This window comes from Falco biarmicus, chromosome 5 (assembly GCF_023638135.1).
Source record: "Falco biarmicus isolate bFalBia1 chromosome 5, bFalBia1.pri, whole genome shotgun sequence".
NCBI classification, from domain to species: Eukaryota; Metazoa; Chordata; class Aves; order Falconiformes; family Falconidae; genus Falco; species Falco biarmicus.
Genome location: NC_079292.1, coordinates 74,812,637 through 74,956,815, shown reverse-complemented (window position 1 = coordinate 74,956,815; position 144,179 = coordinate 74,812,637). Strand labels below are relative to the sequence as shown.

Here is a 144,179-nt window from a genome sequence, read left to right as displayed (position 1 = left end):
AAAAAATAGCTGGTGCTATTAGCTGCCCAACTCGGAATAGTAAAAGACTCGTTTTCACTGCTGTGCTGAATTTGTTTGTGTTGGGGCTGCTCACCACATCTATGGTATCCCCAGACAGAGGCATCACAAGTGAGTGGCTGTTTCTGCAAGAGCTAGGGGGCTTGCCTCATTCTACTTAAAGTCAACGACCTGATGTAAAAAGAGCCCAAAGTCCTTGCTCATCTCCCAACCTTCACTGAGCTTCTGGACTGTGCCTGCATGTGGTGTTCTTGTAGTTCTATGTGGGTGCTGAGACATCTGTTACAATTTTACAATTAAGTGTGACTAAATTTAATTATCAACAATTGTTCAAAGTGTATAAAATGTTTTACCATGTGTTGAGAGGGTGCTAGCTTTGTGGATTTATCATCTAGCACCCATCTCTGCACAGACATGCAATGAACAAGTATCTCAGCTCTGTGCGTGGATCAGCTCTTGCACAGCCAGTGAAGAATATTAAGAAACTCACATTTGGAATAACAATGCCAGATGCTCCTGCCCTTTCAGCATTCCATACCCTAGTGGGTCATCTCCCCCTCCTCCTACACCTGTGCACACATTGCCACAAGGGTTCAGCGAACATCTGATTAAGCAACGTGCTCTCCCCAGAAACGTTTGGATGGTTTTGCCTCGCACAGCACCCCAGAGGCTTACAGCTTACCACTGCAGTGCCTGGAGATGTCCCGCTGTATCCTGGAGCATGGAGAGGTATTGGATAAGCACAAGTCCAACTGTTTGCAGCCCTATCTCCTTTGTAGCAAAGACCAGAAACACCTAGCCCAGAGGCAGCCCTCAGCTGAAACAGACTGCTACCAACTCTGACTTCAAACCTGGTAATTATGGAAGACGGCATCAGGCTTTGCAATACAATATTCAGATGAGGATTTGGCAAAGCACTGTTCTTCTGACTGTCACAATCTATCTATCTCCCAGATGGCAAGATATTTACCTACTAAAAAAAGAGATAAGCTGCAGATTTTTTTTCTCTATCTGCTCATTCTGCATTATTTTTTTTTTTTTTTGGAGGGGGGAAAACTCCCAACAAAACACCAAGGAAGATAACATAGTATTTCTTAACTGCTTTGGATTGGCCTTTGTTCAATACCTCAGTCCTTCACACAACCAGGTAACAGTTTCTGTGAACATGGGGCATGGCTCTGCTTAGTCTGAATACTGTACTCACAAACAGACTGGAGCATACACAGCAAATTCAGCTGCTCGGGCCTGAGGAATGCACGTGCTTTGTAACAATCCAGTCACCCATGTGCAGAAAGAAAATAAAATTCATTACCCAATGGCTGATTGCACAGCATAAATAGCAAAGGGCAAACGTTGTACAAAAAAAAGCTGAAGTATGTATACCATTGATATGGTACTATCAGCACAGAAATTCTTACAGAGTTAGTTTATGAATAGAGTCAAAGAAAAAAGCTTTGGATTCATTGCTGCTGCGATTAGCTGCATCAGGCAAATGCATCGTTAATCATAAAGGCAAAGCACTGGAAGAGTCAAGTAGTTGGGGGTGGGGGTGGGGGTGGGGAAATCCTCGCCTTTCAATGTAATGGGTCTGTTTTACTAGCAGCAAATATCCTGATCCCTTATGGATCTTCTGTTTAGCAGTATACAATTGATACGGAATTTCTGCAAAAAATACTCAAGAGAGGCAGAAAACACATAGCAGTGGAGTAAGTAGTTTTCAGAAAAGGTTTCTAGTTCTATTTTTGTTTGCTTTCCGGTTTTGTCCTCTTTTCTGCACCCTCAGTTGCATAAGAGTTACTCAGAAACAATAACAAGAAAATACTCCCTAAACACTTCAAGTGACCGTGTAATATACTGAGGGGGAAGAGCAGCAGTAACTCGACCCTGTAATTTAAACAACCAACACTAAGCAACCCCCTTGCCTTGTGCCTCCCCCCCACCCCAGTGCCTGTGTGGCCCAAACAAAAATGTGCAACAGTCCTGGAGTTACAATCCAAAGATTCTTAAGGAGAATCCACTTACGACAAAGCTATTGCTAATCCACACAAGTGGATAAGGATATTGGTAGAACCCCCTGTTTTTTCTTTATTTTGAATTTTCCAAATACACAAGACGGCTCCAGCTTTCATTTTGAAGAGGTGATTTCTAGCCTCAGAGTCACTCCCTCCGTCTGCAAAGGAAAGAAAACAAAGCTAGCAAATGCCCAGATAAATCTTATCAAAAGTCCCACCAAGGGAGACAACAGAAAACAGCCTTAACAAAATCGCACTCTTTCAAGAACAGCAAACTGCTTAATGACTTCAAACACCAGCAGCTGATGACACTACCAAGAAGATTAAAAATCAAAAGTCCCATTGGGTTGTTACACCCCAGTTTACAGCACCTCCCCTGCTCATGTATGAGCAGTGTTCCATAACCCTCCTGAAAACACCCCCCATCCTTATTTTCCTTAAAAACAAACCCTCCTTTTATATCAACAGTGTGTGGCCCCTGGGATGGCTCAGCTGCCTGCAGTTCTGCAAGGCTGTTGCTTGAATTCAGGTGCCATGAGAAGAAATCCCTTTAGGAAGGAAAAATTGCCAGAAAACAAGGGGTTAGAAAAAAAGGCAAGGGTATAAAAGTTTGACATATTACGGGCTTCACCTTATTGGTCTGTGCTATAGTCAGAAAGCAAGATAGGAGCTTTTAGAGAGGCTAGCTCTTAAAAATAGGCAGGAGAGTAGGCTTGAACATTGCCTGACAGCACAGCTCTGAAGAGAGCTGGCAGCACAAGCATTGCAAAGTGCACTGCCATCTCTGTATATTCATTTCACAGTTAAATATATTTATTTCCTTTCTTCTAAAGAAAGTGTCTCCACGTTAGGTGCACAAATGGAGAAGCAGGCAAACGAGAACTCACAGAAAGGACTACTGTTGGGTCTGCACGTGGTCAGCCTGTGGGGTGCTGCGTTTGGATACTACAATGTTTAAACAAGGTCAGGATGCAAGAGGAGGTCAAAAAGGACTTGGCATACTTGACTGATATCCACCTTTACACTCTACCAGATAAAGGGTTATGAGAAATATATGTGCTTATTCATGAGTCATTTTCTAACTGCCTCAGATTAGTAAGAAGCTTCCTCGGTTGACACGTGTCTTCAGAGTCACCTTTTTTATACTTCTGAAATGTTTGGCAATGACTGCCCTCAGAGAAAGCCTTCAGGAAAATTGCTTTTCAAACTGGGATCTGTGGCTCTGTGTCTGGGTGTGCACATATGTATGTGGGTGTAGCAACAACTAAAAAAAGCAAGCACGGGAGAGCTGTTTTGTTGGCTTATTCACAGAGGAGTCAGTACTTTCACCGACTCTGTTTACTGGTTTGCATATTGGAAAAGTCTGGAAGTTGCAAGGGCTCTAAGCCAATCTGATCTTCCTTTAGTGTTCCCAGGTGGGCCAGGATTTTAGAAAAAAACAAACCTGGAAAGACATCATTTATGGAAAGGTCCCCTGGGAGTAAAGCCAGAGCAGGAAGAGCTAATGGAGATGCACACAGACAGCTGGCAGCATAATGGTTTCGTATTCTGCCTGTCAGATGTTCAGTGCTGAGCTCAAGGGTGTTAAAGTACCTTTTATTCCTGACCAGGCATCTGCGTTCTGCATCGTGCCAATTCATAATCATGTTTTCCTCTGATACCGATTTCTCCCATGGTGCCAATCCATAAGCACACACGCTTCCCGTGAGGGGTACTCAGACTGCTGAGGAACTTCAGGAAGAGACAAAGATGAAACAAAAAATGAGTATTGCACTCACATAGTAAGTTTACATCAACTTTTTCTTTCCTCTTGATCAGCGTATTCATAGCTTGGAAGCATTCAACACAAAAGTAGTGCAAATGAATTGATAAATATCCCCTGCATACCATGGGAGGCAACTTGTATATTTTAATGGTGACACCAGAAGTACTTTGTGGAGCACCACTTTGCATACGAGGCTTGCAGTGAGTGCTATTATCTTTTCTTAAATTAGCTGGGGAAAACAAGAAAAGTTTCCAGGCATCAGGGCTTCAACAGCAACTGCTGGCTTAACGACATGTCAGCAACTTTGTCTTTGGGGTTTGTGTGCTTTATATAATTAACAGACGTAGTTACCTGAAACACAGGCAGCCAAGGTAGTTGTATAGAAAAGATGTGAAAAAATTCCTAAAAGCAAATATCAGTTTACAGTGGATCATAATAAAATATTCACTTCCCACTGCTTGGTATTCATGGCAGATGAGCAGTCGCTGGTGGTTACCAGGAGCATTTCCACTCTCTGACTTCCTCTATTTGCCCAAGGGGGGTGTGAATAACAAAAGCAAGTGAGAAATAATAACCAAGTGATATTAAGTTCCCCTGCTTTATACAGCTATAGTTGTGCGTGAATGTTAGTGCTTTTAGAAAGAATAACCGCTCCCCAAATGTTTTTGTGAAAAACAGAATCCAAGTGTAATTGGTGTTGGAAGGGACTTCCAGACCTCCTCTAGTCTACCCTCCTGCCCAGCACAGGGTGACCTTCACAGTTAAAGCAGGAAGGCCATGGCCACATCCAGTCAAATTCTGAACAGCTCCAAGGATGGAGATTTCACACCCTCCCTGTGCACCTCCAAGAGCCTGATTCTGCCTTCTCACCCGTGAAGTAGTGGAGGATACAGGCAGGTCTCCCCAGAGGTGTCTGCAGGCTGAACAAACCCAGCTCCCTCAGCCTCTCCTCATACACGGTGGGCTCCAGCCCCCCCAGCCCTTTGGGTGTCCCTTCACTGGTCTCTAGCCGGTTGGCCGATGGTGTGTCAATCTGTTTATGTCAAACAGGAGGAGGACAAACCTGGCTACAGGTCTGGATCATTCAGAGCAGGTATATAAAGCTTTGCAGTCAGGAGAGGATTAACCTCCCTGCAAATGTTTCAAGTGCCCTCACCTGAGGTGTTACAGGTGCTGTAGTCAGCTGGCTGTGTCCTGACAGCCCTGCTAAACCTGTATGGTCACACCAGGGCACTCGCAGGATCAAAACTGATTTTAATTTGTGCCTCTGCTATGTGTATTGCCTGAGGAAGTTGTGGTTAGAGGTGTAGCATTCATGTCCCCATCTAAACTTGGGGTGCGGCCTACAATTGAGTTTTAGGTCAAAGATAGTTTAAATAGTGATTATCTCACAAACTTCCTTTGCATTGATCACATTAAAAAAAAACCCAACACCCTCTAATAATTCCCTTTTTGATCTATATGCATTGCACTTTTATCTGTAATGCATAATTTCCCCCTTATTATCTTCATTTGCTGGAAACCTTTGCCCAATCTTGCGCCTGGGTCTCTCCCAGCAGTGGCTCAAAATGCTTCTACCTCTCTTTCTTGCAAGCACAGGAGAGGAGAGTGTTTGGGAGCAGGGGAGAGATTCAGAGCTGCTGGACTCGCCGCTGCGGCCATCGGGGAGGTAAGGGCGCTCAGCGATCTGTCCATGTGTCACACTTTGGCATTTGGCACATTCACTGGTAGCTGGTGCTTCGCTTTGCACAAAAGGGGACGTCAGATGATGCATCTAGGACTTTCTGGGCTGGCCTGCTGATTTTTGGAAAGTTTTGCAGCACTGTGTAGCAAGCTGTGAAGGTTCTGGAGGCTTAAAAAGCCATGATGCATTTATCCTTGAATGAGGTGTTTGTTTTTGCCTGCCTGATTTACTATGCTAGCAAAAACCCCATACTATTAATAAACTATGCTATAAACTGGGCTGAAATGTAATGAGTCAGTCCTTAAACACTTACCAGTAAGGTAAAGGTTGAAGATTAACCTAACAACTTAAACATGACGTACTTTTTAACTGTATAGCTGTGCGAGGCGCACTAGTCTAAAAGGGAAGGTGAAGATGCATGTTTTCACAAACAATGAATGAAAGCTTTCCAGAATTCAGACTGAAATTATATATATCAGTCCTGAAATTGTCACTACCCAGTTTTGCTGTTTCATCACACTCATAGTTAGGACACAGGATTCTCAGGTGTTTCTCGGGAACATTTTTCCTCTGAAATATATTCATTTCTCCCCTTTTCCACCCACAGCATCTTGACGCCAGGGAGGAAAAAAAGGGTGCTGTTTTGGTTTTTTGGGGGGTTTTTTTGGGGGTTTTTTTGTGAAGGCTTCCGGTTTCAAAATTTGTCCCTGTGTATCATTGACATCTACTGACCAAGTTAAAAAACACAGCTTCATCAGATGAGAACTGTGTTCAGCTGTGTATTTTGATGTTAAAAAAGCAACAATTGATAGCAAAATTTGGAGCTTCCTCTTGTCCAATGACCCTGAATCCACACCCACAGTGTGGTGTTAGGGCATTTCTCCCAAGAAAGCCAAGCAGAAACTTCACCGCCAGCATCACCCAGGTGTTGCAGCCTAGTTCACCGCGTCCATCGCAGCACATCTGTACTTGATTTTCCAGACCTTTGAGGCTACAGGTCCCTGTAGGTGAGCTGTGCTCACTGCAGGGGTGCAAGTTCATGCCAGGGACAGGATGGACAGCCGGGCTGTGTCCCTACAGAGCTGTGTGGGACCAGGTGTGACCTGGCAGGAAATTCAGTCCCAAGGCTGCACTGGCAAAACTTGCATGAGCTGACAGCAACAGGCTAAGTATCTGTTCCAGTTTTAACCAGACAGCACATCTCATCCTTGTGTGTTGGTAAATAAACAGGCTGTGGAGGAAATTGGACATGCAGGTACCAAAACTCTCCCTCAGGTTCCCTGATTAAAAACCTAGGAAAGTAAATAATATCACAACATTGGTCATCAAAGCCTATTAAACCTTCTCTGACTGAAGAGTGTACCAAGCATTTCAGAAGAAGAGCTAAGAAAACATGTAGTAAAGCAGTGGGCCTGTAACATGCCTATCTGTTAACGAGTCTCTCCCATTCCATTAAGGTTTTTCTTTTAAAGCCTCTCTGGAAATTGTGGAAAAGTTTCTACAAGTGTCTAATACCTTGTTTAATTATCTGCTCGGCAGATAATTAAACAAGGTATGATACACATGTAGGAGCATTTAAAGACTACTCATGTCACTTCATTGCATTATAAGAAACAAGAAATAAGAAACAGGCACCCAACCCACCTTTGCCATATCACCTATTATTTCAAACAGCTCGAATCCTCTGATTCCTCTTGCTGTCAAGACTCTGCAGACCTCACTCTATTCGTAACACCTGTTACTCTTTTATTACTTCTATTTCCTTCACGGCAAGTCCTGGAGCCCAAAATATATAAGTAAATAAATTCTAGCCCTTGTTAAAACCAGTGGGGCAGATAGGCTTCTGCCAGGCTCAGCCAAAGCACAGAGACTGCAGGCGATGGAGACCCATCCCCAGGCACACGGTGCAGAAGAGCCAAGTCTTGCTTGCTGTGGGTTTTTGCTGCTGCAGAGGTGCAGGGCTGCTCTGCAGCTTGTGCTGTGCTTGAGGCAGAAGCATGGCATCAGTCAGCCTGAAAGGAGTGTGCACGAAAAAAGACCTTGGGCCCCGAGCTTCCTGGAATTGGGTAAGGGAGACATTTCCCAATGTAGAATAAAGAGACTATATCCCTATATAGAGACTACATATGTCTATATACCTCTGTATACCTATAAAGAGACTATATACCTCTTTTGAAATGAACAAATTTAGGTCAAAGAATAAATATTTCATGCGACATGGTCAGACTACCCCAGCCAAAAACAAAGTAACTCTCATTCTACTTTGCCTTTGGCTCCTTTTAATATTTAGAGATAAGATCACCCGACCAAAACATCTGGAAAGATGAGGATAAGGTTTATGCCATTATGAGGCGTTGTATTTTCAAAGCCATTTCTAGACTTAATCTGTATAAGTAATACAATTTAATTTGCATTTTATGACTGTATTTGCACAGTGCTTTGAGGTTGGGCTTGGGGTTTTCTTGGGGAAGAGGAAGAAAGGACTGAACATTTTGAACATGGCTTCCAGAAAGGAGGCAGGGGTGCACCATGCCTGGGAAAGTGGCTCCAGGCAGAGATGAGAAACCTTCTTGTCAGAAGACCACATGGGTGGTGCCATGCTTCTGTGGATATCACAGAGCAACCTTAAACTCCAGACCCGTGTTTCTCATTTAATTTGTGCAATAAAGTTTGCATCTTCCATGTCGTTCTACTGGTAGGAAAGGGAGAGATTCTTACACAGCGATGAGTAATCTGAACCCCTGGCTGATCTGAGTTGCACAGAAAATCTCCTCCCATTTAAAAGGATGTCAGCCCCATCTGTGCTCACCATAACTAATTTGCAGCCTTGAAGGGTGGCTGGTTGGGGTCTGGGGATGCCCAGGACCTTCCCCTTTAATTGAGATTCAGGAGCCAGGATTAGCTGCTACTTTATGAGGTGTCCGCTGACCTCTGGTGGCAAAACCCTCCACATAAACGTACATGTACTTCACTACAGATCAGAAACTTAAGCTTTTCTCTTACACGGAGGTGATGGCAAACCAGCAGGACAGGGAGCAGAGGCCTGGGCAGCAATTTCTGCTCCAAACAATCCCTAAAAAGTGCACCTGATAATTTGTTTGTGGAAGGCTGGCCAGCCACTATGAAGAAAAATACAACAAGCAGTTCTATATGTAGTAATTCCCCTACCAAACCTTTATTTTGCTTGTGATGGATTATAATGATGTCACCTACAATAAAATACAACGGTGGATGTAGTTATTCAAGATGCTGAGTTACAAGAGCTCTTGGTCAATGCCCTCATCATCATCGGAAGTGACCGCTGATTCATTGACTTTTCTTGCCAACAGCTTGATGGTGAGACATTTTGAGATGAAAGGAATAAAGACGCAGCCTAATGTCTTTCACAGAGGGACTGCTCTCTGCTGTGGCCCTGCCAGTCTCTGACGTGACACAGCACAACAGCACGTGAATGAACCAGGTTTCAAGGAAGCAAGTGTCCGTACCCTGTCGACACATTTGTCTCATGCTCTGTGCCGGTGCGCATCCCCTGTCCTGCTGGCTGCAGGGTCCTGTGTAGAAGAATGGCTGCAGAAGCGTGGCCATAGAATCCCTAAAGATCTGCACAATCCAGGCCTGGAATTAGAATAGGCCTGGAATTAGAACTGTGCCGAAGTTGTTGTGCTGAAGTTAACAAGAAAGTGGCCTTGATCTATTCTTGAATCCTGAGACCAAGTAACTTTGTTGTACTAACAGGCGGTGGCTGTAACAAGCTGCAGCTGTTGGGGGAGACAGGTGCAAGGCCAAGGGAGATAGGGAGCGGAATGGGAATAAAGGGAGTAGCAAACCGCAAGGCTAAAACATAGCTAACGCAAATAGCTGCATGGATAGAATGCTTTTTCTAATCATGATAATTAGTGGTATGAGAGCAGCGCTAATAACCAATTATATGTTTGCTTTGGGAACATGCTTGTGTATTAAGGCTATATAAGAAGTGTTAGAAGCCAATAAAGATGAGCAAAATGCATAACTCATATTGAGTAATTTCTTGACTCCGGCAGACCCCTCTCCCAACAGTCCTGGTCCTGCTCAGCGTGAACCTGGCTTCAGTTCTCTACCTCTGAATTTTTATTACTTTTATATATGTATATACAAGTTAAATTTTAATTACGTAATTACATTTTTCATTTATTCTAACATTATCAATATAATCTTTAATATTATAAAGAAATCGGGGCATGAGCAGGTTCATGGAACAAGAGAGACAAGAGTGCTTCCCCTGGGATTTCCTGGTACCAAGTTTCGAGGCGGAGGAGCAGGCTCCTCTGCTGCGGGCTGTGCAGGGGCAGCACACCCCTCAGCTCCCCTTGCTCCACGGTGTGCAGGGGCAGCACACCCCTCACTCAACTCCCCTTGCTCCACGGCGTGCAGGGGCAGCACACCCCTCAGCTCCCCTTGCTCCACGGCGTGCAGGGGCAGCACACCCCTCAGCTCCCCTTGCTCCACGGCGTGCAGGGGCAGCACACCCCTCACTCAACTCCCCTTGCTCCACGAGCTGCTGTAGCAGGCGTGGCTGGTCAGGGGCTGCTGGAGGCACAGTCCGAGCAGTCCAGCACTGGGGATGGGTTATCACAGGGAACAGCACAACATCCCCTGCCCACTTTCCCTGGTCTCTGGAGAAGATGAGTGTGTAGGGAGAGGTCAAGGTAAATGGACTGTCTAAACCAGAGAGACTCGGTGGGCTGTCTAGCCTAACTCTGGTGTGGGTAATGAGTGTTACTAGATTTTACCAGGGTGTGACAAGAGTCATACACGGTATCAAATGCCATCCTTTGGAGCCCTCGACACCAGATCCCTCCACTGCACAGGACATATAGCCCCTGCCTTTCTGGCTACAGGTGTAGGAGCTTGTGCAGCAGCACTCCTGCTAGGTCCAGGTCTGCTTCGGTCAATGATCAGAACCTACTTTTCCACAAATCTGTGCAAAATTGACTGGGTTAAAATGGCTCTGATGGTTCTTCCAGGAGCTTGTTCTTGTTCGCTTCAGTCGCGCTGGTGAGGTGTCAGCGCTGTTCTTCCAGGTCTTAAAGTCCTGGACCCAAAGAAGTCTGGCAGTTTCTGTGCTGCTGAAAGTTGACCATGGTACTGTGATCACTGACTGTGCTTATTTAGTGGACTTTATTGTTACATCTTTTTCTCAAAAATCCCAGTGATCCTTAGTGAAGCTGTTTTGAGGCTTTACCTGCCCGTATTTGTTGCCCTGTGTTTGAAGCTGTGCAAGCTTTTCCTCCAAACAAAGTGTAGGCTTAACACTTACTTGGAGGGGATCTGATGAGTCTGCTGGGAAACTGAAAAAAACCCATTTCCTACAAACCTGTTCTTTGGCTACATACTGCATGCTCTTTAATCCTAATAAATTCTTCACTGTCAGGGTTGTAAGGCACTGGAACGGGTTTCCCAGAGCAGTTGTGATTGCCCCATCCCTGGAAGTGTTCAAGGCCAGGCTGGATGGGGCTCTGAGCAACCCGGTCTAGTGGAAGGTGTCCCTGGCCGTGGCAGGGGGTTGGAACTAGATGATCTTTAAGTTCCCTTCCAGCTCAAACCATTCTATGATTCTAGGAGTCTAACTCTTTTTCTGGAGTCCCGCTGCATCCCAGCCTGGTGGATAGGCTATGCTGTACTTGATCTCCTAGAAATTACCGGGAGTGCTGGAAGGATGTTGATAGTAAGTGAGGTCAGGACAGTTTCTAGGAGAGTCAAGACTGTGTCTAGCTTCCTCCATATGGAGAAAATGATTTCTGTTTGCTGGGGTTTACAAATGAGTTGCCTCTGTCTTTGAGACACCATTCATTTTCATCAAGGATGTGCTGGCTACTGAAAACCACCATGAAGGGACAGACATTAAAACATGTGGTGATGATCGTGGAAGTTTATGCATCATTAGTTGGCTTCTTAACAGCTTTAACTTTAAATTGTTCAAAAGATGCTTTAAAGTAATTTACTGAGAACTTGTCAGCATCCTGAATAAAATTAAGAACAAGTTAAAAGCAGAATAATTGGGAAAATGAGCGAGACTTTTATATCCACACCAAAGAGCCACGAATCTAAAGAAAGGTCGTATAAATCGTGTGCACATTGCCTTTTTCTGAGGTGGTTTTTACGCACTAGAAATGGTCTCTGCGAGTCTCCCAGGGCCACCAGTAGGTGGTGGTAACAATGCGATTTCTCGGTTCGGTTTGCTTTGAGGAAAGGCTGGACAATTTTACGTTCATGACACAGCGTGAAAAATTTGTTAGATGATGATGAAACACCCATTAGGCTTCAGATGTGAAACGGAAACCACAGGCTTATAGTCCAGCAGTGGGAAAGAATGTGGCTCCCCCAGAAAGAGCCACAAACAGTTCGGTTACAGAAGCTGGAGTTAAATAGTGCTAATTACAGAGCAGCTGACTGTAAAGGGAAGGGGTTGTTTTCCTTGCTCACTGCAGAGTTACATTTAAATGCCTTCTGTATTTAAAGGATGGAAGATTTAGATTCATGTTAAATACCCATTTTTGCACTAGTACCCACTTTCGCATTAGCACCCAGGTGTTGCAAGATTGATGCTGCAGCATCTTCTGCTGGTGTAAGGTTTAAAACCTGAAAGCCCAATGAAATTCCTTTTTTTTCCTTTTCTTTTAAATGAAATGAAATTAAAAAATATTATAGAGGATAAAGATATTTTTTACTGTTTGCTTGAGTATTTCTTTGTCTGCAGCTTGGGGCCATAAGACTGCTACTAGGCATTGGTTCAGTTCCAGTGGAAAAAAATTGAAGCTAATGAATGTTCAAATGTATCTTTGAATGACGAATCCCCTGTTCTTGCATTCCTCGACTGTTAAAGTTTTTCAAAGAGAAAATTCACCAAATCAAGAAAATATATCTATAAATATATTCATGAGACCATCATCCAAACATTGTACTGTACGAGTCTTTTCTTCACCTTTGCAGCCAAGTCCTTGCACAGACAGCACACTAACAGCCTTAGTGCAGCCAAGGCTTACATACAGCAAAAACCATACTGGGATGCTGGGATGTAAAACCTGAATCCCCTGTGTCCAAATTAGCATATGTGTCTGCTGGTGTAAGCATTTCACCTGGTGTAACTACTAACGTGTTCGTTCCACTTAACAGTGGATTTGACATTGTAGCTAACAGTATGTGAAAATAAAATGAGTTACGCTGATATATGCTTATTTGTAATCTGTGTTGATGACTTACTTGATTATTACACTTACAAAACGAATCTTGGTTAAGGATCCACTTCTGTATTTTTCAATCTTTACTACTCCAGTTCTTAAACTTATGAAGCCTTCTTGGTAAGATGAGTGCATTTCTCCCTCCATATAAAAAGCTATGTTCTATTTTATGGTATCAGATAAAATATCTTGCAAAAGAAATGACCTCATATAACAAATACAGTTGTAAAATGTAGGAGGGTTTTTTTCCTGTTTGGGGCAAATTATTCTATGCCCCTTGCATTTCATATTTTTGTAATCATAAGATATGTTGCATTAGCATTCAATTGTTTTATTATCGTTAATCTTGCATTACTGTGTGTGCAATGATTAGTCCATGTTGTGATTTATTGGAACCAGGTGGCCTGCCACCACAACTAATCCCCAGCTAGACGAAAATTATATGCTAGGAAAATAGCAGTCTTCTCAGGTGTTCCCTTTTTCACCTTCTCCTGTTTTTTCTCCAGCCTGGTTCCAGTGAAACCAAGCTTCACACAAAGGAGCGTAAGTCAGGGCTGAATTTGAGACCCAAAAAATCTGAGCTACTGGTCAGAAACGGAGTTGAAGCGGCAATGAGTCAGGCCCTTATTTTGTGTGCTTATAGCAAAGCCCGAGCAGCCATGCTGTTTGCAGCCATGACTGAGAACAGCTGTGCAAATCGGTCACTGTGTTGCGCTGAGGCACCAGGATATTCCATTTAATCCTTCCCATTAGTGAAAAAATTCACCCACAAGAGGTCAAGAAGCTGTAAAAGACGCAAAGCCTCCCCTTTCTGATGCATTCTTTGTCGTCTATTTTTACAGAAATCTCTCTTAGTTCAAACTGTCCTGAGATTAATGGCTTGGGGAGGGTTAGTCAGCCTTCCCGGCCATGGAAAAGTAATCACGCCGCTCAGTCAGCACAACAAATTGATAAGGTGCTGTGCAAAGTGCTCTTTCATCTTCTGGCAGCCTGGGCCCCAAGCCTGTGTCAAATGTGCTTGGAGGATGCCACAGGAATTCAGCCGAGTGTAAATATCTGCCACAAAACATCTCCCAATAACGTCAACGCAAACTTACTCAAAGGAAATGAGCCCTTTGTGTAAATACCACGGAAGAAAACATTTTATTAGTTGATGGTGGTACTAAATGTTTGTTTCCTGGAACTTTTACACTATGGCTAGTGACAAATAAGACAGAGTACACTGAAGCTTTATAATTTGTCATTGTATTTGCCAGGTAAATTACCGTTTCGCCTAACAACAGCAACTCTGCAGGCTGACGGACAGTTTGCAGGTTCAACAGCCACGGAGGGCCATCCCCATGCTGCAAGTCCATAGGAGACAAAAGGTTGCAAGGGCACAGCACTTGGGTATAGGCAGGCAGCACAGGACCCCTTAGCAGGGTCTCTACACCCCTTTGGGGATGAAGCTGGGCAGCACAGCCAGGCCGGTGCCTGCTTGCTTGTGCTGATCCTGCTCTGTTGTGCCCACCCTGGAGCTGCTCAGGCTCATAAACCGGGCAGAAAAGCCCCCCGCCCTCCTGCTCTCTTAGGGAAAACCCCCTTTCTCTTTGAGCCCACCGTGCTGTTGGATGAGCTGCTGTAGAAAGCGGTTAATTCAGCTCAAACCACCACGTGTCACTTTGCCCTGACTCTGACTAGCATGGGAAGTAGAAAGCATGGGTTTGCCTTGTTTCTGTAGATTTTATTCAAAACAGCAGTTTAAACTCTTTGATCACCTAATGATCATAGAATCACAGATTCATAGAAACATTTAGGTTGGCAATGATGTTGGTAGGTAAGTAATGCAGGTTTGAAAATCCCAAATCTGTCTCACTGCTTTACAAGGGAATCTGAACCCAAACTCAGGTTTTCAAAGATAAATGAGAGTTTGAATTTGCTGTTAATGAGCTTACACAGCTGCCACTCAAACTGTTGATGGAAAAGAATAATTATTACTTGCAAAATCCTCGCCCCTTGTTTCTGGCATTTCAGGAACACAGATTGCAGCATCCCTCCTGGAGACCTGTGCTTCAGGTGCTCTCTGGCACCTGGTTGTTCAGAATCATTAGGAAAGAAAAACTAAAGAAAACACAGAGCATCCTGATGTCCCAGTATGGGTCCATGGTATACCTTGAACATTGTGTCCCATTGTGGTCCTCTCAGTTCAGAAAAGACATGGTAGAACCAAAAGGGTCAGAAACACAACAAGGATGATCAATAAAGTGGAAGGACTAAATGAGGTAGGACCACTGAGCCTGGAAAAGCAGTGCCTAAAAGAGCATGTGGCAGATGTTTAGAAGATACATGTTGCTTGGGTAAGAAACTGCTTCTCACTGTCTCTTCAATGCAAGCTTGTGAGATAATGGGCATCACCTCAAACTGTCAGAGGAGGTTCATAACGGATGTGAGAAAGGCTGAGAGCTGGTACTGTTCAGCCTAGAGAAGAGAACCCCTCTTGGTGGGGTGGGGGGGCACGGAGCTTATCCATGTATATAAATACCTGAAGGGAGGGTGCAAAGAGGATGGCACCCGTCTCTTCAGTGGTGCCCAGTGAGTCTCCATCTTTGGAGACATTCAAAAGCCATCTGGACCTGAGCCTGGCCGACTGGGTTTAAGTGGGGTTTGAGCAGTGGGGTTGGACAAGATGACTTCCAGAGATTACTTCCAACCTCAACCATTCTGTGATTATGTGATCCTTCACAGAAAAAACAACAACCCCCACCCAAAAGTAAGTTGTCATTCTTTGCTGCAGCATCTGGTGGATGCTATTGATGTACATATATTCAAAATGTGATTTGACAAATACAGAGAACAAAAATCCATCAAAGGCTAGGGTTGTAAGACCACACTTCTGCCTCAAAAGGCCTTTGGACAGCAAAGTGTAGTTGTTGGTAGAGCTTCCTGAGGGAGCGTACCATCCCTACGCATCCTTTATTGGCAACTTTGGGACATTTTCCTGTGGAAAAGGGCCAGTATACTATTACCCGGTGGGTAATAAATAGGTAGAGTGTGGATCCATCTCCCTGCTCAACAAAACCTTTTAGTGGCAAGACTTCACAGCAAGCATCTGTCGTATTAAGCCATTAGGAAGCGATACCACATTGGCATAACTAAGCCGCCTCTAACCTACCACGTCAGAGGAACATTTGGTCTGATTGAGCACATATGCCCTTTTGTTCTTATGCAGTGTCCTTATGTTTTGTTACTTAAAATTCCTGCTTCCCAAACTATGCCCAAACTTGCAGCAGGAAAGGATAAACAGAAAAGCAGAGAGAGGGGGCACCGCAAGCCCTTACCAAACGCTGAGGTGAGCGGGGACAAAACTTGAATGCCATCTCACACCACAGTAAAAGGACATTGATCCAGACATAGAAATAGGGGTGCAGTAAGTAGCAGCAAGGAGCTACACTTGTGTTGTTATGTGACAGCCATGAGCCCAGCATGGGGATAAAAGAGAGAGTTGTAGTGCCTGCTCTTTAAAAAGCAAGCTGAAATTCTGGGGTGTTTTGTCACAAAAACTGACACTGTATTAAGGAAAATAGACAGCCCAAGGAAAACTTAAGTCTGTTCAGTTTATTGAGGTTGTACTTTAACAGGCATACAAGCAGTTTCCGAGAGAAAAATAGTGAAAGATTACATTGAAGTGCTCCTTAATCTGACAAAGTCAGAACAAGAGCTGGTAGATAGCATTAAAGAATCATGCATTCAAGTGAGAAATAGAACCAGGATGCCTGATGAGGATAGTGATTAGCCACAGAATCAAACTCCCTGAACAGCTGTGGTACTCACGCCTGTGGGCTGGAGGTCCCAGCGGGGAGATTTAGCCCAAGCATTCCTCCACTTTGCCACTGCAAGAGACCCTGCCTGTACCCCTTCCTCGTAGGCCTGAGAAAGACAGCTAGAGATATCTGTGGTCTGACACATTCACTTCTTCCCAGGTATATTGTTTCCTTTACTTGTGACTCATATTTTTGTTTGTGTTACCTTAGTCCAAGTCACTGGGTCTTCCAAAGACGAAGCTAATTTTTACCCTTTCTACCACTGTTCTCCCCAGATTAAAAAAAAACCAAACAAACAACAATAAACCAACAGAAAGTACAAATATTATTGTTTTTCATGTCCTTGAAACCATATTACAGAGTTTTTGCAGATGAAAACAAGGTGAATGCAACTACTGCATCTATGTGTGTATGTTCTTCTCTTCCTCATCTCTCCCTTAGTGATCTTTGAATCCTTTGGCTACCATCAACCACAAAGGGTAGAGGTTTCGAGGATAATTAAGACTCCGCAAGTTTTGTGAAAATAAGTATCCAAGTACAAGAGAGAGACTTAATTAGTATTTTTAGTAAGGAAAGAGTTGTAGTGTAAGCCTACAGCTTTTTAGGCAGTAGAGAACATGCATAAGAGAGTGCCTTTATAAATAAATGCCCAACTATACCCAATATCACCTGGAAATCTTACATCCTTGGACAACTAAAACCATAACATCCTTACGAAAGGAGGTGTCGTTGGTTTGGCTGCTCAGGGAATTGCTGGTTTCTCTTTGAAATCCTGTCTCAAAAATGGCAATAATCTAGATTATTGTTACGATCTCTGATCACATCAAGAAGGTTTTTTCTATGTACTCATTTATATTTGATGTGTATATAAAAATAGCTCTTCTGTAAAATGGTAGAGAGCATGAATTTCTGATTAAGTGTGTTTTTAAATACTTTATCCTAAACTCCATGCCTTTTCAAGCAGATTTGTTGACTAGAACTTCTGCAATGTTTTTTCCTCCCAACCAGAAGAATACTTTCTGGTCCCCTTTCTTTGTGGCAAAGGACTCAAGCAATGCAAAGGTATCCTCAAAGCCCAAGAACCACTTGCACTGAGTTTTATTTGGTGCAGGAGACAAGGGGAGCAGCCTCCTACCAGCACGTATAGTTTGCCAGTTGAATCAGCTTGGGACCTGGCATTTACGAGGTCAGCTACTGAGCCCACGCAGAGTTTAGGCTTAATTGAGCATCTTTTTCTTAACAAAGGAAATCTGCACTTACAAGATCAAAGAATTGGACAAGACTGTGCAGTCTTCACCCTTTTTTATAAGATCTGATAGGGGCAGTCGAAACATTCCACAAAAATTCTCTGTATCATGTTGATAGTTTTTAAAAATTTGCACCTCCCTCTGGGCTGCTGCACTGCAGACTGCTCACCAATTTCTGTCCAAGAATTGTCACTGGTTTTGACCTAGTGGTTTACACCCTCCAATCTATGTTTTCCTGGAGTTATAGGACATACAAGAGCTGGTCCCTCAGGACTGGCCAGGACAGCTCCAGAGAGCCCCCTCCCTCAGCTCCATCTGTCACACATACTGCAGAGCTCATTTTCAGAGACACTCTAGCATGGCACATCCTGGAAGAAAATATATGTGTGTGTATTATGAATTAGTTAATGTTGGCACACAGATTGGTTTTGGAACATTAGCTTGTGATTACCATTGCTTTTTAAAATTTGTAAGCGTGCTTTCTTTTTTTTTTTTTTTTCTTCTTTTTTTTTCTTTTTTTTTTTTTTAATAAATCTGGATGTGTTTAACAGACAAGTCAACTTTGGAACTGCACTTAGCAACGTTATCATTTTGTTGTTTGGAAATAACTGTGCCTCCATCCTGAGTAGATATAAAACTGTTTTCTTTTACGTTCTCCCTGGCTCCACTGCTCTTTAAACAAACTGTGGCCAAATGATTCTGCTAGTGCAGGGTTTCATAATAAAGGGCCTTTCACATGGTGTTGGCTATTTCTAGGGCAACACGTGAGAAATCACTCCTTTTATTTCTCTTGGAATCAGATTGAGCTGCTATTACCAAGTGACTTCATACCTCCAGTACCAGGAATATGAGTAGCCATAAAAAATAACACAGATTTGGGTTGATCAGGCTTAGGGCAGGTACTAGGAAGTTGCTTAATTCTCAGCCAGATCCTTCCTTTTTTCACCCATTCTTTAAAGATTCATTGCTTTCCATCTAACACAAATAACTGGCAGACCTGGTTTAGGAAGACAAGTAATCCAAACAAGAAACTGTAGATGTGTTGCATTTAATCTGTCTTTGTTAAGGCAAAGTTCTGCATTATTTCTATAAGGAACATAAACAGAAAGTTTATTTAACTGATGTTTTGAAGACACATTGAACAAAGACAAATTTATTATGGCTTGATCACTTCAGCCACTGGCTTTGGAGTGCAGAGAATCATTTTTGTTCATAGACATTGTACACAGCAAAACCCATAAAAAATGTGACACCTTAGTGGTGGAATGGAATGGGAAAGGGAGATGTGGCAAGAAACCAAGGTTATAGAGTTCAAGTCTAAATACCCTTAAATATAAGGAGGATCTATTGCTGCATTATTTCTGTACCTTGATTTAAGAGCCTTAGTCTGACCATGAGCTACCAGTTAATGAACATGAACTCTGGGACTCAGATCCAACTTTATAACTAGCTTGTTCATGGTCAATTGCTCCAGCTTTAATTTGCTGAAACAATTGGCTGGGATCCTTTCTCTCTTTTTTCTTCTCTTTTTTTCTTCTCTTTCTTCTCTTTTTCCTTCTTTTTTCTTCTCTTTTTTCTTCTCTTTTTTCTTCTCCTTCTCCTTCTTTCTCCTTCCCCTTTTCCTTCTAGATGTAACAGATTTTTAACCAGAATCAGCACACGTTGTGTTGTCATTTGTGTGCTTTGTGAAATCTCCCCTCACACATTTACCTCACCACTTCCTTGAGTACCTGGAGACACTAGGAGAAAAACAAGCTTTAACATCTGCCAGGTCACATTTTTTCTTTCTCTCAGTCCTTGATATGTTTTAAAACTCTCAAGGATCCAGCTGTTGAAATGCATGTTAGCTTAATCAAAAAACAAATAAACAGCAAAGATGTGTGGGAAAGGAACCAACCGTACTCACTGTGAACACAACAGTGTGCAGGATGGACATCTTTTTCCTCTAGTTCCTCTTGTGATTCAAAGTTTTTTTACCCATGAACCAGAGAGTAACATTTGATCTCAGTTTGACTTCTGGAATAGGTCACTGGTTGGGGAGCAGAGATACGCAGAGATGATGTGTCTGCTTGGAGATCAGTTTCTTGTGGCTAAGGGGGAGCAGATAGGAAAGCATAAATCAAAATAAATATCTTTGTCCCTGCTGTGGCTGAAATGGGCTCCCGTGGTATCCAGGGACAGCAGAGGATTTGGAAAGAAAGGTTGCATTGTGATAGTATTTTTCCTTTTGTGGGTTACTCAGAATCTCTCATGGGAAGATGAGGAACAGCTCTGAGCACAGACTAATTGGGATGAATCAGTGTTTCTAATTCCGCATAGAATAGCCTCTGTGAGAACCGGAGAGGTTAGTGTCAAACCAGGGAGCACTGGTGTTAGAAACACTCCTGGTTGTTTCAAGGGGAGCGAAAATAAATAATGCACACAAAAGACAGGCTCTGAGCTCTCATTACCAGCCAAAGCACAGTGGACAACACTAAAATGGTTTAATGTCCTGTTCTTCATGTTTTAGAAACTAGAATACCCTGAGGGATGAAGCAGAAACTGAACACTGCACTGTGGAAGAAATGAAGTCTCCAACTTCTGGCTCCATTAATGGGATGAGGGGTGAACTTAAAAATTCACAGTGTAAGATGACAACTTCAGCACCACTGTTTCTAAAAGTAAAATAGATAAATGAGTCAATGTGAAAATGAATGAGTAAATGTCAGTATTTTCTTTCCCTAAGGAGAAATACTTATATTTAAATAAACTGGACACACACAAGTCCATAGGGCCTGATGGGTTGCTCCCACAAGAGCTGGCCAATGTCATTGTGACGCTAATCTCAATTATCTTTGAAAAGTTGTGGCAATCAACAGAGGTTCCTGAGGACTGGATGAAAGCAAATGTCAGCTTTATATTCAGGAAGGGCAAGAAGGACCATGTGGGGAACTACAGGCCAGCCAGCCTCATATTGATCCCTGGGAAGGTGATGCAGCAACTAATCCTGGAAATAATTTCCAAACATATTAAGGACTAGAAGGTGGTTAGGAATAGTCAGCACAAATTTACAAAGGCAAATCATGCCTGACCAACCTTATAACTTTTTGTGATGAGATGACCAGCTTGGTAGATGAGGGAAGATCAGTGGATACTGTTTATCTTGACTTCAGCAAAGAACTTGATGCTCCGATAACATCCTCATAGACAAACTGATAAAGTATGGTTTTGATAGATGGACAGTGAGGTGAACTGAAAACTGGCTGACCTGCCAGGATCATACAGTTGTGGTCAGTGACATGAAGTCCAGTGGAGGCCAGTCACTAGTGGTATACCACAGGAATTGATACTGGGGTCAATACTGTTTAAAAAAATCTGTTGATGATCTGGATAATAGGGCACAGTGGTATCACCCTCAGCAAGTTTGCAGGCAATGCAGAACCGGTAGGAGTGGTTAACAGACCAGATAGTTGTGCTGCCATTCAGAGGGACCTCAGCCGGATGGAGAATTGGGCTGAGAGGAATCTCATGAAGTTCAACAAAGGGAGATGTAAAGTCCTGCCCCTGGGAAGGAATAAGTCCATGCACCAGTACACACTGGGGGCTGACTGGCTGAAGAGTAGCTCTGTAGAAAAGGAGCTGAGGGTAGTGGTGGGCAAGCTGACTAGGAGCCAGCAATATACCCTTGTGGCAAAGGTGGCCCACAGCATCCTGGGCTGCATCAGGCAGACCATGGACAGCAGGATGAGGGAGATGACCATTCCCCTCTACTCGGCCCTGGTGAGATACTTCTTGAGTGCTGCGTCCAAGTCTGTGCTTCCCAGGACAAGAGAGATGTGGGCATACTGGAGCAAGTCCAGTGAAGGACCATGAATAGAGTTAACAGACTGAAGCATCTTTCATACGGGGAAAGGCTGAGAGAGCTGAGACTGTTCAGCATGGACAAGAGAAGGCTTGGGGGATTTTACCCATGTGTATAAACATTTGATGGGAGGGGATGAAGAAGAGGGAGCCAGACTCTTTTCAGTGATAACCTGTGACAGTACGAGAGGCAATGGGCACAAATCAAAATACAAGAACTTCCACTTAAGGGTAAGAAAAAACTTTTACTGTGATGGTGACCAAACACTGAAACAGGTTGTGCAAGAGAGGTTGTGGAGCCTGCATCCTTGGAGATATTCAAAACCCAACTGGACACATTCCTGGGCAACCTGTTGTGGCTTACCCTACTTTAAACAAAGGGTGTAGACTAGGTGATTTCCAGAGGAGACTTCCAACCTCAGCCCTTCAGTGATTCTGTGTATTGTCTTATATTGTAGGATTTGGAGAGGGCCATGATACATTGCAACTGTTCTGGTTTTCATCAACCAGTAAAAAATTCCAAATAAGTTTCAAGGGAAGAAGGATGGCAAAGGAGAGTCAAAGAACTGATGAAAGTATTGCCTGTCTACAGAAACGTTTGTTTCCTTTTTGGGATACATTTGGTAAACCTTGGGGCTGATGTGTTATAAAAATGCTGATAATTTGATTTCTTTCTTATATTTTGACCAGAAATAATAAATGATCATGGATCCTGTTTTACTTTCAATTGCAAAAGCCTCCATGAAGATTCAGCAGATCAAAGGCTGAACCAAACATACCACACCCAACAAAGTCCATATTGCAGATACTAATAGACTCCAGTTGAAATTTTTCCCCTCATCATTGAAAAGTAGTGGGCATTGCCTGAATTCTCATAAACCGGAGGGTTATACGTACTTCAGGCATTTTGTTTCTTCTTAACTACTCCAAAAAAATTCCTAGAGAAGTTGAAACAGAGCAAATATAAGGAAAATCACTCTGAGAAACAGCACTGTGGGATTTTTTCTTCCAGTGTAAACTATACCAAGTTCACAGGAAAAGAAAAGAATTCTTCAGTAATTGCCCTTGCAGTAAACCCAGCCTGAGCTGCAGTAATCAGATGGATATTTTATATCTATTGTACCATGGGAAACAATACATAACAATAGTTGAATTTCAATGTTGTTTATTTGGGTTTTTTAAGCACAACAATATCAGATATTTAGGAGGTGTCCACCTGCTCCAGTTCTGGGGAGGTTGTAGTCCTCTGTTCCTCCATCACCTCACCAGCCGCTGCCCTGGGAGGGGCAGGGTGACTGTCCCCATCTCAGCACCTTCTGGCTCTTGCCTGGCAGGGAATCCACCATCATGCAAACCAGGTAGCTTTGTGCTGCCGGGAAGCTCCACACCATGGAGTCCCAGAGAATGGGAGCATGTCAGCCTGGGCACATGCCTCTGTCGGCAGCTGGCTGAGGACATACTGCCTTCTCCATACCTGGGAGAAAGCTGCGTAGCTCTGGACTACGGTGAGCAGAAAGGTGAGGATACCTGTGAGAGCAGGTGCTTAGGGAAAAATAGAGAGCGAGGCAAACTGAGAGTAGAGGTGCACTCATGCTTTTGTACTTGTGTGAATGCTTGCTTGGCCTTTTGAAGTCAGGAACAGCTGGAAACCTCCTGCAGCACCATAAGGGTTTAGAAGAACTAAGACTTCAGTTGCCTGATGGTGGTCAGTCGGTTACTCGCACATCTGTGGTGCTCTCAGCCATGAGACAGCTGTAGCACTTTAATTGCAAAACTGTGGTAGGGAAGATGTCTCACCACCCCAAGTGTTCTGTGGCTTTGCTCCCATTCCCGTGGATTAATGGGGCTTCTCTGAGTCCTGTCTAGAAAAAAACAGGGTTGTTTTTTTTTTTTTTTTCTAGTTTCTGCTGCATCAGTGAGTGGTCTGGCACACCTGAACACGAGAAGGCCATTTTGTGGTTGGGAAAAACAGTAGTCCATGCTGAATGTCTCTCAGAAGGCTGTATTGGAAGGCAGAGCTACTAGCCAGCACCCTCTGGCCGATGTGGGGACCAAGACTGCCCCAGGAGCTAGTGTGTGACAGGAAAGTCTCTTGCTGTACAGATAGGTGAGGAGACGCTAGTCTGGTTGCCTCATGTCATGCTGGAGAAAGAAGAAGCTGACAGGCAGAATGAGCTGCAAGCCAGACCACAGGTCTACCGTGAGCTTGCAGCTGTGCAAACATCAGCCTGTGCTCACTGACTTTCATGAGCACAGACTGCATACGTACACAAACCCTTTGATCCAAGGCTTCAGGCCAGCCAGGACGTAATACGGTTTGCATTTGGTCAGGGCCAGATTCAGAACTGGTTAAGCAGAGATGATCCATGGGCTTAGGCAGGCCAGCTTGCACAATCTGAAGATCTCCCGTGCAAATCCAGAATAATTCTGGTAACTTCTGCAGAGTTGCTCAGGAGACACACACGCAGTTGAGGCCAGGATCTGTTACACTTAATTAAATAAATAAAGGTTAAATATCCTGGAAGATCCATTTTCCAGTGTCCTTAACCTTGTCTTTGCTGGTGACCTCCTTATTTATTTATTTACTTATTTTCAAACTGAGCTTTTCATGGCCATTGACATAAATTTTCCAGCTTTTCTAATACAGAACATCTGTGGTCCCTATGCAGTGTCCTCTATAGGTCATGGGAAAGCTTTATCTTCCTAATAAGCTCCATTTCTCTATATATTCAAGCCCAATTGACAGGGCCAAGTGTGTTTATAAATAAATATTGCCTTGTAATGACCGTTTCCGTGTGTCCCAGAGGAATAGAGATTTAGTCCTTTTGAGCTGGCCAGCTGCCTCCTTTGTAACAGTGAGAACAGTTTTACCCTCTCTGGTTAGCATTTGATTTATGTGGAAATGAACTCCCCAAGGTGACAGGACAGCGATGCTGAAGAATGCAATGCTCCCAGCTACCCTTAGTAGTCAGGGAAATTTGTTCATCCATCCACCATTTTTCTCTTCATCAAACAAAATGATGGACGTTTATTGAATATCTCTATTTGTCCCTGACCAGCTCTGTCTGCCTCAGCCAAACCAGGGACAAGAGCCTGAGGAAGGCAAGTGAGTTTCATTTGAATGGTACCCTTCAGTAAGAGGAATGCCTGGTGATGTAGGACACTGCTAAGTTATGGAACAATGTATTTGCTGGGAAATTCAGAGAACGGATTGCAAAAATGTCTGGTGAATGATTGGACCTTCTTGCTGATGAGTGCAACAAGAAATGTGCTGCCATATGCCTTCTCTTCTGCATGAAGCATGATCTAATAGTTCCTTTTCACTCAAGGATGACATGCTGTCTCAGTGGCTTATTTCATAATACTGTTTTATCAGAGAGAATATGTTGTTTCTTACCTGAGTCTTGATCTGCTCTGTGTCCTTTTCCATCCAGGCAGTGGTGCAGCAGAGATCAGGATCCCTCTTTTAAAGGCTTTCAGAAGAAATCCATTGCAGTGTTTAGATGACTGACATACAGGACTACTGCAGCATATCTGTTAATCTTCACTGCTTACACTGTTCCTTTAGCTACACATATGCATGTGTTTATGCAGATACATACACACAGAGTAAAGAATGTTTATTCTAATTTTCCACTCTCACAAAACTTTTTGTGTGTGGAAAGGAATGAATGTTTGTAGACTTCTGTGATTTGCTTTCTTGTAAACTGTCCGGGTGGTTAAACCACAACACAAAGCCATTCTGATAAACAGCCTCTAGGCTTGATCACTAATGAGAATTGATTCCTATGGCTATAATTTCATCCTATCTCATAGTCTGTTAGAAATAGTTTGGCCGTTGCAGTTGATGTGATAAACATTTCCAGCAAGATTTGGCATGAATCCAGCAAAAGATGCCACTGAGAGAAAGACAAGTGTAAAGCATCTCTGTCTCAACTCCTGTGATTCCTTGATTTCAGGTAGAAACAAAAGTATGAGAAGTCCCACAGTAGTGTCTCGCCATGACGTTAAAATCTGGGTTAAGTATTTTTTTTTTTTTTTTTAAAAAAGTCTACCGTCTTCAGTCAAATTTCAGGCCACAAATATTAAGAATGAATAGCATTTTGGGAGTGATCAAACATTTGTATCCCAGTGAGAAATAAACCCCAAGCCCCCTGACCCTGGAAACCTGAAGAGTGAAAGAGATAAGATATGAAATTTAAACCTTACCTCCCCTCTCTTCTCACAGCCTATGGCTTTTCAATTGTATTTGATTACTAATACTTCTTGGAATTCAGTTGCATCTCTGATTTTTTTTTTTTTTTGCCAGGCTGATCACCAGAGAAGACTGCCAGCACTGGGTCACTGTGGTGTGTGGCCTCCAGAGGAAGGGTGAGCTAAGCCAGGCTGCGCTCCAGACCAGGAGCTCCTGCCTGACACTGAGTTGCCCACATGGGGACAATAAGTGGGAGAGGACAGGGCTGACAATAATCAAAGGAAAAGAGGGGGTGTGCATGTGTATGTGGGGTTAACCAAAACTTAGCACTAGACTGAGGAAAGAAAAGTAATTTTCCAGACTTTATTTTATTATAAAGAGAAAACAAAGAAATATCCTTCTCCTTACTATGCTGAGGTTTAGCACTCAGTAAAGAAAAGTTATATCAAAATAGGGCATCTATTTTGGGTGTCTAGGTGTTTCTCCATTTTTGTGATCCAAAATCCAGTTTTGGCTATGCATGAAGGACTAGACAGAGCCTCCCTTTCCTGTACTCCGGAACGTGTTCTAGGGGAGAATTCAGCAGTAAACCAGTTCCTATGAATTGAGTTATCAGAACCTTATAATGTTTTCCAATTCCTTTCACGTAATAGTAGGTGTTAGAAGGTGATGTGCGCACTGCAACTTGGTTTTGATACTGATGAGCTTTTGGATTGCAATCCTGGATCTTCTGTTCTAAATAGCAAAGAAAAAGCCCTATCAGCAGTAAAAGAATAGGAAACAGTGTTTGTAGATATTTAATTTCAGGTTTATGAACTAAATAAAAACCAAACCAAACCAAGTACACCCCCAAAAAGTGCAATTGATCTATTACTACTGGTTTCTGTTCAGTGTTTTGTTATGTAAAGCATGTGATGGCCTTGCTTTCTGCCAGTGGGAAAATCTGAGAAGAAATGTGTCCCTCGCTTCCTCTGGGAAGGCTCAGTACCCTGGAGATGCTTCTTGCTTGACATTTTGTTTCCCAAGTGATTACTGGGCCTTTGCTCAGATGAGAGAAGTAATTTTTCTTTCCCTGACTACGACTAGTACATGTAATTATGTAATTGTAAGGCTCTTTCCTTTATGCTTATGGCAAAACTGGCTCGTGACAGTGGATGTGCAGGGGTTTGTCCTCCCAGTGCTTTTCTGAGGAAGACGGAGCTGGGCTGGGCTACTTCAGCTGCGTGATGGTAGCAGTAGCACGGTGAGCTCAGGAGATGCCAGCTCAGTACTGGACCATTGTCCATCCCTGCTTTCACACATTCTCCCACAGGGAACTTGGGGGCCAGAGCCAACAGACTTGAATGCAAACCAGGGCAGCACCCGTGGCATAAGGGGTCAGTTTATGCCTTCTGTAACTATGGTGTACTCACTATGTCATTGAACCAGGAACAAACTGCTTTGTTTATAAAAGGCAAACAGATTTGCTCTGTCTTCGGGAAATATAGCATAGTTAAGTGTGAATAATACTTGTAAAACACATTGGAATTGCGTCTGGAAAACTTGAAGTCCTCCTCAGAAGACCACATTATGCCAATCAGGAGGTAGAATTAGAAAGATTCAGATTACATTCAGATTATGTCAGAACTAATCACAAATTTTAGCTAAACTGAACCTTTACTTTCTACTTGATACAGTTTTCTGATATGAGCTGCTTGCAGTCACAGTATTTGGGAGGTACTTAGCAGACTCACAGGAAGGACAGATCTAATAAATGCACACAGGTGATGTAAACAGTGTACCTAATTTTTTTTCATTGTACAGTTTTCACATCTGTCATTTCAAACAGCACCAGTCTACCCTGCAGTGCCTGGAATTCTGTCTTTACCAAAAAGGAGACAACTCTTTCAAAACCAGTACTGAACTGTGAGACATAAAATAGGGAAACCCAAATCTTGTTCGCTTACTTGCTTACAGATGTATTTTTTTTCATTATTAATTGAGGTCCTGTCACTACATAATCTTCCTTTTTTAACCAGAAACTTACAAAACAACAGCACGCTGCTGCCATACGGAAGGGGCAGCTAGAACCTTACTGCCATTTTCTTTTCCAGCAGAGGTTGCACTGAAATGTCTAAACAAAGATGCTTGTGTTCATATGTAAGTTTAGCGTTAACTCCCTGGGGCTGGAAGGCACACACCCACGCTGCCTGGGAAGGGCTGCTTCAGGATTGGGAAAACTCCCTTGCTAGAAAGATTTATGCTTTGGAGATCCTGCCACTTTTCACTTTGAGTTCTCTTCCTGCCTGAACTGCGGACTCTTAAGCATATATTTAAGTTCAGAGGCTTCCTCGAGAGTCCTCCTAATTTGGAGTGGACTTAAAGCAAGTGTACAGAGATTGCTGAACTGTTTAGGATTTCAGAGGTGCTCAGGGATTTCTATCTCAGTGGGTAAAAGCATCCTCAGTGTTTTAATTATGTTCATATGTATTCATATTAGCAGACAACACTCTGTAGTTCACACTTTATTAGGTACCTATGTCTTATCATGTCCTGCCCAGCACAGCAACTGTAATCTGGTACTTGTAGATCTTCCTTTCAGAAATCTTTGATCTGAAATAAACCAAAATCACATTTTTTTACTAAAAAGAGTAGTACATTTAGGAAGAAGTGTTTTCAAAACTGTGAACAGCTGACATGCGCTTCTGCTTTCCTTAAAAGCCACCCATCCCTTGACTTCTTCAGTGCATTCCCACATTAGCTTGGTTCCCTGGAGGAGCTGTCTTCTCCTCCCTTGGATGATGTGTTCCTTCAAATCTGCTGTGGCAGTTTTGTCTTCGGTATCGCTAGACTCCTTGCCCTGTCATCATCTTTGCAATAATCCATGTGTGCTGAAGATGGCTTGTCCTACCATTCTTGGGTTTTGTCTTTCTTTTGCCGCACAGCCCTTTGTTGAGCTGATTCACCATAGTGGCACAGCTGGCACTGTAGGAACTGTTTCAGCATTCACTATCCACTGTTTATCACAAAGAATCCAGGTTGTTCCTGCACAGTCAGAAGGCACAAGGGACTATTCTGGTTTACAGTGCGTGCAAGACCCTTACATGCAATAATCAATTGTTTAGCAAGAGGAAAAGCAAAAGCCATGGAAAGGAATCAGGAATCTGGTTTGCCTCTCATAGTTCTTTGAACTGTGCTCTGGCAGCTCCAGACAAGCCTTCCCCAGGGGGGACATTAGCCACATGTGCTTTGAGAGCAAGAAGATCCAGGGCTGATCCTTGCTGTTGCTGTGAATTTCGCATGGCCGCGGCGTGCAATGCAGCTGGAAGTGACTCCCTGCCTGATGCGGCCGGGAAGACACGTAGCTGTGTGGTCACTACCCCATTTTGTGACTGAAAGTGTATGTCCTACACATGGTGTGTGCAGCTCCCCATATGGTATCATTGGTGGCTGTGGGTGCTCGTGGAGCTCCCTGGGGCTGTGAGTGGGTACAGAGGGTAAGTGTTAGCCTTTCAAAACACAGATCTCTGAATGAAACCATTTGTTAAGCCTGCCCTGTCTTTGCTAATAAATGTTTCCCCCCTTGGAAGGTACATTTGTACCCTCTTTTGTGTGCATGCCATGACTGATGTCCATATTTATGGCAATTTTACTGAGTTAAACCACCACAGCCTCTTGATGATTTCATGTGCCAGGGCAAGTTTATCAAAGGGAGGTCTGAAATCTCTTTTTACTAAAACAACCCTTCCTTTTTCACAAAAAAACCTTCAGGAACAAAAAATAAATGATCTTTGTATGTGTATTTGCACACACACTTGTACATGCACACGTTTTTCCATTACAATTTAGTTCCTCTGTGCAATTCTCCAAATGACATTCCTGAAGTACTCATATGAAATGCTTGGAAATCCTAATAGGGCAAGAAAAAGAAGTTTCACTTACAACTGTTCTGCCCCATTTTCTGTCCAGATGGCACACTGGCATGTAGCAGCCTTCCTCCACTGCTGCATGCATATGTAAGTCAAGTTGAAAACTTTAGAGAGGGAAGTGGTCACGTGAAACTCTCTTGAGACACTTGACAGAAATCTAAACCAACACATTGCAAAGAGTTACAAACAAAAATCAGTCTCAAAAGCAGTGCTTCTCCTGTGACATCATGTCACATTAATCACTGCTAGGTTGCCCTAATAAGGATGAAAATTCCCCCTTCACAGCCTGTTCTTCCAAACAAAAAATGCATCTTCTGCTCTGCCGGACCTTCCTTAATGTCTGCCAGAACAGATGGAGCTGGTAGCTTTGCTCAAAGGTCAATGCATTAGTCGAGGCTCTGGAGGGAAGTCCATCAAAGTGATGGTCTTTTCCACCCTAAAGCACATGCACGTGTGTGTGTGTGTGTGTGTGTCTCTGAGACATGAGGGTTTGACACATATGTATAATTTGTGTGTGCGTGACCAGAGACTAAGCTTTAAATGGAATCATCTGGATGGAAAACTAAAGTAACAATAATCTGGAGCATTGCTACTGTCAAATCTGGCAGTGCAAACACTTACCTCTTTATATAAATTTATATCCACACACACACGTATTTATGTGAATATCGAGTTTAAACAAGCTTTTCTCCTTTGATTTGACAGTGTACACAAGGAGAACTTAAGTTTAAGGAATTAACTGATGAATTAATAGTCCTGTGCTTGAAGTGGAATAGGAAAGAATATATTGGCATCCACATATGTAGCATGTTGGAAGCACATACGGAGTTACCGCTGGTTGCTAGCTGTGTGATTTGTGGTGAATTGCAAGCACAGTGCAAGGTGTGGCTACCTACTTCAGATGATCTTTCTGTTTTGTGGACACCATTAGCAGCCTCTCAGTGAGTGAGTGTTCAGATATTGACATTTGAAAGAGAAAGATGTGGTTGACTTAGTCTATAGGTTTCCATGCCGAAATATTATGCTTGTTCGTGTCTCTGTATGGTCTCACTTTAACATCTCCGTCATTCCACCTCTGCTTTGATGACTGTTCCATTGACCATTCAGTGTATGGTCAGGAAATCTGTATTTTAGTCATCTTAATTTCTCATTTCTCTGGTTTTATGCCTTTACCTCTAGTAATTTATATGACTGAAGTACATTAGCCCTGGACCTTCTCCAACTCCCCTGAAAGCAATGTATAGCACAGCCCTTTGCATTTTAAATGTAGGATTTTCCATTACTTATAAACATGAGAGGTTTTAAGCTATTGTGATGAAATGTTTCAGGGGTTTGTGTATGATTTTGGTTGCACTGTTTCCAAGTTTAATTAAACAGTGGTGAAACATTTGTTAGGACTGAAGCAAGGAAAAAAACCACCCAGAAGATGGCCCGTTTTGCCTGGAGCTTTCCTTGACAGAAGGAGCGCAAGTAAGGGTCATGTGGCTCCACTGGTGGCAGCTGCTTTGTGGCCTTATGTGGTCATTTTACTACTCCTGCTTTAATTCTGTGAATGTTTTATGGGTGACATACCTAGGCTTTCTCTGTCATCCTAGCGTTCATAACTAAGTCTGTGACTAAACAAAGTACTTGAGCGTTAACGTGAAGTCCTGTGCAAGTTAAACCTGGCCAACAGACAGCAAGGGTGTAGATACACAACACACAGTATGGTCAATGTTACCGCGCCCGTGCCCCGAAGGGAAGGATGGCAAACCTCTTACTCCACATTAATGCTTTTGCAGGAATTGTCTGGCCTCAGTGAAACCGGTGAAACTTTGCTACTCAAGCAAAAAAAACCCCACAGTTTTAGTATTGGACATAGCCTTATGTGCTCAGTGATGGGACAGCTGTCCTTCAAAATCGAGCACAAGTTGAATTGTAGTGCTGAGCTGGACCTCAGCAGTAAATGTAGTCATGCCCAGCTATATGTTTTCTTGGAATCATTCCTCAAGACGAACCATAATAAATCGGATTGTGGAAGGCTTGCTTTTTTTTAATTCCTGACAAAGGAAATACTGAAAAACTTGGCCTCAGTCACATAGTTTACTACAACCATCACAGAAACATGATGCAATATCATAAGCAATTTTGTTGTATTCGAGCAGTTGATCAAAACGTAAACTTACTCTTTGCTCATTGCCTGTTACTTTTAATCTTTAACCAGAATATCTGAATTGATACTTGAACAGATTATTGTCTCTGAAGGAAAAAACCCCATGACTGATAATGACATACTTGATAGCAACATAAACTGAAGGTTACTCATGCTTTTAAAATTAGGTTAAATTAAATATTTCAAGAAGCACATTCAGACTTGTATTCCATTTTTCATGTTGATGTATAGACAGTACAAAGGGGCTGATTATAAGGAGAGCTTCAGTTCAGAAATCTTACTACTCTCTTAATTTAACACAAAAAATTTAGACAATATGGTGAGATTTTGCATGTGGAAAAAATAGCACATTACAAACAATTTGATCTGGTTGGCCAGGACTAGTATCTGTTTATAACATGATTTAAAACACTAGCTAAGGCTGAGGATAGAACATCCGTTAGTTTTTGATGTATTTTTGAAGTGCTGTGAGATGCAAAGCTGGCCACCCAGGGGGCTAGCAATTGTCACTTGCTCTTCTTCAGACTCAGCAGAGTTTCTTTTACTGGGTGTTGCAACCCCTCATTTTGCTGATGTCCTGCCCTTGACTGAATCTGAAACATGTGACAGCCAGCAGAAGCCACCCCTTTTTGACAGACCAACCCGGATCACCCAGAATCAAAGATCTAACATCAAAAAATATACCCTGAAGGATAAAAAGCTGGGCCAGGGAAGGATGCAATTAATTTCCGTGGCTATTGTGGTTACAAAAAACACGCTTGAGGAGAGCAGTGATGTTCCCTGGGTGAGGAAGACACTGAGCCCCAGACCGCGACAGCCCTTTGCAGTCACTCCAGTGCTATTCCTCAATTTAATGAGCTTTGCAGTAGACCTCAGTCTATAAACTCAAAAACTATAATTTCCCTTTGGCCCACACAGAAGCTGGCATTCTCATCCTTGCTACTAAGCCAAAATTTAACAACCGGAGGAAGTAAACTCCTGTAATGATAAGGTACACTAATTTTCACAAATTATCCCTAGGGACATTTGTCAGTACTGTTTGAAGGATCTGTAATTAGCACTGAAATGCATTTGTCAAAATAAATCAACGATTTGGGGATGCCTAAGCCTGTAGGGTTTTTTTTCCCCCCATGTTTGTTTGTCTCCTCAGTGGGAGCTTAATTTAAAACTTTTGAATCAGAGGAAGCCTTTCTCTTGACTAAAATTAATTAACCCTCCCTGTTCATCAATTTGGAGTGCAGAAGGGACCATTAGATCATCCTGTCTGACCTCCTGAGCAGCACAGGCCATGACATCATGCACAGCTACTCCTGCACCGAGCCCAGAAAAGTGTGTTGAGACACATCCTCCAGAAAGCATGGCTGTGGGCAGAACTAATGTCTTCAGTTAGATCAACTCTTTTTTAGAGTAGAAGAAAGAAGTGTTAAACATCTGTTAAAGGTGAAGAGAAAATCCATCACTTTTTTGTTTGCCTCTCAAAATTGTTAACCTAAAAGTTAAAATTATTGGTAGCCATAACAAAAGTATGGGCAATGTTTTCCTTGAATGCATGGGTTTTATCTTTTTCACATTGTAGTATGTCTTAATGGTCCTAGCATATTCCCTTCACTGCTAACCAATAACTTATCAGTGGTCTGAAAGGAGAGTCCTCAGCCAGAAACCTACTGAACACAGTATTTTTAAGTATTTCTTTTAAACCAAGCCCCTTGGTGATATGTCCTGTCTATGAGTGCCTCAGTCTCAGTGGCTGTTTCTCTTGGACAGCACTGATCTCCTCTCTGCAGGCTAAATCTCTCTACACCATCCAATAAGGAATGTGGGAACATATTTTATTTTTACTGTCCAGTTATCACATGAGAAATCTTTTTTTTTTTCCAAGTTGAAAGAATTCTTAAGGGGAAGTAGGAAACATAATTCAGATAGACAGGGCTGAGAAGCATTATCAATATGCTAAAGGGTATCAGAAATTCTTGCCTATCAGCTTAAATTAGTCTGGATGTAATGTAAACATACATATATAGAAATATATTTTAGCATAAAAAGTTAACTCTCACCTGGCTATGCAAGCAACCCAGACTAGAAAATCAGGTTTAGAGAAGTCGGAATTTACTCCATCATTTTGTATTTCACTGCTATCCATCACACACAGCAAGAGTGTCTCCTATCAGCCTGACATGAAGCATGATACCTTCCTGTGAAGGACACCATCCAAAGCACCTGGAGAGCCACGCCACTTCCCAGTCTGCTCCTGGGGACAAGTCACCAACCCAGGGCACTGACACCATGGTCCTTGCTGCCTCCAGACCTGCATCCATGAGTCCCAGCATCACTCCCCATAAAGTCTGGTCACCACAGCGCCTGGAGTCAGCCACCACTCAGCCCACTGTGGATCTCCAGCATCATGTTTGGTGACTGCAAGCATCCAGAGACCAGGTTGATGCACATTTGTAGGATGCCATGCTGGGGCTAAAACCCCCTGTTGCTAATAGCAGCACAGGGCAAAAGTCTAGCAGGACATGATTTATGGCTTGATGGTGCCTTCCAAACCCCTATCAGTGTTTTGAAAATAGCAGGCTTCACAGAGAATACAATTTGTCAAAAATAATGAAAGCTTTGTTCCTTTCATTACATAATATCTAATGTTTTTCCCCCAGTCAAAGTCCCTTTCTGGTCTTGGACTAACTACTTTTTCAGCTTGCAGCAACAAGCATTTGCTATTAATAATGACTGGAGAGCTTGGAAACTGTTTTCACAAAATGTTCTCAATCTCTAGTTTGCAAGGAAAAAAAGATATGCAGAATTAGCCATGGTTTTTCAGTCAGCAAGAATTGTGTGTGCATTCCGCTTTACAGATGGAAAAGCAAAAGCATAGCTCATTGCCTAAACCTTATGCAATATAGATAAAGGTGCATGCTTTTGTGAAATATATTCAAAACGGTGGTAAAGTCCTGTGCCTCTGAAATGATCCAAGGCATGATGTTAGGGCAAAGGCTTATTGTATACATGAGATATTAACTAAATCTGAATATACTTCTGGCCCTCTTGCTGTACTTTTTTTTGGCATTTCTTGAGTAACCCAGAACATTTGGGTTTACCCTTCTGTGGATGGAACCAAGTGGTTGTATTCGCATGGGCAACCTGTGCCCATGAAGCAATACTCTAGGAGGGGAACTGTTTTACGAGGCCACAGTGATGTCAAGTGTTAGGGAGATGTTCAAAGCATGGCTTGCAGCAGGCTCTAGGGGGGTTTGGTACTCAGAGCAGGGTGCAGCTGTGTGCACTGGAGGGTGCCCAAGAGGAGAGCTTTGAGCAGACAGGAGTGTCATGGCCCTGCCGGGAGACCAGTGGTCATCTGAGCAGCTGTGGGGACCAGACGGGGTGCCCAGGGCACCCAAAATACGCTCAGTTATTGCTTGTTGAGTCATGATCCCGCTTCCATTAGCTTTTAATGCTTAGATGCCTATCCTGCTTGTATCTTTAGCAGCCCTGGACCAGCCTAGGCTTGAAAGGCCACCTTGCTGTCTTGCCAGAGGTGCAGACCACCTCAGCAGCCCTGCTCAGCTAGGTCACCCCCTCCAGCAGGCTGCCCTAAGCCCCCCATTGAGCCCGGTCTGGTTCGGCAGTGCTGTCCTCCACACCATGAGCATCAAGGGCTTCTCCATGGAGCCAGAGTTTTTGGGCTCTGGTCAGCACTCCATGACCGCAGGTTGCACATCCCGGCAAGGCTTGGCTGCAGCTGGGGATCTCCAGTGGCTGGCTTTGCTGTGGGGTTTGAGGGCATTGCCTTGGGCAGCAGAGAAAAAAAAGCCCTCGTGTTTGTGGTCTGCCAGGCCTCCTGCAGAGACCTGATCTACCCGTCCTGCTCAGGGTGCGCCTGTGCCAGGGTCCTGCCTCTGTCCCTGGCTCGCACTAGATGTTTCAAAAGAGAGCACAAGAAATCCTGAAGGTGACAGCTACAGAATAACCTGCCAACTGGGGATGTTTCCTCCAAATCCTATTACTCAGAGCTTGGCTTTGGTGCTGGAGCATTAAGCTTTATATCCCTTGTATGTATGCACTGTCTGTGTTGGTTTGCTCTCTATGTCCCCACCACCGTAACTGAGTCTTCTGGGTGTCCAAAGAGAGGACAAGGGGTCTCACTGCCACTTTTTTGTTTAAAATAGAGAAGTCCTTTAAGTTAAGACTAGAAAGAGAAAATACAGTGTAGTCCCAGATATTATTGCTCCCCTGAAAAGATTTTATAACCACCTTCCTATTTTTAGGAAATAATTTTGCTCCTCAGCGACATCTGCCTGGTAGGCTGTTCAAAGAGCCAAAGCATATTAAATGCACAGAATAAGTTAGGTTGGATAATGTAGTTCCAGTTACACCATGTTACAGGGGGATGGGAATAGTAGGGGTACAAATAAGTGTGAAGAGACAGCAGTCAGATGGTGCTTACACATTATTGCTTCTAATTTTTTAACTTATTACCAATGTGAGAGATGGACGGTTAAATGCCAGCATGAACTGTCAGCAATATTTGGTAGAAAACTCAGCTGTCATTCTTAATGTGGCAGGTACTTTAAACACAGAAAACTTCAAATTTTAAAAAAGCCCCTTTCATCTGATAAAGTTGCCAGGGAGAATAAATAATTAAACATACTGAACTATGGTGCTGACACCTTAGCCCCTCTCAGCAGGCATGATGCTGCAAAGCTGGGTCTGAAACCCATCCTTCGATGAGGAGCACGGTTCCCAGCCCCAAAAGCTCTCTGCCACTCACCAAGGCTAGCCGGGTGGCTTTACCCGGGCTGCTTCTGCCACCAGCCTCTTCCAGGACTGCGAAACCTGCTCAAGAAAGGGGCTTTGCACTAAGGGGTTTTCTGCAAGGAGCAGGAGCACAGCACATATGAACATGACATTCATGACACCAAGGGTCTGCCTTGTGTATCCATTCAGCATCCTTGCATATAACCAAGATGTCTTAGTGTTATCTCAAAATACCAATATCCTTCTAAATGGTCTTACAGGAAAGAGAGTACCTTGGCTGTAAAGCAGAGAGAGGGATGAAGGCAAAATATAAACTGGAAGGAAGAATGTACTTAAGGAGAAAATGAGAAAATGGTTGTGGGTAAAAAGAATCTCAGCTGAAATACTGAGAGAGTATTGACAGAATACAAAATTATTACTCAAGAGGACTGGCATACAAGAAGGACTAAGAGTATAGAGGAATGAATGGAGAATACAAAAGGAAAAAGGGAAAGAAACAGGGAAAAATCAGAGATGAAATCATTATTGTCAATTTTTATTTTGTAGAAAATACTTTTGTACAGCATCTGACTTATCCATATATCAAACAGACAGCCACAGAGAAATTCACAGCCCTGGAAACAGAGGCCAGAGACAAACTGTATATGCTTCTCTCTGACTCTTCTTGGAAGCTACAGATGTTCATTGTTTGGACACACAATAGACAGATTAATATCTCCAGATGTTCACCATCCATCCTTCCAGAACAGTAATGGTCAGGCCAGGGAATGAGTGCTTTTAGTAGAAACTGTTTCTGTTACTGCTTCAGATGAAGTATTTTGTCAGTGTTTATGTTCTGGAGAGCACCTGCTCCAAAGGTAGAGAGCCTACGCTACAGAGCAATGCCCCTCCATGCCACCACCCAGCACTGCACAAAGCCTGCACACCATCCATGTAAGTGCTGAAGGCCTGACTTCCAAGGAGAACGAGGATCCAGCATTGCTTTTGACTATTTTACCTGATAGGAATAAACGAATTTTTAAAATCGCAGAAGTATTTAAGTGGTTGAGTGGCTCAGAGAGTCAGTACAAGGACAGGACTTCTCTTGAGCCACAGACATACTAAGACAACTTCTGCAAGAAATTTGAACAGAAATTTCTCCATTATTAGACTTCTTATTCACAGAGGGAAAAAGCATGCATCAATTTAGCATTACCAAATGTGACCACCAAATTAGTTGTCATTAATTTATTCTTGTAGAAAAGCTTGTGATGACATTTTTGGGAAGGCTGTAGGTAACAAATGCCCATTTTAACTTGAAGAGAAAAGCTTCTTACCACCAATTCTCAATGCCATACTATATAAAAACAAAGGCGAGGCACTGCTGAAAAATAGTAATTCAGCAGCAGGACCCAAGTCCCCCTGAAAATTATTCAGATAGTTTTGAAAATACTATCTTTAGTATTATTGGCATGGTTCCCTCTCATTCTCATTCATGAATTCCCACTGGCAAAAAGTAACCTTCTGCTGAAGCCATTGGCCTTAGTCCTATGAAAAGTACCATAAGTGAGGGAAGCGCACTTGTTGCCTTCAGTGTATGAACCTGTAAGACAAAAAACCCACGGGATTTGGTCTTCCACCGATAGGAAGAGGATAGTAAAGAGGTGTGTGCTTTTTCTACCTTGAATAATTTCAGTGAAATGGATGCCCAGGTGGCAGCCAGGAGGGCTTGAGCTTCTCGGCTTGGGCTACAGCTGCATGGCAGATGCGTGCTGTCCTGCCGCAGAGTACCTCGCCCTGAGAAGAGCAGTGCTCTGCAAGAGGCCGTGCTGTTCCACTGGCTTTTCTGCTGCTGGTGCTCAGAGCAACACTAGTTTTCCTACAGGATGGTCAGGCCACTTCAGCTGACCTGAATCTGCTCTCAAAATGCCTTTGCCTTAAACCAATGGAAAGAAAAGGTCTGGAAAAGTGAAGGTAAAATACTGGCTCTTCTGCAGTGAAATTGTTGAGGAATTTAGCTACTCCTTTCAAGAGAACAAGGAATTCATCCCAAAAAGATTGATATCCAAATATCCCGCGCAAAATCTGTGGGATCTGTTGTATGCAGCAGTTTTGAAAATGCACTCACTTCTGCCTGCAGGTGGGTAACCCCTGAATTTTGTGACAGCCAGCAGAAGATAAGAAAGAGAGCCTTGATAGGAACAATACAATTAAAAAAAATCAGCATGCCATTAAAACAAGTATAAATACACATTATATTACATGAGTGAACGGTGTTTTCTTTAGTGTACGTGACATTTCTTATTAATTCATACACTAAGTGCTAAAGTGTTTCCTAATGCCATTAGGTGGTGCTTTCAGTAAGCAGTAGAATAAATAGTTCTTGCACGGTTCTTTCCTGTGTCATCTTCTCATGTTCTTAAGTAAGAGAAAATTTAAACAAAACACCACGGGTGCCTCCTCCTTCTGAAGCCCACCAACCTTGCACAAAGCCATGTATCATGTTTCTGAGGCACTCTGGCTCCCCTCAGGCGTGATGAACTGCACTTTGGGCACGATGAGGGAGGGATTGGTTCTTCGCATGGAGTTGCTCCTCCGAATGGAGTTGTTTCTCCTCATGGAGTTGCGTTTCCTCAGGGAGTTTTGGTGGGACAGCTCGCTCTTCTGCAGGGTCTGGATGAGAATAGACGGCTTCTCATCTAGCTCTCGAGCGCTGCAACGCGGCGCTGCCACTTTGACAGTGTTGCCAAATTTGGAGTAGTCGACTGCGTACACGCCTTCCTCTTCCGTGACAATGGGCACAAAGCGGTGACCCCACAGGATCTCCTCTGCTATGTAGGAGGTTCTTGCCTGTGTCGTGATGCCAGTGGTTTCTACGACTCCTTCAAGTATCACGATGAGCTCCAGGTCCTGGAGCGCCAGGTCAGTAGCGGAGATATCGTAAAGAGGACTCCGCTTGTCTATGACATGACAAATGATTAAGGGAGCCACAAGGAAAATATTGTTGCTTTCAATGGGGTTATCTACAGGGATATCTACTTGGTGAATGGGTATGACTTCTCCTTCGGGGGTTGTAGTCTTCCTCACAACCTGGATTCTCACCGAGGCACTAATGATCATGCTCTTCCTCAGGTCTCCCACTCGAAACATGAAGCAAAGTTTGCCATTTCGAACTGCAATGACCGCCTGCCGGCTGAAAATCAAGGTCTCAGCCCGCCGGTGAGCTTGTGCAGTTTTCATGAATATGCAGCCCAGCATGACAGCATTGATGATCAGACCCACAATGTTCTGCAGGATCAAGACGGTAATGGCCAAGGGACACTCTTCTGTCATCATCCTGCCCCCAAAACCAATGGTCACCTGAACTTCAATGGAGAAGAGGAAAGCGGAGGTGAAAGACCTGGAGAAGAAGATTGCACAAAGTTAACCCCAAGGACATCGAACACAATGTGAAGCTATTAACATATACTTTCTAGAAACAAACTTAAGGACTTATTTGTACAGTCCTGGTACACTTAAGCCTTGTGTTAACACCAGCAAAAGCATTGCATGTTTGGTGACCCTGGTTTTGTACAGTCGTTGCAATATCTGATGGTGACAGGGAAGACCTCAGAGCCTGAGCTCCTAAAAGACCATCTGTAACACTAGGTGACCCTGGGAAGCTCACTAGATCCTCTGTTCAGGAACACATGCTGCCCACTCTGTTAGTCAATAGTGCTGTAACACCTGGGCTTTCCACCTTCTTCATCCCATGAAGCTCTTGGTGGAGAGTGGTGGTTTTGGCTATAGTGAGCAACCAGCTGGCACACTTGAGATTCTTCCACCAGCCTGTGCAGGGAAAGGAAACAGGGAAAATTGCAGCATTTTACTCATACTGCCTGAGTCATGACCTCCTTTAGCGGAAAGGGAACACTCCCAGATTCGTGACACTTCCCAAACCCCCATGTCCCCTGTGCACATCCTGGCTGGAGGACAACGCTGTGACCCAGGGTTTGGGTTTAGCTTACTGATGCGTGAGCTAACTGGAAAATTTCAACACAGAAGTGGGTTGTAGAAGTGTGGGTTAAGTTAAACGTCCCTGAAATGTTATAGTGCTGGACATCAGAGGATGCTGTGCACAAACTCTCCAAAGTACGCTATTTATAGCAGTCCACAGTGCCATACCCCTTGCATATACCAGGGTCTTTAATTTCCTTTGATACATTCTTCACCAAAGTCTCTTACGTCTAAAGCCAGTACCTTGGGGTTTGTCTGGTAGATTTGCAGCACATTGGGTGTCATGAACTAATATCACAGTCACTCTTTTAACACAGTGCAATCCACCAACATTGAAGCATCGCGATACTCAACGTGGCTTTACTTATGGAAAATATTTTCTGCCCATAAAGATGGTTCTAAACCATTCATTTGGTTTAGTTTGCTTTTCAATTAATCTCCTTTTAAATAATTGTTTTCTTTTTTTCCCCTAACCGTATTTTCAGTGAAACTGGGGTCATGAGGAGACATTAAAATAGCATAGGCAATATCAACAATAATTTTTTACTAGAATGAGAAAATTAATCTTTCAGAAAATCAGCCAGTCTCTTCAGAGATCTCTTTGAAAGAACTTTGTTTTTCTTTTGCCTTTTCTATTTTTTTAATCTTTGGCAGATTCCCTTGTATTAAGTGCTTTATTTTTGCATTTCACTCTGAAAAAATCAGGGACAAAGAAGTTAATTAATAGAATCCATGGAAAGATTTCTTATGTTTGTGAATATTTAGTTACATGCAGAATGAAGCTTAATTCAACTTAAAGCTCTATGGAGTAAATATTCTGATTTCCCTTAACAGTACTCCTTAAAAAAAAAAACAAAAAAGAGAATTCACCTTCTTACAGTGGAAGTAACTGAAGCAGCAAGTTTTTACAGCATTTTGATCATGTGAAGAGGGAGCCAGGAACTCCAAATCACACTATTCCCAGGTCCTTCCCCTTAGAGCTGCGTAAGAGTTTCCCTCTCTGGATAATGTTTGCTTTCTGCAGCAAAGAGCTGTGAGACTTAGGAATTTCTGTAGTACTTTGAAAAATTAAAGTGCTGTGCAAGCTCTAGGCACTGGTTAAAATTTCCAAAACCTGGTTTCCTGTAATACTGTAATAGCACCTACCCAAGAAAGCTCTCCTGAAATATCTGTGAGCCTAAATTCCAGGAAAGAAGGTTAAAAATTCTTTATCATTATTTGGGGAATTGCAATATTAAATATATTTTACATCCAACAACTCACCATTCTTAAAAATGTCAGCAATCATATTACTATTTCATGACTTTGTCCAACGTGGTAGCAAGATTTAATGGGATGAAGTATTTCACTATTAAGGGAAAAGATTTTCCATGGCTTGGACATGGACACTTGAGCAGCTGTTGGCTGAAGCATCTCAGGTACTTGCACGAGGGAGCGATGTGTGTTCTTTGTCATGAGCTAAACCAGAAAGTTGCTTTGATTCATTTGCTCTGTGCTCTTCCACACTCCTTCAGGCTGTCCTCGCAGCAGAGGTGAGGAGCCATCCTGGAAGAGCTGCCGGCGTGGGGCTGCCACAGCTGGGGCTATGGGGAGGGAGCGAAGGGCAGAGCCGTGGCTGTGGTTCCGCCTCGTCCCAGTGGCACGAAGCCCTCAGTGACCAGCTCAGTCTCTGCGGGGTAGCCCAGAAACCCCATGGGGAGCCCCCTGGGGTGGGCCAAGCCAAGGGGGCCACCAGTCAAACAAAGGGATGCTGCCCTGGCTGCCCCTGAAATGTTGGCAGGGTGTAGCTCCACTAATTTGGGTTGGACAAACCCCACAAATCCCAGAAATGCTGGAGGTGACACCCCAGTGGGTGCAAGCTGGGTCATGACGTCTCATTTCAGGGCGATCGCTTGTGGCCAGTTATTGGAAACAAAATAACAGCAACCTTCTGCCCCAGCCCCCCCAGCCTAATGAAGGTTAGCTTGGAAAAATCCCCATTTACTTTAGCCCAGACAATCCTCATTTAGCAAAAACGTGTCAAAACAAAGGGAGAATGAAACCTCTGCTCCCTCATGAGCCAGACACAATGTTCCATCAAACCTGGTGAGATGTCTCAAAGCTATGTGCAGGAGAAAGGAGGAAAGGGAAATGGATACTGTGATGTCTCAGCGGACCCTGCAGCTCCACTCTGCGCCCCCCTCGCCCCCTGCCCCAGTCCCTCACAGCGCTGCAGTGGGTAAAGGCAGTTGATCTGGGGTGGTCTGGTGGTACCAAATCAGGATTTTTCTGCTTAAAAACCTAGTGCTATAAAAAGGTATTTTACTGTTGAGATGGCAAAGCAATCTTACTGCTTACCCCACTCTCAGTTAACAAACACTCTTCTGTTCCATGTATGTGTATGTCAGTTTATCAGTGCCTTAAAAATTGTCGTGGCTTTGGGGATGGAGAGTGAAATATTTTAACAGGTGACTTTAATCTAGTAGTCCCTTAAGCTTTCACTGTCTGACACATCATGCACACTGTGAAAACTGTTCTTCTGTCAATCTGCTGGCGTATGGCTTCATGAAGGTGTTTTGAAGCACCCCCTATTTAGCTGTCTCACGAGAGTCATCTTGACAGACATCTAGTTTTGCCCTAAGCAGCACTCTTCTTGGTAGCCCTGCCTGACACGCATGGCCGATGCCCTGCCTGATGCCCATGGCCGATGCCCTGCCTCCTAGGCACCGCTCCTGGGGCGGCCACCTTTCGCTGGTGGTGGCGAGTGGCTCGCACCACGCTGAGGATGCTCCCACTGCCGTAGACAGTTACAATACATATAACACATACCCACGCTTGTAGCAGGCTCTTATCTCGACAGGCAAGGTATGTTACCCACAGAGTGTGGAGACACATGAAAAGCAGCAGGTCTCCCTCTTTCAGATCCTGTAAGGAATCAAAGAAATCTACAGTACAGTATTTTCCAAGCCCAGAAGGCCTGCTGAATTTACGTAATCTAGAGGAAAACACTGCACTTTTCAACTGTCTCAACCAAACACAAAGGTTCACGTAAATCAAAAGCTGCATTTTAGGCATCGGCAGCAAAACAGGCAGCTCTGTTCCCCACCCTTCCATCATCCCACCGACCGTACTTTACCTGACACATGTCACACATGGTGTCCACTTTGTGCTGTTGGTAGTGCTTTCTGTGCTTGGGTCCATGTCACCGTGGGCAAAAGCCACCAGCCACCACATCATGGCAAAGAGCAGCCAGCTGCACAGGAAGGACATAGTAAAGATGACCAGTGTGTGACGCCACTTCAGGTCCACCAAGGTGGTGAAAATGTCTTGCAGGAATCGCCCCTGCTCACGGATGTTCTTGTGTGCCAGGTTGCATGCCCCATTCTTGGCGATGAAGCGGGCTTTGCGTGGCCGGTCTCGGATGCGTGGCTTGCGCAGGTTCTCGGCAGCGATTCGTGCCAACACATACTCTTCAGGGATGATACTCTTCCGAGCCAACATCTTCCTGCCACCATAGTCCACTCAGCAAGAGGCGAAATGTGGGGTGCTCCTGTCTCCACAGGACTCACTCTATCCTGCAAAAAGAGAGAACCTGGTCAGATTTGTCACCTACGCGCTAGAGATAGGCACCCCCGACCAATAACCATGTCATTCAATGTCGCTGTATGACTACTTATTCTGCAGTGCCCTCCCTCTTTCAGACCATCATTTTTATACGAGCAACTGGTATCAGCTTGTGACAGAAACAGCAGGTGCTATTTCAACGCTCCTTGCAGGAAGGGAGGCTGCAGAACCCTCTTGCAAACTTGGTGTAAAGAAACGTGACGTACAACAGGTCAGTTCCTCAGGCTGTTTCTCCAGGAGGCAGCAGTGCCCAGGCGGGTACCGCAACGCGGAGCGCTAAGTTATTCGCATCCTTCAGGACCTGCAGCATCAGATGCCTCTGGCTGGGACCCGGGCTAGTCCGTGGAGAGGCCGGGGGGGCTCATTGCTCAGGGCTGCGGCCCCGCGGTGCGGGCGGGCGCCCCGCAGCGAGCCCCGTGCAGTGCCGCGCAGCATCGCACGGAGGAGCCGGGCGGGGGCCGGGGCTCCGCGGCGCAGGCGGCCGCGCTCCCCCGTGGCGGCTCCCCTCCCTTCCTCCCCTCCCCTCCCTCCCCTCCCTCCCGCCTTCCCTCCTGCCTTCCTTCCCGGGGTTAGGCGGGGAAACCCTCCCTTTATTCCCAAACTTTGTCCCCAAACGGGTGACAGAACAAACCTACGGAAAGCCCGCTTCCCCGCAGCTCCCCGCCGGCTGGCCCGTCCCACCGGGGGAGGGCCGGGGCCGCCTGAGCCCCCGCCGCTCCCAGGGACCCCCCGCCCCGGCCCGGGGCTCAGCCGGCCCGCGCCCCGCCGCCCCCCGCCCCCAGCCCGCCGCCGCTTACCGCAGCGCGGGGCGGGCCGGGGCTCGGCGGGGGCCGCTGCGGGGCTGGGCGGCGGGGGCGGCGGGCAGGGCAGCCCGGCGGGGCCGGGGCGGTGCGGGCACAGGCACCGGCACACGCACGCTGCCTGGCGGGGCGCGGCAGGGCGGCCGGCGGGGCTGCAGGCTGGGGCCAGCGAGCCGAGGGGGCGGCGAGGTGCTGAGGCGGCTGCGGCTGCGGGCGGCGGGCTCTGCCCGCGGTGCCCCGGGTGCGGGCGGCGGGCGGCGGGCTCTGCCCGCGGTGCCCCGGGTGCGGGCGGCGGGCTCTGCCGGCGGTGCCCCGGGTGCGGGCGGCGGGCGGCGGGCTCTGCCCGCGGTGCCCCGGGTGCGGGCGGCGGGCTCTGCCGGCGGTGTCCCGGGTGCGGCCGGGCTCTGCCCGCGGTGTCCCGGCTGCGGGCGGCGGGCTCTGCCCGCGGGTGCCCCGGGTGCGGCCGGGCGCTGCCTGCGGTGTCCCGGCTGCGGGCGGCGGGCTCTGCCTGAGGGTGTCCCGGGTGCGGCCGGGCTCTGCCTGAGGGTGTCCCGGGTGCGGCCGGGCGCTGCCCGCGGTGCCCCGGGTGCGGCCGGGCGCTGCCTTGCTTTCTCAAGCAAGCCGAGCCCTGTGCCTTTTTGTCTTAATCCCCGTCTTGGCGAGACGGCGTGCAGGCAGAAAGCGAAGCATGTGCCTTAGTGTTTGCAGGACCACTGCCAGAATCTCACGGCCTCTGCTGCTTTTCACAAGCTTAATTACCTGGTTCTGCAAGAGAAGAAAAAACCCTTCCTCTGTATGGCCCACGGCTCTTGTGGGGCACGGGGTCAGGCCCGTTGCAGTGCTCGGCTGGTGTAACGGGCATTGGCAGATGGGTGCCTGCCTATGGAATGGGTATAGGGGAGACCATGCACACACAGCAGCAAAAAACACACACTGAAATCGCAGAAGCGCCTTCTTTTTCCCACAGGTCGAGGTTTATGGTTTTGGCTCTTCTGCTTAATGGAAACTTGCATTCTTGGAAATTGCAGCTTTTTTTTCCGAAGTCTTAGGGTTCGTAGTAGGAAGAATAAACAGTGCATCAACTGCATGAAAATATCTAAATTTAGATTTTAATGAAGCAAAGTGCAGAGATTTCGTTGTGTCACATCAGCTCTCCCATGTCCAAGGCAGTGTATGTGTACTTTAGGGAGGTTCTAAGCTTTTCTGTGTATCACTCAAGTGAATGACCGATATGGTATGAAATTTATACAGAACAAAATACCTTGCTTCTCTCTGTAAACTAGAGAAAAAAAGAAACCCCTGACAGGCCTGCTGTAATCGGGAAGGTTTTAAGTGTATTCAGGCTTGGAAAAATTGAGAAGGTGCATTTGACAGGCAGTGTAATCCTTAGCTTGAAGATATTCACCCTGTTGAATACATGCACGTGCTCAACTTTAAATAGATGAGTGATTCCTGGAAACTTTTCTAGCACTATCCTTTTCTAATACCAGATATCCAGTAGTCAGGAAAGAGAGACTCAGAGCCCCAGTCATATTAGGCAATTAGCTAAATATTTGTGTCTGTGATTAACTTTAGGCAGATGACCAGCTCCAGCCTGAAAAATCAGGACCTAAGCTAATTACCTTTAGATTCTAACTAGGCTCTGAGCACACACGCATAAAGTCACTTGGGTGTGTATCTGCAGCATCAGCGTTGTTGGTGCCAGCTGTGGCGCTTCATGGGATGGGCTTGGAGAACTTGGGACATTACCCTGCTGCAAATGGGGTAGCAGAGACTGATCTTGGGGGGCTGGCTCACTTGTTTGATGGCAGACTCCAAAAGGGCATCTCACTTGGGTGTAACTATTGGAAATAACCGATTTAACACACATGCACAAAAACTCTGTTCTCTTTTCCTTTTTTCCTTTTCCTTATCCTTTTCCTCATCCTTTTCGGCCTCCTTTCTCCCTTTTAGTTCCTATGAAGTATTTGTTCCATGCTAGGGCTAGAAACAAGGTTGATGTTCCCCAGTATGGCTGCTAGCTGCATCTCAAAAAAGAAAGAACCGTCTGGGGACTGCATGGACCCCCCCCCCCCCCCCGGTTTTTCATAAAATCCTTGAATTGTATTATTTTCCTTCTGACACAGATCTACTCATGTCACATGCCCAGTTGCATGTTGTCCTCTGAAGCTATTGAATTCTACAGCTTAATAAACAGGGACACAGCAACAGCAAGAAATGCCACTGGTACTTACTTGCCACCTTAGAGCACAACCCACCCCTGCGGCTGCCTTCACTCAGCCCCAGCTCACCCTGCCAAGGCCCCTCAGCTGCCTGTGCTCCTCGCTCCGTCTCTGCTGGCAGTGACTGGGGCGGCGTGACACGAAGTTAGTGTGTGGATTAGCAGCTCGTTTGGCAAAATGGATCACAATCATCTTTGAGGGCAGGTGGGAGCCACGAGGGGCCTTCATCCAGCTGGTCAGGTGGAATAGAAACTGCTGCCGGTGCTGGTACTGTCAGAGACCCCTGTGACCTCTCAGCCTCACTTGTTGTTCCCCACTAACCTGCTGGAGGTTTCCTCTGCCTTAACTGGGTACCAGGCAGAGGCTGGATGTTTTGTAGCTGAGATAGGAAGGGGTCCCGTCAAACACACACAAATAGTCTTGGCAGAACCTGTGTGAGTAAACAAAAGTTATTGACCGTTTTACCCATAGTCGTACATTCGAAGCAAAGTGCTCATGAAATCCATTCTTTCCATCTCCGCCTGTTTGATACCGAAAGAGTTTCCCCCTCACAGGAGGGGATGCTTTCCTCCTCTCTTACACTTGAGATTATGTTCAAGGAAGCCTGCTGGGCATTGACCACCAGGGTGTGAAGATCAGAAGCACCAGAACTACTCCCTTTTCCTGATTAAATATTATGAGACATGATTTTGAGCACAGCATCCGCTGCCCTAAGTTACAGTGTATGAATATGCTCTGGAGAGTGACAGCTACTAAAAATGTTCCCCTTTGCCCTTTTAAATACTTGCTTGGTTGCCACATGCACATTTAAGTCTGAGATTTAAGTAATAGCTGGGAAAATCTCCCAAAACGTCTCCTAACCCATTTTTTAAGGAACATAGTGTCTGAGCGCTGTGAACACAGCCTTTTCAGGCAAAAAATGAACTGATGGCAGGTTTGGGTCCAGTTTTATTACATCCCATCAAGCGTTTCCCTTCTTGCTGTTTTGTTTCCCCTCTGCCCTCGAAAGTTACTGATATTATGGCAAATATCACTTTACAATTATGCCTATCTAAAAAAGGATTAAATAATGTGCTTAGACATGAATCTGAAATTTCCACATTATAGCTGTGTCCAGCTCTTTCAGAAAATCCTGCTTCGTAATAAGTTTTGTTTGAAAATCTAATCTTAGCTTAAAGATAGGATGACTTTGCAGGCGTCCAGAGATGTCATGCACTCAGCACAAGGCTTCCACAAAGGCAGAAAGCTGATAAGCCATATTCGGATAGCATGGATGAACTCTTCCCCAGCTGAACTGGCAGTAGATCCATCAAACATGAAAGAGAAGAAACTGCAAACTAAGGGCATCTGTTACCCTGAACCAGCTTTTTTTTTCCTGTTTCATGCAAAAGCAGCAGGACAAAAATAGCCTTCATCATTAAAATACATGTAACTAGTGCCCCTCATCCAGTATTAGTAAATTGTATAGTGAAGTTTGTTCGTTATTTGCCCGTTCCTGGAGCAAAAGTTTCTTCTAAGGCTCTGGGAAGAGACCACTTTGGGATTGTTTCTTTGCCTTCCCATGCCATAATTTATGGGAAGGCTGTAAATCAGTTAGGTAGGTTGAATATGGTTGCATTAGGTCTCTAGCTGTGTTGCTAATTAACTGGAGTGTCCGTTCTCTTGGGCATTTTTCCCCTCTGTCTCACTGGCTATTTCCCTAATGATTTTTTTTTTGCTGTGGAAAAACTGGCTGCTGATTCATCTCTCTATGGTGATTCTCACTTCTGAGCTTACGGGCCAGACCAGCTTCTGAACAGGCTGAGCAGAGGCATGAACTCTGTGTCCTGAAGCTGGTGGTGATGCGGATGCTCTTCTTCCTACTCCTTGCCAAACTCTTATGATCAGTCATCAGGTGGAGGCATCTGAGTTCACTGATGGATGAAAGCGTTGTAGGAGGACTTCCAACAAGCTCCTAACCTGCTGCACAGCACCAAGGTGGCTCCCTGCAGCTGGGGTGGAAGACCTGATGGAAAGCTTCAGTGGTGTGCTTCGTTATCACCAGGCATTGGGGAAAAAGGTAAATGAGGGTTTGGACTCCTTAGCATCTTCTTCTTGCATTCTTCCTCTTTTTCCCCATAGGTCTACCCATAGCAAGAAGACTACATTCAAAACAGTAGAACTCTCTCAATGTCCCAAATGTTCCCAAACTCAAGAGTCTCAGAGCAAGGTCTGCTAACCTGCTCCTCAGTGAGCAGTCCCGGCTCTGCACTTTCCTTGGTGTCAGTGCCATCTTCCCTCTGCTCATTCTCTTTGCAGATTTCCGTACAACATTTGGATTTTAAGTCTTGTGGAGTAGGGATTTCCTCTTGAAATGTCTAATACCTGATTTTTTCAAAAATGCCTTCCACTGCAATGCTGTTTCTCCAATTCTTCCATGGCGGGACTTTGTCTTGTGTCAGGTGGCACCCTCCCACCCACTAACCAGGCACAGCTTGGAGGTAGGATGCCCCAAGCATGGTCTAGAGACTGTTCTAAAAGCACAAGATGGCCAAGGCAACCTTATTTTGGGATAGGTGTGGTCTAGACACATGTATGTTCTCATAGGTGGGCTGTGACACTTTTCCCATTTTATTTAGTGTAGTGGGTGTCCCATTTTATTTAGTGCAGTGTAATGCATTTTATTTAGCAGTGGGTGTAGTGTTGGCTGTAGAAACAGGTAAAGCTGCCTCTGGTGGCAAAGTGCTGGAGGCAGCAAACACCCCGCAATTAAGAGAGGGTACGTAGTCCTATTGCTGGAACAAACGATAGCTGCCATTTCTCTTCTCCTTTTCTTCTGGTGGAATCTGGAGCAGCAAAGCCAGGTATTGAGGGTATCAAGGGCTCTTCATTCCATCTCCTTGCCCAAACTGTCCTTATTCCTCTTGTATAGCAGGACCCAGAAGGCCTTCGGCTGGCTTCAGCCTTGGAGTAGTACAACAGAGTTTTGTCTTGTCTTCTGAGAAAGCTGGAGCTGGCTCAGAGGTCCATAGGGCTAGCTGAAGGAGCTTTTTCTTCTGATCTGTGAAACGGAATTCTCTTATATCTCTGTCTTTGTGCTTCTGGGTTCCCTTGCCTACAATTGATTGATATCTCTGCTGGCTGCAGAGTGAGGGTTAAATTAAGATTATGCCATTGATGGAAGATAGATGTTGCCTCTCAGCTTAAGATCATATCGCAGAATAACTGGCAAATCTGAGCCCTCTGATCCCAGATGCTGTGGTGACACCTGGAGTAGATGGCCCAAACCTAAACGATTCGACCATGAAATTCTGTAGTACTCAGAGCCTCTTAGAACCTCATGTTCCTGCCTCTAATGGATAAGTCTAATGGTCATAGCTGACTGCTGAGAGAGTAAGGGCCTTATCCAGCTAGTACAATAAAACTGCATATAACCCTAAATATGAACCGCTAACTTTCTGCTTTTCAAGGAATACGCTGCTTTGGGGCATCTGTAACTGTGATATGGAAGGGTGGTGGTTCTGGACCATGTCATTTACACTAAGCTGCATTAGTTCCTTAGTTACACGGTTAAATATTTTACTGGACATTTAAGTGATATTTATGGATGTAAGCTGGTACAGCCAGAAAACCCTGAAGTAAATTAAATGGAGAGTTAAGAAATGTCATGGGACTAGCTATGAGACACTCTTGGAGGTAGTGCTAGCTGTCACTGCTCATTACTTCATTATACCTTTTATCCAAAGGATGTATAACCACATATATAGACAGACGAACATACATTCATGGGAATGGATGCACTGGGCAGTGAAATATGCAACATGGTAACATGTGAGCTGAGTGCTGCATTGTTATGTAGTAATTCATGGGATGAAAATATCTATTTTCAATGAAGACAAAAGAAGGCATCTTGCATGTGATGAATGTAAATTACACCAAATAAAAACTACTATATATATATGTATATTAACTGACTGCTTGTTTATAGTTTTTAATTTACAGTCTTTTCAGAATGTGGCTTATTATATTAGAGAAATAAACAGCTCCTGCTGGGAATGCCTGTAATGTTTGCATGGGTAGTGTCTAGCAGCAGACAGATGCTATAAATAGTGAATAATTAATAATAACTATATAGTAAATGGATTAAGACTTTTCTAAAAATCTCTCTTCTCTTGAAGGATTACATTTGGAAGCCTCTCTGAACTCCATGGCTTCGTACAAGCCAGTACTCTAAGCTGTCCTGCCAAAACAGCAACATCACATTGCTAATTTGTAAGAGTCGGAGAACTTCTGCCTCACAATTTTTTGATAATTTGAAAACCTGATAATCTTTCCCCACAATTCCACACAGAGGTCAGTTCTGGTGGAGAAAAAACAGAGCAGTAAAAAACCAATGTGGAAATGACTGGGATGTTTGCATGGCAATGAAGAATTTGATTTACAGTTTTGTTTTCAGAATTTTTTTTAGTACTGTCTTAGTTTTGCCTTTGAAAGGATTTATTTCCAAAGAAACTAAAGAGCTCTCCACATGCCATTATGGAATTTATATCAGAGAACTTACATAACATATTTTGATTTTAAATTAGGCTTTCAAAAGATACTGCTCGAGGATATAAACTAGTAAATGTGCTGAATTAACTTTTGTTTTTAAACAAAATTTTATGGGAGAATCATTGCTCTGGAGAGATTTTAATAAGTAGCACTGTGGTTTCACTAGATATTTTAGAACTGATTATATTGGCAGTATCACACTGGGGATGCTGGGCCATAGTGCTTGCAAGGGAAACATACTCCAACATTTTCCTCTAGATAATGGAAACATAATAAAGAAAACACAGCCCTTGTCCACAACCTTTTTATACCTTTGCCTCAAATACATTATATCTCCATTTGTGATAAAATGTGTACATGGCTTGAGTAAAATGTTATGTGTTTCCTTCAGCTCCTCATGACATGTTAGCAGAATGGTATGTGAATGTGTCCACAGCTTTCCAAAACAAACCACGAGAGCCCATTGCTTTAGGAAGCAAAAAGAACTTGATTAATAAAATCAAACAATTTATTCTATAACAAGTTTGAAGAGACCTACTTGACCACATCCAGAATTAATGTCATCTGTATTTTAAGACAACATAATTCAATACAATTAGGTTTTGCTGACAGAGGTTTTACATATAATGAGATGCCAGATCCTTTGGGCCATATTCATGTTGGTGCTAATTGAATTCAGTGGTGTTGTATTAATTTATAGCAGAGGTGTTCTGCTAGTTTACAGTAACCTAAAAGGGGTTCATCCAAGGTCTTGAGAAGCCTTTGTTAACATATTCTTTCTGCTGAAAAAAAAAGCTGGGAAAAGCAGGCACATTCTTGCAAATAAAGAGCTTTTTCAGGTCTTCAATGAAAGTGGAACATATAAGCACTTGAGATATCTCTTTTGCATATCAATTTCCCTAACAAAGCAATGATATCTCCCTGAAGACTTTGCCTTGCTTATGCCCCTGGCTTGTCAGAGCTACCCCAGACTTCTACAGGGATCTTTCCTGCCTTGCGGGAAATGCCAGTGGATCAGTGCTGTCCTCGTCAGTTTATACATGGATAAAAATCCCATTGACTGTCTACCTCTACCTCTCCGAGGCTCCCTGAGGCTATAAAGTTAATAATCAAACAGGCAGACATCTTATTCAAGCTCATTGCCTGGACTCCTGCAGATGTGTCCCATGGGCGAATCATCCCATTGACTGATGTGACCTGGATCTTTGCCTGTCATTGAAAAAAGCATACTTTTGTTCTTAGAAACCTTTCTTCTGAACAGAAGGGAAATGAACCTTGAGTTGCTTGTATGATCTGCTTCTTTAGAAGAAAAGATCACATGGTTTTTTGTGTATAAGCACACACACGTACAGCCAACTTACTGTATATCAAATAGAAAACTTACCCAGGTGTTTTTAAGAGATCTCCATAACAAAGCAGAGGGAGTATGAACAGTTAGTTATAAGGGACTCTTTGAAATAACATATAATATTAATCTAAAACAAGTTTGAAGTTACAAAAAATCAGCAACAAACTCTGCTCAGAATTAGGAATCCTCACAGCCACTGACTTATTTCCTCTAAAAAAAATATTCAAAAAAGCAACTTTCCTATTTGGTAATTGTGTTGTTTGAAATGTCAAGTCCACATAATTGTCATGCTCCCTGTAGAGTAATGAAGCTGGGTTAATTAGCATTGATAATATACAGCTGTGGGCTGGTATAGACAAGGGGCAGCTGTGGCTGGTTCTGTGAAGAGGTTGAGAGCCAGTGAAGAGGGAGCAGCCGAGGAAGAAGCAGAGAGAGGAAGAAGCAAGAGAAGAGAGAGTGGGCCCTGGATGAGGTGAGATGAGGAGAAGGCAGCAGAGGGACTGGCACAAAGAGTGTGTTGATATGAGATGGTAAAAGACCTTGTTGCAGCCGGCTAGTTTGGAGAGTCCTGTGACAATTGGCTTATCTACATCGGCCAACCTGCTGCCCCTGAAGCCAGCCCACAGTTGTATATTATCAATACTAATTAACCCAGTTTCATTCCTCTACATCTCCCCCAATCCCTGAAGCATAAATAACAATTAGCAGAAAACAAGTGGTTCAGGCAAAGCTATTCTTAAGGAAATTCTCATCACCTTTCAAGCTGCCATTACCTGGAAATCATCATCAAAATAATTCACCTCAGATGAATCCCAGCATCCACTGTGCTGATGTAGATTCCCCAGCAGCATGAATAGATGGAGAGGTCTGTTTTAAACACTGGATCTAAAGGAGGGAAAAGCTCACAGTGTTGCTTTATGGCAGAGGCTGGTGGACCTGCTTCAAGAACTACTTAAAATCCCTACAGTGCGTTTCCCAGCACGTTTATGTTTTGGCTCAGTAATAAACACAAGGACCGTATAGGATATTTCTAGTTTAGGAGCAGCAGTAATGAGCAGCTAGCTGTTATGAGCTTGATGAAGGGCCACATACAGGAAGGGAGCAGTCTCATCCGTGCCAGCCACCTCAGACCTGGCTCAAGGAGTGGGAAAGATAACTCACTGGTTGTGAGCCAAAGGTTGAGAAACACTCTCGTGGCTCCACAAGCAGTTTCAGTACTTGAAGGGGGCCTGCGGGAAAGACGGGGAGGGAGTCAGTCAGGGAGTGGAGTGGTAGGACAAGGGGAAGTGGTTTTAAACTGAAAAGGGTAGATTTAGATTAGATATTGGGAAAAAATTCTTTCTTGTGGGGGTGGTGAGGCACTAGAACAGGTTGCCTAGAGAAGCTGTGGCTGCCCCATCCCTGGAGGTGTTCATGGCCAGGCTGGATGGGTCTCTGAGCAACCTGATCTAGTGGAAGGTGCTCCTGCCTGTGGCAGGGGGTTGGAACTAGACGATCTTTAAGGTTCCTTGCAACCCAACCCATTCTATGATTCTATGACTGGCAACAAGGGATCTTACTCCTACCTGCTGCTTCTATCACAGAAACACTTAACACAAAAGTAAATGCAGATGAGATGAGAAACTTAATTCAGGATCAGAGATGATTTTCCTCCATCCATAGTTAAAAGAAATGTACACGTGGCCAGTGTTTGCATGCAAAGTTCCTTTGGAAAAGGAATAACTTAATACTTCTAGAGCATAATATCGCAATAATGAAAGCTTGCTTAGTTTAATACTTGGAAAAAATACCCCAACCCCAAACCATGATGACACGAGAGTAGGTAGCCCTCTGAAGAGGAGGGGTGTTATGACAGAAAGCTAGAGAAAGTCGGGGGAAAGGAGAGTGAGTGCAGAGCTGTGTCAGAGAGGAAATGGAGCAAAGGGTATGGAGCTAAATCTGGAAGGAGTGGGAGGCCACAGGCAGAATAAGGACCATTCAGGGATACAAGCAAGAGCCTCGAAGAGGGTATGATATAAGGTGAAGAAAAAAACCAAACAAGGAGGCTGTGGCAAGAGAATAAAGGTTTGCGGGCAGAAGAGATAGTGTGACAAGAGTCAAAGAAGCAAAATGTCCAGGCTGATGTTTCCTTTACCATGCATGCACCACAGCCTAAGGAAACCGCTCCTAAAGGGGACACGTTAAGACCTCTACGTGAAATTAAAATAAATTTGTTTAAAATACTTTGTCCCTTCTGCACTCTTCTTAGTAACAAAACAGCTGTATGACTGTTGGGAACACCCTCCTCCATGAGAGAAAAACACAAAAAACCAAAGTTCAGCCCAAGCCCTTGGTGAGTATATAACATCGTATGTACAGTGGCTATAACACGAGATCATCTGCTGTGTCTACAGCAGTTGGTTTATGTTTGCTATCTCTCTTGGGATCTGTGTATGTCGAGTAGGATTAATTGCTTCAGGAACTGAATCATGCTTTTAAACCTGCTAGGCAGCTGTGGGAAATGCTATAACAATCATCAAATGCTTAGACCATGGTTAATATAATACTAGGGCCAATATTCCTGCACACCTCCATTACAATTAATGGAACATGCTGGTAAGTTTTTCTCATCCCATAATATATTTTCTTTTCTACATATTTAAACAGCGGTGTTAAGTTCTATAGCTCCAGAGGGATGGATGAGCAAAGAAGGTGCTTCTTACACCTGTAATATCTCTGGGACAAATGTAAGGAGAAAGAGGTACTAATTATTGGCCCCTTGTAAGTACTACAAGATACCAGGCCCACAGTAGCCATTTGATGTAGTGGGAACCAGGATCTCACTGGCATCACTTAAAATAAATCAGGATTGCATCACCATCAAAGATACACAGATATACAGTTATTTGTACTTCATACTGACTGACAGTAATGAATTCAATTAGCTTTTCACTGAAGACAATGAAATTAAATCAAGAATGATTTTGGCCTTTTGGCTCTGAAATCTGTGTAACAACATGTGCTTCTGCTGTAAACATCTGCTTGATTTTTTTTTTCTTTGTATGACAAAGGTCAACACAGGGAGTTAATCCAGAAATGAGCAAAAACATTTCATAGCAGTAGACACGGAAATTGCAGTAGTACTTCCCCTCATAAAATGTTCAAGACGGGGTTTTTTGGGGGAAGTTGTGTCACAGAGCTTTTATTTCCAATAATCAGGATGGAAAAAACCAACAACAACAAAAAAGATAAAGCACTGTATCATTTTTACACTACCAGACTAAATGTAATCCCAATTATAAGTCCTACAACTTCTCCAAAATTCACAGCATTTTTTTTTTTTTGCCAAATACTGTGCCTTTTTCAATACCACTGGAAATAGCCTTACGTGCAGCTCGTGTTGTTCCTAAATCTTCTAATAGTAGATGAATAGAATCCCATTGAATACTACTAGTGAAGCAGGTGCCTCGAGCTGCGCCTTTGGAAGCATGTCTGGGAAACTCCTGGAAGTTTGCTGTGCATTGTGCAGTTGTCATGGTTCAGAATCTAGCCATATGTGCTTATCAAGTGCAGGCAATCTTTTCAAACCTGTATGATGTAAATATGATTCTAAATTCACCTAAATTCTTGAAGATATAGTAATAATTTGAAAATCATACCTTCTCGAACTAGATCTGATTTAGAGAGATACCAAAAATACGTAAAGGAAAAGAAAGGTTGTCCCAGGATAAAATATAATGTGAAGGACTAGAGACAGACAAAAAACTTAGTGGCTGGCCAATTACATGCCATTTTAAGTAGAATATTTTAGTGGACATTTAAAAGATTGGCTAATATCAAGTTTATAAATTCAGATTACTTTTAATGCAAAGACTTAAGATACTGTACAAAATTCTTCTACAAGTGTATCAAAGCATGCATAATTATAGGATGATTGGCATCTTTGACTGAAGAAATTCTTCAGGACAAATACGGATTTAGGAACTGACTGTAGGGATAAGCCACCACTGCACTGAAAAATAGTATTGTGACAACTGCAGTGTGCTAACGAAAGTGGAGGACAGAAAGAATTTCCTTATTTCTGATGACATTCCTTTCCCTCTTTTACTGCTCCTCCACTATGACTTGGAGAGCAACATTTATGCCTTTGGAATGCAGCAGATTGCCCCAAGCGTTATAGGTTTGGATTTGTTGTTTTTTTTCTTTTTTCCCTCTGGGGACAGAATGCTTCTGGGGATCTCTCGTTTCCTTAACAAATGGCACAATTTGATTGCTGGTTCCAGCATAAGATATGCAGTTTATAAGAACGGTGCATTGTTTGGCTCTCTATAAAAGAAAATAAAGTCACTAAAAAGTTTAAGGGAAATGCCAGATTTCCAGGAAATAAAAACCTCTTCCTTTGTGTGTGCGTATGTGAGTGTGTGTGAAGTTTAATAGATTTTGAATGAAGTGACATTTGTATTGCTTTGAGGCATACATGTATTGCAATAGGTTTTATTATTTTGGAAGATGGAAGTGTGAAGAAGCTCTAAAAAAAAAAAGATAAAAGTGATGTTACATTGAATAGAAAATATTTGCATTTCATTTGTTTAAAAATAAGCTATTAAAATGCATCATGCAATTCTTCACATGTCAGCCCGGACAAATGATGCAAATATGCCGTCTTCTTGAGAGAGTAGGTTCTCAGGCGTATCATATTCTAGAATGTTTCCTCTCTTCATGACGATGACCAGGTCTGCAGTTAGGATGGTGTGAACTCGATGCTGCCATAAAGAAAAGCATACAAAAGTTTCCATTATGATAATCCTCCCTGCAGTTCATTAATGGGCCTAATGCAGGGCATTCCGAGTTGGTGAAAGTCTATCCTTGTTTACAGCGGCGTTTGGGGTAGGTGCTTGTACTAGATCTTTCATCTGAAGAGATCTCCAATTACTTCACAGCCTCTGCTGCCAAGCCCAAAAATACTTAAGCCTGCACGTCACTTTCAGTCTGCCAGTTGCCCTTACGGGTAGCACAGCTGTCAGAATAAATCCTACAGCATCACTGAAATACATCTTCCCCTTTAGGAGATATAGGTAAGAAACATCCTGGGTATGCCTGCGTTGTCAGGTGGCTTAGCATCCCGTGCCGCACCTCGGTCTCTGTACCCCGACTGCCTACTCTGCATCTGTCTTAGGGCACTCCTGGGCTGTCTCCTTCTGTCAATGAATTGGTTCCCTCTGAGATTAAATCTGAGTGTGCTACAGGCAATAGTTTAGCCCCACAGGCAACAGGGATGCAACCAGGCTGAGTTCGATTTCAATGCCACACGAATACAGCCAGTCAGGTATAGACAAGACGCACCCCAAAAGTGTCTATGCTGGCTGAAAGTGAGGGATTACTTTATGAGGTGGATGCCTTTGACATGCTAGATTCAATGTTAGCTGCATGTCTAAGCGTTAGTTAAATATGATTAGCATAGTCGTGAAGTTAAAACAAACCCAGGAACCACACAATAAACACCTTCTTGCACTGTCATCTGAGAAGCTGTACAGTAGAAAGGAAGCAGAGTGAAAGGAAACTAAAGAGGTAAAAATAGCTACCAAAGAGCCAGAGGTCTCATGAACAGTGTGGACTGAGAGAGTCTACTTGTTAGTCTTCACCAAAGTGGTGAACAGGCCGTCCTCTTTGAGGAGTAAGTTTGAGGCAGTGTCACATTCAACTAGAAAGCCCTCAGAAAGGACGAGGATAATATTGGCATCCAAGATGTGAGATACGCGATGCTGGAAAAAAGAAAAGAAAAACAGGTGGGTGAAGGAAGGATCAGCCATGAATGAAGACAGGAAGAAAATGAAGCCAGCCCTGTGAGGAAAGCTAAATAATATTTTATTTATATATATATATATATATAAAAATAATAATGTGTGCTATTTTGTTTGAAACACTGACTTTGGAAAGGCAAAGCAGTAGAAAAGTGAGATTCCAGTCAGAAGGACAATACTGAAAATTTGAACAACATGTAACTGAAGGAGAACATGCTTACCACTAGCATCTTCAGCATTTACACATCCAAGAATCCTAGAGCCTATTGCAAATGAGCTGGGTTAAGTGGTTTGCCTGACACAAACTCGTCACTGACAGACTTGAAACCAGAGTCCAGGAGGCATAACTAATCTCTAACCGCAGGACTGGATTCCAGACAATGCAAATGAAGCAGCTGTTGAAACGCATATTTATCTTGTGGATAAAACATCTGTTTGTTGAGTAAACCTGCTGTCACAAGGTGGAACTATTCTTAATGGTATCCACCATATGTATGTGCATGTGTATGCACGTATACGTATGCACAGATATATGGAACTTTTGGGCACTAGAAATCACAGGAAAATGGGAAAAAATATCATAAATGCATAGTTGAACAGATATTAATATTTGAGCAATTCCCATTGATTCCAGTTAATTTATGATAAAAATCATAAACCCAACTTTTTATTCTGAAAGAGAGCAAAGATAATCCAACTTGAGAAACCACTCAAAAAGGTTTTGAAATCTCATTTCCTTGTATAAATTCATGGCATGATTGTAGACACTGTAGAGGCAAAATTAAAATCTAGGTTTTGACACAAGTTTCAATAATGGTTTAACCCATGGGTTTGGCTTCATTTTTTTTGTGAGAATGACTTCAAATTTTCTTGGAGACAGTGTCGATGCTGAAGTTCCCTGTGAAATCCTTCTGCAGATCTAAGTGTTTTAGTTTGTCCCACTTGATAGCAAGATAGCATTTACTGCAAAATTTCAGGTTGATAGTATGGGTCTTGACCTTTTGTAGTGTCTGGGAATATTCTGACCTTGTGTTTTAATTTTATTTTGTTAATTTTTTTAGTTTTATAGAGTGATGTTTAACTGGTGAAAGGCAAGATTAACTGCGTGAGGAACAGGGAAAGAGAGCATTTGCTGGCATCAATACTTACTGCTATTGTTACAACTGTGCGGTCTGCAAAGGCAGTCATCACAACCTTCTGCAAAATGTTTTCCTATCAAAGGAAAAGGCTTACTTAGTTACTTCATCTTTTTACATTTGAATTCATATGTCTTCAGGCACATAGGAGAGGGGATCATATTCCATACTATCTCTGATCTGCACACCAGATTCTCAGTAACGAAATGCCACACCTATGAAAGCAGGGATTTTCTAAAACATTTCATTATGCCTTTTTTCCCCTCACCATAGGCATCAGTCCCCAAAATGCATCAACATCAACAGCTGAAACCAAACACAAGAGAAAAGCAAAAAAGCTGTCATTTTTTCCTGCTAAAGAGATCTCATGGTTGACTTTTAGGGAAGATGCCTCTTATCCTAGTAGATCCATGCATTGATGGTGCTACTTGCTATACTTACTGTGGCCATGTCAATAGATGCTGTGGCTTCATCCATGATGAGAATGCTACTCTTGCGGACAAAGGCTCGGGCCAGGCAGAAGAGCTGCCTTTGCCCTACACTGAAGTTCTCTCCTCCTTCTGTGACCATTGCATCTGTAATAAAATTAGTTATTCTGAATGTTGTGCCACTTAAACGCTGTACGTTCATGCAGTCAGGACCCAGTGACTTTGAGTGGACACTATGAAAGTCCTGCTTGTGCCCTATTCCAAGGTCAAGCAAAATCCCTGTAAAAGCCATTAAGTTGACTGAACACTGGAATGGAATGATAGCAAGAAAAGTAAGCATAGCTTCTTGGGAAAGGAACACTATATCATCAAGCAAATGGTTGGTACAAATAGCTAGCAAATCTGGTAGGCTGCAGGATAATATTTTCGTAAAATGAAATACACTTAATATGGAAGGAACTATGTGAGTTTCCTTCATGAACCAGATCTGAAATTTTAAGGAAAATGCTCTGTCAGTGTTCTAGACAAAAGCTACAGCTCTGCTGGCAGAGCCAGACTGCTGAAGGTGTGAAGGTAAAATGGCTCCTTTTTAACTCTTTGCTGATTAGTCACCCCACTACGATGCTGAGGTGCTGCAGGATTTTTCTGCAATGAGTGGAAAACCAGACTACTCTTCAGCTTTTTAGTAGGAATATTCTCTCTAGCATAGAGACAGAACATTCATTAGGTGCCTGTTAACTGCTACATGATAGTTCAGTGTGTAAGATCCCATGTATCTATTTACATGTGTGCATGCTCATGCATTCACAATTTCATTATTGGCCTATGTTCCCAGAGACTTGGTTCAGACATACCAAGGCCTCCTGGCAATGACTTGACCATGTTCTTCAACTGAGCAATCTCCAAAGCTTCCCAGAGCCTATCATCAGTGCACTTGCATTCTGGATCCAAATTAAAGCTGCAAAAAAACCCATAACAGGAGTCTTGTTACTGCAATGACAGTTCATCCAGGCCTTCTGCAAAGGAACATTTTAGCATTGCGTATGCCACTTGACATCCCTTGGACAGACCGTGGAGAAAGATCGGACAGAGCTAGAAAGGTTCCTTCCCTTTTCCATCCCATCCAGTGCCCATCACAAACACACCACGCAATGCTGCTTGTCACCCACTGCTGGTATACACCTACCGGATGGAGCCACTGAACAATATTGGATCCTGGAGAATAATGGAGAGTCGGGAACGGAGAGTATGAAGAGGCAATTTGCTGATGTCTATTCCATCAATCACTATCCTCCCTGTTTAAAACAACATGCAGAAGACATGTGAAGGAATTGCACAAAGCACGTGATCTGCAGGTAGTGGACAGAAAGATAAACCAGCTGGTTTGGGCTGGGCTCCAGATGATGTGCCTCTGTGATCTCAGCACTATCATATAAACTTGGGCAAGGTGAAGGTGTGTAGTAACACAAGCCAGAGGGAAGCCAGCTTATTAGTGACGCTGTTGCCTTGCTCTCTTTCTCCCCCAGCCCCCAAAGGAAATACATGGCTTCCATGCTATGTGATTAATGATAGCACCAGAAAGATGATTTATTATGGGGCAACCTGAACTTTACAGTGAGAGGGAGAACAAGAGCAACTGATGTAATGAGCCATTTCCTGCGCCTTTCTCTGTTCCCCTTGACTTTAACAGTGTCAGAAGATCTACACTTTGAGATTGTGCACAACTTCCTTTGCATAATGTATGTATGTATCTGCAACACATACATGAGGATCCAAAACTATCCTTCGAACTCTAGAAGGAATGGGGTAGCATTAACTTTTTATCAAGACGCAGATCAGAAAAACAAAAAGGGTGTCCTACTCCAAGGCATTTTAATACCATTCATGCTGCTTCCTACAGCTTCATTTACGTATTTGGTTGTGAATTAGCCACATACTGTTCTGCTAGCATAAGATTACTGGAAGCAGTCACATTAATCACTCCTTAACCCAGTAGTTCATTCCCCAACAAGAAGTTGCTGCAACAGCTGGGATACTTAGGAAAGTTATAGGATTTTTCCTTTTCTAGTCACTACTTCAGGTCAATGAGCATATGGATCTCATCTGAAAATCTGATTTATGATGTGTTGGGTGTGGTAACTGCTGATATTCAGGCAAGGGAGATGGGGGAAACACAAAAGAAACTGGTTGGCTGCTCTGTAAGTGGAAGATGGTGAGAAAGGCAGAAGGAATCTCTTCCCTTGAATCCTCAAACAAAAGCCAGGAACTACTGACCCCATTGACTTTCCCTGGACACAGAAACTTCCTCTGTGTTATGGGGAAGGGATGGGCCAGGGTAAATGGAATGAGGATATGGTAAGGGGTATTTTCATCAGGCTCACTTCTGCTGTTTCCCTGTGGATTACTTCACTGGGCAGCTGCACTCCACCCTGTGAAGTATCTAACTTCATCAGTTCTGTCTCCCAACAGTGAGAACCTCATCGTGAACTGGCAGCTACATGGAGTAATATCTGTGCCTATATGCCTCTTCTGTCTCTCCCTATCGTCATGATACTGCATTTTGTAGGTTACTCTGTGTGGCCCTATTCCAAAGAAAGACTTAATCCCCACCTAGCTGGACTACCAGTAGTCTTGTGTTTTTATTAAATGGCCAGAGGAACCAAGATTTCATCTGCAGGGCACAAAGACCAATTGTTTTCAGACTTTCAGAAAGTCTGAATCGGGTCATAAGACTTCAGCATGAGACATCGGTGGTTGCATAAACTTAAGCAGGTCCGTTTATTCACAAATGAGGACATGAGAGACAGCAGAAGGTGAGGTGGACTAAGGAGAGAAAAATTAATATGGCATGCCTTGGGAATAGGGGAATGCATTTTTATTAGAAGCCAGGGTGCTCCAGGAAAAGAAAGGAGCAGATGAGGAGACCTAGGGGAAAAAGTAAATTAACAGAGAAGTGGGGAAACCAGGAAAATAATGAGGGGTGCCCAAGCAAGACAGAAGAGAAATGAGATGTAATTTGAACAGAGGGCAAGCCAAGGGAAACAGTAGAGAACACAGAAAGAGGCAAGAGTAGGGGAATAAAATGGAACACACAAAATTAAAGAAATAAAAGTGGAATAAGGAACCAAGATGGACAACATGAATGAAATCTTGGCTCTGATGAAGTTACATGAAATCTTGTTACATAGCTGTTATTAGAGCCAGGACTCCCAGAAGTGGACCAGCATAGAGGCCAAATACAGGTCTGAGACAGAGATGGATGTGCACGAAGGATAAACAGAGCTTGATTAGAAAAGACTTGGGCATTTCTATTGGGAAAAAATCAGGGATACAGAAGGAAGAGACAAAGAAAAGATACAGAAAGAAGATTAAAGTAGAAGGAAACTTCAAGTTGGCCACAAACATAATTATTATTTGTTTGCACTATTTATTATATATCCAGGAACCCTGGCCATGAATCAGAAACATATTACCATAGCTACATATAGGCACAGAACCACAACAAAAGCAAGTATTAGCTGCATCAGATTTACTTATCCTCCCACATTCTACTGGGGTTTCCCTAGCAAACATTTCATGTGCAATGGCTAAATTAGAAAAGTGGAAATCTTTGAAACAAAAAGATAGCTTTCCAGTAGGTTTCTGTATTCACACAAGAGTGAATAAACATATATGTATTATAAATGCCAGGGTGCATATTGCTGCATAGCAGTTCATGCCAGTTGGCTGGGAGAGTGAAATGCTGCAGGAGTTTTGCTGCTGCAAAATGTTTCCAAAACCTTTAGTAAGTTTCTGCTGTAGCTGTGGGAAACCATAATAAAATAAAATAAAATAAAATAAAAAATAAATATCAAGGGAATGGACTTGCTGAGTTCTAGTTTCTATTCTGCTAATATTTTGACAGCTATCATAAGTTAATGCAGTTACTCTTCAGGGAGAAATTTAGAGGCTCCAGAGAGTTGCATGTTTTTTCTTCCTATCTCAAAAATGGCTTATTGTTTTGTCAGAGCATACGCAAAAAAATGAAAAAAAAATTTGAAGTATAATGTGTGTGTAACATTTCCTGGAAGAACGAAACACTACTCACAACAGGACACTTTGTACTTTGAAGGATCAGGCATAACAAGCCTGATTCTAATCAAGTATCTTCTGAGCCAGAGAGCCAGGATAGAAACTATCAAAAAGTCTCCTCACTTCTTCTGAAGAAATAAGGGGGTAGCAGGTCAGGAGTGACAACACACTCCAGTGAAAACTAACCATCAAATATGTCCACCATTCTGAAGAATGCCAAAGACAGGGATGACTTGCCGCTGCCAGTACGACCACAGATCCCAACCTGCAAAAGAATGCAAGATGTTACTTACAGAGGGAAGCTGTAAATCAGACTTGAAGTCCTTTTGGGAAAGCTGGACTGGATGGCCCTGCTGGTGAATAGAAAGTCTCTTCCAAATGGCCAGTGGCAGACACCAGTGAAAAAACAAAATAGCACAGCAAGCACACTCCTCTTTTCTGCTTCTTAGCATCATAAGGACTTGTCCCAGGAACATTTTTGAAGCTTCACCATTTTAACCTGGAGTCCAATGACACTGTATACTGAAATGTGAGGTACTGCATTTTTACTCGTTTCCAGTCTGGTGTTCATCTACTCTCATCTGGCCACCTAGGCTCACTCTATGCAAGAGAGATGGGCTTGGAAATAAGTGGGACTCTCAGAAGGAAAACTGATCCCATCCAAGAATAAGATGTCATCAGTGTAAGTTTCTTGACCCTTGCTCAGGGAGCTCAGAGAAGACCACCAGTGTATACAGCTTTCACTGCAAGTTATTGTTATTCTTGCTCTTCTGCCACCTTAGAAAGGAAAACACAATATGGAAGGATCTGCTCCAGTATGGGGATGATAGGCAATTGCTTGGCACGATACCTTTTGTCCTGGTTTGATGTATGCCTTAACATGCTTAAGAACAGGCTTCAGGTTGTTTTCATATCGAACACACAAATTTTCAATCTTGATTTCCCCCTCCTGAGGCCAGTCTTTGGGGACTTGAGAGGGATCTGAAAGAGTCAGAGAAAACCCCCGCAAATCAATGCTATCAGAGAGCCACCCTTTCTGACATTCCCCTTTCCCCATCTCTCCTGCTTGGACACCCTCCCTTGAAGCCACTTGAGAAATGGAGTCCCAGTTCCCTGCCAAGGGAGGCTGGGAACTGCCTGGCAGGCACATTAGCACTTAGCTTCCAGATCTCAACACATGAGAAGAGGGCAGAAGCTAAAGTGGCTCTTGGCAATGAAACAGGGAGAAGCCAAATGAGCAGAGAAAAATGTAGTGTCAGCGTAGTGTTAACATGTTCCTCGGTCAGTAACCGGCACAGGAAGGGCAGTGCAAGGAAGGATGTTGTTACTGCCATACAACATGAGCTGTTGACATTATCACAGCTCGTATTTCATCCTGATTTGCAAATGCGCAGCCAGGTTTTGCCTCCAGACTAAGGGGTTTGGCTTTCCAGGAAAGCTTGCTGACCTGCGAGCCTTTTTGGTCTTGCACTTCAAGCACTTCTAAAATATCAACCAAAGTCAATTTGAAATATGTGGAGTACAAACACAACGTGCTGTTCAGGGAAGAGTTGCTGATGTCTGACTGCCAAGGAGACCCTGTCTGTAGTCCCCATTTGCTGTAAACATCAGAGATTTTGAAGCACGTGACTGATGGCGCATTTCTAATTTTTATCACTTTTTTTTTTTTTTTCTAAATAGCTATATGTATGTTTTGTTCGTCCCATTTATAACTGCTCTGCTCTTCTCTGAGTGTACCACAGGGCCATGCTCTGTCTCCCTGGCATTTGGTAGGGTTTTTTTCCTATGTTAACTAGCATGGGCTACACATCTCAGCTGCTTTTGGCTATCCTTGCCACTCAGATCACTGGGAGTTCCTACATGCCAATGAGAACAGATTTTGGCCAGAGAGGCTTACATATTTTGCATGATCAAGCCTACTGTGCTTTCACATTACCACATTAAACCCCCAAAAGATTAGAGTGCAATACCCAAGTAGCCATCATAGTTCTCCGACTCCATGTTCAGGAAGCTGTGTACTTTTTTTACTGCACCCATCTGCACCTCCAGATCAGCCAGATTCCTCACGACCCAGTTCAAATAGTTGGTTATCTGCATCACAAAATGAAAACAAGGATAGGGTTCAGCCTTCTCTCGGTTCACCTACCTGTTTGTGAATAAAGGTTGGATAAATCTGTAAAAGCCTTTGGCCTGAGTCAGTCAAGTGGGTCTCTTATTGATGTTACAACAGTTCAGGACTCGGTGCAACAGCATCAGATATGTAATAAGCCAGCTGTACTCCAACACAAACAACCCTGACACAGTAATTTTGTGCTTCGTAGTCTCATCCTTGTTTTTTGAAGTAGAACTACGGAAAGGTTGTACCTACAGTCTGAAGATGTGACTGATAAAAGGACTCTCTCATTCTCAGCATTGAGTAATCAGTACTGAAAGCCATCTTCTTTAAGCATACAAACACAGAAAAAAAATTGGAAGCGGTGTTTGGAAATAGTACATTTTCTAATCTTTCAAAAACTGCAACCAAGGATTAAAAAAGTTCACTATTTTCAAATATATTTAAAAGATCTGATGTGCATTTAATTTTTGTTTCTGTCTGTGAACATTTAGATAATTAATTTCTCTCCATGGAAAATGTGAGGGTTTGTTAGGGTAGAAATATATGAGAAAAAAAATGTATAATCAGCTCAGTGGTATTTCCTTCTTGGTTTTTATTCCAATTTGTAATGAAAAGGACTTGATCAATAATAAAGTTATTACTTGTAGCAGGTAATAATTGATAATTAGTTGGCTAACAATAGCCAGTATCTTAGACAAACTGATCTCTAGTCAGGACTGACTATTTGAGGCTGAAAATTCTAAAGCAATTTCCTAAACATTTCATAAAAGTACCAGTCTGTATGTAGGTGGTCATATAAAAAAGAAAAATTGATCTTATTAAGAACAGTTGATTGCCAAGCACCTTTAAAAATTGAGGTGCTTTACATACCTGAATAAAGGCTGAGAAACTTAACACAGTGACAACATCCTATACACAAACATGTTCAGAGAAAGGTGTTGCCATTTCTTTGTGGGAGGTTGCTGAATCTGCTAGATAATATTTTTATTACAAATAAATAACCCAGCCCCACTTTTTTTCCACTAACCTAATACTGATGCAGTAGGTGTGCAGTAAATAATTTTCACTGAGATTCAGCAATAACATTTCCTGTCAGTTTAGAGCATTTAGTTGCTTGCGTTATCCTTAACATAGAATTACTTGAGGGGCTATTATTTCCTCTGTTGCTCAGAAAACCGCTCGTTCGTTGTCCAGCCTTTGAGTCAGGAGGTTATGGAAATGGGAATGGGTATGTTAGCAGATAAGCAAAACACTGCAGAACTGCTGCTTGCGGAGCACCAGACTGCAATCGTAGATCTTGCAGATTTGATGACACAGCCTGGCATCCAAAAGGCTCTAGCCATTATTTCAACCTTAATCACGGTTGTGCAAGGGAGTTGGCAGTGTTTATACAAGGGGAGAGAATAAGCTTATGGATGTCTACTGTAAACACAATGTTGGTACAAACAGTTTGCTCTCATCCAGGTCCAAACATCAGCTCTCTTTCAGCTTCAAAGAGAAATGACACAAAAACCTATGTCAGGGGACACAGGCAGTGGTCCAACTGCCTTCAAAATTTAATCAGTATTATTGTGGGGCAGGAGACAGGCAGGTAATCACTTGTGAATACTGCAATTTTCCCTCTGCTATGCCAGACTTCAACCCATGGCTAATTTACATGAGTGATCTGTTTGCAAATATAGACTAAATATAAAGAAGCCAAAGACTATGCAGACACCCTGATGCTTCCAGATCTCTGCTAATGAAGCAGGATTACCAGGAATGTTTTCAGAGTGAAGCTGAAGCAGTGGGACTGATTCTCAGCTGCTGACAGATTCTCACACTGCTGCAACAGCAGCACAAAGGGGATATAAGGCCACGCTAAGGCAGCTGCTGAGAACTTTCTGTTGTAACCATGGGCTCACCAGCATTTACACGCAAAGCCAAATCTCAGTGTTAGACTCATACCCATATCCCTCCCTCATACCAGCGCCATAAAGCAGCTAGAATTTTGCCGTGCCAGCCATGATTTCAAAAATTCTTCCTGCCGCTATCCTCACCCTGCTTTTGACCCCATTCTTGTGGTTAATTCAGATCTTTCTACTCTCTGTGGTGATCGTACTCTGTGCTCATGATGCACTTTCAACCTTTCTTATTGCCTAGTACGCTAAACCACTGTTCCTTCTCCATGACTCAGATCAAATAGCTCAGTGCTAATGATAGCGTCAAAATGATCCAGCTAGCATGCCACCAAAACTTTGTCATTCCTAATCCCATCTCCTCTGCTTTCCTACTGCTACCTGTCGTGATGAACCATGCCTACCAGCCCCAAAGGTCCCAATCCCCAAATCCATTCAGAATTGCATGGACAATATCGGGCATCTGAGTAGCTTCCTCCAAAGGCAGAACTGGTATTTCTGGTCCTTCAGCAATTATTTTATTTGGCCTTTGGTTAAAGATTACCCAGGTTATGACAGTCTGTGGAATAGTATTTTCTGACAGGTTTTGCCATACACAGGCAGAACCAACACTAAGTTGTGCAAAACAGAGTGCACAGCAGGTCCTCTTACGCACTTTTAATTTTCCTGCTCTGCTTGGGAGCATGCAGGGCCTGGGAATTGTTGTGTTTTTCTAATTGGCTCATAAAACCTGAAGCAAGTCCAAGTTGTCCTGAACTTTCTCAGCTTTGGCTTGAATCCATTATTTGCAAGATCGTTTTTTTCAAGATTAAGAAAGCTGGAAGATAACCATGTATATGTATTTTTTAGAATATTATAAAACTAATACATTGGTCTGAAAGTTCTTATGCATTGCCTCGGTACATACCGTCAGAGCGTACAGGAGACCCAGCCCCACAAACCCTGAGTGAGGCCCTTCGGTGATGGAAGTGACAGCCGCAGTCAGAACAATACAAGCACCGAGGTAATCCTGTAATGAGAAAGAGGGGAAAAGAAAGATTCTAGGTAACATTGAAATGCAGCAACAAGAAAATCGACTTAATTGTAGAGGAGGTTCACTTTACTGAGGATTATTTCTAACAACTACACCTAGTCCTTAATTCTGGTTTGTTTTTCCTGGAAAAGGTCAGGGGTTATGGTGCCCAACCTGAAACACTCTAAAGGAATTTGCTCAACACAAGTGAAACAGGCCAGTATTTTCTACAAATCCATTTGGGCTAGGGTATCTGGTAGTGGCCAACCCAAAAAAGAGCGGGTATCAAAAAATCTAATGAGCACACAAACAAAAATTCAAATAATAAGAATGGCATAACAATGACACCTCTAATTCCTAACACTAAAACAAATCAATTTCACTCTCTCCATTCTCCTTCAAGTCTTGTCAAGCATGGGTTTGCCTCCCTAAAAAAGAGGAGTATCAGTGACTTCCAAAGTCCATGAAGAATTTTGGTAGAATTTATACAGAATTTATATAGAATTCATGCACATGTTTTTCTGGCACAAGTGGGCAGACTGACATACTGTGTCTACATCATGCAATGGGACACTGTGCGTGGTGAAGGCATCCCTATGCCTGCTATACACTCACAGCCTGCAGTGAAACACCATGCGGGTGTTGGCAGTGTGGACTCTGAAAGCAGCACAGCTGTGTAGTTATGGTGCTGCAAATGGGCTACTAAGCCTTGCTCCTGCCACAGCACTTTGAGTTTCAGAGTGGTTCCGTGGTAGGTACCTGAAGGATCTCAGCTCTGTTGCATGGTGATGACGTGCTTTACAGAAACTGCAGTGTAGGCTGTATTAGAAAGATCTGACTTCTCACAAGCTTTGCAGGAGCTTGAACCCATCCTCTTGATTGGTACCTCAGTTTTGTAGTGAATGCCACATGTGATCTCATGTAGTTGTCAAGGTGTCTGATTCATGAGACTGCTGGTATTCCCACTCTCCCACTGCTCCCTGCATTATATTTATTTTGGATTACAGAGTTAGCATTTTCCATGCATTTTTTTCCTTCTGTCTGATAATATCCTGCCTGGAATCTGTCCCAAGATTTGAAATGAGGGCTGCCTGGTTCATCTGTCTGCAAAAAGTGTTGATGAGCAGATGACAGACTCAAACTTAACATCTACAGGGAAGTAGATGCACAATGGTCTTGAGTCTCCATCGGCAGCTGGGACAGGATTTCAAAGTTGCTATTAAATCCTACAAACTTTTGAGTGATCTTAGTACCACTGTGCCATTAGGCAGAGCTAAATGAACCATCCCTTGGCAAGACCACATTATTTCTAATGCTATGATGAAGCGACGCATATTCTTGGATCAAATTAATTCCGCGTGTAAACAAGTCTAAGACTGTGAGACATTAACAGGCACTGCCACAGCTTATTCCAGGGCTGGCTGTTGCTCTGTTATTTATCTGTCTTTGATTTGAAAGCAAGTTCATCTGGATCTTGGGTGCTGTAGGAAGCTGAAAGCTTCACGCACATGGGAAAGCTTTGCCATCACAAGAAAGAGAGCACAACTTCGTTGCTCAGCTGGCGTACCAGGAAATGAAGGTGAGGATACAGGCTTTGATGTGAGGATTAATCATGCCTGTTACTATTTGTGTCTAGCAGAATCAGGTCACTGCTCTGTTTATTCACTGCTCCTTCGGTGTCAGATGAATGAGGAAATCACAGTGACTTTACTTGCCTCTTCTTGCCTTGCAGACCAGGACAGTTCCTCATGTGCTGTCCCTGGCGAGTCTCCCCAAAAGCCAGTCTCACTAGCAGCAGCTGCATTGTGCCCTACTGTCAAATGTTTTTCAGCTGGAGTCTAGTTCTGCGATCTTTCATGATACTGAGCAGTAAAATCATAAACACTATGGCCTTACAGCTGCAGTAAGGGCACTGTGAAGGAGGGGTTTAAATTAGAGCTGTAGGATTAAACCTGTTGCTGGGGAGATACCTCAGGGCCTGGAAGCTCAGCGGTGCCTAAAACAGCCCTGGCAGAATGACAACACAGTTCACCAAACTGCTAAAAAGCCATGCTCTGCTCTGAAAGCAGTTCCTGCTGCTGCAGGTCGGCAGAGGCTGCACAGTAGTAGAGCAAGCCTTATTTCAAGTTATGTAAATGTTTGCTCTTGCACTCTCTTCAGATGCTAGACATCACAACAGCAAAAGATGAGGGAGACTAGTATTTTCTCACTCCTGGCCAAAAAAGCTGAAAAAACCCTATGGGTTTAACATAAACAATCCCGATCTATTTTAAGGAACAGTGTGTATAATCTCATCCCAAGATTAATTCTTGTTACTCTCTTCTCTGCATCAGGCAAGTCTCTGTTTGCTTCCAAGGTTTCAAAACCATGGCTGGGATGAAACTGAACGTACCGTCCTGACCTCTAGCCATCTGTTGGCAGCTGACAGAAATAAGTAGGCAATGTTGTTCGTGTCTGTTAGTTCCAGCATACGTTGTTTAAATCTGGCTTCGTGCCTGCCAAGAGCAAAGTTGTTACATTACAACACATTACACACTCATACACAAAAGGATGAAGCATTAAACTCCTCTCTCCCTCCTCTGCTCCCAAACCAAAACTTTTTGCCCTTCTGCTTTTGCCAAACTTTGGGTTAAAGACTCTTCCCTATGGACCTGTAACGGCTGCCAGGGCTTTCCTTAACCAGGCAGAGCTACACATACTATGGCGAGGCATTTGTTGGACAAACAGTTATATTGGACTAGATTTTGGATCAGAGCCTGTCCTCTCAAAGAGACTGAAATGCCAGGGTGCTAGGGACAGGTTTTACTTCCCAGAGCACATCTGCTTTTACAGCTGTGGACAGTGGCTGCTGCTGCTTTTCGCTCCTCTCACAAGTGAGTGCTGCCATGGCCCCCTGTTTCTTCCTCATAAACCACTGGCAAGAGCAGAGGGCTCACCTGTCAGCTTAAAATCTGAGTTCAGAAGGTACCCAGCCAGCTGCAGGAGTCTTCAACAAGTTTCAACTAATGCAGACTGTAGATCGATCAGCAGATCAATACCTGTCACATACTCAGCCTAGTTGTTTTCTCAGCCAGTCACACATTACCTAAGCAACTCGAAAAACTACAGTGAGGGAGAGCTATAGATCATTTCTGCATTAGAAAAATGAGCAGTGCTACCTCCACTGTCACTTGTTTCTCTCTCCCCCATGTAATGCCCATAACGTTTACAAACCAGTGCAAGACATCGGCATGCCTAAGAGCCAAGGTACATTTTGGGAGGGGAGGGGGAAATCCCTGCTGGTGTAAGTGTATTACATTCATGCACCTTGCCTACTTTGGGTATGGGCTGTGGTCAGAGGCTGTTTCATGTTCTACTGTCTGTTAAATACCCTCACTTGAGTAAACTAGCTGAACTTTATTCAGCAGCTTAGCATCTGTTTTATCATGGCAAGCTCTTCCATTTCAAAGTCTCAGGGTCCTGCTGTGAAGCACCTGTAACCCCTGTTCTGCCAGAAACTTCTTTCTTTTTTTGGTTTGTTTTGCCTTTTCCCACTGATACTTCATTTCCCTCTGCACAGCTTGTAAACATGGCAAGTAACCTCCCCAAAACAGCAACTGGTAACAGTAATGACACGGGGAGGAGCAAAGATGCACTGACTATTCTGCTCGTCTCCCTTTCTGGCAGCAAAACTCCTGTTTTCCTAATGGAAAATCTGACATGCTCAATCTGTATCTTTTCATCTACTTCCAGCTCATCTTCTGGACAGTTTTAGACTTTTATCCTGTCAGATGACAAACAGTAAAGGTCACCGAAATTGCTTCCTAATTCAACTGTACTACTTTGTGGTAAGTTATGTGAGGAGCTGCTCTATTTATCCTGGAACACGCTGAACTCAAGCTGCAGAGAATAACAGGACTATTAGCAAGTAAGAGCTTGCTGACAAAAACTGCTGGAGACTTCAGGTTTGGTTGACAGTGAAGCACAGAGAAATGAAATGGCTTTAATTAGCACCAGAGATCCTAGAAAACTCAAGTGATGGTAACAATGCATAGTCCTTCCTTAGGGCTGCCTTCTGCTTTCTGCCATCCAAGCCCACACTGACTTTCTGTAAGGTAAAGAAGAGTCGATCAACTCCCAAGAAGTGCTAAGATCCTTCACCTTTCTCAGGAGATAACATGATGAAAGGCTACTCTGAACCTCTCAAGAAGCACGCAGCACACATCAGCATCAGCACTTAATGATGACTTACTGTTTCAATATGTCATTCTGGTTGATAAAGCTTGTTAAAACATTTGTTGTTGACCACTGGCTCACATCCCTTCCACACAGCAATGTCTTTGCTTGTCCTGCCACAGTCCTGACTGAAGCACTCTGTACTAACAGCTTAGGTTTGAAAGCTAGCTTGAAGTGATGGAACAGTTTCAAGCTGATCAAATAGGTGTGTAAATAGCATTGCAGTGAGATCTGCACTGGTTCGAAATCCTACATTGTGCAGAATGAGTGCAAGTTGTGCTTATTGGGGAGCAACATCAAGCTGCACTTTGATAGTCATGCTAGATATAATGTAGCGAATATACGAGAAGAATTTGGTCTATATTTCGTTCGTAAGTAGAGAAAACAATGGAAAGCATGGAAAGTTGGAAAAATTCTCTGAATCTTCTGGAATGTATTTTTCAGTTTTGATTGACAAAGCTAATTTTTACAATATTAAGATCAAGTTCCATTCTGCTGTAGTTTTCTCACAAAGTCTCTCTAGTTGCACACCCACTTTCAGCTGGAGAGTGCTACAATGATGTTCCCTGCCTGCGGAGTGGGATAAATACAGAAATGTTTCAGGGGCACCTGGATAGCACAGCCTGTAGGATATAGCAGGGGGGCTGGAGGAGTGGTACCTGTGCCTGCCAGGTAAGGCATGGTTAAACTAGACACCATGAATGTTGAAATATCATATCCTAAAAAAGTCATCATCTTTAATTCAGCAAAGAACCAATGCAGATAAATTAGTATGTCGCTGAAAATATGCACAAGTGTTTAGAGGGAGGGCAAAGGAACAGGAAAACAAAATCTCTTCCCTTTTTTGAGATGGCTTAATTAAAATCCACCAAATCCAACAATTTGCCCTCAGACATGCTCCTAGCAAGCTGCATAGGCCAGACCAAAACCCAGGCCTCCCTCTCATCATTTGTTTTACTGACCTGAATGCTCTAATGGTGGTGAGACCCTCAGCTGTCTCAGAGAAGTGACAGAGTAAAGGCAGCTGGGTGCTGTCATCAAGTTCCTGGAGATCCCTGGCAATACAAAAAACAACAGCCAGCCATTACAATGTGAACACCTCTGTCTGTAGAAATTATACCGCATAACAGACAAGAATAGGCATTTTACATATTGCACATATTCTTTTCAGGATCATGCAAAACAGTATTTCTATAGTATAGAAAAACTGCAGCATGAGGATATCACATTTCTCTCTGGCCATAGGAGCCTCTGAATCATCTCCCAGCCACCTCCGTGTTCTAGCGTTTGGTCACAACTAAGCTGCTCTTTGTCCCACAGTGATAATGACACGATAATGTCTGTTCTGCATAAAAATCTGCTGTCCGTTTTAGCCAGATCCTAATTACCTTTTATTCTCAAACATTCAAGTTTATTAATATAATTAATATAATTAAGTGCAGAATAGTTGATTTTAGGCTTTATATATGTTATTTGTGGCTTTTACATCAGGTATAAAACAGAGTTTGCTTATCTGCAAGTTTATCTGTTTTATTGCAACTGTATCAGCTGCAAAGGGGGCCTTTCCACACAAACCTTGCCTCATTTACAGTATCTGTAAGTACCACAACGTGCTGAATGTAAAATATGAGAGACTACTCCAGACCTTCTATTTGTAGTGCTAACGCTACCACATGGGTTGAAATAGAGACAGCACTGACAGAGAAATAATATGAATGATAAATTTCCTCAATTATTCAGCAATGGTATTTTCAAGACCTGCATGGAGCAATGATAAAAGTCTAAAAAGTTCCAGTCTCCTGAAACAGGAATGTTTTCCAAACCATAGAGACAAATACATCTTTCTGTAATGCTCTGCATAGCAGCCAGTTGTATAAACAGAAGAAAGACCATATCATTAGATAATCAAACTCTTTATCAAAATCCTACTGTGCTTGCACACTATATTAGATAGGTCAGAAGAAATAACTACTCCATGATGCTGAATGTTACAGTATACAGAACCAAATTTGCTGCTTATGTTTTGATGATAAATATGCTATCATTCAAATTTATGATGGAAAATACACACTAGTTTTTGAGAGATGTAATGGAAAATACAACAAAGATTCAAAGCGCTGCAAGAAATACTGTAAATATTTGCATTTCTAAAAATTAGTGAAGCTTATATGCCTGGGAAGTACTGCATGCAAGTAAGTTATAAATACTGGCTGAAGCTATTCCTTCATCCTATGTTTCCCAGGACTGTTTTTTCTAGAAATTAATTGTATTTATGAATTTCTGTTGTGAACTGAAAGAACACAAGTCAACCCTAAATGCCCCACAAGTGTTTTTAAAAAGTTTAATTTAAATAGATATAAAAAACCCCACCCACTTGCTGGTACAGATTTTCCCAGAAAACTGTAAAAGAATAAAATGGATGAGGTAGTTATGGACTTGCAGAGCCAATGGGTCCGTGTGTGTGTGCTGACTTACAGGGATTATCAACCTCTTGCTAGCTTGCGTGGTACGGCTATTGGTACAGCATGTGGGAAAACCAGGTTTGGAGATGGATAGAGACATCACTTTCACATATAAAATACAGAGAGAAACTGTAGTATTTCCCTCGTATCTAATACATCAGATTTTGCCTACTCTTGTGTATTTTAAGTAAGAAGTTTAAACAGTGTGTGCTGCTATGTGTAGCAAGATAGGGTGACACTCAGAAGACCACAGGGGATTTAAGAATGAAACCCAGGTCTCCTGATTCCTCAGCCACCTTGAGACCTTGTGTACTGCCACGTACAGCTTTCATTTGGAAACCTGGTGGGGAAAGAAGGTTTCTGAAAAATCTCAGAGAATTTAAGCAAATTATTGCAGAATTGAACATTTTTATTTTGTTAATTCTGATTATAGTTTTCTTATGAATAAACCTCCTTGGAAATTCTGAGGAAAGCTGATGAAAAGTAGGGTAAAGTGAAGCTAAATTATTGATATGTCACTCTGTGCCCCTCCTGCTCCATTGATTTAAAGGGAATAATGGACACAATTCTTTCTCAGAATACCTAGATAAAAGTATTAGCCATGAAGTTAACTGTACGCTCAGTTGAAAATCACCATGCCCCTTCACTGGATGCTACAAAAGAGGAGTTAATGCTTTACCATGTGCCTACTGCAAAGACAAGAGTGAGAAGTGACAGCTGCTAACAATGAGAGGTTGTTTTGGTCTCCCTGCAAGTCAACAGGCACCTTGATGGGTATTTTTAAATATCAGAAAGTGGAGTAAATCCAGCCAGAAATCTAACTGATAAAAAAAAAAGAAGCATGACTGATTGAATTTAAGAAAAACTTTGAATGGCTTGCTTAAGACATTTTATTAAATTATATAATGAATTTAGCACTAGAAACATGACTCTAGAGAAAGCATGATACTTTTTGTTGAAAAATTGCTCTCTCTAACCAGGCAAACCATTCTGAATATGAAATATTGGAAATTATTTTCTGTGGAGTTTTTTTCCTAATATCAAGAAAAAGCCATGACTGATGTTAATCCAGGAAGTTATTTTCCATTCTCGACTAACCCTCAAAAGGTCAAAGAGGGGCTTTGACCAGATGCAAGCTGGCCCAGATAATTAACAAACTTCATGCTCATCTGACTCTACAGCCAACAGTGTACAAAAGTGAAACAACTAGTATTAATTCCCCAAATTCCCTGTTTGTAGTCAGGTCAGCTTGAAAATCTTTCAATGTATGTCTCAAACTCATACCTCAGGATCAAAAGCAGGACACCATGGCCATTTCCCCCTTATATTAGCTCCTGTAACCTCACATTCCATCACAATTCTCACATAAAATATTTTTAGAATAAATTTTCAGGACAGTTTTTTTAATACGTACTTGGAGGCAACTCTGAAGTATTTCTGGATGAAATAAAATGCTATCCCGAGAGGCACAAGGGCAACAAGGAACCATGGAGTAGCATAGGAGATCATTCCGATGGCTGACAGGCAGAGTAAGGTGGACCGAGTAAGAGACTCCAGTGTAGGAGGAATGTGCTAGAGCAAAACAAAAACATGCATATGGCAAAAATCACTCACTGGTGGTACCACTATATATGCCCTTTCCTATAGAGGAGCATAGGGAAAGTGGAATGAAACCACTGTGCTCACTTTTATATTCTCCTTATATCAGGAGGCTTTATGTTTCTGAGAGTCTACTACTTAAATGTGCAGAGGTGAAAAAATGGGTAGGTTTTTTTTCCCCCTAAGGTCACTGTTTCAACGCTCATGGGGAAATAGAAGCCATTTTCACCTCAGTTATATAACAGATAAGAAAAGGAAAATTGTTCTTCATATCCCAAATATTTAGAGAAACGGAATGCTCTTTCTTAATTTTCCTTTCATGTTCCCATCACCCTTGCATTCAGGATTATTGCTTATTCAAACATTTTAATTCACAGCCATAGTGAAAACATCCCTTCCCCTCCCTGAATGCTCTAAATTCACATGTGCTTTAGCCGGGATGGAACATCTATTTGTCATGTGTACTTACATATAGTTACAAGTTACTATATTCTACCCTGTTTCCTGTTCTGAGCCCAAAATCTGGTGTTTTGCTAATCCAGATCTTCCAACAGAAGCAACCAACCTGCATATGAAGAAAATAAGAGCCACCATCTCCCATCATGTTTATTCTATTGGTTACCTGCCCTCATTAACAAATGTGTGTACTTTCTGTTTTGAGTTTGTCTATTATCATTCCCAGAGCCTGTTTTCACTATGCCTTTCTCTATGAATATTTTAATATATCATCTTATTCAGTAGTTAAGTGAAAATTTACAAAGCCAGGTTGTAATAAAACAGAATATATTATACGTCTACCTGATCAATTATATTTGTATCAGCTGAGAAGCGATTTAGAATTAGCCCCAATGGAGTCATATCAAAGAACCTGTTGAACAAATTAAAAACAAAAAGTTACCTGAAAAGTAATTCCATTTTTGGATAAAAAGCATAGCCAGACAGAACTCTGAGCTGTGTCCAGCCACTTTTCAAAACCAAGCAGTAAATGTGAATAACATAACAGATCATAATGTCTGTATCCTGACTATCTAAATGCTTCTCTTGGCATTCCCCCACCCCCCACCCACCCTCGGCTTACCGTCTAGCCTCTTGCTCTTTCATCCACACTCCCTGAAGATTTAAGATCCCTTCCAAAGAACATAGCCTGTCCCTGGCTGCTACTCAACCTCCTACATAGTACTGGCCACCAGGACTCAGTTGTTTCATGAGAGCACCATGATAACTATTTGTTATGCAAGCATCCTTTTGGCTGTCCTGCTGCCTGTGAAAGACTGTGGTTATCGTGCACAGAACTTGCTCCTGGCCATCTGTAGAAGCCTGGTGTCCACATAGTTTGACACTATGCCTGTTGCTTGGAGGTGGAGCTGGGTGTCTTGGAGCTGGGACTGCAACTAGAGCTGTCCTTGACACCCCAGCCTTGAAGGGGGTGCCAGCTGTCTGACACATTTCAGACAGATAAAAAAAGGGGCAGAATTTCACATGTTCCAAGATGAAACTTTTTTCTCCTGATTGCCTCACTGCTTATTTTCACTTTTTGATGTCTTGAAGGAAACAGGGCAAATAAAAGCTTTTCCAGATGAGTATCTTCCCAGTTAGAAAGAGGCCAGGTTTTGGCCATGTGCCTTTTCAGGAGGAACATTATTCTTCCGTACCTGATTGGTCCAAGGATGATCTTGTTGAGGAGATTATGGTGTAGGTTCTTGGCTGCTGTGAGGCCCATCCACTCCACAGTCAGAGATGTGATGAGACAAAGGACAATCCCAGCTCCAGAGAGGATGCTGAAGACAGCTACATGATAAGTCTAATAAAATGACAAATACATCAGTCCTAGAAATAAACACCTATTTCTCTTTTCTGCTGGGAAGTTCCCAGGGTACCTGGTACCAATCAGCTAGCATGTCACGTCACTTATAGTACAGAATTATATAAGTGTAATCTTTGGGAAATAAAAGAACTATGATGGAACTGTAATTAATTAAGTTCACATAATTAGAAGATCTGGCAGTTCTAAGATTCCTCAGCCTACTGGTGAGTACCCTTCAAGACCCTGAAGTGATAGTACATAGAACTGGGAAGACAAACTATCTGGACAAATACAAAAGTATGCAAACTGTTAGCCAAGAAACTCAGACAACCAAAGCAGAACCTCTCAAGAATTAAAGCATTTGAGAGATGTTGGAAAGTTCCATTTTATTAAGTCCAAGCACCACTAAAATTCCCAGAGCAAATCCTAAACTAATCTGCCAGGGCTATAAAACATTGAAGTCTTCTGAAAGTTTACTAAGCGAATTCCAGTGAGATATTTCTATATGAGTCCAATTTACAGCTATAAGCAGATTGTATTTGAGTAGTACATTTGAAAACTTTTTTTCTTTTTTTTTTTTTTTTTTTTTCCCTGGCAGGACATTACTGGACAGTCAGTACTTAGGAAAATGGGGTCATTGACTTAGGTGTTAAAAAATCCAGATGGAAAAGTTTAGTATGAGATTCCTTCCTTTAAAAGGTCAATCATTTTTCTGACCTCAAACATGTTTCTGTTTCAGTTTTGCATGTTTGAAAATTTTGATAAAATTTGAGTTGTTTTTTGTTTTAGCATGAACAATTCATCCATCCTATATAATAATAAATCCTACTATATCTGTCTTTCTAATCTAGCTGGCTTCTAGATGAACAGCAAATAATTGCTTTAGAAATTTGTTTCTTTTTTTCCCTGTCAAGCTCCAAGATATGGCCCACCTTATTTGTGCTGTTAACATCATCAGCGTTCTTGACTTCATTTACATTGTCCATGGATGTCCACGTAGCAAGCCAGTAATCTATGGCCACTATAACTGAGTGTTTCAACAACTTTGAGAAAATCATCAGAAAGAGCAAGAAAAATCCTCCAGAGGTTAGATATCTCCAGCAGGTTTTCCAAGGCATCTTTGTCCTGAGCCTCAAGACAGTTGACATATTATCATCTTCATCTTCTTCCTCTTCTTCCTCTGTGACTCAGACATTTGATCAAGTTAGCTTGGATTCAGTGCTAAGAATTATACCTGGGTTTACTGGATTTGGTTTACTTTTTTTGAAGTTTAATTTTAACATCAAAATTCAATTTTTCATTTAAAAACAGCAAACACTTCAGACATATTTTTGTAAGACTTCCCCTGTGCTCTTTGAGCAACTCTATAAACTGTCAGTCTTTGACTTGTTACAGTTCTGTTAATAATATATTTTTGTAAATCAGGTCTTCAGTACCGCCTATTTATAGTAAAGACTAGGCCTTTCCCAAGCTGTTCAGCTGCTTTTATTGTATAGTCAGCAGAGCACCTTGGGTCACATGGGAGATTCTAGAAAGTTCTCCAAATCTTTGCATCCAGAGGATCCGTCATCTGTTGCATGAAAGAGTTAAATTTCCCCTTAATTCCAGAATACTAAAGTTTTTTTCTATGATAAAGTAATAATTGTTCACATTATACTGAAATATAATTGGTGGAAGACTTCTGCTATGGGAAATATGTATTTCATAGGTGCACAAACATGACATTTAATTTTTTTTTCCCTAGGCAGGAAGAATATGCATCTCACAGCTTTGCAGGCCACACTTATGGAAAAGAAATGTTGACCTGCTCTTGACAGCCCTGAACTAACAGCATTTCCACTCATTGCTGATTTTGAACATTAAAATGAATTAGTGATTTCTTGAAAGTTGAAATTCTACACTTTTTGGGACACAGAGATTTGTTGTACATTCCCTAGACCACATAATAAGTACGGATGACCTAGAATGCAATGTTAGGTTATATTTCTGTCCTGAAGTTACTGATATGTGGTTTTTTATCTGAATGATGTCTGCTTTTTGCAGGCATTCTGTGGACTATATGGGCATGTCTTTCCTCCCCCGTGTTTTCTATACCCTACAAAGAAGATCCAGGGTTTTGGCAAGGTTTTCTTGCACAGGCCAAAAGGAAGGGCTCAGGAATGACCTCAATTCAAATTCATCCAAGAATTTAACTGATAAAGTGTACTGATGACTGCAACTAATAAGAGGTGTTCTGCCCAGCTCTGCCGAAGAAGTATGAAACCAACACAGTATTTCCATCTGAAGGGCTTTGGGGCCGAGATCTGCCTATTGTACAGTGATTGGGAGTCTCTTCAAAATGGAGCAATCCAGGACCTACAGACCTATGACTTAAGATGACAATCCATCATGAGCATTGTCAGATGAAACACAAGGTAGCAACAAAGAGCCTGTTAATAGCCAGTGTGCATTCTGCAATCACTCCAGTCAACATCACCATGACGATTGCAATTAGTGCTCCTGTTGAGTTAAGGTAAAGCCTGCAGTTCCCTTCTCTTCCCTGGCTCAACCTTACTGCTTGCCAGGGCTGACTACTCCCTTTAGGCCTCGTCTAGCATCCCAGGGATGTTCTTGATGGGTCTTATTGCCAGCTGCCAATATCCAACCATTCTCCCCCCCACCCCACTTTAAAAGTATCGTGAATCTGAATCTGCACCACTAAAAGCATCAACACCTGGGGGGAACCAGAAGCTAAGCTTGAGAACAAAGCCTAAAGCTTCTCCCATAAACAGTCTCAGCTAGAAAAATAGCAGGTTAACTCCATATCCAAAAAGGAATTGAAAATAACTACAAGTCTGATCACATGATATTTCAAAAGTCCAGCACAGAACATTCCCAGGTATCTCATGAGGGATAGGGCTATAGCTGATCTAACATTATTGTGACAATGACTAGGCAGATCTACTGCAATTTTCTTTAATTACAATTCTTACTGTTGTTTTACTGCTATCTCACCCCTCAATACCTCCAGCCAGTATGAGTTAGAAAAAACCTTGTTTTGGTACACCCTTATCCCTGTACAATGTATAGAGAAATATTTGGAGAATCCCTTAAACAAGTCACATTATAAACAGGTTGAAGTGTTGTTCTTTCCACTGTTATTACCAAGTGTCATCAACAACTTCATACTTTGTTGCTAAGAACTGCCAGATATTCAAGTGGAAAGGCAATGAAGCATGGTAATAGAGTAAATAAAGTGAAATGCTAAAACATACCTTCATCTTCGTCTTCCAGTTGTGATTTGGATTCTCTGGGATACATGGCCCTTCTAAGGGTTTTTCTCTCAAGAGTAGTCTGGTCAGCTTCCATATCCTGTCATAAAAGAACTTATTTCTTAATTTGAGAGTTTAACTGTCTGCCACTGTAGTAGCACCAACAGCAACCTCAAAGAGTCTGTATTCGGATCTTTTAGTTCACAGGATGCAAAAGCATAGATTATCCTTCAGAAAATCCTCCTTTGTCCATGTCCTTCCTTCTCTTTCATCCGTTCTTTCATTCTCTCTTCCGGAATGATAAAGACTTAAAAAATAGCCTTTAGAGAATCCTAAATGCTCATGGAAATAACATAATAAAAGGCTAAGAGATACTTTAGGATGTCTCTTAGTCCATCCCTTGCCCTAGCAAAGGATCAGTTGTGTACCACATTTCAAGAGTATGTTTGCTTGACGTGTTCTAACAAATGACCCATGATGGATATACTACATACTTCCTAAATCTATTTTAGTCCTGTGTTTTTCTCCCTAATATCTAGTTTAATACTTGGTTTCTGACATGGCTTGGGTTTTTTAGAAATTAACTGAAAAATTTTTCTTTTGAGAAAGGTCATCCTTGCCCACATGCTCCTACTTACCTTTTCCAATTCTTGATCTTGGCGATTCATCAAAGTTTTCCAGTGTTCATATAGCTCAATATCATTGTTTTGGATATCCTTTAGTGTCCCTTCTCTAAGTACCATTCCATCCTTCATTGCTATGATCTAGGGAAGAAAGCATCCAATAGGTCTGCTTAGGAACATAGATGCCATAATCACTGACTTGATTCGTGCAAGACATGTCTCAGTATCGGTGAGATTACCATTCTGCAAATTTCAGTGTTAATTTTATTCAATATTTTATTAATAACTTCTTACGTTTGTTGACGCAGCTCATAAACTGAAACTTCTATAGGCCATGCTTACCTGTACTTGTAAAAAGCATCGATGAGACATAATTAGTAATAGTCATATCTGCAATTAAATAATAATTCTCTGGTGGCTTTCAATCAAAAAACCTACACAAATAATGTAAAGATAAAATTGTTCCTTCTACTATAAAATTGGTATTATGTAAAGTGGCAGTTAGCCACATGACATAGGGCACTAAGAAGGAGGGACTCTTGTTACAGAGAAAAGCAGTGATCTCATTAAATGTGGTGCTAACTTCACGTGTACGTTCATTATCAACAAACCTGCATCATGGTATCTCTTCTCTTACCCAGTCAGCATGTGGTAGATATTGTAACTTATGTGTCACCAGAACAAGAGTCCTCTTGTCTTCTTGCAGAAACTTCAAAATCCCTTCCTGCATTAAATGATCACTTAAGTGAATGTCCAGCGCAGAGAATGGGTCATCCTGTAATCAGATCAAATTTAAAAATATTAGGTCAGGATACCATAATTAGTTTTATTTCTTTCTAGAGTTGTTTTTTTGTTTTTGTTTTGTTTTGTTTTGTTTTTTTTTAATAATAATAGAAAGCATCTGCTATTACTAACATTTTGTCTCTCTCTAATGACCAAGACCTAGTCAGAGGGCTGCACTATGAAACAGTGAGCTAGAATCCATGGCTCCTCTGTTCATAGCAATGGACTCAGTTAATTTTTTGTACCTAGATGTGTGCAGTGCTGGTGCCACACTGACAGGGTGGACTAATCCTGATCAGGAACACTGGAACTGAAATTTCCCATGGGCTTAATTTGATGGGAAACTGGCACAGGAAATTTAAAGCAGAATTAGGGGCTGTTCTAATTTACCCCAAAGTAAACTGCAAATGTGCTTGGTCTTCACTTTGAGTGAGTGTGGCTAGCAACAAGACAACATTCAGATAAGGATATTAATATACAAACACATTTTCTTTAAGAACAGAAGCCCCTGATCAATTTTGAAGAGGCTTAAATAGCCCCTTGATGAGCAGTAGCCTCCTGAAATTCCTGGCATGCTTTGAAATTAGTAACAGAGAAGGGAAAGTCTGTCCAAATCTGCAGCACTCTGCAGGAGAGTGCTGAGCCCTCAGTCTGTTCATCGCTCACAAGTAGTTGCATTATGGTGCTTTTCCTTATCAGAAGTCCTGCTGATTTCAGTGGGACTGTGTCAAAAGTAGGTCATCACTGAGAGTGAGCACAAGGCAGACAATCTGTTCTACTCTTCCAGTGTTGGTCTTTGCAGGAAATTCCGCCTTGATCAGTCTCCCAGTATGTTTTGATGCTGCCTCTGGTGGATGTTTATTTCCTAGCTCTATAATTTGGATTTGGAGTTGAATACAAGTCCCTGTAGTTTTCTAAATCTAACATAGATCTTTCTAAAGCTAAATATAAGGAATGGCAGTTTTATTACTAACTTTCCATGCTCCATGTGAAAAAGAAAAATCTTACCAAGAAGACAATGTTGGTGTTCTGATAGAGTGCTCGAGCTACACAGATTCTCTGTCGTTGGCCGCCACTTAAATTAATCCCCTAATGAGTATAATGGATGAGAAATATGCATCTTTGAATAAACATTATGATAGAACTTTGAAAATGTGATTTTTTACAATTATACAGCATTCCAATAAAAATAAAAAGCTTTGTTAAAATGCTAATCCTGTTGATAAACAAGCATAATCCTCATATAATGTCAGAAGGAAAAAAAATGTTCAGCAACTAATCATGCGTAAGTGTAAATCATGAAGAGCTTCTGTAAAGCACAGCAGGCTGTTTAGACTGACAAATGCAACCAATACTAACATCAAATTCTGCAAGCCAAATACAGACTTTGATCAAAAAATCTTATTTGAGAAACAGCTGAAGAAGGAAAAAAGTGTTCAATTTTTTTTTTTTTTTCAGTAAGCCCATGTGAATTGTGACTATTTAGCAGGCTGGCAGCCAATACAGACTAGATTTGCCTGAGTGTCTCCAGACAGGGCTTTCTTAATACATAGGCTAAGCAGACATAAAAGCATTCATATTATTTACCCTTTCTCCAATTTCTGTCTGATCGCCAAATGGTAGTAAGTCAATGTCAGGCTGCAGAGAGCACGCATCTGTTACAGCTTTGTACCTGTAAAAACAATATAGTCACCACAATTATTTAACCAGTCACTTACTTTGCTAACACAAAAACGTCCAGCTCAAATTTACCGCTAAGTTATTATGGCTCTGTGACAGTTGGATAATTGAAAAAATAATTAGGGCAATATGATTATTCAGCAACTAATCATGGAGCGTTGTAAACTAAGCATTGTGAAAAATCACGTATTTATTAGAGATCTTCATTGGCAAGCCTACTTTTGAAAGATTCAATTACATAAATTATTAAGTATATTCCTCCCTATCATGGAGCTGTTTTGCTGAACTCTGGAGTATTTGAAGCCATTTCCTGAGTTATTATTCTTCCCCCTTTAGGTGCCTCTTCAGTTACTTCAGTGTGATATTACAGGACAAAGGATCCTTACAGTGCTTCTGATCTTGCCAGAACCAGGAAACTGCTTGCACAACTTTGCAGTTTGCTGTGAGATTCCTGGGTCTGTGGGGTATTGCAGATAATCTGCTGATAAGCAGCTGGGATCAGATGATTTGAATGGTGGAATTCAGCCTTGCTCCTTTGATATAAGTGAAGTTAGGCTGATGGATGCAGTAGCGGAAGAATCTGGTCCCTTAAATTTTAGATGCTTATCTGGATTTTGAGATATTTGGTTATTGCTAAGTTTTATTAAGTGGGAATGGAGTCATACATCTTATACATACATACATGAGGGGAATGGGATGTATTTTTAATAACTTAAACCAAAGAGAGTATTGCCTTTGAAAACACCAGCAGTTTTCCTTAAGTCATCACTTTTTCCACAGTATTTGTCAGCTGACCTTTTAGAAAGGCACAAGAAGCAAGTGCTGGATAGGCACAACAAGAAGCTGTGCACCTCAGCTTTCACACTCCCTTCTCCTTATTTCTAAAGGAAGAATTAAGGTTATCTCTGTGAGGCACCTCATCTTCATACGTGCAGTGTTTTTGTAAAGTGGCTGCTCCAGTAACTTGATCACAGCAGGATTAGCACATAAACTCAGTGGAAACATGCCTAGAATCCCTATTTCCAGAGTCATCTGGCAGCCTCAGGCTCCATTAAACAAAACAAAAATACGCCAGTAGTATCCAAAGATGGGATTCATCTCACCTAACTTTAGCTGCTTGAAAAATACACATATGGCTTCTGCTGTATTCCATGGAGAGCCCCTGCTGCTGTGTGATTTCTCACAAATATCTTAGACATGCACCCTGGTTAGAGGGGGAGCCTTGAAAGACTAATTTAAGACAGAAATCTTCCTTTGAAATGGCTGAAGACAGGTTAGCTAAATCCACCCCAGGGTTAACGTGCATTGGTATTTTTCAGAATTTACAAAATTTCTCCAGGAGGAGAAGACAAAAACATCTTTAAAAGAAGCTGCTAGGTGTTTTTGCAAGGGTAGTGATATTTACCTCTGTTTATTAAACGGGCTTCCAAAGATAATGTTCTCCTCCACGGTTGCATTCAGCAGCCACGGCTTCTGCGCTGCATAAGCCACCGAGTATCTGTTTCTACTGTAGACAGATAAAGAGCATTAGTAAAAAACAAAGCACCCACATTATGAGATGTCTGAGAATCAGGTTTTTTAAAATTAAGTACATGAATATGCATTTGTAAAAATACAGGGGAAACATATAGGCAAAGCAACTGTTACAAAAGTGAAGGGAAGAATTTTAGATCAGATGTTTTTGTTAGAACAACACCCACTCTCTCCCCTGATGGCAAAATCTATACTCTAGGTTATATTCTATTCTACTATGAATGGCTGGTACCTATCTCGATCTAGCAACTGCAATTTCAATCCAAAGGCAAATTATAAATAATCAAAGTTATTGCATTCTCACAAGAATAGTTAATTATTTTTTTCTCTAACGTCAAAACAGGTAGAGAAAATGGCATCATACACTTGACTTGCTGCTTTCTGAAGTTTTAGATTATTTTACATGGCCATACACGTGAAAAATTTTTTTCCTTTAAGTCTATTAGTCTCTCAATGGACTAACATGATATTGAGAAAGAGGGCAGTTAATACAGATTGGGAAGGAATCATTACAGTTTCCCAAGCATTTTTTAGACATACTTTAAATGCGTCTAAATAGCTAATGGCATGTGTACAATAGGAGTAAGAATGTTCTTTACTTCTGGCTGTTTTCCCTGTGTACAGCAGCAAAAAAGGTCATGTAATTTAAGACATTCTTCTGAGATGCCCGAGACATGTGAGGCAGGAGGTGTGAACTGGTACCAGCTTGTGGATCTGAACACTTATCTTCCTTCTCAGTCTCTTTGATGGTATTGCTTCCAACTAAACATTGAATATAGTTTTGTACGTAAACAACTAGGATTTCCTATTGAGAGAGAGGGTGCTAGCGTATGAGAAATAGCTGGTTAGAAGCAGTCAGTACTATCCCCAAAATTTTAGGAGTTTTAGCAGTTCAGTACGTACTAGTATGAACTATGTCCTCAGGATTTTCAGGTAGCAAATCATGGTGTGGCTCCCAACCACAGCTATGTGTGCCACTACTTCTCTATCATGTATGACACGATTTTAGTTTAGCTTGTCCTTCTTTGCAACCTGCAGGCCCTTTCCCTGAAGCCAAGCATGGAGTCACTGCTTGACTTCAGCTGGAGGGCAGCCAGCTCCCTCTGCAGACTGTGTGCCCTGCTTCACCACGCAGCCACCAAGCTGGGGTACGAGCAACACAAAACCCACTGCTGATCAGAAAATGTGCAAACACATGGGAGGGTACATGTAACAATGTCTTATATCTAGAGACCCTGTCTTGCAAGATATGGAGCACACTAAACTCCCAGTGGTGTCAAATGGGAGCTGGGAGCTCTGAACGTCTTTCAGACAAGACTGAGGTAGTGGTACAATGGCTGGAGAAGATTGGGATCCACTAGCACAATCTGTCAGTTAATCCTACGGTAAGTGATTATTGACATGGTAAGAAAATGGAGATGGCTGAAGGGTACAAAGATGAAGGTTTGAGGAAATTCTGAAGAAATGAATGAGTGTATTATGATACACTAAAAACAGAAATAATACCTTCTGGATGCTTCAAAAGAAGGTTCAGTTTCATTTACACTGTAAGTTATGGTAAATGTCATTTAGTAAGCAGGAAATACAGAGAATAACATTTTATGCTATTTTTACATACAGGGAAACTGGAGTTAGGTACGTATTTTAAGAACTCTTCATCACTTTGGGTTTTTTGTTCTTAAAGGGAAAATAAACAAGGTCTAAGTAAAAGCATATAACTTCTAAATACAACAGTTTCAAATCTATAGGGCATAGTGGTTAAACGGGCAAGTTATGTTGCTAGAAAATGTAATAAAAATGAAAGGTCTATTGTAAAACCTATTAAAAATGAAATTATTGATATTGCCTGGGTATATAAAAGGTTGACAAGCAATAAGTTAGTTTCTCCACACAGTTCTGCCAATGACCTGCAAAAGTTGGTAACTAATGTCAAATTTCCCCTGGAGCAAAGACAAGCTTTGCAGACACACTTTTGAATCAGAACAGGTTTTGAGCCTGTTTATAGCACCAAAACTGCATCAAGCCATGCATGCCACTACAACACCTAGGCTTTCCTTGTCAACCTCCACTTCTTAAGGATCATATGCCTGAAGTACATTATGAAGAACGTGCAATGGCAGTAATAATATGAATGATTTTGCAGCTCCCTCTGTTTTTTAATTGACTTATTAACAGTGTTGAGGGCATGGTGTGGTAGTCAAAGCAGTTCTGGACCAGCGATGATGCTTATGACCAGGCATGGTGACACATCACTGCAAAGTGCGAAACATAAAAGAGTAAGTTTATGCCTGGTAAATGGAAACAAGCATTAGGAGGGACTAGAAACTGATACTGATGTATTATTTGCCTGACTTAAAAAAAGCCAAGCAAACAAATCCTCCCCTCTCAAGCCCATGAATCCTCCAGATGAAATATTTTACTGCTGAGACAGAAATGTCTGCTTTCCTGCTGGGATACCAGTAACTGCAGCTGTACTCATAAACACAGGATCCAAGTCTAGCAAAGGGCATAAAAATTCTAATAGCAGAGCCCTTGTAATGCCAGACTCATGTATTAAGCATCTCCCCAAAATGCCAGAACTGAGACATTGATTTCTGTGCTGCACATCAGCTGTCTAAGAACTTTGGTAATTCATGCCTCCTAAAGTGCACAATCAGTGTATTTCCTTCGTGCACCGATGACCAGAGAAGATATTACATCAGAGGTGAATAAGCCCTATTGGTTATCTCAGAAGGGTCAGAGCACCATAAATTGAGGCTCAAACCAGGCATTGCTTCACCAGAATTGGTCCTTCATTCAGCAGAAGCTTCCAGTCTTCTCTACAATGGAAAAAAGTTACAAGAAAGCAAAAGATGGAGTCTAATGAGACATTAAAAAGAGGTCAGAAATTAGGTCAAACCAAACAAAGAAGAAAAGCCAGTTTTCCTCTATTAAAAAACCTTGATTTTTTTATCAGCAGAGTATTGCAATTGTAATTGTAATTGTAGAAAGGGATAATGCTTTCATGTATATGTTTGGGAGAGCCCTCTGAAATAAAATTTAATAAAAACTGGGCACAAGCCTTGCAAGACCCCTTGCAATTTCATACCAGATTTAATATGCTTGTCATTATAATCAAATATAGTATGTGAATGAGCAAGTGTTAATTTTAGGATCTCAGCTTCTTAAACTCATCCTAGGATAAAAATTTCACTCAATGCTTAGTTTGACAAATACACTTTAATTCTCCCAAATTATGAGTGAGGTTTCTGTGAGAATCCATGTTCATTAATACTCCTATGAATAAATACATATAAGACCTTTATTGAGCTGGGGCCTTCATAAATAAGGGGATTAAGTATTTGGTCTTGCACTTTATTACCCTACTGAATCTGAAATAGCGGTGCTATTGCAGGGCATGGGAGTGGGCTAAAACTGAAGCTCCTGAGGTTTCTATAAAGAATATTTTGTTTGCCCACTGGGATTAGCAATCTTCACTCTAATTTCTTTATTTATTGAAATGTGCCTATTTATACTGATTTTTAATCTGTACTATAAAATATACATATTCCTCAAAATGGGCCATGGTAAGTTCAGGTCTGAAATGGTAGGAAAGGCCAAACTGATTAGATTGTTTAGTCATTTTTGTAATATTTTGGATATATAAGATGAAATAATACAGAAACTAATTAAAATCAAGGTTTTAAGGAAAAGTAAAAAGGAGATCTTGTTGAAATTTGGACAACTTTTATTCTAACTCTGGACATTTTAAAATAGACTAATGCATTTCTAACCAGGCCCAGATTCCTTCAGCCTACAAAACAGAAAGGGAGGAGAATAAAGAGATACAAAGTCTCTGGGATACCATGTAATGGCAGAACGAACCATTTCTTCTAATAAGGCAAGAAATTTGAGGCAAGACAAGGACCGAGCATCTACATAAATTCTACCCAGCAGTTTGGAGGAATTTCTTCCCAACCCTGCAACCAGCCATAGCAGCACAGAAGCACTAACAGATATGCTAACTTTGGCTACTGAAGTTTATCTGGCCAATCATTTATCCCTTCAGTGTTTTCTATGAGCGCCTGTGGTTGCAACCTTTTGGTAAGCAGTTGTACTTGGCAACCGTTCTGAGGGGAGCACTGACTTGTCCTAATTTTTCTTGAAGCCTTCCATAGTTTGAGGGTGGAACAGGCCATCTGGGTGGATCTATTTCATAATTCTTGTGTTTCCCATGCTCTTCACTTATTACACAAAAACTGCTTGCATGGAAACCCATTCAATGTACAGAAAATGTATACCAAGTGAAGAGCTTCCCCTTAGCCACTCTTCTTTTCTTGGTGATCTGAGAAGATGGTTCTGACTCTTTGTCTTGGTGTGGATGAAGGGAATACATGTCTCTGCATATTCCCCACATCTGCCCCCGTATAGACTTAATAACTCAGATCTGAAACAGGCTTAGCCTTATCCAGATAACCTCATGCTTCAATGTTTAGGGGAATCTCTCCAGCTGATTGCTCAATGGGAAAACAAAAAGCCAGCTTGTTGTCTAAGGTTTGTAATGTATCTGAGGCATGTTTCATGTAAGGGGGAAGAATTGAGATGTGGCCCATCAGATCTGCCCTGGCCAAGATCTCTTACCGAAAGATACACTAACATGCTTTCTTTCCCTAAGATCCCAAACCAGTGACAACCCTGGCAGCAGGTCATACAGCTCTCACTGCAGTCAACCACAACCACAACAGGGTATTCAAGCCCCATGATGGGCTTTCACAATGATGCATTTCAGGTTTACACCTATATAACTGGGGCTGAAATGTTACCCATCAGTACTGTTACTGTGTGGTTATACCTGAAATTGTTGGGGAATTCAACTAGCCTGCATTTCATCCCTGGATGAGTAGCTGCGTTAGTCATGCATGTAAAATCATACGGAAATGGATTTAAGAGAGTAAATAGGACCTTTTTTACGGTTTTGTAAAATATAGGATCCACTTAGTTAAATACCTGAAGTGTCCTTCTGTATTCATCTGTCTGTCAGGCAGTCTGAAATTATCAGCAAAACATAGCCATGTTTGCATCAGCTATATCACAGCACCAAATTATAGTTTTCAATCAAAAAAAGTCACTCAGTAAAGTCTGAGATGCTTGCTAGAGCCTGAGTTGCCTGGTTATGTACGCACTGCTAATCAACTGACGATATTAATCTCTCTTGAACAATGTGAAACTTAAAAAGTATTTCATGAACCTTCTCTAGTGCCTTTCTATGATTTCTCATTTTCTCTAGTCCTCTTAAGATTCCATTGTTCTAAAACAAACTGGAGTCTTTCTCAAATACATCTTTGAAAACAATTGTGAGAATAATTTCAAGGTTAACTCTACTCACTCCTTGTATTTTCTTAAACAAATCAGAGAAAAAATGCCTGACGGTCATGTCAAAATTTTCATTATATGTCTCAAAGAAATTAACTGTGGTAAATCACATATTATTCTTCCCTCAAAGCTTGAACTCATATATAATTAAACTAAAGTTAGTCTTGCCTTGGCTCCAACTGTACCTGCTACTCCAGTGAGATCATACATTTAGAATAGCAGACAATGAAATATAGCTAGAGAACAAAAAATGCCACGCATACTAGCACAAGAAAAGCAAAAATATCCAGCTTGCAACACTGCTGTAAGAAGAAGATGACAAAGGAGGTTACTAGTCAAGGGATGGGGCAACAAAATATTGATCTTTGTAACAAAACCCACCCTTTCAACTCAAAAAGCTAGTTTTAAAGGAAACAGGGCTGATCTTTAAAATCAAAGAACAAGTCTTGGGGTTACAACACATCCCTTCTGCAGCATCTTCTCTGCCTAGGCTGGAAGAGTGGTTGCTGTCCCACTTAGTTTCTGTAGGAAGTTTTCATTCACTTGGTCTGAGTCCGTGTGAATCCCAAGGCCTGACCTCACTGGCAGTTCCCTTTTCAGCAACAGCTTCATCAGAGCCTTTACTCTTTAGGTATTCGGTGTCCTCAGGCTGCTTTCTGAACATATTACTGTGAAGAGTAACACTGTCTTCCATACGCAAGGCTTGAGCAGATACCAGGGATGGGAAAAAGCACTGCTAATGTGTTATTATATCTAGCAGCAACATCACTGAGTGGGAAATACAGACAGCCTTTCCTGTATGCTAGTACCCTACACGTACCACTCGACTGAAGAAGCTCTAGCCTGTCGTGCTTTCACTGGTGTGCACAGCAGCAGCATAACAATTCTGACTTCAATTATAGTGAGCACTGAAGCCTATTTGATAACAGGAACAATATACACTTTCTATTCAGGTAATTTGCTGGGGCTAATATATTAATCACCAGACTAGCCTCTTTCCCTTCCTGAAGCACTCTGCTCTGCCTGCTCTGAACCACGACAAAACAGCAATGGAAATCCTTCAAAAGTTTGTAGGTGATGCCTTCCAGAAAGGATCTGGGTGACGATAATTATCTAACATTCAGTTCTGAGACACGAGTTTTACATTTCTCACAGCAAATCCCAACTACCTCCTTCTTAAACAAATGCAGCAATCATTAGCTATATAAACCATACTTGCTCCAGTGAACTTTTCCTTCCAGTGTCTGCATCTCTCCCAGTATAGCAAGGAGAAGTGATGACTTGCCACAGCCAACTTGACCCACAATCATTGTCATCTGACCTATAATAATAATAATAACAAACACACTTTCAATAAAGAAAAATCTCACAATTCTATTCAGATCCACAAGGCCCAATTCGATCCAGTTCTAGAAGCCTTGAACTAGTTGGTTATATTTGTTAGCATCCACTATGTAAATGGCATATTAATCTATAGAAATACACATTAATGGGCAGTATGGGTATACGCTAATCTCCAATGGAATGAGACTATTGCTTTGACATATATTATCATACACTGTATGGGACTGTGTTACTTTATGGAAGTTATTTAGGGTCATATGATATAAAGTGGGGAGTGATTATTCAGTCTGGGGTTCCATAAAAATTTGGACCAATCTAATAAGTGACTGCAACTGAAAGATGATCCATTACTCTTTTCTGCTTTGCTGTACTCCTCCTTACCCCACCACCACTTGCCTACCTTCAGTCCTACTCTGTAGTGGCAATGGTGCTTCTCAGGTCTTCCCATAGACTAATTGAACTCACTGTGCTCACTAGTGCATATACCAGGCAAGCTTCTCACCAGCTGGGGAGTTAAGGTCTTACTGAGGTAAACTATTATGCTGGCTCACTCAGCTCATGAACCCATGGCCTTAGATTGTAAACACCTTGGAGCAAAGACCTTCTGCTGGTGTATGAGGCACCGGGACAGCACAAAGTATGCATCCATGTATAGGCCAACAATGCTACAGTGAAACAAATGATACAGACTTTGGGATTACTTAATAACTGTGATATCTAAAATGTGCCAGCCTAAAGTAATAACCTATTTTAAAACTAAGCACTTGATAGGGTACAAAACTAAAATATAAGACTAATAACATTAAATGCCAGCAGTGTTAGGAATTCTACATCATTAACAACAGCAATAATAATGACAGAAAATCATAGTTGCTACTTTTCACACTTGTTATGGAAGTCTTACAAAACAAATCAATGTTTTGTAACCCTGCGGAACTCCTAGCCAAAAGACATTGAGGTTGCAAGAAATTACAGAACCTCAGCTGGACAAAGAGAAATTCACTGAAAGAGAAAATCATTGAGGATTTCTTGACAGGCAAACTGCATGAGGCTCAAGGAATTTTCTGAGATGAAAATAGCTGTGAGCTGGGAGACTGTAATGTTGACGCATGGCAGAAGAAGTACAACGTATGAGTGCTGCCCTGTGCCCCCACTGGTAGACACTGTTAGAAACAAAATACTGAATTAGATAGACCCATGGTTTGAACGAGTCTTAAGTCCTCCCTCTTGGTTTTTTTAATTTGTCTGTTGAAAATTATAATGAATATTTTTGCAACCATCTTTGTCATATTTATTCTTACTCTTGACTTTGTTCCTGTTATTGTAAAAACTACATAAACTATATAGGTATATAAAAACCATCTAACTTTTTATTTATAGTACTTTAGGCTAATGATACAGCTATATGACCAATATAGTTCATGAAATTGTATACATCTTTAAGCTTAATTTTTTCTTATAAAAACCTAAATGTGTGATTTTGTGCTTTCCAGAAAACCAAGAAATGTAATTAGTAACAATTTGATGTTACATATTTCATGTTTAAGGTGTGCATTTATCCTACCTGTTGGGATTCGAATGTTTATGTTGGACAATGTAGCTAAACCACTTCCCCATGAAAAGTATCCATTGGTCACCTACAAAACAATTACCACATGTCAGATATATAAACACTTGAGGGGAAAAAAACCTAGAATGCCTAGTTTGGATTTAAAATATGTTACTAAAATAAATCTGTGATTAATAGACATGGTGAGGTAGGCTCATACACACACACACATAAAAAAAAGCAAGTTAGGTTAGTAAAGATTGCCAAACTCAGAAAAAGTTGTGAATAAGGAAAGTTATACACACACACACACATATATACACACACACTGTATGAAATGTAATAAAGGGATGATGGGATGATCTTGAGTTGAATTCTACCAAGTACTGGTAGTTGTCAGCTATTTTACCAAATACTCCCAGTTGACAACTGGGAGTGGACATGACAACTGGCAGTGGACATGGACATTTTTTGCTTGGAACATGTGTGTGGAGGAAAAGCTGGCCTATGTGACTTAAAATAACGTCATAATAAACGTAAAAAAATTACTCAAAAGCCTTGATCTTGGTTCTAAGAGTGAAAGAGAAGTGCATGAAGGGAAAGTCTAAAAAAATCTTAACTAATGTCTACATATCAGATTATCTGAGTTTTATTCCTTTAGATTCACTACGCCTCTTTGTTTCCTGAGAAGACAGGGAATCACTATAAAGAGCCGGTCTAAAATGAGGAGTTCTCACTTTATTTTTAGCTAAAGTGCTAATATATTTAAGGGCTTGTTCTTGCAATGGACTATTTGCCTTTGGAAGAACAGCAGCAACTGGGCACTATCCAGTACCGTTGCAGGAGGACCTGCTCTGTGTAAAGAATGAGACAATGTTTTCAAACCACCTTGATTGCAACATCATCTATCTCCACAGGACGTGTTTGCTTCCTTGTTGGCTGTTCATAGCTTTCAAGCTGATACCTCAAGGGCTGCCTCCTGTTGATGGCCTTGGTGTGCTAAAAAGTGAAATGAAGAAAGGAGAAAAGCTGGAATTCTCAAAAGAGGACAGCATTTCATTCCCTATAAAACAAACAATCTGTTCCCTTTCTTACCACCATTCTAGGTCACAAGAAGAAACCAGTGCTTTTCAATATATGTGATAATAAAAACACACTACTGTACTGTGATGCACACAATGTAATGCCTTAACGACCCTTAACTGAAGCACAGGAAATACCTGATTTTTGGTTTCCCACACATAACCATCCCAAATTTCAGCTCTGTCAGCCTCCTCAAACCACTAGGTAAGTCTGCCCTACCTGAGGTAGCTCCAGACAAAGCTATGTCAGTAAAAGTGTAATGGCGTGCAAAGTTACCAGTTTGGTTCCTGGAAGTAGAACAGCTGCAGGAGCAAGAAGCTTATCAAATTAGCTTGTGCAGAGTACCTCGCTAACGTGTAATAGTGACTGTGGAGCCAGCTCTTTCAGAGCTACCTGTGGTATTTGTAAGCGCCACTGTATTTGGCTGAATTGGTGTAATCTTAGTGATTCCTTATGGCTGGGTTACCTTTATTTTTCCCTCTCCCCATCATCTAGACTCTGTCTCTGTAGGGCTAGGCAAAAGGTGGACAAAAGAAACAAAATAAATGCTGAAACAATTTCATTTTTGTTTCCTTTATTATAATAGTTAACCCAGATAAACAAGAAAGACGTTGTTTTGGGTTGGCAAGCTAATTTAATTCAGCTCAAAATAAAACTTATTTTGTGCTAATCCTTTCTTTCTGTTGCTGTCTTCAAGTTTCAGTCACACTTCACATTCTATAATCAGTTTTAAACAGCTGAAATATCTACCTTTAGAAAAACATGAAAATGAAAAAATTAGCTTTCCCCAAATCATCTCCCTTGAGGATTTTTGCCCTCGAATTTTCCTCAAATTCATTATGTGTTTAGCACTCCAGAAACAGCATCTTTTATTTTCTATTTCACAAAGTTTGGTGCTGGTTTTCCCACCTCCAGTTCTGAATTTCCCAGAGCAGCAGTTGGTCCTACCTAAAGATGCCCAACATATGATGGGTTGCACTAGCAATATACAGTACAAACCCCACAATTACAGCAAATGCACCTGGGCCTTTTATAAAATCTGAGAAGCATGAATTCAAACCATGTGTAAATGTGTTGGTGTTTATGGGGTCTTTATTACTACTGGCACTTCAGCAATGCTTAAATATGTTTGGGGAACCTTCACGTCATAGAAACACAGAGATCCCAACACAGAAGAGGCAAAACCGGACAATATTAAAGTCAGGTTAGAAGCCAAAACTCCCAAGCCCTATCAGCTAGGCCACGGGCCTTGTATGGGTCTATATGGCCTCTCTACTCTGAAATTCAGTGTCATAAAACAGAACTTACAAGTCCTGTGTGCTTCTTACAGGATTCATAAGCTACAGAGCTGTCCCCACCTCTCCAGCTGTCATCTCCAATCTCATCACTCAGGAGAAACTCATTCAGCTTCTGTACACTTGGAAGAAAACAGGACAGTGAGTTAAATGAACCCAGGTTTCCAGGAGTACATTTCCATTTTTGTGCAGTCCAGCCAGCAGGATGTATCAGGAATGTTCCAAAAGGAGTTCAAGGGACACTTCTGGTGTCCTCTTGGACTATCTGCCACCCTGATGGCAAATGAAAAATTATTTATGTGGAAGAAGTGCAGAGGAAAATAATTAAATATCATACGGGTAGCTGGGAATGAAGAGGAGAGCTAGTCATGTGAGTGCCACAAGAGCTCTGTGGAAATGGTTTCTATCCTGCCAGGCTTCTCTCTTCTGTGCCTTTCTCATGCTTACGCACAGCTGGGATGCACAAATGAGTCATTCATCCACCTACATCCTCTGAAAATGCCATCGCACTAGGTGCATCCTGAACACAGCTTTTGCATACTCTGCATGCAAACAGGACTGAGTACTGCACAGCACCTGGCTCTTTATCATTCTGGGGAAGGGATGAACAAAAGCACCATGGTCATGGTCATGGTGAAGCTATGTTACTTTGCAAAAACTATAATCAAGGTGCATTGAGCCAGAGCCTGAGAAAGCAGAAGGTCATATCACTTCAGATCAGTGATTTGAACTTTAATCTGCAAATGGGAAAGTAGTCCTGTTTCCAGGCCTTTCTGAGCATTTTGTGTGAAATCATCAATACATGTTCAAGCCACAGAGATACTGACTGGTTAGCACGAAAGCACTGCCATTCCTTTGTCATTGTTTCCTTCTGCTGTTCCTATCTCCTCTTTTGAAAGGAAAATTTATGTGTCTAACTCCCACATCAGAATTTCAGTCTTGTAGAAGGTAAGAGACCTCATTCTGATTATCTCCCTAAGAAGATATCAACTATTACTTTGCATTTGAATGAGGACAGGTACCCTCAAAAGCTTTCATGGTGCTAGAACTGCTTTTTAACATAAAATGGAGATTCTGACTGAAATATAAGCACTTAATCATAACGCAAATGAGCACATACTCATATACATGTATTTGATTGATGATAGAGTCACGGAGTGGTCAAGCATGCATTCTTCATTCTTCACTTGGAGGACATGATGTTCATGGCAGAAAGATGTTAGGAAGTAAGTCTGCCAAAGGGTAAAGTTTGTTTTGGCAAATACGGTCTTTAAATAATGTCCTGAGGGGTGGCCAGCAGTGTTAAGGAAAATGTACGCACCATTTTGATATTAGGGCTATGCTAAACATAGTGCAGAGATGTAGAGGCTGGGATGATTTATAAGGGAGCCTTGAGATTTTCCACTAGTCAGAAATAATTTTCAACCTAGGGAAAATGTCTCATGTGGCCCTGCTGCTGCTTTGATAAAAATAAACCCTATTTAATTTTTTTTTTTTTAAAGTGAGTGTGGTGCTGGCAAATGACAGCTGTAGAGCCTGAAGTCCCCTTGACTACTATTCATTACTACTGTTAGCCACCAAAAAGAAGCAGTGGCAGCAGCAATGCAATCAACATGCCTCTCTCTTGACAAGAAGGAAGTACATTTTCTGGCTGGAAAAGTTAGTTTGGTCTTTACATCCTGCTAGTGCTTGGCATCTGACACGTTGCTACCAGTCAAGTGTCAGTTTGTGCCTCTTGGGACATTTTGGCAGTGTGCATGTCTACATAACTGCCCCATGACCATGACTCTTTCCATATAGACCACTGACGCAACAGCCAAAAGCTCCCTTGAGACACACAAAGTGCTCTATAGCCCAGCATGAAGGAAGTTGTTTTGTTGGGCTATTTGCAGAAACAAATGTCTGAACATACAAGTTTCTGATGAAGCAACACATTTTATGAGTTTCTTTCCCTTTTTTTTTTTTAAATCTGTTCCACTTCATGCCAACTTCCTTGCTGTCCTGCCATGCAGATCCCTAACCCTCACAGATGAAACTCCCAAATGTCTGCCTTGTCACGCTCCCTCTCCTGCATCTCTTTACTGCTATTCAAGGGAATGGCATTTCCTCTATACGAGAAGTCCTGTAGGGCTCAGTTTTCCTTGAGTAACTGGTCCTTCAGTGTCCAATGTTCCTCCATCCACTCTCTTTCCTAGAGAGAGTCCATGCAAGTGCTAGACAATGAGAGGCAGGACAATACCAGATTCTCACTGAAAGCCCAATGCACCCTGTGTGGAGGCAGAGTTAAGCCAGTTGCTCTTCCTTGCATCAGCAGGACCAGTCTTGCTAGATAGCTTCACACTTCACACTTCTCTCATCCCTGTGTTGACAAAAACCCAGAAAAGTATAAGGTAAAAGCAATGGTGGGTGGTCACACTATGAGAAGAGGAGCATATCCCAAGGAAGGTCAGTCCAGCTCTGACTCTGAATTGCCAAACCTGATGAAATTATTAAAAAATCGAACATTTCCTTGTTTCTGTATCTTGCAGAGAAAAGAAATGGTTAATCTGATTTGTCTCACATTCTTGAACATTTGAGTACCACCTCTTAATCCTCTGCCGTGTGAGCATGTAGAAATAACCTTTTTCTCCAGCACCTTCCCAGTTGTGTTACTGAACGTAGGTGTTGAAGACTTGGAGAAATTAGAAGGGCCACTTACCTTATGATAGCCTTGACAGCAAAACGAACCACAGTGGAGAGCAGGAACAGTGGTGTCACCAGGATGTGAAATAATGACAGTGATGCAAAGGCCTGGGCGGGCTGCAGCGGCTTCTCACTGGTATATGCGTAAGTCACAAAGGTCTGTCACATCAGGAAAAGAGCATGTCAGGATAAGGGCTCTTGAAAAAGATGGACAAGGACAGCAAGCAAAATATTTTGCTCAACTAAGGCCGCTAAATATATACCTTAATTTACTGGGAATCCCAGTAAACTGAAAGGTGTCTTCTATTGAAGTGAAAAAGATTTTTAAAGCTTGCCAGTGATTTCAAAGATTTACACATTTCAGAATGAAAAAAAAAAAAAATTCTTAGTAAAATCAAAGCATATAGTTTTGTAAAGAATTGACCTCAGGGTTTAGAGGAAACAGACAACCCAGAAATATCAGTAAGAACCTAATAAATCTTAGTTGGTTTTTTTTTTTCACAGATGCAGAACTATGGTCCTGTTTCATCCAATTTTGTTACACACTGTCAGCATACTCTGAGTAATGCACTCAGAATTTGGTCTATGAAGACTCCTTACTCACTGGCATGCCATAGTCCCTCTAGTGTATTAGGCTGAGATTTAAACCTGGCCAGAAGACAAGTAAATTTTGTTTCTCCTTAAACTGCAGAGTACCCTTTCTTGCAAAATGAAATGGGGGCTTATACTGCACTTTGAAACAGAAATGATTTTCACTGCTAGACAATAGAAAAACAAAGCCACCCGAACCCCCTTCAAAATGAGAGCTTCTCAAAATGGGTCTTCTTTCAAGTTGCAATAATTCCTTTTTTTCTTTCTTATAGCAAAAATTTCTATTTCTTTTTGTGTTTACCAGTGCAAACCACAGCTAGTGAAATACTGGCTCTGAGAATGGCCATTTTCAGTGTCATTCTATTGTACAGCTGGCAGAGCCATATTGTCTCATCTGCTGGTTTTATGAGGAATATGTCCTACAATAACAATGGTATCCCTTCTTTTTTTCTCCCCCATTCTTTTTCTCTCCCTTTTTATAAGGAAAAGTAAAAAAACCCATATCTTACTGCAAGAACTGCTGCTATTGGTATGGCTGCATTCATAAAAACTGTGAAAGAGAAATAAAATAGGCATCAGATTGTATGAAATAAAAAAAAAAAAACACCAGTTTTACAATCAGTTGTATGGCATTAGAAGAGGGCAGTTATTTCCAATTCAGTTAATTAAAATTCCCAAAGGAAAATTGCTCTGCCGGGAGACATTTCCTTCCATGACAGAGAGAGGTCTCAAACACACAAATAAGCCAAGGAATTATCTCATTTGTATCTCTTTAGTGAACTGGGATAAAAAAGTTTTATGTGCACAATTATTATGCAACACAACTAAAACGTTACCCTCTCAGCTCTTCTACATCACAGAAAACACAATTTCTTTCAGACTAATTTATCTTTGCTATAATCAAAGTTGCTAATATTATCTGGAGCCTCCTTACTATAAAGCAATTCATAGCTGTAATGTCATAATGAACACGACAGAAAACTTACTGCAAAAAAAAATCAGCAAGATATACTCAGTATTTTCAAGTTTCTGTGTTATATATTTGTCGTGCCTTTTAATTTTAATCACATTCCATACACACACAAAATGTGATAGGCACAGCTGTATCTTGCTTTAGTTGAAGTCAGGAGGAATGCTGACATGAAGAACAGGATCTGCTTCAGAGAGCTAAAAACATATTTACTTACTGGAAAGAGATGTATGAAGTGCAAAGGTTTTGAGACTGGTGAGCTCCTTCATTCTTGTTTCTTCCACACTAGTACAAAATATGTGCTCCCAGGCATACAGCTTTAATAACTTAATGCCTTTTAGAATCTCATTGGTTTTCTTTAATCTTTCAGTAGAATAGTCCTTCATTTCAAAAGAAAGCAAGTATAAGAAATTGATAATGGTTTGTAGTTTTAACGGGAATGATCTTTTCCTTTCACTTCTATTGTAAAATTCAGTAAAGATTTATAATTTTGTTTGTGATTTTGTACAGGGTTTCAGTTGCTATACTGAGTAAAGCAATATAAAATTACTTGTTCTTTGGAGATATTAAAATGCTTACAAATATGAGGGGAAATTAAGTGACCCTGTTCTGAAAAGAAAAACAAACCAAAACATCACCTGCATCTACCTGCAGGTGGAGGGTGAAACTCGGGGAGGTGGATTAGTAGGTCTGTGGTATCCATAACAATAGACATACAACTACATGTGTGTAATTGCTGCTACAAGATTCATTCTGGAATTCATACAGACCGGTCATGAAAATAAGTGAGATGTTTATTGATATATTTAGCTAATTGCCCCTCACCAGAAAACACTAATTAAAAGTTTTGGTAAAATAGTAATCCAAAAGATGTCAGAGGAACTCAGAAAAGAGCAAAAAGAAAGATTCAGACCATTTCTGAAATTATGCCAAGATAAATCCTCTGTTGGTATAAATTGGCACAACTCAACAGGGTTGATGTGTGCTGAAGATTAGGTCCATCCATGTATAATTTGCTTACTAAATATTAAGATTAAAAGGATCTTTAAATATTTGACAATTCAAACATCAAAGGTTGATTCTTTAAAGTTCAAGGATCACAAGAATAAAGTTAAAAATTAGACAAAGTTTCAGAATCCATTTCTAATTGGCGAACTAAATTAGCCAGCAAAATAAATTTAGAGCTCTGAGGAATGAACAACAGATATTAATCCAGTAATGTCAGGTGATGTTTAGAGCATACCAAAGCTTGGGGTGAGAGCATAAAGTCTCCGGTCATTTCAGAGGGGGGTTGTACACATTCTTTTAATACTGTCCTCCTATAATTTATCAGCCATTTGTATTGTTTGCTTTCATCCCATGAAATACAACATCTGAATGTAGGAATAACATGCTTTCATGGAACTGAATTCAGATGAAACTGTGCTGGTTGGGTGAAAAATACTCTGCAGAGAAGACAGGTCACAGCGCACATACTTTTTTCAGATTCTTGTCTGACAAATGTCAGGAAGGAAGAGATACTGACCCACAGGAAAACAGAAAGGGAGGGATGACGGAATTAAGGGATGGCTCACCCAAACCTCCACAATGAATATTCACTAACAATAGGAACAGAATCCAGAACACCTGGTTCCCTGTTCTCATTTCTGAATCACAAATGTCACTGAAATAATTTACTTACAAGAGTGCTCTTCTGAGCCTCAGCCAACTTGGTAGCTATGAAGTACTGTATTGGAGCTAACAGTACAATGACAGCCGCACCGACCAAGGCACTCACTCCGAGCAAATTATAGAGTAGGATCACACCCATTATTATCTATAAAGAAAAAAGTGACATTGAAAAAAAAGGAGATTTGAATATGCCAGAATGATAGCAAGAAAAAAGAAAACAACTTGTTCTTCCAATAAACAGTTAAATGGTTCGTAGAATCAGCTGAGCCTGGACTTTCAGAAGGTCATGTTTAGTCAAGTGTGGGAAATGAACCCAGAAGCCTTTATTTTTGACATTAACTACATAGTTTGTGTTACTGCGTGGCAGTCATAAGTCCAAATGAGGTTTCCACAGAACTAACGGAGCACTAAAATGATGGTGCTTGCCCCAGAGCTTTTTACAGAATCACTGGCCTCAAGTATTATTTACACTGGAGCTCCTTACATCACTCTGGAAGTATTCAAGGGTCTTAGGACTGTTGTGACTCAAGTTGCATTCTGTTGTAGTGGTCCTCTTGCAACTGCAGGGAGAGGCATGTCTAAAAGGCACTAAAGTATGAAGCAGATGCGCTGGGAGTGACACAACCTGAGCTTGTGCATCAGTATCATGTAGCTCTGTAGGAAAATACCAAGATGCTACCTTAGCCCTACAAAGTCTTTGGGAACACTTCCCACAGAGGTTTACCTGGGAATGGCTCTGATGCAACTACCATGATTCTGGGTCCTGAGTTAGTACAAGCTCTACTACATAAGTATTTTTATTTAAAAGCTCCACTTTATGGTACAGAGATGTCCTCAGGGATAATAGGGCACACAGAACAGGTTCCCTACTTTATATTTTTGTTATCTTTTAAACAAGTCAGTTCTGTCTTTAAATCTGCCTTCTTATTATACAATATCAGAAATAAGTGGAGTTCAACATTTTGACAGGATTATTTAGCTTGTCAGGCTTCTGTAATGTAAGTTAGCATACCTAGATGCCATTTTCTTAGCAGACTAATACAAGGTTACAGGTAGCCATTTATACTTGCATAAACTGAAGTCCTTACTGGGTGCCTGAACCTGCAATGAATTTTTGCCCTGATAGCAGGCCATAATTGGTGGATACACAATATATTTTCTAAGATTCACCCCGATCTTCAGAGGATATGGCTATAAATGATCATACTGGATGGATATAAGTTTGGTATTTGCTACTAGCTGTTCTGCTCGAGGAGGGGGCAGCCTTGACAATTACTGTTTCTTGGAACATCCCTTGAAGCTCAACTCCTTTGTATAAGGCAAGACAGGACAGTACTATCACCTTTCCCACAGTGGTATAGTTATAATCCAACTCATAGGTACCAAAGGTTAGTTTCTTCCCTCTCTTTTCCAAAAACCAGCCAATTGAGCTTATTACCACAGAAAGATATATTACCACAAAACCAGTGTCATTGATACCAGCTGCATAATATTTTGAGAAGTAAATAGTATTTGCCTTTCGATTTTACTGTTGGAGCAAAAGTGTAAGGTAATTGCTATGATTAAGAGCTTAAGAGCAGAAGGAGCCCTGTTACATCCTTGGCAACAGATGCTTACTCACCAAGTGCACTCATCAGATACAAATTCATGGGTGATGCTATGCTCATTCCCAGTCAAAGCTATGGTCAAGCTACTCGTGTTCCCTGTCTCCTGATTGTCTGAAGGTGAACTACAGGGATCAGCAAAATCAGAAGCTTCCTCAAACCAGCCTTTTACAGTAGTGGTGAGGAAGGCCATTACATTTCTACAGTGGGTGGGACAAAGACTTTATTAGAGACAAATGATGGTGAATTTAGGCTACATATAATTATCCACCAGCCACAGCAATCAGATTAGCTGTTCATTTAATAACATTTGAAGTATTAACAGCAACACTTTCAAATTAACCTGGATGTGAAACAATGACTTAAAATGAAACTGTCTGTATTATTTCTAATTTCTGTTACCAAGTAAACTTTTTTGTCTTTTTCTCCATAAATTATTTTATGACTCTCTAAATGCTACCTGATCCATTAGTAGTAGTAATATTGTTAATTATTATCAAAGATTACTGATACAGTTCCAGGAATTTCAGCAAAACAAATCTGCTAGAACAGTAGGTTTTGTGCCTTTTTAAAGTTGTTTAATGTCAGTGAGATTACCCATAGGAAAGGACCAGGCCAATCCCACTCCAAGCTAAAATTCTGAAGGTGCTACAGGAGTCCAAGTGTCTTGGAAAATCAGCATGGCTTAGGTCATTAAGTCATACAGCATTTTTGAAGGTTTCCTTCAGGCTAATAATTTTTACCTTTCGTTCTTACAGAACTTTCCCAGCCTTGCTAAGAACCAGATGTTTACAGTAACTAAGATTGTTTAGATGAGAGCCTCTCTGAGCATTTCATGCAGCGCACTGTCGGTGCTGCTGTCAGTCACGGAGCAGGATTCAATTGCCTTTTGCTCCTGCCGCAAAACACAGTTAGGAGTGCACGCTGCAAATGCAATACTTAGCGCTGGTCAGATGCCTGTGCTGCTGCCCTGTGGCAGAAATAAAAGTAATGACTTGTGCCAGTAGTGGAAGAAATATGAGCAGGGAGAGGATGACAGGTCATCATTCTTAAAGTCACAGAACACATCCATGACATGGAAATTCTGCTCAAAAAAATCCTCTCTCTTTACCGGCCCTCGGAGACACAACCTCCCCGCCTTCAGAGGAGATGATGGGCCATGTTTCTGCTTGTTAGTCTTCTGGAAAATGAGTGTGAAGTCCAAGTTCCCCTCTGGATTTGGTAGTAGTCTCACAGACATATACTCTTTTCAACCAGCTTGGAGGATCACTGAAATCAGGCCCTTACTTTGATGCTCTACCTGAACAGGCATTGCCCACAGATTGGGGCACAGGAACAAGAACCACATTAATTGATTTGTTTCTATGGCAACCAAGTTATTGATTTGTCCCAGCGTCATCTCTCCCATGGACAAGTTGGATGTAGAAAGCCTCAGGATCTTATTATATATCATTGCCTGTAGGAAAGGAATAAAATGGAAAATATGAAAATGATATAATTACAAAACAACAGCAGCAGCAGGACGTTTCAAACTGTGGTATCAGTCTTTACTTAAGATAGCCCTTCTCCCAGTCTCTCACCTGACATAGAGAGAGAGATGGAGACAGAGTGAGAGAAAGCACAAAAGAGAGAACTGACTTTAAAAAACTCCAATTCCTCTTAAAAGGTTTGTTGCTTAATGCAGACCTAAAACAGAACAAAATGACAACAAAACGTCAAAATTCAGGAGACTGGGCAAAGATCTTTTTTTAACAGACATTTGGTGAGCCTGCTTTTTTGTGACACTGTCTGTCAAAGAGACCCTTGTTTCTGATAAAGTAGTTAAACTCATGCTATGAAGTTTTGAGCAGGGTGGTATGTATTCCTTTGGTTTTCTCTCCTTTACCTGGCCACCTATTTCCATAAAATCTGTAGGAACTTAACAGTGTTTAAAATTAGTCAGGGCTTGTATCTACCACAATTTTAAAGACAAATATTGTGAGCCCAGTCACAGTTATAACCAAATATCAAACACTGCAGCTTGAAGGAAGTTTTTAAAATAATTCTGTGCTCTTTGCTCTGTTTTGTCCATGTGCAGGGTAGATCCTGTAGAATTACTCAGAAATGCCTACAGACCATGGCGAATTACATCAGCTCCATATGGTCCTAAGAGTTCCCATTTTGGCAAGTGGGAGTCACAAAAGCACAAGGAAATAATCAGGTATTCTTTCTTCACAGATAGTGTGTACCTTCTATCCTGGGAGAAGGCAGAAAATGTTTGAAAGAGCTACATCAATCACAGTGTGCACAAAAAAAAGAAGCTTCCACACCAAGATGGTACTCCTATGGTTAGTTACACCCGGCAAAGCATCCGTTCCAGCTTCCGTTTTGCACACAGTGCTGCTGCTGTCTGTGGAGTCTGGTCTGTGGAGATCCCTGCTACAACCCACCCACATTCTGAGCTGGAGCTGCTGGCTCCAGTTCATAAACATGACTTTCACAGAGGGTTAATGGATGCTGGGTTTAGCGACAGTTTTGCAGACGAATGACTCCTGTCCCATCCCACGGCACTCTGTGCAAAAGGGCATAAGTATTCAGAATCACCACTCACAATACATTGGCAATGTTCCCGTAAAACATAGCTCGGCCAAAGATACGCTGCAGATGACTCTGTTCACAGTCAGCAGAAGTAACCAGCAGAAGCAAACGAACAAAGCAGATGCAGAGCAAAACTGACACTGCTTATCTTCATATACTAAACATCATCTGCAAAGGTATGTTCTTATAGGCACAGAGTGAGTGTTAAACTTCTACATGTTAGTATGATGGGTTTAGTTTTTAGCAAAAGGAATTGCTGCCATTAGTTTGGCTATGTCAGTGATACCACTTTTTCCAGTTTTCTGTATAAAAATACAGTGCATATCTTCTCTCGAACAATTGTTAACTGAGTCTTCAGATAAAGAACAAGACAAATGAAAGTACAAAGCTCAAGTTATTATTAGTGAATTTCTTGGCAAACCATGGGAACATCTTTGCTCACCAGTAAAGCACCTCGCAGGTTGATGCCTGTTTCTGTAGTCACATAGTAGGATGCCTGCAGGAATGTCCTCTGCAAGATAAGGGCCAGGAAGAGAAGAACTGCCAGAACATAAACATTCCTGAGGAATTCCTCTGAGGAAAGATATGAATTTGATGGATCCTTCACCTGGAAAGAAAGGAAAGAATTATGAAAGTGCCATAGGAGTGATTGTACGTTCTTGAGACACTGGAAACAAGAAAATCCAGTCATTGAATTAGAATAAAAATTATTGATGGTATTATGGGAAAGTAATAGAAATTAGATTTCTCACTGCCTTATGTTACCAAAATAATTTGGATACAAATTGAATACTCCATTCATGTTCCAAAGACTAAGGATCTTAACTTTTAGCAGTTCTAAAATGGATTGGTTTTAGCAGAACAGGGACAATGAGATCAACGTGACTCCTTATCTTTAGTTTCTCCATTGAATTCTGGTGATTTGTAGGAAAGAAATGCTACTCAGTAGAAAATAAAGCTCATTCAACCTGCGCCACAAAGAAACTGCAAGAAAATATCCTTTATTCTATAGGATTAGTTACTTATGTTGCATTTGCATGTTACGGAAAAAATTCCCTCCAGAAATATAGTCTATGATACCTGTGAATTCTGAATAAAATATGAGTATATATGCCAGTGTTCCCCACAAAATGAGGTTGAAATGCCTCAATGGGGAAAAAAATCTTATTTAAATCACTTACTTGTTTTCACTTTCTAGTTTTTATGTTCACTGTTCTGCTCTGTTTCAGGCAGAAAAGGGAACAAATGTACCAAAATACCGCAAGGAAGGATGTTCCTTCGGTATTTCCGATCCAGCTGGAAGCAGGATGTACTGGAATTCTTACAAGGAAAAAAAAAAAAAAAAAAAAAAAAGGAAAAAGCCTGTTCTACTGAAATACCCAGCCTGCTTCTGAGATGAAAGGTTTGGGAAATACTGGAAAGTAAACCATGTGCCTAGCCTCTTGAAGATTCCTTCATCACTCTGGATTTCTGTCACCCACTGTGAGACTGTAGGCAGGAGAGAGGTGCTCCAACCTCCAGGCTCACCTCACTGTAGTGATCCCAGCCTCTCCACTACACACACCCCCTCTGCCACAGGCAGCTGACACCCAAAATGTGTGTGTAAGCACCCAACAGTGTTTTGAAAAGCCTCAATGTCTGTAAGACACCTAAATACCACTGAAATAATAGGACTAAGTGGCTCAACCAGCCCAAGACTCCTTGAAACGAGGATTCCTTAAGTGCATGGCTGGTTAGATAACTATATTTGAAAACTCTTCTCTTAATGTTCTGCCACATCTAACTTCCCCATGTTTACATAGTGGGGATATCAATAATAAAATAATATTTGTAGGTACCTTTATCAATGTATCTAGAGTTCTCAGAAATTATGGGGGAATAAGGATACATTTATATTAATTCACATTAATTTAAACTAGAGAGAATCTAAAGGAGAAATGCATAATACCAAGAACAACCAAGAGAAAGTTTATCAAAATCCATAAATTAAAAGAAATGCATTCTGAAATGTATCCAAGAGAAACAGTGACTGTCACCAGGCCAGGCCCTTGGAGTGGTTTCAAGTTCTCCAATTATTTTAATCTTCCCTTTAGCCAGTGTTGATTAAAATTAAAAAAACCCCAGAACTAAAACCACTACACTGAATTGTACAAAAAAATAAAGGAAGTAGACATGGTACATATTCCTAAATCTGAGATCCAGAAATGAACATTTTCAAGCTTAAATACCTTGTTTGCTCAAAATGGAAAAAAACACCCATTTTTGAAGGCAAAATATGCACTTTGCCTTTTAACTCCGTGGTTCAAATCCAACACATGGAGGTTCAAGGATGATAAAGAGCTTTATTTGATAAGCTGCACAATTAAACTCTCCTTCAGTACAATGGCTGAATGAGAGTCTAAAGCCAAATTCAGTCAAGAAAATGAATGTCGGGAGTAAGCAGCCAAGAAGATGATATTTGGATAGTGATGACAGTCAAATGCTTTATCTGGAGGGGAATACGTTATTCCATTACATACCTATCTGCTCATTCAAGTACAAAACATTTACTGCATAAAGTGTATGGAGATGTTTCTGTAGAAGACAGAAGCAGGAAAATTTCTTCATCATATTTTCTTTGCTGTCAGCTAGTAAAATAATTTGTATGTTTTCACTAGTTACTAATAAATCCTTTTACTTATGATAGAAAATGTTCTGTATCAGAGGCTTGCTCAGTGCTTAGAGGTGATCTCCAAAAGTTCAGTCTTGGTGAAACTTGAAATGATCTGTGAACTAGTATCTTTTGTGCATTTCTAGTATCAAGAATGCCATTGAATAAAGTGGATGCTTCTCAACTTCTCACATGAGCCAATGCATTTCATCACAGCAACAAGTAGTATAATCAGTCACAAGTAGGGAGTGACTACTCTTGGTTTCCCAGTGGAAAACAGATTTCAGAAAGCTCAAGCCTGTCAGTGGACTACAAATGGACAGATGGACAGAAATTAAGCAAAATTCCTAGACTCACCCTTGCTGGATGCATCATTGAGGCACCACCAGCGGGTGTCCTGCCTGAACTGAAGAGGCATAGCTGCATAGGAGCAGAAAAGCTATTCCTTCTCCCCAGAACTGCTGGGATGACTCCACCAAGAGGCAGACAGCTGGGCAACTGTGGGAAGCCTCCGCTACCTGTGTCACATTCATACCAAAGACTTCCACTACTTAGGTTTATAACTTGACTGTCATTCACAAAAAAAATAATTTGCTTGAAAGAAACAAAGAAATAATACAAAGATGGTCATAGATGTATAAAAGCATGCAGCCAGACATATTCAATACCTGGTAGGAATCTAGAACTACTACCAAAGTCTTTCAATCCATGTTGTCAGGTTACCTTTTCTGTCGTATTTGTATTGTTGGTTGTATTCTGGAAGCCCTGGACAATGCCAGAAATGCATAATGGCCCAGCAAAACCCAGCAAGTCAGCCAAGTAACGGAACGTGCTGCTGAGAAGAATTGGTCGGCCAAAAGCACTGTACATGGCTAACCATATGGAGGGACTCCGATTGGGCTGGTCTGCTACCTTTTTCTGGAAAACAGAGAAACAGGTATCAACGCAACAAGAAGAAGCCTCCCTGGCTTTACATAGCAACTTCCATTTCATTTCTGTCTGGATGCCCAAATGGTTCCTGAAGGGTGTTTTGGACTAGGTGAGGTAGCAAACATGTTGTAGATATCAACAGTTTTCAGCCATTCTTCACAGCAAATTCAAATCCTGCCTCCACTTGGTAGCTGTGGTTTCTCACCTCTAAATCCTACCACTTTCCTGAACCTGTGAATGCAGGAATGCAAACACGATTAATCGCACTGGCACGTAGCCATAGCTCCTTGTCACATGTGCACTCAGGAAAAGGTCTGGCCTTTCAACCCCTTGCTCAAAGGGGTAATCTCGGCTTTCACAGTAGCTGTGAAACCACTTGATCCAGTAAAGGCTTCTGATGTGAGAAAGGGCTTGAAGGAATAAACATGGACAGACACCTACAACAACATCATTTAAACTTATCTGGATTTTTTTTTTTCTCTCTCTTGGAAGCCTCCCAGGAAGACACACTTCAGCTGATCTCTAATTACTGTGCTCAAAAAGATGAAAGTAACAGGCTATGTTGGGAGGTAAGATTAAATCAAATAAGGGTCCTTTCTAGCCTTCAGTTCTGTGAATGTATGCAGTATCAGAACTCTCGCCCTAAACCACCAGCCAGCAGCTATCTCTTTATCTAGTCAGAGGAGTTCTGGTATTTCTGAGGTCCTTTCAATCTAAAGAAGAAAGGGTTTTAGTGAACAGATCCATGGTCTGCAGAGTGCTTCCTTGCACTTCAGGCAGCAGCTTTTGACACTTTAAAAAAGCATCTGTCAATTTTCAAGTAGCACAGATGCCTGTAAATTGTAACCCAAGCCAAGCCCTCTTGAGTGTTCACAGACATTTTAAGTATAGCCCAGTAATAACAATGCCCTGCCCCAGCAAATTAACCAGAGAAAAGCAAGTGTGCTGTGCTCTGCCTGGCTGCCTCAGGTCTTTTTTCTTCTTTTCTCGCCTTTTCCTTTTATGCCACTTCAACTGTGGGACAGAATATCTGCATGGTGCCAAAAATGTACAAGTGTACAGGAGGGCCAGAGAGCTGCGTGCTGGCTTCTAGAGTTCAGGCCAGGCTGGTCATACCCAATGCCAAGAAGCTTGGTACAGAGAAATAAGAAGCATGGGGACAATTTAGAGCTAACATTTCCGAAAGTGTTGAGAATGAAACTGCTTCTTCTGAGGAGAGGAAGAGCAGGAGGGCCTCACGTGACCTTCCCAGGCAGAAGGCTCTGAATTCATTGTCTACTGGGTTTTGAGCCAGAATGCACTGCATGAGCCACTGCTGTCCTCCTCAAACCAACAACCCGCATTTAACGGTTTGATGGGAGCTTGGCTAACTTATTAGGAAAACACATCAACCATCTTCTGGAAAAAGTTGCACATACTATTCTGGGCATTCAGTTAAGGGTGAATTTGGTAAATGGCAATGACAAATCCTTATTTCTTTAAAAAGATTTTACTATTTTAATAGCCATTTTCACTACTACTACAATTGACGTAATTGTCATCACTACATGAAATCTATTTACTTTTCATTGGCAAAAATATTAAATTAAATTAAATTACCTAATAATGTCTATTGCTAAATGCCATTTTTTCTTCTTTTTTGATCGGGACTTTAAATTAGCTAAAGTATCTAATGAGGAGGGAGGAGAAAGAAGAACAGATTTTTCTTCCAGTCTTAAGCTTTTTTCCAGAACAGTTCTTGAGGCCCAGTGTTATGGGCTTGCAGTATGGCACGTTGTATGTGCCAACCCTATCCTCTATTTAGGTGCTGAAGGATGATCTGTCAATCACCACTCATTATAGCTCTCTGATGACTACTGATGTTTCAGAAAATCCACAACTGAAAGTTTGGCCAGTGTCATAAGAATTAAATAAAAAGCTCTGTCTGGGCTTTCTGCATCAGAAAAATGTTATTACAAAATGATTATTTCCTGCCTTTTCCCAGTCCCTTTAAGCCTCTGTGGTTTGGGAAGCCACCTGAAGCCACGAGATTCTCCTCCTGGGCATGGGGGGTTGGAAGGACATACTTTCCTTCTAGAAGGTGAGAAGAAACATCTTAAAACATAATGTTAAAAATTACCCAGTTAAAGAAAAGGAGAGGAGCTGTACTGAAGACAGGTGACAGTTGCATCAATACAAGTATGAGCTTAATCAGTTTACACAACTGTGCATCTCAGTGTTCGTTTAAATTTGCAAGGATTATTTTTGTTAGAATGGTCAGTAGCATTTGTTGTTGTGTTAATCAGCCAGGCTGGACTGCTGTTCTCACCTATGGCACTTGCTTAGGTTTTCTTTGCCTTTGTCACCTGCCTTTGAAATCACTGTAATTTTCTCTACCATGGGCACTCAACAGTTGAAATAAGGGCAAGTGAGACAGCACTCGCTGGTAAATCAAGCCACCTGTAAGGTATGCCTCAGTAAATATGGAAATCTGACTGTTCCCTTAGTGCTGGAGCTGACATGTCAGCCTGCTGCTGAGGGGCAATGCTCTTCCCTCTGGTTTCTAGCTAACACACTTTCTTTCCTCCTCTCTTTGCCGTAACAGGTAAGATCCACAGTGGCATGTGAACAGCAGGTATAGGAAACTAATGGTCCTGGACTTCAAAAGTTGCTTTTGCTATCCCATCCCAAAAGAAAAGCTTTCTATTGACCCTTAGGGCAAATTACATGGGATTTAGGTTGATGGGGTAAACCAAATGTAATATCAATGTACTAAATCTGCTTGGGGATATGTGATGTATGATGCATTAGTATGTGCTTTGAAACATCTACATTGCTTGTACAGAAACCAAAACAAAAGTCAAGCAACATCAGAAGCAGGATCAAATTTTGAGGGGTAGATGTTATGTGAAAGGACTACCCACATATAGTACATTGGAGCCAAAATTTGGCTGTGAGAGTTTCATTGCATATCATTAAGGACTACTTTAGCTTCTTAATCTTATTAAAGAATTCTTTCTCTTCAGCAAAAATATCAATTAATGTAGTAGGAACTTTGACCGTGTATTAAAGAGAACATATGAATTTAAGGTCGAGTCTAACCCTATGTGCATCACTACTTATTCTGCAGAAGCAACCTTCCTATCTACAATTAGAATTTCTCCAGGATTCTTAGACAGGTATGACAAAAATACTATAGGATGAGGTATTTCTGTTTCTATACGAGACTTTCCAGAAAAGCAAAAACATATAGCAAGTCCATCTTTTAGAATATTTACTGATGTCAGGAAATAACGGGATATGGAAAGCCACTTGCAATGTGGTTTTTTGGCAAAACTTTGTTAAGGAAAAAACTCAAACAGCATATTTAAGTAAGATTAATTATCAAAAGAGCTTGTTTTAACTGTAGTTTTATAGTATCTTCTAATTTGAAAGAACATATGCCATGTTGTTTTCTTATGGTATGCTGTGTTATGCTGCGTTGCCAAACACAAACTATCTACAAAACCAGTAATAAATGACCCATAAATAACATATATCTCTTTAAATAATATAAATAATAAATGACCCCAATAAATGAAGTGATTACCAGACTAATAACTAATTAGAATGTTGATCACCAGTTATTTAGCCTTGTATTGTCTCATACTTAATATTATAATAAAAATACTGATAATTGGTTTTAAAATTCTATATACAAGAAAGTAGTATTAAAATTTAATTGATGTTTTGAAAAAAATTACTTTTAACTAAATAATTTTGTATTCATAATGCTAAGAACTGATTGGTGAAAATTTGAAAATGTAAAAAAACCCAGAACAGAACAGCAAATTCAGATTTGTCAACTGAGAAGTGTTAGCTTAGGTCTCATGTCAGTGGGCAAGCCTTCCTATGGCAGGAGCTGGAACAATTCTGTCTAAATAGATGAGTATGTATTTCAGGAGCTGTCCACTGACATTAAAGGAAAAAAAAGGTTGAGCCCAATGTTCACAGACTATGTTCACAGGTTATGCAAGTGGCAATACGCTATTTTAGCAGAATATAGCAGCCATAAAAAGTTAATCTCAGAGCTTCTAGTTTATGCTTCTGTATGCTTGGGACACAGGTTTAGTAAACAGTGATTTTGAGCAAACGGTCAGCAAAATTTAACCTGACTCATTTCCCTCATGCTTTTATTTGGTAGAGAATCTTAGCTGGTTTCAGTTCTCTTAGCATGCAGAAAGGATAGCAAGACAATGTCACATTAGCTATCTCAAAGGCATTTTACAATACAGATTATTCATGGTCATGTTCAGCGTCTTTCATCAAGGCGTGATAAGGCAGCTTTGGAAAGGGGCAGAAGCTTTCTTTCTGTGGGGCCATGGAGCACAGCTGAGATCGGCTATTTCCAGGCACAGGCAGGGTAACCCCAGTTAATCCAGGGGGCTCCCTTCACCAGCTGCAGAACATTAGTGTAAAATACAGTCTGGCAGCAGAGACAGTGACATATCATCTCTTCCAGATTGCAGACCATGCTTCAACCTGAAGAATTTTCTTAATTCTATAGCTGTTTTCTGACCCAACCGTGCACAGGCCAACACATTTCTCCCTGGAAGTGACCTGCAGCAAGTTCCACTGCCTGTCTCTTTGGATTGTCTTTAGCCTTCTGGTTTAACTTTATCTATGAAGTATCAGTTTACTTTAGGGTTACAGCCTGTTTTCGATTATTAGAGGCTGTGGTAATCTCAAGACTTTAAACAACTACAGAAACCAAAATATCTGCTGTAAGCCAGCTTTATAAACATAGCTGCATGGGTACGTTTCTGCAAGTCTTCATAGGTGCATGATGCACACTGAGGGAAGCTATACACTGAAAGTTTGCATTCATGCACATGAGCAATAGCACACTTAGCTTGCCTTTTGGCATCTGAACCGCATATTTGTGCAGACACACACGGTATCTGCAGATGTAAATGAGCTACAGAAGAATGCTTGCTCCCAGTCATGATGCCTGTCATGAGGAATGGCACAGGGACTCAGATCCTCGGCGCATGTAGGTGCCTAAGACTCTTGTCTCTTTAAGTAGGATTTAGGCACCAAATGCTTCTTTAAGGAGCTGGCCTAAGGGATGCACTTCTCCTTTGGTGTGAAAAGCTTAGTTCCTATGACTCAGTAGTTTTCTGCTTAAAGCAGCAGAGTCTTGGTCTCTAGTCTCTAGACTTTGTGAGCATCAACTACATAAGGAAGGAGAATCAACCTAAATCTATTAAAACAGATTGTATTGATTATGGTTTCATTTCAGAGAGCACAGAAAGGAGTCTCTAGCTCCATCTCTGCTGGGAGCAGAGCTGCTTCTCACAGATTCCCCTTGAACTGCAGTTCTAAACCATACAATGTGTGGAAACATGTTTATCTGGTGTGTGCAGGAATAGGATTTATATGCTTTTTTCCTACATGCTACATTTTCCAAAGTGGCCTCTGAATGCCTGTATGAATGCCTCTGTTTATGCTTGAGAATCGGCATGTACATACAAATCAGACAGGCAGGCACTTGAATCCTTCCTCCTTTCTGCAAAACAAAATCTTTCTTTTTTTTGGCAGAAACCACCAGCTTTAAGCACAAATAAAACACCACAGTTTTGCCTAGATACATCCAGAAGTTTCTCTGGAAACTCCTGCTCTATGCAATGAGTTTGCCCAACTATGTTTTCTGTACTGTGTCTGGCTGGGATGGAGTTAATTTCCTTCATAGCTGCCCTTATGGACTGGTGACTAGAACACTGTTAAGACACCGATTTTCTGGCTATTCTGGATGTATGGTTTTGGCTATTTCTCTTTCTGGAGAAAAAAGTGAAGATGAGTTATTCCAGCTGGAACTATGGACAGAATGTCTTCTAATTTAACATGCTGTCATAAGTAACAGAGTTTCAAACAAAGCTTTCACTTGTAAAATGAGATCGAGCAAGTGATCAGTGTTATGGGTTTAGTTTCCAGTTGCTCTCGAGCTGGCAACTCTCCCTTCTCTCACTTAAAACCAGTAACCATTAGATTGCAACTTCCTAAGCCAAGTTTCACCTTGGAACAGACAGTGCTAAGTTAAACATTCCTAAAACTAGGCTTTTGTAGAAGCAGAAAAAATTCAAAGCGACGCTATAGTTTCTAAGGCCAAACAGTGACATGAACATCTGTAGTTACCTTTTGTTCCTCATATGCTTCTTTGAGACAAACGTAATTTGTCAGTGCTCTCATTGCAATTGGAAGCTTTCCAATCGCCTTCAGATCCACAGGTTTCTTGTGAGCAGATATAATAAGAGTATTCATCCACCAGTAAGTTGCCTTTGACAGCAAATTGACAAAGGGCTGCAGAAACCTCACCCCCAGATCCTGTAGATCCTCTGGTGGCTTTACTTTCTGAGGGTTCATGAAAAAAACATACCTCTGGAGAGAGGAAAATAGACAGCATGTGCTCAGGAATTTTATTATTAATGGTAATTTTTAGTAAAAATTATGTATAATACAATACAATAATAATACAATTTGCATTTAAAGGTAATTATACATTGCATTTAAATATATTTTTGCATGTAAATAGGAGCATTTCTATTTTGACAACACAACTGTCAAGAAACTGAGCAATACGGGACGTGGACACAGCTCCGTAACCTACCAGTTATCTCTATCTGAACAACAAAAAATAATTCTTGGGACATACTTACATGTTAAATTATCATGGGTAAGAACATATGTTAACTTATACTTTCCCTACATATATAGTTTATCTGCATTAACATAGCAGATACTATATAGGTTACACAGACACACACATACACCCTTACCTGCACAAATATGTATGTGTATCTATCTATACAAAAATGTATGCACTCTCTGTGTGTATACATATACACTGGCACACATACATACCAAGTCCAGGGTACACATCAAGGACATACATTTTAAAGAGATGCCAGGTCCCACTGATTTCTATAGAATTAACCAGACATATATGGCTAAGCTAACCTTGGGACTGAACTTGGCACAAGCCAGAGTTACTGGGACTAAATATCCATTTTCATTCCCCCAAGGTACTACTGATATTTTTTCAGATTCTGATAAATAAACCACATACCCTAACTCGAATGACGTTGATCTCCACAGCCATCAGCAGCCCATACAGAATGACCATAATTCCAGTGATGCAGAAACGCAACTGAGAAAAAGGTACACCATCCTGGCAGTATCTTACAAGCTTAATCGTTTTGGTGACAAAGGCCATTATCCAGTAAAGAAAGAGAGCTGTAAAACAGGTGCACATGCATAATTAAAAAAAAAATTAAAATATAGTACCAGTGCTGCAGAAGTTTTAGCTCTCAGACAGAAATACTCCATGGTTTAGTGCAATGCAGGCACAGTGGTCCTCTATAGCACCAGACTGCAGGCTGGCGATGTGTGATGTCAGCCAAAGTTAGGGAATCAGGTTCACAGAATTTGCTTTGCACCTCCTTTCCCCAAGTCACTCTTTTTCTTCCTGGGCCACTTGCCTTTAAAGAGATCCACAATGGTGGGTCTTCACACAATTACAAAGAGTCCACTAGAAGGTAATCTGAAGGGTAACTTTGTTATTAAAATGAACAAAAATTAACTTAACTTGACAAATATCATATTGTCTCTTTGAAAAAGCAGGGTGCATCCCAGGTGAGCATATGGAAATATAATCATTTTGAAAAAAAAGTTGGTATAGTTTAGTATTTTCCTGCATCCTGCCTTGTATCTGTCAATGTCTCATCCAGGTTGTTGAGTTACAGGTGATTTGGACAGTATACTTGTATGAAACATTATCCTGCAATTTCTAGTCAAATTCTTCTAGCCATCCCCTGACAGAGACAGTAGACTGGGTAATCTCAGAATCAATTGCAAGGGATGCTGAGAAACAACAGCCATCTGCACAGGATGGTTTGTGATCAGATTGCTATTAAAGGTGGCTTTTTAAAATAGTCTTTTTGACTGAAGACAAGATTTGCCTCAAAAGAATGAGCAGCATTAAAAAATACCCAAAAGCTCATGCTAGAAATACAATAGGTATACAATGCTTTTCCTTTTGTCATAATTTTTGAAAGCAGTTTTCAGTAGGTACCTTGTAAAAAGTGCAATAACTCCTACAATACTACTAGCTCAAAAAGCAGAGAATTACTTCTCTCTTTCTTAACATTTTCACACATTTCACCATCTTCTTCAATCTATGCAAGCTGACTATGGCTAAGCTTCTCGGTTTTGTAAGAGTACATAAATATCAGACTTAGACTTACCCAACAGTAACTTTGGAAAGTTGGATGTTTCAATATTGTGGTAATAAACTATGGATACAGTGGCAGCCACAAATCCCATGATAGCTGGTAGAAAGAGATGCAGATGGCGAGATTTCATTTGCCTGAAAAGAAATAAGGTATAAATTAGTGTATTTGGTGTCTTTTTTCACCACTGTTACATTCCTAGGTGTTCTGCTAATCTATTTGAGAGGACAAACCGACATTCCTAGAGACAAAAAGGTTTTTTTCATACAAATGCTTGAACTGTTGCCAATGTTTACTTGCATTATAGCTTGAGGGGAAAACAGCGAAGTGCTAAGAACAATTGTTTCATCTTCATCCCATTAAAATCCGGACAGTTCATGAAATGATGCCCCAGCTTTTTTGGGGAAAAAAACCTCCTTACGCCCTACTAGCCAGCCCATCACACATTAACACTATATATTAATGAAGGCAATTAGCTTGGCTACCCACCAAACACCATCACTTACGTGTCAGAAACTATGCCCTCTGCTATTTCACACACATGTACAAACAGGAGGGTGAATGTCAAGATCCACCGCAGGTTGTGTCCAGGGAAGTGCAGCCAGGTATTGTGGTGAATCTGGACTTTGGAGCTTTGGCTTCCCCAGCCTGGGAAATAATAGTGAAAGAGGAAGGTTATCGCACAGCCAGCCAGTGATTGATCTGGTTATCAATTCCCCATCCTAATCCATAAGTCACACTTAACAGTATACAATCAATACAAACCCCTACAAGACTATGGGGGTGTTGTTACTAACATGATGACCCAGGAGTGTCTGGGTTGCCATGCAGCACCCCATAATTTTGATCTAACCCTGTAGACAATGGGACAACAGGCCTCCTCCAATTGCACAATTGAGGAGAAGAGGTCCCTGGCCAAGAGCAAAGATGAAAAAAAAAACAGAAGAAATATGTCAGTCTCACCCTCACACAACAGACTGACAGATGTGAAGTGATGGCATCATCATGTCTTTCCCAGTCACAGGCAAGACTGGATAAAGTTTCTAGCTGATATAAAAGTTGCATCCTCCAAGGAGGCCTCAAAGAGACACATTTACTTCAAACAAATAACATTTATTGTCTCTGTTTCAGGCCTGGCTGGGAGCACTGTCTCAGGGGATGCTGGACAGTGATTTCCCAGTCTCTGCTTCTCAGGCACAGCCCTGCCTCCTTGCCTAGTGCATTCCTGGCACATTAAAGTTCACAGCTGGGCTCAGCTGATTTAATCACCAAATTAATCTTGAAGCCTATTTTCACGTCATCACCTCAGATAGCACCTGTTCTTTTCAGACAAAATCCTGTCTGAGGCCAGCAACCCAGAACGAAGCGGGACACCAGGGATCTGAGTGATGGGACAGGGCTGGGGGTAGCTGGGGACTGACCAGGGATTAACTTCTCATGATGGTGAGTCTTGTCCTGCGTGTTGCTTTGTCCTCTGTCCCTTCCCACCCTGGTCCAGGGCTGCCCTGAGTCAGTCAGCCCAAATGGCTGTACATGTCCTTCTTACTGTAAGGCAGCTCCTGGAATTCCCTGACAGGCTTCCAGAAGCCCATAGAGAATCCCAAGAACAGTACGTTTCAGGGAAGTAAAGAAACAAAACAAAAGAAATCAAAACCAACTGAGTTTAAATTCCAAGATATGCTTTTCATATGCAAGGATGTAGCATCTCATCGTGCCTAGAGGCTCATCAGGTGACTCAGAAACACATAAGCCAGAGCCCAGGTTTATTCATTCCTGGAAACTGTCAGGATTTCACCATTTCATCCATGTTTAATATGCAAAGTACTGCAGGAACAAAATATTCTCTCTTCTCCATATCCACCTCAACCATTTTCCATAGTTTCCCAAGATTTTCCTAATCTAATGCAGCTTTCTTTGACCTTGCTCCAATCTTTGTCTCTCCCAAGCTGGTTTTCATTTAGTTAGTTTTCAGCAACTGAATCTTGTTATACCTTTGATTGCCATGTACTGAGTGTCTTAGCCTACAGGTTCCTGTAGCCTATTATTCCATCATTTCAGAGTCTTTTTGCTTAAGGGAAGTCATCAAATCTCTAGGTTGAATATAGTCCCAAATTCAAATTTTCACCATGGAAGAAATGTATTACTGCGTGTATGTGCAGCACCAAGATGGTAACATGGAAGAACTGACATGCCATTTTTCATTAAGTTGTAAGGAGAATATTCATTTTTATTAATACTTATTGTCTTTTGATGGTTATTCAAGTCTCTCTACCTCCTACGATGAGTTAGAAAGCCACTGTTTGACAGCTCTGAAAAAGTATTAAATTGTATTTGTTTCATCACTGCAAATAACTGGGATAAAGAGACAACTATAGAGAAAAAGTGTCATTAGAGTACTAGTTTAGATGGGGGTCTTTACAAGAATATAGAAGTCAGAGCCACTCCACTGTCCTAAGTTCTTCAAGAGAGATTTATCGTTTCTTATTTTCATTTCTGTGGAAAAAAATTATTTGTTCTGTTCTACTTCTGTGTACATATGTTGGCAAAAGAAGTATTTACTTCTTTTAAAAGTTTTTAAAGTTTCGTATGCTTCTCCTAGCCTTAGATCCAATTGCACATTTTGGATATTCTCTGAAATTCACATACCTTGAAGGGAATTCAGACCCACTGCCCTAAGACTTCTAGTATCTAATAATAGCAAAGGATGCAAGTTGCCAGTTTCAAATCTGAAGAAAACCTCTCCAGAGAGACATTTCAAAGCATTTGGATCCGATTTCTCTGGTTATTATCCATCCTTTCATGCTGCTTAGTTCAGATTCGTATCTAAAATACCCAATATTTCAAGCAGGTTGGCTCACAATCTCTGGGTCAAGCCATTCTGCCTTTTCTTTTTAAAAATTAATAAATGCAAAGGCTCCAGTGGTTTGCATCACAGGCCTCCAAGCACATATAAACATGGCTGAGTATAAATACATGCTCAAATGTTTGTAGGATTGTACAGCTCCATTTAATAACTTACCGATGAACAAAATTGGGAAGGTGATAAATAACAAGAAGACATGGGGAACCAGGTTGAGGGCATCCACAAAGCAGACATTTCTGAGGACACCAGCACTGATGTTATAGGCTGAAGCATTGTCATTACCACAAAATGCGAGCCTCATTGCTTCCAGAAGGTCTGACTATTACAAGAAAGAAAAAATAGTTGACTGCTATCATTCCCTTTAGCTAAACATAAAATAAATAAACAGATACAGAAGGAGCACACTGAACAACCCATAGAGAATAATTCAGTTGTCCTTTGAAAATTCTTCCGGGCTTCATCAAATATAAGCACATTAGAATGAAGGCTGTGCTTATATTAAAATAATATTATTTATATTTATTTATATGTACTATTTGTAAGTACCAGTTATTAATTACACTATGCTATGTCTTGTAGTGTTCATTATATACTTTAATATTATGCTGCAAATGCTCTGTATTTGTGTCTGTATGAAGAACAAGTGTTGAAAAATAATCATTGTCATTTCTCATTAGAAAACTCAAATGCACATAAGCTGACTCCTGTGTGTTACTGCTTCTTTGATGTGCCAACATTCTTTGTGCAGCATCTCTGTTCATACGATTTGTTGCACCATGTTCTCAGTGCAAGCTCTGAACCTTTGCTATCTGTGATTTGGCAGCTTTGCATTTGCTGGTATTTTGTATTTCTTCATTGTCCCATAGAACAATGGTCACACACACTAGTCATTACATATAATTGCCAAACTCTTAATCAAAGTAGGTTGTATTGAAGATGGCATAGGCAGTAATTCAGCATTTATGCTTGATTCTGCAAATCCTTACGCATGAGCTTAGCCTCATCTAAGCAGTTCTCTTATTTCCATGATTTCTTATGAGATTATCTTTGTACCAAGATAAGCTCATGCATTCGTGCTTGCAGAGTGTAGGCCATAGTATGATACAGAGTAATGGCCAGCTTCTGGCTTTTATCAACTTCTACATCATTTATTTTTTAATTTTTCTTTATAAGAACATGAAACAAGATTGCAACCAAAATGTTTCCTTGCTGATTTTTTTGCCTGAGACTTATAAGCAGTAACATACTGCTGTAGAATAGGTTGTGTAAACTCATTTTCTCACATCTTTTTTTTTCCAAATTTTACATAGTAAAATGGAAAGAATACCTCTAATTCAGCAAAGTGTATGTATACTTTGGTGAATGTGTCTTTCTGCAACAACATTGGTATTAATGAGTTTTGCCAAATCAGAAAAACAGAGATGTGCAAAAAAATGCACAAACACAGTTTTTTACAACAAAGTTAATTGAATGGGGAGGAAAAGGTTTTCCTTCTGTCCTCAAATAGTTCAGATTAGTTCTGTGAGCCTAGTTGTTTCAACAAGGTAAGCATAAACTACACAAGTACAGCCTTAGAGAAAGCATAAACATACTGATCTTCAAAAGAATACAGAGTTCAAGGAGGTACTTTGAACCTCTGTTAAATCCTCTTTTTGCTTTTAACTAACTTTTTGCTGGATCTGAAAAGTATAATCCATACTGAAATACATCAGTGAAATTTGTAAAGGCGTTTCATTGTAAAGAATATGGTAAATGCAGTCCCTTTTCCAAACATATCAGCAATTTACAGTCTGAGATTTGCCAGAAGTTAAGCATAACTCAGTCATACGATGGACCACATCCTGCAAAAATGCATGCATGTACTTACTGTGGTGCAAAAGCTGACGGGCAACCCACTCAATCTTCAGTAGAACACACCCCGATGGAGAGTTCGGCCCATTCTCTATAATGAATAGAGTGATATGACCACTACCATTCTATCATTTTATTTTTATATAAAAATATAGTCATAAATGCATATGACTAGCAACACAAAAGAAACATTGTGTTAATGTGAATTCTGTCTGAATAGACTGAGGAGTTATTAGCAAAAAAAATACATTTTCAAAACTTTTCAAAAAACTACATGGCAATTGTCTGGTTTGAACTCTTAAAAGCTTGACATGTCTCCTTTAAGAGAAACATAACAGTAATGATAATCTCTTGAAAATCAGAAGTGTTGTTTCCTCATTTTTATCGAAGGTCAAAAGTCCAAGGGAGTTCTTTGGGAATTTTCCTCCCTTTCCCACAAAGAGAACTCTTTTCTGAGACAACATAAAGATGCTATTGTGGTCTAGTGGTTGGATTGGTACTGAAAGGCAGGAGGGTCCTGGGTTCAAATGAGCTCTGAATCATTGACTTCCAGTGTAGCTTTTGGCTTCTGCTCAAAAATAAATCTGGGAGAAAGGATTAAAACCATGTCCAAAAGAAGCTAAGGGAACTGTTGTTTTTCTTCCACTTTTCTGGAAGGGAAATGGAACATAGGCAGCAGATGTTTCTGTGGAAGAAAGGATTATTAACTGCATGGAGGCTGTTACCTGTTAGCTAGGACCTACCATCAGTTTGTAAAGGTTTCTTATTACACCTCAAACAATATTCCCTAAAAGCTCTCAGGGAAGCTGCATCTTTCAAGAATCACACCTGAATGTTCACAAGAATCTGTGCTGTGCCTAGTTCTGTGATGGAGTATGTCCAATAACACTCTTAAAACGAACTGTGCTTTGCATGTTGGCAGGACTGAGGAAAAAATCTAGTCCTATCCAAAAAAAAAAAGAAAGTCCTATCATTAATTACCTATTAATTAAATAAATATATTTTTAAAAATCATTACGTAAAATAAATTAATAATAAAAAATAAAATGAAAAACATTAAATAAAGACAGTACCCATCGTACTGATGATAATTTTCAAGACTAGGTACAGGTAGTGTATTCACAAGACTTTTGTTACAGGTTCATTTAAAAAAAGAAGTAGAATTTAATTGTCTTCTCTTAGCATGAGAGAGAAAATCAAAGAGCCTAATTTGGTTAGTTTGTAAAAAAAAAAAAAACTACCAGAAAATAAAAAAGATTGCATTTCCAATGAAATGAGATAGCGTAATTGACAATAAATTCCCATGTTTTTAAGTCAGAAAACACTTCATCATTAATCAGCACACCCAGTGACCATCTTCATTAAACCTTCACAGGCTTAAAATCTACCAAAACATTCTTCTCAGTGTCACGATGCTGTGCTGACCCAATGCAGCTTATGATTTGGCTTCATAAAATGCTCACCAGGTACAACTTCTCTTTTTGGCAGCACCCACTTCAGGACACACATCTAGTACAGTACAGTACAGTACAGTACAGTACAGTGATCCTTCCTTCTTCCCTCCCTTCCTTTCTTCCATCCACTTGTCCATCACCACTGTGCTGGAAACAAACTGAGTGCAAGTGGAGGACCCATGTTCTGCACCTGTTGATGTTGCCAACTTCCACAGATGATTTCTGGTGTTTACACAGACAGGCTGCTAGTAGCTCTTTGTATCAGCGTGGCATATCAAAATACACTGCAGTACATTAGAGCTCTAAGAAATTATTTTATCTCCCGTGTGCCTCACGGGGAGTGAGAAACCACTCCATCATTCCCTTCCTATCCATTCCTGGCGGAGAAGGCAGATCCGGTATACCCTCCAGTTTTGCCTGTGTGACTCAAACCACTGGACCTTGCTCAGTTTTTTGGAAAATTTACATAGGAGGCTCTGGAAATGCACTGATGCACAGGTCCATCACCCCAGGCATAAAGCGTGGCATGTAGTTTCTACTTCTTTGCTCAAGTTTCATGGATAGGGGAAATATATTGGATGAAATTTTACTGACATGTAAGGGAGGATGCTTTGCATTTACCATCAATGCAAGTGAGACTCCCATTTCATACGAAGCTGAAATTAGTCATTACTTTCTGCCGCATCAGGGTGTGCCTCCAGAAGCCCATTTTCATTGGCTTCAAGGTTTAACAAGCTGTGCTCATTTCCAGAGAAGGTCAGAAAGAAAAGCCCCTAAGGCAGAAGAACAAATCCCTGATTTCTCTGGACAGTATGCGGTGTTTTACAACAAAGCTTGCACAGCTCCACCAAAGTTAACAGGAGTTGGACCATGACAGGTTTCCAAATGCAATGGCTCATCCGAGGGACAGTGTAACCTTCAGTCTTCTTCAAAGGAAAATTTGATTAATATAAAGGCAAGTTTCCTCATGCCCACGCTCAGATCTCATGCTTGCAAAGTTCAGATCAACAGATTCTTAAGAATCTTAACAGATTAACATTCTTAACAGATGTGTTGATCTAGATACAGATCGACACATTCTTAAGGCTGCAAACAGTGCCAGTAGCATGTTCAAAAACTTCAGACTAATTTGAAAGTCTAAATTGCATTTTCAAACAGTATTTCAGTATTGGGAGTTAAGGCTAAAGAGATCTTTAAGAATTCTAAAAGAATTGAAGAGTTTTAAAAGGCCTCCACTATACTGACTTCTACTGAATCCCACTTTTGAAAACTTTTACTCAAAAAGATGAGCCTGTAGATGAAGACAGTTTGGAAGATCTTGACTGCCAATAAGCAATGAAAGGCAGAGTGAAAAGGCACTATTCCTTCCTCTTCTGTAAAACCGTGAGATTTCATTTTACGAAATGAAAATGTGAAATGGAAGAACAATAAATTTAGGAAAAAAACCATGAAGAATTGCAGTTGTGCTTGCTGTTGTAACTTGTCAAAAACTGCAGCTGGAGAGGAAGATGGAGCACTTTGATGGCTGATCACTGACCAGATTTGGTTCCCTTAATAATGATTAAGCTATTCTTCCTTTGGCTTTAGCTCTTCCAGGAAGCCATTCCTGGGCTTCAGTCAGAACTAGATATGTGCAGAGGTGAACAGAGGTATCTTGCCTATGTGAGGAAGTGCTGTTTGTTTCGCTCGGTGCTGAGCACTGTGCAAGTACGTAACTAAATACACCAAAGACTTTTTGTATTTTTCCCAAGCACCAGTTGTTGATCATTGCCAAATACAGAATGCTGACCACTCCAAACAGTCTAACCCCGCAATGAATAGCCATGCTGAAGATCTGTGAATTAGCCCTAAGCAAGTCAGAATACAGAGCTAACTGAAAATTGTATTAAGATAATACAACTAGAAGATAAGAAGCCCTGCTCACACCAAGCTTGACACGGGTGCTGAGTTCTTGCAGTTGCCATACTTCAATTTTGAAGTTAGCTCCTGCAGGACTATCCTAAGGACCCGTGAGCCATAGGGCCTAACAGCAGAGAAATGTCCACTAGTTTCTTAGCAAATTCATATCTATGGGTCCCAAAGGAAGGGACAGTCACTGGGAAGCAAGGGTCTCTTCTTCTCAGATGGATTGCCAATGCCTCTTCTCTAAGTTCATGTTCAGGTTGGAGACTTCGGAGCTGAAGGCTTCATTACAGGCAGATGGCTTTGTCTAGCTAACAGCAATGTCTGCAATAAATGGGAGCAGTCCAACTGCCACATTGAAACAATAAAATGCATAACCCAAACATGAATATTCATGAGAGAACAGATGAAAGGGTACCAACTGGTTTTGAAATTTGTTGGTCATCTGAAGTTATCGACCACTATTTTTTATCAGGTAGTACCAGCCTTTCAAAATAACTCTGAGATCCTCATATATTCATTTAAGAAGACAGTGTTATTCATAGTCGTTACAAACAGTGGATGTCACAGACATAATTTCCCTTTCTGTTGAATATAATAGGCCACCAGATTATGCTAGGGCGATTATACCAAAGTGAGTACATCACAATATTTTTGCTTCACTATGAATTATAGCAGGAATGTTATACTTTATAATAATGTTATGAAGCATACTAGGTTTAACCTATCATTTCAGGTTAAATTTCCCCCATTGAAGGGAAATGCAGTGATGTGGTAAACATCATCTGATAACAAGCATGCGCTGAGGGTACCGGCACCTCAATAGGGATGCCAAGTACCAGGTAAAACTGCTTTCTTTGAATGCTTGTAGGCTGGAAGGCCGTTGTCTTTCCAAGTTATTCACAAATTGCTCACTTTAACTTCAGTCTTTACAAACTCTAAAACTGGTCAGAAATTTTCAGAGGTGGTTTTTCTTTCTGCTTTGGAAAATGGCCTTTGTGGAGCTGTCAGCTACAAGCTGAAGCCACAAGCAAAACTTCATAGAGGAGGGGAATGGAAAGAATAATCAGGAGGACGAGCCCATGATGGTGCCAGTGGAAGGCAAGTTTCAGCTCTCCTTTACATCATTTGGTAATCTGATTCCCTGTTGGTTTACTTTTATGAGGATGTGAACTATCTGAACAGCAGTTCACCCTGCAATGAAATAGCTAAAAAAACTTGTGTTCTTTAAGGATTTAAATTTTCATGATAAAATCCCTATCACCGGCAAGTTGAGACTTTCTGGTTCTGGGCTAAGGTGTGCAGCCATAGTCATAATACAATAAGCAGAAAACAATACAAAAGAGATTCAGGAATAAATATTCACTGTGAAGAAGAAAAAAACAGGATAAAGTTGTCAACATGACTATGATGTGCCATTGAACCTAAACACTTAAAAACCTCATTTTAACAAGCATAAATGGGGATTCTCAGGGCACTAAGCCAGTTTGTGAGATATATTTTTCCATAAGCAATTGTGAAGAAGACAATGGGAAAATGGGAAATAATTTAAGTTTCCATAAAAATTGTAAGAACATCCTCACCGAGTGCAGAACTGTAAGAATTCTAGTTAAAGACATTTTAATTACCTCAGGGTCTTTTAAAGTGGACTTAAAAGTCTTCATATTCAAGAGTTTCACCTTACCTGGATTATCAGTCCATTCGGCATGCTCTGCAAGACACTTATGACTATAAAGAAGAGTATAAATACACTCCTCAGGTGGACCTTGTTTTAAGGAAATAAGAATATTTTAAAAAATATTTATTTCAGTAGTTCTGTTGCCTATATATATATATATATGTAAAAATATAAATTAATAGCTGTACTTCCTAATTAAAATATCAGCTAACAGAGCATAATCAGGTCTCAGTTCTATTTTTTTTGTCTTACATATAATATGCATTATATGCCCATATATGCGTATATATGTGTATATATATACATATAGATATGTGTATGCATACAGATGCAGGATGGAGAAAGTACTCAAGAGTTTTACAAAAGTAGTCAGTTCTTATCTTCTGAATAATTAAGTCATTACAAACGTAAGAATTTTTCTTTCTTTTGAATTTCACAGATGAAATTTTAATTAAGAACAAACTATAAATTATAGGTTTGGATAAGCACAATGGACAGCCTAACTGAGTTTTGCTACAGATTTTAGGTTAGTTGTCTGCATCTTTTTCCTTTCTAGGCATAAACCCACTAGTTTGTTCTTCTTGTCTACTTAAAAGCACTGGACCTATCGCCATCGATGTGATCTATAGCCTATGCATTGTTTGCAAAGAGTTCTGCTAAGGTAATGGCAAAAAGTGCTGCCCCTTTAAAATCTATTTTTTAAAAAAACATCCTGTACAAAATATCATTTCCCTTTTTATTTCTATTTAAGCTGTGACCACCTCTTCTATATAGACTGCACTTCCTTGCTAAGCACTGTCTCAGTTACCTTGGGCCTTAAGGTGATGAATTACCTCTAATAAATGTCAGTATTTGCATCACTAACTGCCATATACCAGCAGCCTGACCCGAATGTTATTGAAGTCAGTGCAAAGAATCTCATTGACTTTGGTAGGTTTTTGGATCAGGCTCCAAACACAAAAAAAATCACAACAGCAGTGGCACTAAACAGGCTATTGGCACTGAAAAACATTTCACACAAACATCTGCAGTGGTCTCAACATATCTAATACATTGCTTTTTTTCTTTTTTGGTAAGCTTCTTAACACAATGCGATTTCCAACATCAGCGTGCTACACTGCCTGCTGTAAAACCTTCGACTTCACATGCCAAGACAGGACAGTTTAAAAAAAGAAACGTAACCCTGTGAACAGCAGCAAAGAAAACATCAGCAGGAGGGGACGGTAAAGGCTGAGAATGCCTGCAAATGGCAAAGGAAAAGGAAAAAAGAGATTGGAGTTGTAACCCCAGGAAAGAACGAGGAGCAGCCCTGTCCCACAGATATAAAGGGAAGGAGGAGGAGGTGGTTAGTGGGAGATAATGGGGGAGGGTCATTGCATGCCCCGTTTGGTTGCTGAATGTTAGATCAAACTCTGTAGCTTACCTTTGTAAACACAAAAACAAAATACCAACCCAAATTGTCACTCGGTTGTGCTATGTGATCAATATCATCCCGATGGTAGGATTTTCCTCCACTTAGTGAAGCCGCTCCAAGCCCTGGAGTGGATTATTTTTAGGCTGGTGATGGGAAGATCAGCTGCTGCCTCCTATCGAGTTTCCAAAGTGCACAAACTCTTCTTGCCTTTCTCATACACTGAAGGGGGCAGGAAACTGGGAAGAGACAGGCAAGCAAAAAGCACCAATTTTTCGCCTCCTGAAGCTACAGTCCCCTGGGATTTCTTCTGCTTGCTTTTATTTTCATTTTCCCCCCACTGGAATAGTAAGATTCCAAGAGGCTGCATTGCAGCACATGGACTATTAGCAGGCAGTTATTCTGAAGTAATTGATTCAGACAAGGTAGTCTAAACCTTGGCAGGCTTGTGGAGATTCAGCTTTTCATTTCTTTTCAAATAATTATGGACAATTTGAATTTGACAACATAATTTTGCACGTCTTCCATCATCTTGAGCAGAAGAGAAAAGAGAAGTCTACTCAGATATTTTACTTTACCCTAGATCCCTCCAGACACTTTTGCTTAAAATACAGCCCAAATCCCACTTTTTGATCACACAGATCTGTTTCTTTTGAGACAGATTTTCTAAAACTTGAAACAAATTACAAAACAAATTTGATGCTCATACTAGGAATATCGTTCTTGATACAATGGCACTGAATTTACAAGGGACAATGTGTTTTGGCTGCAAAATACATTGTATATGTTTAATTAGAGCGAAGGAAATCCAGACAGTATCTACATGCAGTCAGCTGCTTTGTTTGCTCGTTTCCTGTTGGTGCCATTGGACCAAGATATACCAAGGTTCAGCTTTTCCATCCTGATAGTTTCATTTGAGCCCTACAGCTCGTGGCCACAGATAGCAAAGATGCAGGACTTGGTGGTGAATCACAGGACACATGGTAGCACAGGGTGGCTTTGAGCACAGCTGTTCTTTCATTAGGTACCAGACCTGGAGGCCCTTGGGACAGAATTTGCTTAGATCTTACAAAACCCAGGGGTTGCGTCTGGATGACTAGAGAGCAAATGGTTTCCAATGGATTGAGGTCAAGCATGTTTTCATGCCGTGAATGGGATTACAGTGAGCTCTGAGCTGAGAATGTAGTTGGATGGCTGAGGCCAAACACCAGTGGAACTCATCAAAATCCTGACAAGCCCAGCATGTTCCTTGTCCTCTGACGTTTCTTGCCTTATGATTGTAGGGATAAGAAAGCAGAAACTGCAGATCTAGAGAAAATGAGCGCCTCTTGTTATTGCCCATTGACTTGAAACACCAAGAAGCATTACACTGAACAACTGACAGTCCTCAACAGTCCTCCATGGTACTTGAAATCTTTTACTTGCCTTTACTCCCCCCCCCCCCCCCCCTTTCATGTTCAGTGCTTTAGAAAAAAGATTGTTGGTTGAAAGCTTCTGAGTTCTGCTATATATCTATGTTTCATTAAGGAAGATGAAAAATAAAATCTTTAACCCGTCTAATCATCATCCAGAATAGGATTGTCATGCAATTTTCTGAAAATACAAGTCATTTCAGACAGAAGTGACTAGTATTTATGGTCACAATTTTCGTTACCAAAACAAGAAATTTTGGTTCATTTTCATTCAGCTCTGTCATCGCTACCAAATTGTTTAAACAGGAAGGAAAAAAAGACAGTAAAATGAACATGGAAGCAACCAGAATGTTTCATTTTGCTGTTTCTAAATGAAGTGCTTTCATCCCTCTACATGACAAACTAAAATGTTTGGAAATGCATTTTTAAAAGGATTAAGAAAACCCCAAAGCTCTTAAATGCCAGAACTCATTCTGCTCTGATCTGAAACGATTTTTTCTATCAGTGTTCTTCAATTTCCCGGGGGGGTGGGGGGGGTGGGGGGGGAGGAACAAAATAAATGAATAAGTAATGGTAATTCAAAATGTTTCAGGGTATGTTTGGACCTGCAAGTGAACGGCCAAGCCCCCAGGCCGACTCTCAGGTGTCCCCTTGCACACCGTGTCACCACCTTTCCCACGTTATCCTGCAGGCGACAAGCGCTCCGCTACCGACACCTCCCGACGCCGGAGCGTCTCCGGGATCCCGCGGTGCCGAGCCCAGCCCGGTACCGGCACAGCCAGCAACGGGGGACGGCCTCGGGCAGCTGGCAGCTGCTCGGGGGCGATGCTCGGCGGCCGGCGCGGCGACACGGCCCCCGGCCGCGGGGAGGAGGGATGCGGCACCCCCCACCCTCCGCCGCCCGCTGAGCGCCCCGGGCCCGGCCCCGGCCCCCGCCGCTCCCCCGCGGGGCACTCACCGCGCGGCGCCGGCGGCGGGGGGTCCCTCCTCGGGCGGGGGTCCCTCCTCGGGCGGGGGTCCCTCCTCGGGCGGGCGGCCCCGCGGCCCTGGGGGCGGGCGGCTGAGGCACCCCGCAGGGCCGGTCCGCCCTCCGCCTGCCCGGGGACGGGGACGGGGGCGCCGGGCTCACCCCGCGTGGCGGACGGGCAGCCGAGAGGCTGAAGCCGCTTCACCTGATGGCTTCGGGGGTGGGGGGGTGGCGTGTGTGCGACACATTCTAAGCGGATCTTAACGGAATGGCTGAGGTTTGGCTCCTCGCTCCGGGGCGTGAAAAATCCACGGCCCAGCCGGCACCGACTGCCCCGCTGCTGTGGTGGGCTTCCATCAGCTTGAGCGGCTAAACCCAGAGGAACCCAAATGGTGGAGCAATGGCGGGAGTGGGGAAAGGTCTTAATCAATTAGGGTTCACCGCGGTGAGGAAAGCGGCCCGACAACCGCTGCGGGTACAGATGGTTTTGCCACAGCTCCCAGCCGAGAGCTCCATGGGAAATGTCATGGTTTGTTTAACTGGCTAAACTGGGAAGGAAGGGTGTCTGTGCGCTGGGCAGCGTTCAATTAACGCGCTATGTGGGTTTCCGCTGACAACTTGCTCTGCCATTTTCCAGAATCAGAGAATTGTAGAATCATTTAGGTTGCAGAAGACCTTCAAGATCATCAAGTCCAACCCTTAACCCAGGACCCATATTGCAGACCGGTCCATAGGTCTCCCTCTACATGCACTCCATGCCACACTGACACTAGCAATCAAGCCACTGGACCATAATGAGCTGCCACTCATTAGCCAAACTCAGGTAGCTGCATGCAGGCTCCTACTGTTTCCCATTTCTCAGGCAAAGAGCTGGAATCAACATCATTTCACCCATGCGTACAGATTATTTTGTTTGAACCGTTGGCACTAAAGTAGCTGCTTTGGAGAAAACCTCTCAAGGATATTGTACTGAACAAGTGGGGATAAATTCCCTGTTTTATTTTAAACCTATGTATATCATCTACACTAGGGCTTTATGCTAATACAGCAATATAAACAAATGTTCAGAGTAAATTACATGAGTTATGGTCTATTTATGGTCTATCAAGTCTTTATTTTACTTCTAAATTTGTCACAGTGACAGAATCCCCATAGTGCTGTGTCAGAACTCGTGCCATCATATAAAAAGACCAGATTGACATAGCTTCAAGATTAATTTTAGTTATACTTACAATGCTATTTAAAAAAAGAAAGGTTTGCTGTATTTGTTTTAAATACACATTGCTCATTTTACCTAAACAAAAAAATAACGGATCTACCAAGAAAATGTTAATGAAGTAGCAAAGATTCACTTTTCTATTTTTTTTTTAATGTAATGGAAAATGCAGTCTGCCCTTTGAATAACTTCTCTGTCCCTTTTAAATATTTATTGTGATTAAGCTCAGAGTGGGGAAGCAGTAGAAGCTTAGTATTATTTAAAATATTTTCCAGAGCTTTTTTGAAAGTTATTATTCCTGGTTTCTATGGGGAAAAATGTTGTGGAAAATATATACAGCAAAATGTCAACAGAGCAACCTAAGCAGCGAAGAACTGTATATGGACAACTTCAAGAAAATCCCAGACCTCACTGTACATCGCTATAAAAGGTGTACAAAGCCACAGGACTTGAAAAGGGATTTTCAAACCTTCTGATCCTTGATGGGCAACTGCACATAAGTGGCACAACGATGGACTCGGAGGCACCAAATGCAATGCTATGATTTGTCTTGGTAGCTCTTAATCTTGGCTGAATCGGCATGCAAATTTGTAGTTCAGATGCTAAATACAATATAACTTTTCTGATCTCCAGTTTTACTTGTTCTGTTTGATAAAGGTTGGGGTTTTTTAAAATAAAAAAAAAAAATATCAGGCACATTGGCAACCAAACACATATGGTTTGGGTTACACTCTTTTTTTTGCTTCAAAAAACCCACAAAACCTGAGCGCTATTCTTTTAACATTGGAGGGCTTTTGGAGGCTGTCAAGAACAATGTAAGATTTCCATAACCTCTAAGTGTAGAGGAGTTTCATCCTAAGTATCATAAAGTAGACTTTTTGCTCTACAATCTAAATTCTACCAAACCCACAGACCCACTTGTATTATAAATGACAATGATACTGTGGATTTTGTGTGTGTGTGCGTGCATGTATGCAGCTGGAAGAAAGGGTTGTCTTTTTGGTTTTATCTGTGCTGTATTGAACTTGTATCCTCTAGGCTGACATTGGACAATTCAGACTATTCTTGTGTGTTGCCTAGAAAATCTTCACTTATTTCTAAGCCAGCAAGCCTACCAGTCAGATTTTATCCTCTCTGCAAGCAAGACAGGACTAACTAGTTCATTTTCTCCCATTGAACCCAACAAAACACCTACATTGTTTAGTCCCATTTACAAATTCTGGCTTTTAGTTACATAGTAGTTAGAAACAAAAGATGTTTAGGTCTCTAATTTCAGTGTGAATGACTGAAAGGGGAGTTAGATACTAAACACAGAACTCACATCACTCATGATTAGATAGCAGATATTTGATTGCTTATGTCTCTGCCCATTACCTAGACTCCCTATATCGCATTTGGAGAGAAATACACATTTTCAGATGATAATTATCTTCATCCTAAACCAGGTATAGAAGACAGCGGGAACTCATTCCCCTCTGGATATGACTATCTCACTCCATGGAAAGTTTATACGATTGTTACAAGTTTAAGTAATTCTCACACGTAGAATTAGGGAAGTGGACTCCTACTGCTACACGTGCTATGCTACATTTGGAAAGGAACCTAAATAACTGGAGCATTTCTGAAAATTTTACCCTGTATCTTCTTCTGCTTTTCTTCTCCTGCAAGGAACGGAAATAATTTTTCAGCCTGAGATATTTTTCCATATATCTACTTTACGTTGTGTAAAGCAAGAGAATATGTTAAAAGGGTAATAATCATGACAAGTATCTTGTAGAAGTCTTCCCCACCATTTTTACTAGACCTGGTAGAACCCACACAGTCATTCTCCCACATCCCTTACTGTCTCTGATTGTAATTCCAAAAGTTGAGCACTGCTATGTTCTATGCTGGGATTAATGTATAGTGTAAAGAAAGATGAATCATTAAAACTGTAAGAAATCTCTTTTATAGGAAAAGATGAAATGCATTTGCCTATACTAACCCTGAAATCTGACATCTGCTGCATACAAAATACAGCTGCTTTTTTTCTTTATTTATTTGCACCATATATAATACATTCTTCAAAAAGCCACTACCATAAGAGGATACATTCAATCCTTAAGATCCGTATCTTCTTTTTCAGGCAAGAGATGTAGTGCAGTTGCCTTGCTTTTTAAAAAAACATTGAACCGTAAAAAGGTCCCACATCTGCCTATTATCTAAATTCTCATACTCCAGTCTCTGAAGTTGCATCTCTCAGAGCTGAAAGTGTTTTAACAAAGTCTGTATTCAGTTTTCCAGGAACAAACCCCCCCTTCTATTAAAATTCACTTTCATACAAAAGGCAAACCGCAAATATATTTAAAATCATTGTGATCACACTTTATGTTGTATTTCAGTTAGTAATAGACATCATCTGGGTAATTTAACTGCTGCAGTGTAAGTGTGGTAATTGAGGCTTTAATATGCACTGCCCTGTTCTTTGTGTTACTAGCTAACCATGTATTTAGTGGGTACTAAATACCGATGTCCTGGATCGCAGATCTTTTCTTATTCTCTTCTTGCTGATATCATCTGTGACCCTTGCTGGAAATCAGGAAATGGTAAGTTAAGCCTAAAGTCCATCTTACAGCACACAGAACTTTATAAAATCCCATGTTTACATGGATTGAGATCTGGAATAAAAGTTAGTCAAAAGGATTAATATTAATTTAAATCAATTTTACTTCTTTACAGTAGGACATGCCAATGGCAGGCATGTTTTAGCAGACAACACAAAAGCCCACTAATGAAAACAAATAAAAACTTACTAAATTGTCCAGCAATCAGCACACTGCAGAATGGTGTGGAATGGTGCCCCCCAGACTCTCCTAAAACACTTTCTGAAGCTCCTCAGTAGGATATATCTAAGGTACTTCTGTAATACTTCATCATGAGCCTGAGACAGCAGTCTGATAGCATGGTCAAAGGGTTCATGTAATTACAGAAAAAGTGGGATAAATTGTTACAACACAATTTGGTCCAGTTCCAAGACAGCAACAAGATAATACCATATGGTACAATACTGGAATTGTATGTATAATAATATGTAAAAGCAAACATAACAGTCTTTGGAGTGAAAATAGCAGTGTCTGTAGAACAGTAGCAGTAAAACACCACCCTGACTTATACAATACTTCAAGGCAGACTCTTGGCAGAAAATAGCAGATTTATTAATATGACTTCAGGGCGATTTACATCATATTTGCTGTAATAAAGCAAATGGTCTGAAAAATGTAAAAGGGAATTAAACAGACTTTCATCAGTGTTCACTCTCTGCTTTACATCTTGTCCCTGTAGCAGTCACGGTCTTGATAGGGAGCACTATCTCATTTCAAGTGGACCAACAGATGCTTTTGCAACTTTGCATGTGAAATGATGACATGCTGAGGCAATCTGGAGATCATTGAAAAAATACGACCAGAAACACTCTAGCCAAATTTTCAGTATGTGAACTGGTACGTAAATTGACTGCACATGATCCTGCATTTAGCTATTCTGTGTGTTAAGTATTGTATTACTTATCACTCCAGCTGCAAATAAAATGAAACCCATCTGTACAACTCAGATCCAAATCTTGTCTGTAGATGTATCACCACCCAGCAGATGTTTCATCTAAAGAGTGGGGTTTTTTATCTACAGTGAGTCAGATTCTGTCAGCCAACTAGCAGCAAGTAACGGCTAGATGTGGCTAAGGGATGTCTGAGAGCAGATGAATGTGATTGATTTTAGATTTGAAACACAAGGTGACAGCCACTAGTCATGAGAATCATGTATGTATGACATGTTATGTCTGAACAGATTAAATGATATTTTCAGGAGGTCAGACTCCCATTTCCCTATTCAGAAAATCCTAGATGGAAATTTAAGTTCATGAAACCAGAATGTAATATGCCCAATAAGCATTTCATTCATTGCATTGTGTCCTGAGCAGCTGATGTGTATGTGCACTCTTTTATTTAGACTAAAATAACACCCCCAAACTCACTTTATCTGTTGCTATGGCAATATGATGTTGTTGGAAAAAGTAGCTAATGATATTCTGATTCGTGTTGTGCCACAGAACAGAGAAAAAAACTGTGAGAAAAAGTGAGGGGAGGAGAAAGGAGAGACGCTTTAGAGGATGTTTGCAGGAACATTTATGTCTGAGGAAAAACACAGCTGCACATCCTTCTTACCTTCATTGAGCAGACCCTCTTGTAAGATCCATTTGAGTGGATCCATTTGAGCTGGTATTTAGCCAAAGTAACTCAAAAGGTGACATCCAAGGAAAAATAAGAGAGAGGAATCTGGTCACTTTTAGGAACAATGAAGATGAGCAGGTCCATTGTGGAGCCAGCTGTGTTTGAAGTTTCTCAGATTTGTATGCTCCTGTATGCTGCCTAATCCTTACCACTCAGCCCAGGTAACTAGAGTTTAATTAAGCTGGTTCAATACCAGCTGATAGGAAACCCATGACTTGTAGAGTTGGTTGGAATTTTACTTTGAGAAGCCTTTGTCTGGCTAATAAAAAAAAATCAAAATATTTTTTTAATGTCTTTACCATTTACTTATAAAAAACACAGCCTTTTTTTTCTTATTCATATCTTTTTCTCCCCCTTTTATTTCCTCCCTCTTTTTGTCAGCAAAAGACAGAGGAAGAAGCTGGAAAACCTTTTCTCCGGCATTTTGAGAGTCCTTAGTGTAAGGGCTCTTTCTGAAATCTGTGCAGGTTTTTCCTGCTTGCTCCTGAGCCTTGGATGTGGAGATGAAGAAAAGGCTTTGTTCATTGTCTGGGTGCCAGGCTGCAGAGTGATTATGCCTTAAAAATGCAGTGAGGAAGCAACTAGCACTAAACTGGCTCTCTGAGCTCACCTGTAAATCAGTTCTGTGCCCACCTCTCTGCAATGAGGGGCTGCCCAAAGCCTCCCACATCTTGAATCCTGATCAGGGAAGAAGAGATGTTGTCAGATGAGCATGGAGGGAGTAAATGGCTCGGTGGAATGTGAACTAGCTGCAAAGGTGCTTTGCTGCATGTAGGCACATTCTAGGGCAGAACTTGGGTGGATAAGCAATTGTATATAACCAGCACTTATGTATACAATAAATGATCTCACACAGGGTCCGTGCCTTCATACGCCACACCTTAGCATCTCGTACTGTTGAGATAAAAAATATGATAAAATAGTGAAAACTCATATGTGAAAAATGTATCTTTCTGATTCCTATGACATTTGTCTCAGCACTTTCAGAATGTAAAGTGCTATCTTTAGGCCCCATATTTTGAAAATTTAACTTGGCTTCTTAAGAACCAGCACTAACACTGTTAAGTACATTCCCACTGAAGCTGGGAGGAGATGCAGATTCCTGATATCACTGAAAATAAAATTTTCTGAAGAAATTTCCAGAGCTAAAAGAGAGATATTAATTGAAGTATAAGAAAATAGGGAATGTATGGGATGATGTAGTTACTTAATGTACTAAAATATTTTATTACATCTAGGGGAACCCAATAAAATGGGATTCTGATAAATAAATGAAACTGAAATACTATTTTATAACAGATAATATTCCCACTATATTTACTACAGTTTCTGGACACACTTAGAATAGCAGAAAACAAGATTCTTGTTCAGAAGGCTTTCCTCCTGCAAATATGCATTTCAGCTTTCACCATGAAAATTTACCAGACTTGTAACAATGGCAGAATAGTTCCCTTACCAAAACATTCTGTGTTTCATTATCAGGTATCACCAAAAAAAGTGTTCAATACAGCCTCCAACATATTACGTAGGTATCTACAACAACATTCACCTGTAGTCCTTTTGAAGCAAGTATTGAGGTTTCTGCAATTGCAGAAGCTAAAACATTATGTTCATTCAATAAATAAAATAAGAAAGCATTAAAATTTTCAAATTTATGCACTTCATTTTGCACAGACAAAAGCTGATAAAGTCTCCCAAGGAAGGTAAGTCTGTGGGCTGCCGCTGTACCTTCCTGCAAGTTCCTGCCCTGTAATGGTTAATAGTAACCCCACTACAATTTTTAAAGGTCCTCCATTTCATACATAGTTTGAAGCATTCAGCACTGGTACAGACAAAGCGTATCAGTATTCAAGCATCCTCCATCTATGTATGGAACTGTGGAAGAAAGGAGAGTGATTACAGGGGAAAGGTCCTTCTCCCTTTCAACAGTGCCTGCTGCCAGACCAATAGGTGTCCTTCCCTCTGAGCTCCAAGAAACACATCAATGAAGACAAAAAAGTTCTTGTCTTGAGCTAATAGAGTACTTGATTATGGAAAATGGGAAGACAGGCAGGAGCAAAATTTGCCTGCAGTGATATTTACGTGAGCAATTTAGCCTGATGACAAAAATGGTTGACAGAACAGTTGGATGCTTGTGGTCAGTGTGGCTGTGGTCAGCACCAGGAGGAGCTCTGGCTCCAGAGCAGTATCCGCTTGCAGCTATCTCTGCACATGCTGCTGGAGCACAATAAGTCCAGCCTAAGAAAAGTACTTATTTCTATGTCAAAGATATATTTTTAGGTAGTTTTCACAGTGACAGCTAAAGGAGACATAATGCATTTCAAATACTGTAACAGGTAAGAGATCTAATTGGCACCATTCACTGGAGAGGTCCTTGCAAATGTTGTATTGTCAGTAGATACTCCTGTTTTCCAGAAGTCCTTCCCTTAGAGACAAGGCACCGGAGTGATGTTTGATTTGCCTTAGACTTCCCAAGAAACCTCATTCCTGCACTTGAATTAAGATCTTTGTTTCAGATCACTTAGAACAAACAATTGTGAATCTCCTAAATCGTTTTAAGACATGGTATATAACACATGCAAGCTGTAGCCCAAATAGTTGAAAGCAGACCACTGCGTAGTACAGAAGGGTAGAACATTTAAAACACCAGCTCTGAACCAATCCTTGGACTGTGAATTGGGATAGGATTTGAGGTTATATGGTAGGACAGATTGAGGTTTTGGTCCCACATTATCAAAAACTCCTGAGCTGTTTTCAGAGACTATTGAAAAATGACAAAAAAGCTTACAAAGGCAAGGGTAAGAGTATCATAAGATGCAAGACAATGACTAGATAACACCTGTCTCTACAAAATAGAGGTTTCTGTGTCCAACATTTTTCCAAGATATAGCAAGGAAAAAGTCCAGAGTGCTTGAGTCACCTAATGTCCCTTTAGTCACCTCTTGGCTATAATGGTTACCTCAGCTACCTGTTTCCCCTCAGGAGGCACTTCAATCAAAATTGCACGATTAAAGCTGATCACTACAAATTAGGGGTAAATCAATCAAAATTGCATGACTGAAGCTGCTTGCTTTTCTTTTTTTAAAATCTATAAAATAGTTTTCTATTACAGGTATTTCTGATGTTCTGTGTCTCCATCAACAAATTAAAGTAATTCTTTACTCCCCAATCAGCATAGTACTACTTTCAGGTAGGGTTAATGAAAAATCAGAATTTATCGCAGATGTTCTATGGCTGTATGACTACGTACATATTCAATGACTTGCCTTCCAAGCAGCAATTATGAGTGAAATGTGGCTCGTGCCCTTGTATAGGTAGTCCAAAATGACCATTTGCTAAGTTAGGAATGTGAGAACAATCTTCCAAAAATTTCCATTGTAGGGAAACAGGAAGATTGTACGTGCCGACCTGAGCTCTGTAATACTCTCAGCAGCTGCGCTGAGGCAAGTGACCCTACAGAAATGTGACAGAAAATATCTCTGGGTCTGAGAAGACAGTCAGTTAGCTAAACACGGGGGCACGAGAGCAACAAGAACTTACTGATTCTATTGGCCATTACGCAAGCAATGGGGAGTGGGGAGTAGATTTACTAGCAGTGTAAATTACAAAGGTAGTATCAGGAGACCCTGATCTCTGCCTGATCTTTTGTACAGTCTTCTGTGATTCACATGCTCCTATAGAAATTATTATGAGGACTATTTATCTGACTCTGCAAAATTTTGTTCAGGCTGCACATGTGCTTTCTATCTAGGGGTTGCTCTGTGGGTCATCAGCCAGCAATGAAACTGGAAATAGGAACCAGTCCAAACAACAAAACTTTACTGTACTGGTTTCCCATCCAGCTTGAGGCCTAGACAGAAGGAGGGTGTTTTCATTGAAAGGATGAGGAGTAACATGAATACACAAGAGACTCCTTTCACTTAAAGGGAAACTACCTTCTGCTCTATACCTGGAAGTCTTGCTCTGTTAGGAACAGGAATTCCAATTCAACATAACTGTAAAAGAAGCAAAAAAATAAATAAATACAGTAATTAGAAACTGCAAGCAGTAATAGCATAATTGAATCTGCAGAAGCTATTTCATGTGCATTAATCATAGATAACTGTCTGGAAACCTGCCTACAGTATAAACAGCTGGTGATTTTACCAAGTTCTCCATGGATGCATTTCAACATCATTGTTAGAGTAAGAAGAATAATTTAAGCAGGGATCTTATTGCACTTCTGATGATGATTTTCTCAGTCCATTATTACCTACTTCTTTACCACATGGTACAATAATAATGCACTGCCATAATAATGGCACTAGACAGTACTGTTCCCACCAGCTGCCAAAATAGCATGCAAACACTACTTTGTGTTGCTAATCCTGAGCGATGTGGGGTTATACTGGGCTATGTTACAGGAGCAGTTTCAGAAGACATAGCAGACTACGAGCTTGTTGCAGCACTCTTCAAACTAGCCGGCTGCAACAAGGTCTTTTACCATCTCATACCAACACACTCTTCGTGCCAATCCCTCTACTGCCTTACCCTGGTCTCTTCTCATCCAGGGCACACATTCTCTCTCCCTCAGCTGCTCTCCCTTCCTTGGCTACCCAACCACTTAACAGAACCAGCCACAGCTGCACCTTATCTACATTGGCCAACGCACACCCCCTGAAGCCAGCCCACAGCTGTATACTATCAATGCTAATTAACCCAGCTTCATTCCTCTACATGAGCTGTATGACTTTATAATTAAATCTGCTGCTTTAGATAGAAGAAGGTATAAATTGCTTTAGACTAGGTACAAATAAAGCAAGCTCTGTTCTGATTAAGCCACAATTTCAAACTGTGGTTTTCTCTTTTCTTGAGAAGCAACATGCAAACCCTTGCATCTGGCAGACCAAAGCCATTAGCAGGAGTCAGGGATGTTCAGTGTCAGGCAAAAAGGAGGCACTATATACACATTCCCGTGCTTCAAGTGGAAGAATTTGTTAACGTGTAAAATAAGCATAAATTTCATAAATAGTTTTGACATGTATTGTGGGCAAACAGTGGCAGCAGATTGAAGATGTTTATGGACTCAGGCAGACAGACTGTTTAATGACCTAGTGCACAGATAAAATGAGTGAGCTGGCTGCTAAAGTTGTAGATATTTGTAAACAAAAAATATTG

The 144,179-nt window shown here is 41.4% G+C and overlaps 2 protein-coding genes across 9 annotated transcripts; both read right to left on the bottom strand.

The window, feature by feature from the left end:
- Positions 1-37,109: 37,109 nt before the first annotated feature.
- On the bottom strand, positions 37,110-44,934 carry KCNJ8 (potassium inwardly rectifying channel subfamily J member 8). 2 transcript variants are annotated; one of them, XM_056341260.1, is made up of 3 exons: positions 44,804-44,934; positions 43,681-44,119; positions 37,110-39,969 (listed from the first exon to the last, which is right to left on the bottom strand). In XM_056341260.1, exons 2-3 carry the CDS (start codon positions 44,043-44,045, stop codon positions 39,069-39,071), a joined length of 1,266 nt encoding a protein of 421 aa, XP_056197235.1. In that variant the 5' UTR covers positions 44,046-44,119; positions 44,804-44,934; the 3' UTR covers positions 37,110-39,068. The 2 variants fall into 2 exon arrangements, with proteins under 2 accessions (XP_056197235.1, XP_056197233.1); XM_056341258.1 differs by lacking the exon at positions 44,804-44,934 and adding an exon at positions 44,375-44,674.
- An 11,949-nt stretch (positions 44,935-56,883) lies between these two features.
- On the bottom strand, positions 56,884-131,365 carry ABCC9 (ATP binding cassette subfamily C member 9). 7 transcript variants are annotated; one of them, XM_056340613.1, is made up of 42 exons: positions 131,175-131,365; positions 129,758-129,838; positions 124,734-124,808; positions 123,023-123,185; positions 120,510-120,651; positions 120,019-120,140; positions 118,842-119,008; positions 117,911-118,153; positions 111,551-111,745; positions 108,620-108,784; positions 106,901-107,056; positions 104,007-104,141; positions 102,543-102,705; positions 101,865-101,905; positions 100,781-100,923; positions 98,096-98,204; positions 96,593-96,703; positions 95,720-95,792; positions 94,027-94,132; positions 92,446-92,484; positions 88,966-89,004; positions 87,332-87,433; positions 85,834-85,918; positions 85,255-85,335; positions 84,101-84,238; positions 83,479-83,604; positions 82,844-82,940; positions 80,522-80,769; positions 79,438-79,586; positions 78,584-78,653; positions 77,601-77,758; positions 74,687-74,779; positions 71,902-72,004; positions 69,405-69,506; positions 66,454-66,574; positions 65,334-65,464; positions 64,670-64,748; positions 61,599-61,707; positions 61,267-61,370; positions 60,426-60,559; positions 59,998-60,060; positions 56,884-57,810 (listed from the first exon to the last, which is right to left on the bottom strand). In XM_056340613.1, exons 4-42 carry the CDS (start codon positions 123,165-123,167, stop codon positions 57,673-57,675), a joined length of 4,725 nt encoding a protein of 1,574 aa, XP_056196588.1. In that variant the 5' UTR covers positions 123,168-123,185; positions 124,734-124,808; positions 129,758-129,838; positions 131,175-131,365; the 3' UTR covers positions 56,884-57,672. The 7 variants fall into 7 exon arrangements, with proteins under 7 accessions (XP_056196588.1, XP_056196592.1, XP_056196593.1 ...); XM_056340617.1 differs by having other exon boundaries at positions 87,332-87,430; XM_056340618.1 differs by lacking the exon at positions 92,446-92,484.
- Positions 131,366-144,179: the final 12,814 nt, after the last annotated feature.

Excerpts from the sequence above, each read along its gene's own strand:
- ABCC9 (XM_056340613.1), bottom strand. The coding sequence starts at position 123,167 with ATGAGGCTCGCATTTTGTGGTAATGACAATGCTTCAGCCTATAACATC. Across the intron at positions 120,141-120,509 it reads GAGGGCATAGTTTCTGACAC|GCAAATGAAATCTCGCCATC; the intron begins GTAAGTGATGGT and ends ATTTCTTTTCAG. Across the intron at positions 108,785-111,550 it reads ATACAAATACGACAGAAAAG|GTGAAGGATCCATCAAATTC; the intron begins GTAACCTGACAA and ends CTTTCTTTCCAG.
- KCNJ8 (XM_056341260.1), bottom strand. The coding sequence starts at position 44,045 with ATGTTGGCTCGGAAGAGTATCATCCCTGAAGAGTATGTGTTGGCACGA. Across the intron at positions 39,970-43,680 it reads CCATGTGTGACATGTGTCAG|GTCTTTCACCTCCGCTTTCC; the intron begins GTAAAGTACGGT and ends CTTCTTCTCCAG.